This window comes from Hyaloscypha bicolor (genome assembly GCF_002865645.1).
Source record: "Hyaloscypha bicolor E unplaced genomic scaffold K444scaffold_113, whole genome shotgun sequence".
In the NCBI taxonomy this organism is placed as follows: domain Eukaryota; kingdom Fungi; phylum Ascomycota; class Leotiomycetes; order Helotiales; family Hyaloscyphaceae; genus Hyaloscypha; species Hyaloscypha bicolor.
This window is the reverse complement of record NW_020194615.1, coordinates 557,957-694,681: the sequence shown is the minus strand read 5'-3', so window position 1 is coordinate 694,681 and position 136,725 is coordinate 557,957. Positions and strand designations below refer to the sequence as shown.

General features: G+C 41.6%; 35 protein-coding genes across 35 annotated transcripts; 16 read left to right on the top strand and 19 right to left on the bottom strand.

Moving 5' to 3' along the window:
* Positions 1-17,088: 17,088 nt before the first annotated feature.
* K444DRAFT_564774 (uncharacterized protein) lies at positions 17,089-20,072 on the top strand. The gene is made up of 8 exons (XM_024877078.1): positions 17,089-17,421; positions 17,541-17,633; positions 17,688-17,854; positions 17,931-18,064; positions 18,112-18,460; positions 18,585-18,960; positions 19,120-19,724; positions 19,788-20,072. Exons 1-8 carry the CDS (start codon positions 17,149-17,151, stop codon positions 19,951-19,953), a joined length of 2,163 nt encoding a protein of 720 aa, XP_024734802.1. The 5' UTR covers positions 17,089-17,148; the 3' UTR covers positions 19,954-20,072.
* Positions 20,073-22,787: 2,715 nt separating this feature from the next.
* On the bottom strand, positions 22,788-23,991 carry K444DRAFT_533345 (GroES-like protein; the record flags this gene model as incomplete). Its single annotated transcript, XM_024875146.1, has 4 exons — positions 22,788-22,876; positions 22,940-23,035; positions 23,082-23,612; positions 23,670-23,991. The coding sequence occupies 4 exons, from the start codon at positions 23,989-23,991 to the stop codon at positions 22,788-22,790; spliced, it is 1,038 nt and encodes a 345-aa protein (XP_024734801.1).
* A 738-nt stretch (positions 23,992-24,729) lies between these two features.
* K444DRAFT_592710 (putative oxidoreductase) lies at positions 24,730-26,049 on the bottom strand. The gene is made up of 2 exons (XM_024878262.1): positions 25,586-26,049; positions 24,730-25,519 (listed from the first exon to the last, which is right to left on the bottom strand). Exons 1-2 carry the CDS (start codon positions 25,988-25,990, stop codon positions 24,806-24,808), a joined length of 1,119 nt encoding a protein of 372 aa, XP_024734800.1. The 5' UTR covers positions 25,991-26,049; the 3' UTR covers positions 24,730-24,805.
* A 1,028-nt stretch (positions 26,050-27,077) lies between these two features.
* K444DRAFT_664992 (uncharacterized protein) lies at positions 27,078-27,643 on the bottom strand (the record flags this gene model as incomplete). The annotated part of the gene is made up of 2 exons (XM_024887033.1): positions 27,078-27,314; positions 27,524-27,643. The coding sequence occupies 2 exons, from the start codon at positions 27,641-27,643 to the stop codon at positions 27,102-27,104; spliced, it is 333 nt and encodes a 110-aa protein (XP_024734799.1). The 3' UTR covers positions 27,078-27,101.
* Positions 27,644-30,643: 3,000 nt separating this feature from the next.
* On the bottom strand, positions 30,644-30,883 carry K444DRAFT_614826 (uncharacterized protein; the record flags this gene model as incomplete). Its single annotated transcript, XM_024880601.1, has 1 exon — positions 30,644-30,883. A coding segment is annotated over one exon (197 nt), but the record flags the coding sequence as incomplete, so codon positions are not given.
* A 1,090-nt stretch (positions 30,884-31,973) lies between these two features.
* K444DRAFT_691428 (uncharacterized protein) lies at positions 31,974-33,194 on the top strand (the record flags this gene model as incomplete). Its single annotated transcript, XM_024887792.1, has 4 exons — positions 31,974-32,146; positions 32,372-32,474; positions 32,900-33,106; positions 33,159-33,194. 4 exons carry the CDS (start codon positions 31,974-31,976, stop codon positions 33,192-33,194), a joined length of 519 nt encoding a protein of 172 aa, XP_024734797.1.
* A 127-nt stretch (positions 33,195-33,321) lies between these two features.
* Positions 33,322-37,301, top strand: K444DRAFT_564766 (uncharacterized protein). Its single transcript, XM_024877077.1, has 4 exons — positions 33,322-33,397; positions 33,496-33,930; positions 33,991-35,532; positions 35,605-37,301. The coding sequence occupies exons 2-4, from the start codon at positions 33,688-33,690 to the stop codon at positions 37,063-37,065; spliced, it is 3,246 nt and encodes a 1,081-aa protein (XP_024734796.1). The 5' UTR covers positions 33,322-33,397; positions 33,496-33,687; the 3' UTR covers positions 37,066-37,301.
* A 154-nt stretch (positions 37,302-37,455) lies between these two features.
* K444DRAFT_592704 (alkanesulfonate monooxygenase) lies at positions 37,456-38,640 on the bottom strand. Its single transcript, XM_024878261.1, has one exon. The coding sequence runs from the start codon at positions 38,582-38,584 to the stop codon at positions 37,475-37,477; it is 1,110 nt and encodes a 369-aa protein (XP_024734795.1). The 5' UTR covers positions 38,585-38,640; the 3' UTR covers positions 37,456-37,474.
* Positions 38,641-43,263: 4,623 nt separating this feature from the next.
* On the bottom strand, positions 43,264-45,509 carry K444DRAFT_592701 (uncharacterized protein). Its single transcript, XM_024878260.1, has 6 exons — positions 45,401-45,509; positions 44,878-45,353; positions 44,358-44,831; positions 44,165-44,309; positions 43,959-44,109; positions 43,264-43,912 (listed from the first exon to the last, which is right to left on the bottom strand). Exons 1-6 carry the CDS (start codon positions 45,470-45,472, stop codon positions 43,338-43,340), a joined length of 1,893 nt encoding a protein of 630 aa, XP_024734794.1. The 5' UTR covers positions 45,473-45,509; the 3' UTR covers positions 43,264-43,337.
* A 1,168-nt stretch (positions 45,510-46,677) lies between these two features.
* K444DRAFT_533133 (uncharacterized protein) lies at positions 46,678-47,169 on the top strand (the record flags this gene model as incomplete). Its single annotated transcript, XM_024875129.1, has 1 exon — positions 46,678-47,169. The coding sequence occupies one exon, from the start codon at positions 46,678-46,680 to the stop codon at positions 47,167-47,169; it is 492 nt and encodes a 163-aa protein (XP_024734793.1).
* Positions 47,170-47,409: 240 nt separating this feature from the next.
* K444DRAFT_644339 (uncharacterized protein) lies at positions 47,410-48,336 on the bottom strand (the record flags this gene model as incomplete). The annotated part of the gene is made up of 2 exons (XM_024884953.1): positions 47,410-47,997; positions 48,031-48,336. The coding sequence occupies 2 exons, from the start codon at positions 48,334-48,336 to the stop codon at positions 47,410-47,412; spliced, it is 894 nt and encodes a 297-aa protein (XP_024734792.1).
* Positions 48,337-49,080: 744 nt separating this feature from the next.
* Positions 49,081-49,992, bottom strand: K444DRAFT_631616 (uncharacterized protein; the record flags this gene model as incomplete). Its single annotated transcript, XM_024883390.1, has 2 exons — positions 49,081-49,817; positions 49,875-49,992. The coding sequence occupies 2 exons, from the start codon at positions 49,990-49,992 to the stop codon at positions 49,081-49,083; spliced, it is 855 nt and encodes a 284-aa protein (XP_024734791.1).
* A 651-nt stretch (positions 49,993-50,643) lies between these two features.
* K444DRAFT_631615 (uncharacterized protein) lies at positions 50,644-51,603 on the bottom strand (the record flags this gene model as incomplete). Its single annotated transcript, XM_024883389.1, has 1 exon — positions 50,644-51,603. The coding sequence occupies one exon, from the start codon at positions 51,601-51,603 to the stop codon at positions 50,644-50,646; it is 960 nt and encodes a 319-aa protein (XP_024734790.1).
* Positions 51,604-51,949: 346 nt separating this feature from the next.
* K444DRAFT_533075 (uncharacterized protein) lies at positions 51,950-52,530 on the bottom strand (the record flags this gene model as incomplete). The annotated part of the gene is made up of 3 exons (XM_024875123.1): positions 51,950-52,088; positions 52,155-52,330; positions 52,399-52,530. 3 exons carry the CDS (start codon positions 52,528-52,530, stop codon positions 51,950-51,952), a joined length of 447 nt encoding a protein of 148 aa, XP_024734789.1.
* Positions 52,531-56,405: 3,875 nt separating this feature from the next.
* K444DRAFT_644338 (cysteine dioxygenase type I) lies at positions 56,406-57,286 on the top strand (the record flags this gene model as incomplete). Its single annotated transcript, XM_024884952.1, has 2 exons — positions 56,406-56,571; positions 56,625-57,286. The coding sequence occupies 2 exons, from the start codon at positions 56,406-56,408 to the stop codon at positions 57,284-57,286; spliced, it is 828 nt and encodes a 275-aa protein (XP_024734788.1).
* Positions 57,287-58,915: 1,629 nt separating this feature from the next.
* On the top strand, positions 58,916-59,441 carry K444DRAFT_631612 (uncharacterized protein; the record flags this gene model as incomplete). Its single annotated transcript, XM_024883388.1, has 2 exons — positions 58,916-58,927; positions 58,986-59,441. The coding sequence occupies 2 exons, from the start codon at positions 58,916-58,918 to the stop codon at positions 59,439-59,441; spliced, it is 468 nt and encodes a 155-aa protein (XP_024734787.1).
* A 187-nt stretch (positions 59,442-59,628) lies between these two features.
* Positions 59,629-60,045, bottom strand: K444DRAFT_631611 (uncharacterized protein; the record flags this gene model as incomplete). Its single annotated transcript, XM_024883387.1, has 1 exon — positions 59,629-60,045. The coding sequence occupies one exon, from the start codon at positions 60,043-60,045 to the stop codon at positions 59,629-59,631; it is 417 nt and encodes a 138-aa protein (XP_024734786.1).
* Positions 60,046-60,898: 853 nt separating this feature from the next.
* Positions 60,899-61,899, top strand: K444DRAFT_26695 (uncharacterized protein). Its single transcript, XM_024871449.1, has 2 exons — positions 60,899-61,522; positions 61,601-61,899. Exons 1-2 carry the CDS (start codon positions 60,984-60,986, stop codon positions 61,692-61,694), a joined length of 633 nt encoding a protein of 210 aa, XP_024734785.1. The 5' UTR covers positions 60,899-60,983; the 3' UTR covers positions 61,695-61,899.
* A 1,247-nt stretch (positions 61,900-63,146) lies between these two features.
* K444DRAFT_533266 (uncharacterized protein) lies at positions 63,147-63,935 on the top strand (the record flags this gene model as incomplete). The annotated part of the gene is made up of 1 exon (XM_024875136.1): positions 63,147-63,935. A coding segment is annotated over one exon (789 nt), but the record flags the coding sequence as incomplete, so codon positions are not given.
* A 1,021-nt stretch (positions 63,936-64,956) lies between these two features.
* K444DRAFT_26671 (RTA1-domain-containing protein) lies at positions 64,957-66,445 on the top strand. The gene is made up of 2 exons (XM_024871443.1): positions 64,957-66,192; positions 66,398-66,445. Exon 1 carries the CDS (start codon positions 64,989-64,991, stop codon positions 66,153-66,155), a length of 1,167 nt encoding a protein of 388 aa, XP_024734783.1. The 5' UTR covers positions 64,957-64,988; the 3' UTR covers positions 66,156-66,192; positions 66,398-66,445.
* Positions 66,446-67,719, top strand: K444DRAFT_26684 (uncharacterized protein). The gene is made up of 2 exons (XM_024871448.1): positions 66,446-66,887; positions 66,945-67,719. The coding sequence occupies exons 1-2, from the start codon at positions 66,531-66,533 to the stop codon at positions 67,587-67,589; spliced, it is 1,002 nt and encodes a 333-aa protein (XP_024734782.1). The 5' UTR covers positions 66,446-66,530; the 3' UTR covers positions 67,590-67,719.
* A 951-nt stretch (positions 67,720-68,670) lies between these two features.
* On the bottom strand, positions 68,671-69,431 carry K444DRAFT_614812 (uncharacterized protein). The gene has a single exon (XM_024880600.1). The coding sequence runs from the start codon at positions 69,130-69,132 to the stop codon at positions 68,911-68,913; it is 222 nt and encodes a 73-aa protein (XP_024734781.1). The 5' UTR covers positions 69,133-69,431; the 3' UTR covers positions 68,671-68,910.
* A 1,883-nt stretch (positions 69,432-71,314) lies between these two features.
* On the bottom strand, positions 71,315-72,743 carry K444DRAFT_644336 (uncharacterized protein; the record flags this gene model as incomplete). Its single annotated transcript, XM_024884951.1, has 2 exons — positions 71,315-72,325; positions 72,378-72,743. 2 exons carry the CDS (start codon positions 72,741-72,743, stop codon positions 71,315-71,317), a joined length of 1,377 nt encoding a protein of 458 aa, XP_024734780.1.
* Positions 72,744-75,623: 2,880 nt separating this feature from the next.
* On the top strand, positions 75,624-78,631 carry K444DRAFT_592691 (TPR-like protein). The gene is made up of 3 exons (XM_024878259.1): positions 75,624-77,019; positions 77,072-77,973; positions 78,057-78,631. The coding sequence occupies exons 1-3, from the start codon at positions 75,684-75,686 to the stop codon at positions 78,540-78,542; spliced, it is 2,724 nt and encodes a 907-aa protein (XP_024734779.1). The 5' UTR covers positions 75,624-75,683; the 3' UTR covers positions 78,543-78,631.
* Positions 78,632-84,678: 6,047 nt separating this feature from the next.
* Positions 84,679-85,686, top strand: K444DRAFT_631604 (uncharacterized protein; the record flags this gene model as incomplete). The annotated part of the gene is made up of 4 exons (XM_024883386.1): positions 84,679-84,718; positions 85,151-85,356; positions 85,446-85,502; positions 85,540-85,686. The coding sequence occupies 4 exons, from the start codon at positions 84,679-84,681 to the stop codon at positions 85,684-85,686; spliced, it is 450 nt and encodes a 149-aa protein (XP_024734778.1).
* A 424-nt stretch (positions 85,687-86,110) lies between these two features.
* Positions 86,111-86,485, bottom strand: K444DRAFT_533414 (uncharacterized protein; the record flags this gene model as incomplete). The annotated part of the gene is made up of 1 exon (XM_024875149.1): positions 86,111-86,485. A coding segment is annotated over one exon (375 nt), but the record flags the coding sequence as incomplete, so codon positions are not given.
* Positions 86,486-86,585: 100 nt separating this feature from the next.
* Positions 86,586-86,768, top strand: K444DRAFT_471261 (uncharacterized protein; the record flags this gene model as incomplete). The annotated part of the gene is made up of 1 exon (XM_024872881.1): positions 86,586-86,768. A coding segment is annotated over one exon (183 nt), but the record flags the coding sequence as incomplete, so codon positions are not given.
* A 1,604-nt stretch (positions 86,769-88,372) lies between these two features.
* Positions 88,373-90,467, bottom strand: K444DRAFT_644334 (WD40 repeat-like protein; the record flags this gene model as incomplete). Its single annotated transcript, XM_024884950.1, has 3 exons — positions 88,373-88,595; positions 88,645-90,388; positions 90,434-90,467. 3 exons carry the CDS (start codon positions 90,465-90,467, stop codon positions 88,373-88,375), a joined length of 2,001 nt encoding a protein of 666 aa, XP_024734775.1.
* A 6,579-nt stretch (positions 90,468-97,046) lies between these two features.
* K444DRAFT_564742 (uncharacterized protein) lies at positions 97,047-101,010 on the top strand (the record flags this gene model as incomplete). Its single annotated transcript, XM_024877076.1, has 8 exons — positions 97,047-97,409; positions 97,456-97,714; positions 97,762-97,846; positions 98,009-98,634; positions 98,672-99,084; positions 99,142-99,744; positions 99,792-100,544; positions 100,701-101,010. Coding segments are annotated over exons 1-8 (3,297 nt in total), but the record flags the coding sequence as incomplete, so codon positions are not given.
* A 1,823-nt stretch (positions 101,011-102,833) lies between these two features.
* Positions 102,834-103,096, bottom strand: K444DRAFT_614808 (uncharacterized protein). The gene has a single exon (XM_024880599.1). The coding sequence runs from the start codon at positions 103,082-103,084 to the stop codon at positions 102,881-102,883; it is 204 nt and encodes a 67-aa protein (XP_024734773.1). The 5' UTR covers positions 103,085-103,096; the 3' UTR covers positions 102,834-102,880.
* Positions 103,097-110,156: 7,060 nt separating this feature from the next.
* K444DRAFT_653787 (GMC oxidoreductase) lies at positions 110,157-112,670 on the bottom strand. The gene is made up of 5 exons (XM_024885898.1): positions 112,365-112,670; positions 111,925-112,317; positions 111,520-111,874; positions 111,255-111,466; positions 110,157-111,187 (listed from the first exon to the last, which is right to left on the bottom strand). The coding sequence occupies exons 1-5, from the start codon at positions 112,662-112,664 to the stop codon at positions 110,477-110,479; spliced, it is 1,971 nt and encodes a 656-aa protein (XP_024734772.1). The 5' UTR covers positions 112,665-112,670; the 3' UTR covers positions 110,157-110,476.
* A 2,000-nt stretch (positions 112,671-114,670) lies between these two features.
* K444DRAFT_614802 (S-adenosyl-L-methionine-dependent methyltransferase) lies at positions 114,671-116,921 on the top strand. The gene is made up of 3 exons (XM_024880598.1): positions 114,671-115,633; positions 115,718-115,922; positions 115,979-116,921. The coding sequence occupies exons 1-3, from the start codon at positions 115,075-115,077 to the stop codon at positions 116,451-116,453; spliced, it is 1,239 nt and encodes a 412-aa protein (XP_024734771.1). The 5' UTR covers positions 114,671-115,074; the 3' UTR covers positions 116,454-116,921.
* Positions 116,922-118,738: 1,817 nt separating this feature from the next.
* Positions 118,739-120,189, top strand: K444DRAFT_533104 (S-adenosyl-L-methionine-dependent methyltransferase; the record flags this gene model as incomplete). Its single annotated transcript, XM_024875126.1, has 2 exons — positions 118,739-119,044; positions 119,098-120,189. 2 exons carry the CDS (start codon positions 118,739-118,741, stop codon positions 120,187-120,189), a joined length of 1,398 nt encoding a protein of 465 aa, XP_024734770.1.
* A 2,054-nt stretch (positions 120,190-122,243) lies between these two features.
* Positions 122,244-128,922, bottom strand: K444DRAFT_664973 (NFX1-type zinc finger-containing protein 1). The gene is made up of 5 exons (XM_024887032.1): positions 126,623-128,922; positions 124,267-126,574; positions 122,704-124,142; positions 122,527-122,548; positions 122,244-122,476 (listed from the first exon to the last, which is right to left on the bottom strand). Exons 1-5 carry the CDS (start codon positions 128,755-128,757, stop codon positions 122,351-122,353), a joined length of 6,030 nt encoding a protein of 2,009 aa, XP_024734769.1. The 5' UTR covers positions 128,758-128,922; the 3' UTR covers positions 122,244-122,350.
* Positions 128,923-132,338: 3,416 nt separating this feature from the next.
* On the bottom strand, positions 132,339-132,952 carry K444DRAFT_614798 (uncharacterized protein; the record flags this gene model as incomplete). Its single annotated transcript, XM_024880597.1, is given in 4 exon segments — positions 132,339-132,392; positions 132,408-132,507; positions 132,546-132,739; positions 132,941-132,952. Coding segments are annotated over 3 exon segments (302 nt in total), but the record flags the coding sequence as incomplete, so codon positions are not given.
* Between the last annotated feature and the right edge of the window lie 3,773 nt (positions 132,953-136,725).

The window sequence follows — 136,725 nt, the reverse complement described above, 5'->3', positions numbered from 1 at the left end:
GAAATATAGAGAGATATAGCTATAGATTATATCTAATACTTTATATATAGATAACCTGGATATATAATAATTAAGCTATAGGTATATAATCTCCTTATTTAGAGGTTTAATATTATAAAAAGCCGCTTAATAGAGCTCTATAACTACTTCTTTAACTAAATCAGAAATATATAGAGTTACTTATATAGTAAGGGAGACTATGGCTTTCCAGAGGCTATTTAGGGATCTAAGCTTAGATCTTGGAAAGCTCTGGACTATATTCTGTAATAATAAGCAGACTATTTGACTAATTATTAGAGAGAATAAAAGGATTACTATAAAGCTCCGTTATATTAATATCCAGAATATATAGCTATATTAAGAGTATAGTAAAGGTATATTTCAAGTTATATACCTTTAAATAAGTAGTATACCTGTAGACGGACTTATGAAAAATCTATCCCGATTCAAATTCGAGAACTTTAGAGCTTTATTAAATCTTTAGGATATTAGAGCAAAGATTAAAACGATTAAATAATATAAAAAGAGGCTTTTATTTATATCTTTTATTTATAAAATCTATTAAAATAATAGAGCCTAAAAGCTAATAGCAGGAGATCTAAAGGCGCTCTATTATAGTATTAATAAGCTTATATAAAAGGCCCTTTACCCGATTAGATTATTCCTTATTCCTCTTAATAGCCTCTTGAATCTTAGTAGAAGAGCTCTTACTATTATTCTCTTTATTAGATTTAGTAATCTCAAATATAGTACGAATAGAGTACCTAAGAGTAGACAAACGCTTTAAAATAGTCAGAATCTGTAAAAGAGAATTAAGAAAAGGGAGCTTACGGTATCTTTGGCAGTCGGAAGTTCTATAAGAAAGAGCTATATAACAGGGATATAAGAGATCGGAATAGCTAAACAAGAATAACCAGAAGTATACTTCTAATAATAAGAACTTCGGCTAATAGTATTATAGTAAGAACTATTACTCTTGCCTTTTAGAGCGGATAAGACTATATTAAGTCAAAACGAGCTTTGGAATAGTATAGAGAACTTATGATAACCTATATAAGGGATCTCTCTAAGACTAGTACGAGTAAGACAAGGAGTGTAAGGCTTTGGTATAGACTTCTTTACCTTTAGTAAAAGGGTACTAGGAGTATTAGAAGATGCTACAGGGATCTGAACCTTAATACTCTATTAAAAGTAAGCTTTGTATTAATAGTCAAGAGCTATACTTACGGCAGACTTGCGAGCTACTTAATACTATCCAAAGTTAGTAAAAGGTAAAGCAAGAACGTATTTTGGATTAAAAATACCTTGGATTTACGAGCCGGAATTAACTTAATAGTAGTACAAGAAGAGATAGAAGCCATATTTATAATAATCGGAAGCTTAGGAAGGGATCTCTGGAAGGATATTAAAGAAGAGCATTTGATTAGAGGCTCTGGAGTTAGTAAAAAGGGGGGGTTTATATAGGGATCCCCTGGAATTCGGTAATCTAGGGAAATAATACGTACTAAGCCTATTCGGATCGGAATATTAATACGGCTCTACAAAACCCATATATCGGACGAATTTCGCTATTTCAAAGCTCTCTAATTAGGCAAAACAGGTAGAATACGGTATCGTGCCTTCCTGGGGGGTGTATTGCAGTGAGAATCACTGAATTAGGGCTAGTGCGATTGCTCTGCTTAGTCAGGATCTATATACTCACTTCCTAAAGCTTTATACTTTACTCAAGCTCTTTTCTAGCTAGTTCAATGAACTCTTTTACTATCCAATACAACTCCCTACTCTGCGATCTATACGTGCATTATCTTACTAATAAATAATAATAGTATTTAGTTTTTAATAATAATTCTATTTAGATTTTAGTAATTAATATATAGATATAGGCTGCCTTCTTTCTTTAAAACAAATATAATTAGGGTATTAGCTAGGCTAGTAAAATAATGGATTTATTTTTTCTCTAGGCTAGTATTACGAAACCGGGCTCTGGGCTTGGAAAGCAGGTAGAGTGGCTCTTAATCCGAGGATTCTAAACTAAGGAGGGAAGCTCTGAATACAAGAGCTTTGGTGTTCTAAATACTAGCTATAGCCGCATGCGTCATCGCGGTCACGTGACGCTAAATTTACTAGTGAAGCGGTAAAGCGTAATAGCTAGTATTAAGATATTCCCAAAGAACTTTAAGCTTTCTTTTTAATAAAATATATATAGGACTATATAGTAGTTAGGACTCTAGTTCTAGATCTATATAATACTCTATTATATAATAGTCGAGTAATATATTTATAGTTTTTATAGAAAATATTCGGAAAAAGTTCTAATATTTCTTAGAAAGTATAATTATTTTATTAGTAGTAATAATAGTAATTTTTTAGCTATTTATTATAAAATAGGCAATTAATAGAAAAATATATGCCTTATATTTTATTATTTTAGTAAACTTTCTAGTATTTAGAACTTTAATTTTCTATAATTAAATCTAGTATTTTTATATTACTTTTTTAAAAGAAATTAGAGAATTAACTTAGTAAAGCTATAGAAATCTAAATATTATATTAATATAATTCAGATTAAAATTATATAATATAAAGTATATATTAGTCTCTTTTTAGTTCCCTAGTATATTCTTAGTAATAATTCCAAAAATATAATTTTTATATAAATGAATTCTTTTTTTCTTTAATAAGAATAAGAGAATTATCTTTAATATTAATAAAATACTTATATCTAAAGCTAATTTCCTCTTTATATAATTAGTCTCTATATCCGAGTTTACTAATACTCTAATCTTTTACTTATCTTTCTTTATTTTAATAATAATATTAATTACTATTCTTATTTTAGAGGTCTTATTTTCTGTAATATAAATAAGTATAACTATTATAAAATATATCTATTTCTCGGCTTTTTTAGTTCTAGGTACTTATATAATTTATAGCTAGATTTATTATAGTTATAATAAGTCGGTTTCTTCTAATTTAGGCAAGTAATAATATAGTAACTCTTTTTTAAGTAAATAAAGCAAATTATATCTAGTTTTATAAATCCCGATATAAATATTATATTAGATTTTATTATTATATTTTTATTATTCCGGTTTTATAAATCTTATAATAGAAATATATTTCTCTTCTATTTTCCTTTACTATTTTTCCTTTCTTTTATTTTATTTTTATTTTTTTATTATCTTATTAGCTTATTATTATATTTCTATTAAATAAATAGATTTAAATTATTCTTAATTCTTATAATAATAGAAATAAGCTTTTTTCTTTCTTATAAAGTATTTCTTTAATAATTAATCTTATTCCGGATCTTTTATTTTAAGCTACTAAATAAGTTATTCTATTTTTATAATAAACCCGTATATTCTAAGTTATCTAATAGGCTATTTAAATATAATATAAAGCTTTAGATATTCTAGCCTAGCTATTATTTAGTATTCTTAAACTTAGTAAGAGTATTATTATTATAGGTCTCTGGATCTAAAACAAAATTCCTTATAAACTTAATAAAGATTTCCTAATTCATAGTATTAATATTTACTAATTACTTTTTATATTTCCAGATATTTCTGGCTATATTCTTAAAATAGGAAGTATAATATATAACTTTTATTATATTAGTAGCCCAGGTAATTCTATTATTTTTATATTATTTTAACTTTATTTAATAAAAGAAGTCCTAGGCTTCTTTAATATTCTTTTTCTAATAAGTAAATAGTTCTTAGGTTTTTAGAGTCTTCTAAACTAAGAATACTACTAGAAGTATAACGGGTTCTATATTAGATATTCGAATATTTTTAAGATAATAAATCTGAGCTTTTAGCTTTTCTAGATTTTTTTTTTATTATATTTCTATTTCTAACTTAGTAATATAATAGTAAGCTACTACTAATTTCTTTATTATTATTATTCTACTAGCTAGTTCTTGAAATATCTAAGTTCTATTTCCTTCTCCTAATTAGGTAATATAAAAAGTACTTAACTAGGCACTTCCCTAAATATCTAATTAGATTATTCTAATAATAATAGAAGCGCTTTTTTTAGTTAATACTCTAGTTATTAATATTTTTATCTATTAATAGCTTAATTATCTTATAATAAACTACTTTCTAAAGATTAGATTAATTAGAATATAAGATATATAATAATAAGATAATATATAAGTAATTAAAATAAGTAAGCTATAGAATAATACTTATAAATATAACTAATTCCAAGAATTAATTCTAATAAAAAACTAATTAATATCTTTTTCTAAAGCTAGAAGCATTTTCCTATATATTTTCTAGTATTTAGTTAAGCCTATAAAGTACTTTATTTAATTAGGAAATATAATTTCATATAATTTATATAATTCCGATTATTTATATAATTCTAATTATAAGCTTTACCTAAAATAAGAAACTAGATTTGTAATATCTAATACTTATTTATATACTATTATATATATCTATTATTTTCTTTTCTTTTTTCTAGGCCTTATATTATAATATTATAAAAATAATATAATATTTTATTATTATTATTTATAGAGCTTTCTATTTTATATTTTATAGCTTATTATAAAATATAAATAATAAAGTATTTTTATTTATTTTTGTTATAAAATCTAGTTTTTTTAATAATTTATTAGTAAAATTATTATATTCCGGCTAGTATTCTAAAATAAAATTAAAAATAATTAATTTCTTTACTTATTTTATTTATTAATTATTTAGTTTTCTTTTAATTATAAAGTATTTTAAATTATTATAAAGTATTTTAAATTATTATAAAGTATTTTAAATTATTATAAAGTATTTTAATAATAATAATATATTAGATATATATTAAATAATATTATTAAATATAAAATATTAGAATAATAACTAAAAGTTTAGAATTATATATTTTATACTTATATTTAATTATAGTTATTTTCTTTAAATAAAAGATAATAGAATATTATCTAGCTTTTATTTCCTTATTAAAGAGCTAAGAAATTATATTTATAATTATAAATCCTAAAATATTTATTTCTATATAAATCTTTAAAACTAAATTAAAATAATAAAGAATTAATACTATTATAAATATAATTTATAGCTTTTTAAAAGCTTTATTTGCTTTATTTATTTAGCTAAAATAATATTATAAATTTCTATTAGTTTTTAATAAATTAGTTAATTCTTTTATTACTTTGAAATATTTATAAATAAATCTCTAATAAAAGTTAGTAAAATCCAGAAATATTTAAATTTCTCGAATATTATTTTTAGAACTAGCTATTCTCTAATAGCTATAACCCGGCTAGCTTCTATTTCTATATTATCTAAACTAATTATAAATTTCAGGAATTTTTTTTTATATTAAATTCATATTTTACTAAGTTTATAAAAAGCTAATATTATTATAATTATTTAAATATATATTAAATTACTATTATATATTATTCTGGATTCTCTAAATAAATTAAAATATTATCTAGATAAATTATATAAATAATATTTATAAAACTTACTAGTATATAATTAATATATATCTGAAATATTATTATTAGTTTACTAGTAATATATAGTACTATTATATAGGTATAGAAGTACTAGTTATATTAGTTAGTAAAGTTATTATTATTTAGAAATAAGAATTATAATATTATAATATTAATAAATAATTCCTAAATCTATTAAGCCTAAAAAAATCTAATTTACTAATCAAGTTACTAATAAAATATAAGATTATATAACTATATCCCGTATTTTATATTCTATTATTTATATCTTATTACCTATATCCTATATTTCATATTTCATAATTATATATATAACTCCTAAAGAAATAGCTATACTAATACTAAAAACTCTCTAAAAATACAAAAAATAATATCTTTCTCTAATTATATACAAATTCCCTAATTCGGCCTAGTATTAGATTTCTTAAATACTTTATATATTTATATTACTTCTGAGATTTTAGTTATATATTAAAAGCTATAGCCTTTTATATATAACTTTTTCTCTTATAATATCTTTCTATTCTATATATTTATTTCCTGTCTTATTTATACTTAATTTATTTCTTTATATCTAATTATATAGTATTCGTATTAATTAGATATTTAAGGGTATTTATTAGCTTTAATTTCGTTATAGAATTAGTAGAATTCGATTTTCCCTTAATTTATTTAACTTTTATAATCTCTTATTATTTAGATATCTAATAGAGATATATTATATTAATTATTAAATACTTTTCTCGAGTAATTCCTAACTTAATAAGACATTTATATAATAATTTCGAATTTATATAGACTACTAGTAATAGTTCTATTTCTAGTACTTTATTAATTATAGATTTAACTAAAGTACCTATATTAAAATTATAAGCTATATTATAAAGTTCTAAAGCTAGAATACTTCTAGTAATTCTCTTATACTTAGTAAAGAACTAGTAAATAATATTAGTATATTTAGTTTTATTTACTAGAACTAGAATATATCTAATTTAGGAAAAGAGATTTCTATTATTTATAAATAAAGTATTTATAAAAATAATTAAATATAAGAACTTCTTTACTAGTTTTATAAATCTTAGTTCTCTAGTAATATTCTTAATTTACTATTAAATATACTTATTAAGTACCTTTATATTAGTTTCTAATAGTTTAATAGTCTAAGCTATAATTAATAGGTTATATAAAGCTTCTAATTAATAGACTAATATAATATATACTTCTATAGTATATTAGATAATATATTAGTTCTTAATAAAAAGATCTTAATAAATAGTACCTCTATTATTTATAATAGTAGTATTTTTTATAAAAATAATTCAGAGGTTTTTATACTAGTATTTCTATATAAGAGTAATTCTAGTAATATTTATATAAATAATACTTCTATTAAACTTGAGATTATAATTAATAATAAGGTATTTATATTTCTTAGCTAAGAACTTAGTTTCTTAGAGCTTTAATTACTTTATTTTCATAAAATTATTATTTCTAATAAATAAAGTATTATTAGTTTAAAAGCTAATAATTCTAAAGAATTACTTATTATAGAAGAAATAAGAATTATAAGTTAATTATTTTATAGAAAGCTTATTAATATAATAGAAATAATAAGTATTAAACTAGTAATTTCTAGTTTCTAATATATTATATAATAATTTTATAATCTTTAGAACCGAATTATTATTTAGATTTAGCTCTTTAATAAGCTTATAAAATAGGTTAATATAAAAATTATAATTAAATAAGATTATTAATTAGATATAAGCTTACGAGATATTATATAAATATAGCTTTATAGTATTTATTATTATAATAGTAATACTAAGAATAATTCTCGAGCTAATATATTAAATAATAAGTAATTATATTAATATTATATATTTCTTACTATTATTATAAGCCTAAATAACTAGTCTCGATTTTTTAAATTCTCTTTCTATATTCTTATTTTTAATCTTATTAATAAACCGGGAATTAAAGATATATACCTCTTTTAATATCTAAGATTTAGAAATAACTTTAAATATACTCTTTTCTAGAAAGCTAGTAATTTTAACTTAATAGAAGTTCTTATATAAGTTATTATCTTATAGAAATACTATAATATCCGGGTTTTTATAAAAGTATTCTTTATTATATTTTAGTAAAATAGCAGAAATAATAAGAGAAATTATATCTGTATTATTTTTAGTCTTATTATAAAGTTCAGAAATAGGTTTAGATTCGGGGCTATTAGTAATAACCTTAATATTTCTTATATAAAAGGGCTTTATAGAGATTAAGTAAAAGATAGTATTATTATATAATAAAGCTAATATATAGTTTTTCTTATTAATGGCTACTAGCTTATATAGCCTATTTTAACTATTAGATTAATTAGTATTTTCTTTATATTATATAAAAATATCCGAATTTAAAAGAAGTTTATAAATATTAGTAATACTAGAACTATTTCGGGTATTTAGGGTATTTATAATCTGGTATTTAGCTTAAAGCTTCTAAATTTCTACTATTACTTTCTTAAGTACTACTAATTACTATAATATAATTAATAATAGGGTATTATATTTAGTTATTTAAGATAAAGTATTATAAACTAAGAGAATTAGAATAATATTATCGGGTCTAACGAAATTATTAATGGCCTTAAAAGCTATTTAGAATATAATATCTTTATTAATTCTATTAATTTCGGCTATAATAATAAAGTAAGTATATTAAATTAGGCTATAGTAATATTCTATAATTCTGATAGAATTATAAGCTTCTATAGAAACGATTTTAATCTTAGTTCCTATAATATTTATAAGCTAAATAAACTTCTTACTAGTAAACTACTTTCTAGTATTTACTATAATCTAATTAGAAGGGCCTAAATAAATATTAATCTAATACTATTTTAGGGTGTCCTAAATATATAATATACTAATATTTTAAAGCTATTAACCGGCTTAATATTGAGTACTTTAATTAATAATATAAAATATAGGTTTACTAAAAATATAGAAAATATTAATAATAATAAAGTAATTAAAGCTAATATTATTTTTTAGGTTAAACTTGAATTATTCTAGTAATTATTCGAATTTCTAGTATTACTTATAGTACTTTATAAAATACTTAAGGGCTTTTATATTAATATTATAGCCTGCTTATTCTAGTACGTTTCGAAGCTTACTAATAAATAAATAACTAAAATAGTAATATAAATATTATAATTTGATTTTTATAAGAAAGCAGGAATTATAAATAAAGAATTCGGAAATAAAGCTTTATAGAATAGTATTCTAAAATAGGAAAAAGTATCTAAAATATTATATTATAGATATAAAGCATCTAGTAAAAGTAATAAGATAATTAGTAAGATTATTAAAATAGATCTCTAGCTTATTTATATTAGCTAAGCTAGATAGAAATAGAATTTTTATAAATATAATATAGAATTATATTTACCTAATTAGTATTCTTATTATTATAGATTTAATAAAAAATATAGATCTAATACTAAACTAGATATTAACTTGATCTTTAATAGTTTCGTTAAGTTTAATACTATTATTAGTTTATTATAAAGCTTGGAATTAGTTAGAACTAATAGTTAAGAATCTAGAAGCTCTAGTATTAATTATAATTCTATAAAAGTAATAAGTATTATATTTTAATATATTATTAATTATAAATATCTAGATATTTTTTATTTATTTAGTAGGCTTTAGAATATAATTTTTACTTATTATTTAATATATAAGAGAAAGAGAAATAAGGTTATTTATAAGAGTATTAGTTATAGGAATAGTAGAAATAGGGGCTATAGAAGTAGCTAGAAAGCTTTTAATAGAAATGAAATAGAAATTAGAATAATATTTCTTTCCTTTATTTATTTTTACTAATAAGGCTTTAAAAGCATTATTTACTAGTTTGTTTTTACTATTCTTATTATTTTCTTTTTCTTTAAATTCGGTAATATATTATATATAAGTATTACTAAAGCATTTATTAAAGTTATAGGTATTTCGGGATCTAAATTAGTAAATATTTTTATTCTTAAATTAAGCCTTCTTAGTTTCTTATTTCTCTAATATATATTTCTATAAATAGTATTTGGGTTTCTTATATATAAAATATAATTTCGGAGTATAATTATTATAATTATAGGATTTAAAGTAATTATTACAGGTTCCGAAATTATAGCTAGATTTATATTAATAATTTCTAAATAGATAATAGTTTAGAAGATTTTAAGAATAGTATTATTAATTAGTAATATAGGTTTTAATAGTAATTTATTACTTCTTCTTATAAATAGTAATAAATAATTAGAGCTTATTAATAAGCTAGCCGAGATTATTAGAAGAGTCCGAAACTATATATTAGTATACTAGTAAGCCTTAATAAAAGATAATAATCTTATTATATAAGAATTCGGTATTTTATAAAGCAGGAATAAAGCCATACTATAATTTATATAAGTTATTAATTAGTATTTAAATAAGCTCAAATATTTTCTTTTTAGGATTCTTTACTATTATAGTTACTAAGGTAATAGTATTTTATTTATCTAAATTTTAATAATAGAAACCGGGATCTTTAAAGAAATTATAAATATTTATATAAGCCTTTTTATATATATAACTCGAGAGCTAGTTATTATAGAAATAGTCTTATACTAGTTCCTTTAATATAATAAGAAAGGCTCTTACTAGTACCTTTTCTAGAAGCTCTATATATTAGTAAATATTAAGAAAGATAATAAGTTTATAATTAAAACTATTATTAGTTCTATTATATTTCTATACTTTGGAATATATCTTTATTACTTTCCTAATAAGCTTCCTAATAGAAATAGTAAATACTAATTAATAATAGTTCGGGTTTAGTAATAGTACTAGTAGTAATAAAAATAAAAGTAGTAAATAGCCTTAATTTAGAGAAAGTAAATAAATAGCTTAATTTCTTAACTAAGATTATCTAGTTCTCTTATATCTAGTTTTATTTAGAATAAAATAAACTAATATAATAGGTCCCTAAAGAAAATCTATTCTAATTAGACTATTATTAATAATATTAGCTTTATTTTTTATATTTTTTATTTTCTCTTAGATAAGATTAATAAAGAATTATATAATAGTAAGGTTTCTATAGTTCTATTTAATATAAATATTATTATAGTAAAGTTAGGCTCGAAGATTTTATATAAATATATAGTTAATTAGATTATATACTATATTATTAAAGTTTTTAAAATTATTCTAGAATAGATCCTATAGATTATTATTACTCTTTTTATATAAGATATACTAATATATCTTAGTAATTATATATTCCTGAAGTTTAGCCTTTATTATAATTACTGAATTAATACCGTTCTTCTATTTCTTAATTAGCTTCTTTCCCTTATTAATATCTATACTAAACCGAGTTCAGGTTCTCTCTAGTATATATGTATGGTTCGTAGCAGGAGGGGTTCAAAGGTAAGGTGGTTCGTAGTAGGTTCATAGAAAGGGTTCGGTGGTAAAGGTATCCAGATACCTGGTTCAGATGCCAGATGCCTAGTTCAGATGCCTGGTTAAGATGCCAGATGCCTGGTTTAGATACCTGATTAAGATGCCAGATACCTGGTTGAGATACCAGATGCCCCAGATATCTAGGGGTATTAAGGGTATTAAAGTAAATATTTCGTTTATAATAAGAAATTTAGGAAATAAAATATTATAATTCCGGGAGGGTCTAAAGCTCAAAGAACTTGATTTAATAGTAAAATTAAAGTAGTAATTAAAGAGCTTTAAGGGCATATATAGGATATATATTCCAGAAAAAGAGTTCTATAAATATAAGTATTATATAAGTAAAAAAGATAATTTCTAAGAAAGTAGTCTTGGGGCTAAAAGAAGTTAGTTTTAAAAAATAGTAGAAGTTAAATAGATAAATAGTTAAATAACTAATTATTTACTAATTAGCAAAAGCTAGATATTTTCTTTATAGGCTATTAAATACTTTTATAAAATTAATAAGTAGTTTCTTTCTTTAATATAGAATAGACTAGATTTGTCTTAGGCTACTAAATACTTTTAGGACTAATCTAAAATCTTCTCTAATCTATATATATAAACTAATTAGTATTAGTTTACTAGTAATATATAGTACTATTATATAAGTATAAAAGTACTAGTTATATTAGTTAGTAAAGTTATTATTATTTAGAAGTAAGAATTATAGTATTATAGTATTAATATATAATTCCTAAATTTACTAAGCCTAAAAAAGTCTAATCTACTAGTTAAGTTACTAATAAGATATAAGGTTATATAAATATATCCCGTATTTTATATTCTATTACCTATATTCTATTATTTATATCTTATATCCTATATCTCGTAATTATATATATAATTCCTAAAGAAATAGCTATACTAATAATTATTAAAATATTAAATAATATAAAAAATATAATATAATACTTAAAATATTTATAATATATTCGAAATATTATTATTTATTTATTATTTTTCTATATTTATAACTAATAATAAGTATATTTTAAGTCTAGCTTTATATATATCTTGGCTTTATAAAGTTTATTTATTATTTTACTAATAAGTAATAATAGTATTTAGTTCTTAATAATAATTTTATTTAGATTCTAGTAATTAATATATAGATATAAGCCGTCTTCTTTTTTTAGAATAAATATAATTAGAATACTAGCTAAGCTAATAAAATAATGAATTTATTTCTTTTCTAAACTAGTATTAAGATATTCCCGAAGAATTTTAAGCTCTCTTTCTAATAAAATATATATAGAACTATATAATAATTAGAATTCTAATTCTAGATTTATATAATAGTCGGGTAATATATTTATAGCCTTTATAAATAATACTTAAAAAAAGTTCTAATATTTATTAGAAAATATAACTATTTTATTTATAATAATAATAATAATTCTTTAGCTATTTATTATAAAATAAGTAATTAATAGAAAAATATATATTTTATATTTTATTATTTTAGTAAACTTTCTAATATTTAAAACTTTAATTTTTTATAATTAAATCTAGTATTTTTATATTATTTCTCTAAAGAAAATCAAAGAATTAATTTAATAAAACTATAGGAATTCAGATATTATATTAATATAGTTTAGATTAAAATTATATAATATAAAATATATATTAGCCTCTTTTTAGTTTTCTAATATATTCTTAATAATAATCTCAAGAATATAATCTTTATATAAATAAATTCTTTTTTCTTCTAGTAAAAATAAGAGAATTACTTTTAATATTAATAAAATACTTATATTTAAAACTAATCTTCTTTTTATATAATTAGTTTCTATATTAGAATTAACTAATATTCTAATCTTTTATTTATCTTTTTTTATTTTAATAATAATCTTAATTACTATTCTCGTTTTAGAAACCTTGCTTTCTATAATATAAATAAATATAACTATTATAGAATATATTTATTTCCCGGCTTTTTTAGTTTTAGGTATTTATATAATTTATAGCCAGATTTATTATAATTATAGCAAGTTGGTTTCTTCTAATTTAAATAAATAATAATATAGTAATCTTTCTTCTAATAAATAAAGCAAATTATATCCGGTTTTATAAATCTTATAATAGAAATATATTTCTTTTCTATTTTTCTTTATTATTTTGTTAGATTATTATTATATTTCTATTAAATAAATAAATTTAAATTATTCTTAACTCTTATAATTATAGAAATAAGCTTCTTTCTTTCTTATAAAATATTTCCTTAATAATTAATTTTATTTCGAATCTCTTATCTTAAACTACTAAATAAGTTATTTTGCTTTTATAATAAATTTATATATTCTAAGTTATTTAATAGGCTATTTAAATAAGATATAAAGCTTTAGATATTCTAGCCTGGCTATTATTTAATATTCTTAAACTAAAATAAAAGTATTATTACTATAATTCTCGGGATCTAAAATAGAATTCTTTATAAATTTAATAAAAGCCTTCTAATCTATAATATTAATATCTACTAATTACTTCCTATATTTCTAGATATCTCTAACTATATTCTTAAAATAGGAAATATAATATATAATTTTTATTATATTAGTAGCCTAAATAATTCTATTATTTTTATATTATTTAACTTTATCTAGTAAAAGAAGTTCTAGATTTCTTTAATATTCTTTTTCTAGTAAATAGGCAGTTTTCGGGTTTTTAGAGTCTTCCGAACTAAAAGTATTACTAGAAGTATAACGGGTTCTATATTAGATATTCAAATATTTTTAAAATAATAGATCTGAATTTCTAGCTTTTCTAAATTCTTTTTCTATTACATTTCTACTTCTCATTTAATAATATAATAGTAAGCTATTACTAATTTCTCTATTATTATTATTTTACTAACTAATTCTAGAAATATCTGAGTTCTATTTCCTTTTTCTAATTAAATAATATAAAGAATACTAGACTAGATATTTTTCTAGATATCCGGCTGGGTTATTCTAATAATAATAGAAGTATTTCTTCTAATTAATATTTTAGCTATTAATAGTTTTATTTATTAATAGCTTAATTATCTTATAATAAACTACTTTCCAAAAATTAAATTAATTAGAATATAAGATATATAATAGTAAAATAATATATAAGTAATTAAAATAAGTAAGCTATAGAATAATACTTATAAATATAACTAATTCCAAGAATTAATTCTAATAAAAAACTAATTAATACCTCTTTCTAAAGCTAGAAATATCTCTTTATATATTCTCTAATATTTAGCCAAGCCTATAAAATACTTTATTTAACTAGAAAATATAATTTCATATAATTTATATAATTCTAATTACTTATATAATTCTAATTACTTATATAATTCTAATTACTTATATAATTCTAATTATAAGCTTTATTTAAAATAGGAAACCAGATTTATAATATCTAATACTAATTTATATACTATTATATATATCTATTATATTTATAAAAGCTAGCCTCTATTAAACAAAGTAATATAGAAATTAAAAAAACTATAATACTTTTATAATTAAAGATTTTTATAGAACTATTAATTAAATTTATACTTTTAAAATTTCTAAAAACTATAACTAAAGCTTAACTAACTTTTATTTAAGAAATATTACTCGATTTCGAACTAATCTCTCTCGAAAATAATGTTTTTAATAGCTATATTCCTGATATTACTAGCTTGCCTATATATAAGTTCTTTATCTAAAAACCTCGAGATTTTATTATTAATTATTAGCTTATTAAAAAGGCTATATAAGATTCGAATATAAGTATTTAGGAAGCTATTTACTTATAGATCTTTAATATATATAAGTATAAGAAAGAAGGAATTTATAGTAATATAAGTAATTATTATTATATATTAAAGAGAAATTAAATATATTATAAGATTAATATTTTTTAATAAAATAAATAAGTAAAGTATATTATTATTAATAAACTTTTATCTAAATAAATTACTATATATTAAGATATTAATCTAAATAAAATAATTATATAAAAGAGAAAATACAAGTCTAATTTTATAAATCCTATAATTAGTATAATAAATACTATATAACCTTAAGCTATTTAATCTTAAGTTCTAGTTATAAATTATAATATAATATTAGCTTTATTTATTCTAGTTTAATTGCGATTTTCGTATAAATATAATTATTTTTATTTCTATATCTAATAAGCTTATATTTTATTATATTATACTAAATATTATAAATATTAGTAAATTCTTTTATTTTTCTTTCTAATTTAGTATATTAATAATAATAAAGCTCTAGTAAAATATAAAGCATTTCTATTTTAGAATAAAATAGAACCTTTTTACTAGTAAGTAATTAAAAGTATTATAAATATAATACAAGTATAATTCCGTAATAATCTTGAAATATTAAAGCTATTTATAATAATAGGAACTCTCGAATAATATAAAGTTTTATTAGGAATTACTATATTAATTATTAAGAGAATATCCGAATTTAAGCGAGTATATAATAGGTAAAAAGAGTTATTTATAGTATAAAGCCTTATAGATATAGGTAATTCTTAATTAATTATAAATTAATTTATTTAATAACCCTTTTTCTAATTTATTTTATAATTTAATTACTAAATAGAAAAGTATAATAAGAAAACAAATAAGTTTATTTGAAATAAGGAAATAAACTTCTTTAATAAATAGTAATAGAGTAATTTTTAGTAGTTAATATTAAAATAATAAATAGAAAAGTATATATATATAATTAGATTCTAAAATAGAGTTATTTTTATTTGAAATATTTAAAATATTCTAAAAATAATAGTTATTAAACTAGATATAATTATAATAGAATCAGATATTTGAATTTGAACTTTTTAGATAATAAATATATATAAAAAGCTTTCTATTAAAATATAATTCTATAAACTAAAAATAAAGAAGAAAAAAGAAGAAAAAGTAAATTTATTATTAAATAAAGCCTTTTAGGTTACTAAAGAACTTCTTAATTAAATTGAAATCAAATAAGTAAAGTAATAAGAAGTATATCTAAACTTCTTTTTATTTATAAGTATTAATAATTTTATATTAATAAAACTAATATACTAAAGTATTATTTATTATAATAACTAAATAGGGGCCTGAATATAGGTTATAAAGAGATAAAAGGTTATTAATAATAAAGTCTTTAAAGATATTAGCTATATAGATATTATAAAAAGTTACTAATTTAATAACATATTTATTAATTATATATATCGGAAGTATTAAGACTTTCTTCTTTAAAGCTAGTTATTAATAAACTTTAGTATAAACTCCTGAATTAATCTAATTATATTAATAATCTCTTATATAATTATTATTTCCTGATTTGCTTATATAAATAATTTAATCTATAATAAAATACTAAAGATTATTTTACTATTATATATATAGTTCTTAATTTCTCTAGGCGGCTTCGACTTTTAGCTTCTTCTATATAACTTATATTCTTTTAAGAACTATAGAAATTATAGGCTGAGATACTTGAATACTAAATACTTTAAATAAGAAGTCAGTAATTTCATTTTAGTAGAACTAAAATATCTGCTCTAATAGTTACTTAATAGCTTATTCTATTTTCTAAGTAATAGCCTATATAGGGCCTTCTAAATATCGTCTAATAGGGAGATTCGCATTAATTCATACCTTATGCCTATATATTATACGTATGGTTATATAATAGTTCAATACTAGCTATATAATATAATTTGATATAATTAACTCGGCAGGCATATATAGTATATTATTAATCCGGGTAATTATAGTTGGGGTCAGGTGGTAAGGCATCTATATAAGTATACCAGTTAGCAAACGGTAGAACTAGATGCCCCCATTAATTATATAAACTTTCCTTCCTAATTAGAGTTGTGGTTATTAAGTAATTTGCGGAATTGTAATTAAAGGTAGTGCTTTAGACGTTTTATCGCAAGGGGTTTTCGTGACTCGCTTAAAATGCGATTTAGACGATTGTTATTAATATCGCTGTAAGCGAGAACCCCTGTCACCGAGGCCCTGAGCCCTGGACAAGGCTTCACATAAGAAATCATCGGCGCGGCCAGTTGCTTCTGGAAACCTTCGAATTTTGTCTTGAACCTTCCAAAGACAAGCCACCCATGTCTACAGTACGAGAGGAAGAACATTGTGAGGGAAGTAACGATAAAGCTTGGGAAACCGATGGATGCAAGATGGATGCGCGAGCTGCTCCGTCAATCCAGCCGGTCGATGAATCATCTGAAACGCCTGAATCATACGTTTTGCCACCGCCAGGCTACGACATTGATCAATTAAACCACCATATTGGCCTCCAAGATTTTAGAAGAGGTCTTCAACTTACCGCCAATGCTATATTTTCGGGCACTGGGGATCGAAGATCCAGATATACCAAGGTTAGAAAAGCTTCTCTTTACCCCTACCAAACTCAGGTTAATACATGAGCTCCTTAAATTTCCGTACCCCAGATAGGTAATGAAATAACTTCTCAATCACATTGCTCACTCTCCGGCAGGTTTCGGCAATCCTCCTATCCTGGGCGGATGAGGACCCCAACCTTCCTGTATCCTTAGAGATAGGAGCTTTAAGCGATGTGTTTATCAACTTGGTACTTCTCAAGATTCTGAAAAGTGCTAAATAAAGGGCTAATCATCTTGGGCAGTATGGGTTTGAGGTTGAGGAATGGAAAATTCCCGATGTGAATAGTCATACAGCTCTTAACCTCAAGATCCTGCAGTTCCTGGACGACAACGATACTAAACACCTCAAAATCGTCTACTACGCTGGCCACGGCAAGTTGAGCAACCATGGGCAGGCGATATGGACAAGGTTAGCACATGTCAATATCCCAATTTGACTGACACGTGAGTAAAAGTCAGATCTGACCCCGACAACTAAACACTAGTTACCGGAACAGCAAACGTGACCGACAACCTACCGTCAAGTGGTCGGGTATTCAAAATGCGTTGGAGGAATCTCAATCCGATGTTTTGGTGCTTCTAGACTGCTGTGCCTCTGGCCTAAGCAACACCGATGAAGGTAAAATATATTCCTCACTCTAAAACATCAAGTTTATTGATTATTAGGCAACGGTGTCACCGAGCTCCTTGCCGCATGCGCGTTCAATAATTCTGCCAACGGAGTTGGGCCGTTCTCATTCACCCACGCACTCGTTTCACAATTACGAGCCCTGCTCAACAAGCCTTCATTTACAGTTGGATACTTGTATAATCTCCTCTTCACGGAAGTTCAAGGGCTACCGGTGAAGGCTGCCGAGTTTAGAAAGCCTCCAGTTCATTTGGTACTAACCCAAGATCATCGACTTCCTCGAAGTATAACATTATTATCTAAGCGTCTACCGATAAAAGATACCTCATACGGGCCTGGGTTGATAGAAACTACCTATCATTGTGGCCACAACACGAACTTTTCTGTGTAGGCATAGTTTCTAACTCTCTTTCTTCCGGTCATCACAATGTCCGAAGCGTTATGAGATGTTGCGTGCTTTATAGAACCCGTTTTACTTTTTCGATCAAGGCTAACCCAGGATACTTTTTAGGGGATCAGGGAGCACGCTAGAAGAGAGTGTAGCAGCTTCAAGTAATCATCTATCTAACAGCGATGTCGCTTCATCAATGACTTCGGTGTCACAACTTCCAGAATACCCGAGACTTCTCTTCAGTATACGTATCAGCGAAGACATAAAACCAGGCGACTTATCTACTGAACTTTTAGCGGATTGGTTGTCAACACTCCCAGTAGAAGCGAAGTCTGTCAGGGTAGAAGCTGGTTTTGCTAGTGACTCAACGCTCCTGATCGTTTCTATGCCGATTGCTATGTTGGGGTATTTGCCGTATGACCCGGCCATCACTCTGATCGGAGCCGCAAGATCGAACAATCAAATTTCTGTCGAGAACAAAGTTACAGAAGCAGAAGTACGTATTCTGCATACTTTCTCTTTCAAATCAAGGATCAAGTTTGGCGGACTTTACGTTACCGATATTAAAATGGCCTTGATTCATCCGGAAGGTGCTTGTTCGCTCTTTTATGCTACCGACACTATCAGAACATAAGCTAATTCTAAGTTCATCTAGGCTACGCTAACAAGACAGGATAAGAAAAATAGTGATCTGCTTGACAAAGAAAGAGAACTAGAACTTGTCAAAATCAAGACACAGAATGAAAATCCGAGCGCAACCACGCCGAAGTTGGCTAGTGTTGAGCCCTTTGCTCGTTGGCACTCAACAGAGTCCCTTAAGACTTCTAAATTGGCAGCAACAACTGCCGATTTCAACCAGGCCATGGAAATTTGGGATGACCATCTTGGAAAAATCAAGTCATCTTCTCAGTTGAATAGCATCTACAACAAATGGCCAATGACGAAACTAGAAGTTATTGCAAAGAGTGTATTTACGGCTTATAGACTTAGGCAGCAAAATGAGGATGCAGATCTATTAACCCCGGGAGTTGGAAAAATGGAAGTCGACTCTTCAGGAATGTCTTTCAACAAAAAGGGGCAAGAAGACTTCAAAGGCACCACCCTTCCAACCGAAATACCACTTCGTCGAATTGATAATCTTCCGTGTGAGAAGTGTGCGCAGGACGGGAGCGATTGTGATCCTTCGCTGAGTTGCAAATTGTGTGAGATGGCGGGTGAAAATTGCCTCAGATATTATGCTATATCAGAAAGCGAGAGAAGGTGAGCCTACCTTCCGTCGAGAATGACTTGCTATATGGAAGATAATTCCTAATAACCTAATAGATACGTATCCTCCTTGCGAGCACAAGCCATGTCTCTCGAGAAGACTTTGACAGATAGATATCGCAAGTCCACTTATGAGATGGTGGGGCCGATATTGGCCGCCTGGGAGCCATCTTCGAGACTTCGAAGGAACCCATCTTACCGCAAATCGTTTCTAGTATCTTGATTATTGATTATATTCAGTTTCCAAGCTAGCTATTGGTCTCTAGTCGTCTTTAGTGTTGTCAATTCTTTCTCAGTTATATTCGACTTCTTTTTCTATGGAATATTATAAGTCTTTCAGTCCAGCCGCGTGTGTCGGAATCTATTTTAGTTTGCAAATTGATACCATTCTCTCACAAAACTCTCCCTTCCTGAAACATCTTGGGGGCCATATAAAGGTGAGTACTGGCAAACGTCGCGGCATCAACAATACGGTTGCAGAGTCCAAAATCTCCTAGCTGGAACTGATATTGACCGCCCGGCTGCGATATGAAGAGAATGTTCCCTGGCTCCACGCGGTCCTTTCTTACAGATAAGAGCCCAAGAGTTGGCTAAGTTTCTGTTTACCATCCACTGGGAACAGCTGGTAGAACTTTTTCTCTGCAGTTCAGTCAGCTTTGGTAGCGTTATAATACGTAACACTACGTTAATTATTGTCAGGAAAGATCTGTAAGGCCGGGAAGGGAGAGCCTCTATGGTGCTTTCGTTCTTGGCCCTTGTTTGGTATTGCTGGATTCAGATAATTCGATCAAAATTAACCTTAACGTTTAGAGCACACCTGCCATGAGGCCTTTCATCCCTGGCCTTGGAATCCCAGCTAAAGATATTTGAGGCAACTATAGACGACCGGGACCACGTTGTCATTACTAGACAGCTTCCAGGTATCACAATATCAATAGTTTCAAGGGAGGTGGTGGCAGAGAAGGCCGACCTGAAGCAGGTTACCAATAGCATACTTATCCTCGGGCCAGAAATACTGCCGGAAAGCGATTGTAGAGCAATCGACACTATAATAATTTCGGTTGGAGTTACAGGAAGAAATACTAAAAACCAAGTTAGCTATAAAGACAATAGTGGTAGAGCTATTCCAAAGAGAGGCTTGCTTGATCCTCGTCATATTTGGGGAATGGGCTGAGCTACTGGTCTTTTCATTCCCTGTAAACGTGGAGAAAAGCCGAGCAGGAATCTCCCGCACGCAATCGTGGGTTCCGTCGTACAACTGCTATTATACGTCAATTCCGTTCAACGAAGTTCTATCAGAGAATGGCCCGCTACTCTTCAACATACATAAGGTACCTCTAGACTTGTCAGCCCACACGGTAGTTGCGGACGCCTATACTACCCCTCTGTCAATCTGTCCTCAGGGACATTACTCGACTTCTACAAGATCATTAGAAGGGCGTTTAAACCCTTCTAGTCTCTGATAAGGGAATATAGATGTGGAGTAATATAATAGCGGTATTTGTCGAAAGATGTTGAGGAGTACCAGAGTGCTGTTTGTAAATACTAGAAGGTTAGAAATTTTGCCGCCTCTACTAAGCTAGAAGAACCTTCGCTATGCAATTGCGGGAGAGGGAAGGCTTCATTAGCTTTTATGAGCTATAAAGCTTATAAGCCCCTTCTTTCTTTTATATATATATCGAGCCGCTATTAGATAGATTTTTTAATAATATTATTTTCTTTAAATATATAATATAATAAATATAATAAATATAATAAATATAATAAATATAATAAATATAATAAATATAATAAAAATATAATAAATATAATAAATATAATAAATATAATAAATATAATAAATATAATAAATATAATAAATATAATAAATATAATAAAAAATACTTTTTATAATAAAGAATCATAGTAATATTATAATAATATTATAGTTCAATAAAAGTTATTTTAAGATTATATAATAGCTTTTAGTCTTTTAATAATATAATTAAGAGAAGTCTTTATAAAATAACGAGAATTTATAGAAATTAGTTTATTTAGAAATAATTAAAATATTTTATTATTACTTATTTTAGATTCCTGGAATAAATTAATAGAAACTAATTAGTTCGAAATATTACTAAGCCTATATTTAAATACTAGTTTTATATAATAATAAACTAATTATTCTTTTTTTAAAAAAATCTCTCTTTTTCCCTTATTCCTATTATTAAGTTCTTAAATCGAAATAATTTCAAAAGTATTATTAAAGGTCTAGTTTACTTACTAGATACTATTATTACCTAATTAGGTAAAGAGGTAATACTAGAGTAAGAATATTCGAAGCTTTACTAAATAAAGCTAGCTATATATATTATTTATAAATATCTAATTAAAATATAAATATAATATAAATAGGGGCTATTATACTACTTTACTCTATTTATTATTTATACTAATAACTATTCGTAATCTGCAAATAGCTATTTATAGGGGCTTAAAAGACATTTCAATAAGATTAATATTATTATTATAATTAGATATCTTTAATATAGTACCTATTAACTATTAAAGCATTAATCTACATTACTAATTCTTGCCTGCCGTTATTACACTTCTTTCGTTTCCCATTAGAAGCTGAATTTACCGCCTCTTAATTCCTTTGTGAGATGAAATATACTTGTTACTCGTTTCCACCTCCAGTAGATAGAGAATAGCAACGTTGCCTTTGGCAACTTGCCAAAGAGGTGTGTTTTGAATTGGGATACTTCACTTGGGCAGGTCTGTAGCCAAAAATAGCAACACAGCATATAGGAGGCTGATGCCACAAAGTCTTGAGGGGTCGCTGAATGGGGCAGCCAGAAGCGGTGGATTAATTGGAGGATGTGAAACCGGTCCCGAAGAACAAGCACCTCATAAAGGGACTGGAGCAAAGGTATTGACAAAGGAGGTTTATTAGGGATGGAGAAGCTAGCTGTCGTTAATATCAAGCTCAATTTTCCAATCGTCGAACCACCCAAATTCAATGCCCCAAGAATACTTCCACCGCGGTTTCTGCCCGATCATATGTGCCGGGAAGTCTCAGAATTCAATAAGAACCTTCAAAGCCGCGTGCTCAGCCGCCGCACCGAATGTCTTGTACGCTTTCTCCATATCCTTGAAAGCAAACTCTAAACGATTAAAGTTAGCTCGTGCCCACCGTCCAAGAGGGTTGAATTCCATTCTCAACTCACTGTGCGTGATGAGCTTTGAAGGGTCCAGCTTTCCCGAGAGTGCGAGCTTCAACAGCATTGGTGTTGTGACCGTGTCAACTAGTCGAGTTGTGATTGCTGTATACTATCAGTTTCCGGTTCAAGGCGGGAATCGGTAACTCACCAATGTTCTTACCCCAGAGATTCTCCAAGTGAAGGTCCACTTTCGTTCCATGAACACCAACATTCGCAATCACACCACCCGTAGCCACCAACTCCTGGCAGAGTTCAAAGCTTTGAGGAACTCCGACCGCCTCAATCACACAATCACAACCCTTCCCATCCGTCAACGCCTTCACCTTCCTCACCGCATCCGGCTGGCTAGGATCGATGGTATGGGTTGCCCCCAGTGTCTGCGCAACTTTCAGTCGATTATGATCCATATCAATCATGATAATCACACTTGGGGAGTATAGCTGGGCTGTAATCATAGCTGCCAGTCCAACAGGCCCTGCACCAACAATCACAACTGTAGATCCGGGCTCGACTTTGCCATTGAGGACACCACATTCAAGACCTGTGGGGAAGATGTCGGAAAGCATGACGAGTGCGGCTTCGTCGGCACCCGCTGGGATGGGGTAAAGGGAGGAGTCAGCGTGTGGGATGCGGACGTATTCTGCTTGTGTGCCGTCGATTGTGTTTCCTAGGATCCAACCTGAATGTCCATAATCAGTCTTGTCCTTCTGAATAGTCAAACAGAAGACACATTTACCTCCAGTGGTGCAATGCGAATACATTCCCCTTCGGCAATACTCGCAGCTTGCACAAGAGCAGATTGCAGATATCAACACATGCTCTCCCTTCTTGAATCCGCGTACGGAATTGCCAATCTCATCGATAATTCCCACTCCCTCGTGTCCTAGAATTGTTCCCTCCTTACATGTCGCAACATCTCCTTTTCTGATGTGCAAATCTGTTCCGCAGATCGTAGATTTGGTCAGCTTGACAATCGCATCGGTAGGCTGAGCAATCTTTGGCTTCGGACGCTCTTCGAGCTTCACGTCGCCGACAGCGCGGTAGATGAGCGCTTTCATTGTGCTGTATGATGCTTGTCGAATTGGCTGACGGAAGGTTTGGCCCTTTGAGAGAAGGGGGACTGTTCTGAAGGTCTGCATTGCCGGAAGGAAGAGGGTGGGAGGTTATAAGTCGAGGGACTCAAATACGCTACGCTGCAGAAGCGGGGGATGATATTCGGTGATTGAGGGGACTGAGCCTCGTACGAGAGCCGCGTCATCGTGTACTGTGGGGTAAGCATGGTGATTTACTGGGTCGTTGCGTGAGAAGTGGCATGTTCGTGTTCTGATGAGGGGAAGATCGGATGTTGGCGATCAGCTCAGGGGTCGGCTGCGAGGCTGCATGCAAGGCTGATACTCTCCCCGCAAAGCCAGCCTGGCACGGTCCAGTGCCATACCAACCCCCTCCCCCCACTTTGACCCACTGCTACATTTAATTAGGGGTGGGGAGAGTACGGTTGACCGGATCGACCAAAACCTTCTATCCCTTCGTCCGCTGAGACTTGTCCAGCGCCAGGCATCACAACCAAGCGGTATGTACCTGCCTGATAATTTTAGTTATGATACCTGGTGCTGGACATGTCTCACCGGACGAAAGGATAGTACTCTCTCGGCGGATGAAGACTCAACACCTGTCTGTAGTGTCCGCTACAAACCTCCAGCCTTGCCCCTTTGGTATTACATTGCATCCTTCGGACAGGATTAGTCTGGAGAGCCAAGATTAAGTCACGGCAGATAGTAGTTGGTAGAAGAAAAGGTGGGGAGAAGATTTCTCAGTAATAGGAGCCCGTAGGCTTATAGATAATTCTTTACGGTTTATCCAAGCTCGCCCAACTCAACTTCCTCTCCCAGTCTCTTCCCAAAGCCTCCTTCTTTCCTCTTCACTCTTCTCCACTCCTACTTTTCTCAACCTCAAAGCCTGCAACTTAATCCACTCCTTGCTATTCATCGCCTCTCCATCATCCTGCCCATTCGGAATAACACCTCCCTCCAGCCTCTTCAACACAACCTCATCCTCTGGCCTTGAGAAATAAACAACACTATACCTGGTCTCCTCCGCCTGCTCCCCAGGTGGGCTGACCACCCTATGGATATTGCTTCTCAGCAATCCGCCCGTAAACTTCGTCATCGCGTCTCCGAGATTGATGATGCAATGCCCTCTCAATGGCTTTACATAAGTCCATTCCGGTTCTTTGCCCGCAGGAGTAAGAGACGGTGGAGGCAAGATTTGAAGGCCACCAAGTTGGTTAAAGAGGAGAGTTAGGGAGCCGAAGTCGGTGTGTTTTCCTAGTGCTGTGTGTTGGTCTGACGGTGGTTGGGGTGGTGATTTGATTATGCGGATTTGGTCGCCTGATGGTTCGTTCAGGCGGTGCAGAGACTGGAGTGTTCCTTCGGGAAGCTGAAGATGGGTGTTGAGATGATTGAGGAGGAGAGTGATGAGGGCGTGGGAGTTATTGATGTATGATTTTATTAAGTCAGTATTTTGGTACAGAATATCAGGATGCGTGAATGGCTTTTCGGAGATGCCGAAAAAGTCGTCTTTTGGAATCTGGATACCATTGTCAGTTCTGCTCTTCTAGAGATTGTGAGTGAGAGACGCGGAAGGGGAACATACATTGTAAAATTCATTCCGATCCAAGTTTCCCTTCTCATCTACAACCGCGGATCCGAAACCTTTATACCCCATATAACTACCCACATTCTTGTAGTCATATTTACTCAGTTCTTCTCTGCCCAGCTTATAGAACTTTGGTGCGAGGTCGAAGAATCTGGAGGACTGGGAGAGTAGTTCCTCCCCTAGAGGATCGTTGCGGAGATCGAGATAGAAGAAACCTAGTTCTTTGGATGCAGTAAAGAAGCGGCCTGATTCTTCTGAGGAGGAGCGGAGAGAGGAGAGGGATAGGCGAAGGAGAGGGGCGGTTGGGATGTCGGCCGGAAATGGTGGGAGTGTAGGAAATGAAAAGTCTTCAGATTCTTGATAAAGTGAGGCATGAGTGTTAGTGATTGTTTCAGTTGTCATTGCAAGGATGCTGGATGAAATGAGATGCAAAGGGGTTAGATTAGAAGGTTTGTAGAAAGGTTGAAAAGGAAGTAGGGTTGAAATCTGAGTAAACTCCTCGGCAAGCCGGCAGCTAAATTAACCTTAGTCCGTCGAGAAGGCGGGGTATTTCGGGCGTATGCGAAAGTGGGGAAAAGGGGGAGTTTGGTGAAAACCTGCTGATTACATCATCCATACAGAATCTAGAAGTTTTATGTAACGTGGTCCACACATGAATCTTTCACCAGAAGTACGTACCTCTAATACGCCGCCTAATTTCACGCCCAACTCTCACTTGGTGCAGCAAATATGAAGGTATATTGTACCTTGATTTTCCTGCTGAGCTACCCCTTTTTAACCGATCCGCACGACCATTTCCTCTGACTTTACAGCTCAGCTCAGTGAAACAATCTGGCAAAGTTTCACTCCACTACGCGAACATCACCTCCTCTCTGTTAGTTTTCTTTGTCTGTTCCTGGAAATATATGAAAATTTTGGCGCGATGACGGCCAAGCTCTAGTTGAGTGAGTTGATGCAACTGACAAAACGGTTGTCTGCCCTCCTCCATGCTGTGTCCGGAGACTAGCTCTATTCCGTGCTTCTGAAGTGCAGGAATTATTCGGACCTCCGGTCACAATTTACGAAGTTACTCACAGCAAGTTTAGGAACCGTCGATTTTCGGCTCCGAAGATTGTCCAGCCCTTTTGCAACTGGATATCGCAATAGTCTGACCGCGAAACCGTACGCATTGACAGGTATTTCTGGGGCAAACATGCAGTTTAAAGGGGCTTAGAATGGTATGTTTGCTTGTTACCTGATCAGGAAACGGGGGTGCAACGTTGCTGATTTGGGTTGATGAGGACTTCTTATTTAGATGAGAATTGAATCAAAGGATGATGTTTGAACGGAGCCTTCTGGTATTAACCATAGCTAAGAGCTCCTCTTATCGTACCCAAGAGATTGAACTTTCAGGATAAACTCGCGAGAAATCCCGAAACGATGTGTATCTCTCTATTAAGTCCATGTGTTCTTTTACTGATCTTGAAAAGAAGGCTCACAGTCCAAGCCCACGGCGAGGAATACTGACTTCTAACTACCACCAACTTCGAGAGCTATCATCAGCCGTCGACATCCTCAACATGGTACACATCCTCAAGTTTGGACTTGCAACGCTCGTTTTCTTCGGGCAAGCTTCCTTTTCTTTCTTTAAAAGAATTTCTTGGGGGCTATCATTGACTTGGCTTGACTTAGCTTGACTGGGCTTGACTTGGCTTGACTTTCGCACAATCACATCGGCGAAGAAGTACTTGATTAAACACAAACATACTGCAATAATCATGCCGCATTGGCATCCCCAAGAGAGCTTGTCAATCGAGATGTAGATACAGATGCACAATCCACGTTGGCGTGCCACATCCTTAGCACGAAAACGACTGTGGCCCCTCATCTTTCTCTCGCCTACAATCAAACCGGTGTCTATGCATACACAACCTATGTTTCCAATGTAGCACTTACGACTTGCCGTACCTCTCCTGCCATTATTACCACCACAAACACCAGCACTATCACAACCTCTACACGCACAACCATCACGGGGTTAGCGGCCGCAACGATTGTACAAACACCAGTTTCCATGGTGGCAAATTGGGTGGAAGCCTGTACATAATTCATATTTGAAAGCGAGTTTGGTAGGGGGTCAGTAACAATTGAATTTGGGCTGAGGCGAGTTTATATCCAAGCAGGGAAAGTTAGACAGGGGAAAGTCAAGAAGAAAGACTGACGTGTTTGGGATATATCATTCTCGGCTGCCTGTGCCTTTGTGCGTTCACACTTTTATAGACTTATAATAATACAAACTGTCAAGTAGTAGTTGATAGCATTTATAAATTGTACAGTTGTGGAAGATCATAGTATTTTGTGACGTCGAATAGTTAGGCTGGTGTTCAATTTCCTAACATTACCCAACATCGACGAAGTCTTTCCTTGCCAGACTGAATTTATCCTCTCTTGAAAAGTGCTGAATTCTGGTTACAGGCCTTGAGTACTATCTTTGACAACATACTGTAGGTCGGTATATCGCTGTGATACCGAAATCTTTGGTTTTGTTGATTTGAATTCCCTTTATAATCCTACGATAGCTCCAACAGTTCCCAACACCAACCCTACCCACAAACCCCCCTTGTTACCTCAACTCTACCATTAGCACGGTTATATGCCTTTTCATCAATCGCAGCTATCTTTGTACTCAGTGAGTAGATTTAGCCTCTATGATCTCCGCATTCGCTAGATCCAACGAGGCGGTAAGGGGCTTGCGGACTACAAAGCACCTCCCATCCCCACGCAGCAGTGTCATTAATCCTTCCGTTTGTGTTTTTTAATCTGGAATACGTTATTAAAATCCCCGGCAGATTCCACCGAACTGATATATGTCCATATTATGTCGGAAAACATGTCGTCGCGATAGTGCAGGGAGGTCCGTATCCTCGGCCCGCATCCTCTCGAGGCCGAAGTTCATTCTGGTTATTAGACGGTAGGATATCTCCTGTTTCCAGTCGGTTTCTTATCGCCTTTCTTCTCGTCTAGCAAGCATACCTTTTCGCTGGGGTTTCAATATTCTGTCGGCGCTGATCGAGAGTTCGCACTCCAATTACTCACCGCGTCGAACCGGGGCATTGCGTCGTTCACCTTGTATGCGATAGCCAAGTGGATGATTTTTGCCTCTCCTTGTTCTGGATCATCGCTGTTAATGCCTGTGAGGTAGTCCTCTACCTTCTTGCGTAACCGCCCACAGCAATGAGGAGCGATCTGAGATTTTCCGGCGACGTGGAAGCCAGTCAACTAAGCAACTTAGCGAGAAAAATACTCGTATCGATATGTGGATGCCGCTTCACGCCAGCAAATCGAGCCGAAGCTTGAAACATTAGGCAGCAACGAGTTTCTGAACATTTGCCTAATGGCCATACATATCACCCCTCGATCCCCAACTTCTGCCATTGCGTAACGGAACGCACAAGAATAGCACTTTCTATCGAGGTCTGGCACCATATCATCCATCGACCACCGGAATTCTCTTAGCTGATTGAGTAGCTCGTATTACCCGCCGCCACGTCGGAATATTGGAACTATCACGCCATGTCTGCGATGGTATCAAAGCGTTTGACAAATCAGCAAAAGGATGATTTTGATGCTTTTGTTAATCAAAATCCTGGAAACTGGAAGAGTCATATCGAAGAGCTACTATCGAAGGCAAGTAGTAGTTATATTCAAATCAAAGGACTTTTTACCTGACAGTTAAATACAGATGGATTTGGATCCTGAATTTCAAGCGGATATGTCTACTAGGAATATAGAAGGCCCGTGGGCATGGACGCCTGTAACTCCGGTAGAGGGAATGAGGCCAGGGCGTTTGATCATACTATGGGGATATGTAAATGTCCTTGGGACTACATATTCCGATCGTCTAGATTTGTATATATTTGCTCGGAATTTTGAAGGCATTTATCTCGCACGTGAAACGCGGGTATTAATTTTATATACTTAACCACTTTCTTTACTCAAGATACCTCCCAAAAGCTAGCTTCTTATCATATCCATGACCAGTTTCCTTCGCATTATCTTGATAATGATTATAGGGGAGGGAGCAGGGAACCGTAGGCAGGATGCTTGGGACTACATGCCGATTCCGTAATAGCGTACGCTCACGGCAGTGTGGGCTCCGATAAGCTCGATAAGCGACGATTAGATAATCGCGCTAATTTTTCGATAATCGATAATCGACCATCGATTACGATAATTATCGAACTAAGGCCTTGGCAATACTACAGGGCCACTACAGGGCCAATGCGCTATATTTATAGGCCTCATACCACCTTTTCTTTACTATAGCAGAATTCCGATTTAGTAAAGGCGGTATAAGGCCTATAAATATAGCGCATTAGCACTGTAGTAGCCCTGTCGTACTACCAAGGCCCTGGACCCACTATTATTAATAGATTTAGTACTGTAAAGGCGGTCTAAGGCCTGTAAATATAGCGTATTGGCCCTGTAGTGGCCCTGTAGTATTGCCAAGGCCCTGGGACCCACTATTATCGATGGAATTATCGATGGGCTCGCTTAATGGCTGGCTGGGCCCACTTTTATCGATGGAATTATCGATGGGCTCGCTCAATGGCTGGCTGGGCCCACTTTTATCAATGGAATTATCGATGGGCTCGCTTAATGGCTGGCTGGGCCCACTTTTATCAATGGAATTATTGATAAAAGCGGGCCCAGCCATTAAGCGAGCCCCATTGCATCGATAGTATTAGCAATAATTATATTATCTATATTATATAATAGACTATTAAATAGAAATATAATAGTATAGTAATAATAGTCTACTTTTATATTAATCTTTATACTAATCGGTTTATAATTGAACTAGAAAGCGAGATGTTCATGTAATAGGGCTCGCTTAATAGCTGGGGCCCACTTTTATCAACGATAATTATCGATATCGATCGTTTATCAATCGATTAGCCGATAACGATTACTAATCGATAATCCCGATCGATAATTTATCGGAGCCCACACTGCCAGCTCACGTTATCACGATCACCCTCGACAGGTTGAACATTCGCTCCATCATGCTCAAGACTCAACACAGTCCCTGGAAAGGTTATAGGTAGTCTGCCCGCTATCAGTGTCTGCGAACCAAAAACATAGCCAGGACATATATCTTGCGAGGCTCTTCGTGGGCGGCTTGGGTTGCAAAGCTTGTAGCTTCGGTTGAGCCATCTACAACTATCGAAGCACCACCTGGAACGACAGAACATGTTTTGTCAGAAACCGTTACTGCAGGCCCGCTAGCTGAGAGGGATTGAGTTCCGACCATGTAGAACTGATCAAGAATCTGAATATTTGAAATGAAGTAAAACAAAGGAGTTCTTTATCATGGCACTTGATATGGAATTCAGATGGGTGTAGAAGCTTAATTAATTGTCTAATGCTAGAGGAGAAGGTCTCTTTGGATACCACAATAAGAGTAAAAGATATTAGGTGGACAAAGGAGGCCTCATAATCTCAACACATGCTAGTTCCCCCGGTGCTCAGTGCTCCTCCGTTTGGCAGTAAAGATAAAACAGTGCTGGAGTAGGTGATCACACTACCAGGCATCAAAGTTCGCGCCTCAAAGACTAATGCCGAGACGGAGTTGGCGGTGGATGGGGGCCTTCCAATGGTAAAACCTGGTAACAACCTCAGGAATCCGAGATATTTGTGGGCGGAGCATGATTCGCGGGACTACAGGCGGAATAGAATACCGGAGCCTTCATATTAGTGGTGAGGTGTTGTGATATCGACGGTGCTGCAGAAGTGGCAATTGTCTGGCTGGGAGGCGTCGAAGTAGGGTAATAAGCTATGGCTGTAAATTGTAGTTCTTATGTTTGTGCAGGTAATACTTTGATTATCATGAACGTTTCTAATCAAAGCTGTATGATTATTTCTTACTTAGTCTTCCAATCAACCGCAGTGAATACTGAGCTTGTAAACATATCTGGCACCCAGGTGAGAGGGGGGTCGTAACCGTACGGATTCGCAGTCGAGGCATTGCTTTGGTCAAATGCAAGTGTGGTCGATCTGTAAACTGCTGAACCAACGATTCCACACTGAGCACTGGCGAATATTGTCTCGAACGTAATATATGTGGATGGTCAGTTGCTTAAAACTTTTTAGTGGGTGTTGAGGACAGTAAAGAGAAAGCAATGTAAAGCTGGCTTCATTCACAAACGGTGAAACTACATGTACCTGTAGGGGTTGCCAGTGATACACTTGTGCATTGCCAGCGGTGAAGGTACAGCTGCTACAACATGGTGGGGAAGCTGAGAAAAGAACCTGAGGTAGTGGAACAAGGACACGTTTGAACTCTGAGGCATAAAGGGAGCTTGAGGGGTCACCCATAGGCGAGAAAGTTATAGGAGGGGTGAAAATGCAGGCTGCTGCCTTTCCTGCCCATACATGGAAGGTTGAGGACCACAGTGATCCGCACTGTACTGCTAATTACGGGGTTGCTAGTGGTCATCGCCTTTACTGTAACGGACCAGGAACGGTCAAACATCGAATTATAGTCTCCTTCCCACGCAGTTTCGGGGGGTGGATGGGGTAAGTTAGGGCTGTAGCAACTAAGACCACAGTCTTATGTCAGCTTGGAATGTTGAAATCATAGTTTAATTCAATAATAAGATATGCCGAGAAGGGCGGGTCACCAAAAGTCGAATGTTTGTGTACTTGCTGCGTTCGCGGGGGGTGGCCCGCACAAGACATTGGACTGAGGGTCTGTCTCTGTACCAGTTTCACTCATGCTCGCATATGTATGAGTGCGCCAAGATATATGACAGTTGAGATAGCACTCTGCCTATCTCTGGGAGCGGATGAGAATGTAGGGAGCCGAGAAGGGGCCAATGACAACTTTGAGTCGATGGATATGGTGGTAAGGGACAGAGTTTCTGCCGGAGAGGATAATGACTGGACAAACCATGTGATTCGCCAATACAGAATGAGGTGCAGTGCATATTTGATAAGTACCCATAGTACCCAAGTCCTCGGCCTGTAACTGAGTTCAACTCTGACTACAAGTTAGGGATCCGAAGGCGGCTCTCGGCGAAATATAAATTTGAACCCTCCCCTTCAGGACTTCTGGCTCATGAAATGCACAAGAGAATATAGTTTCTTCCATTGAGACTACTCGAATCCGCAAGAAATTCCTCGATGCTGCGCATTATCTCTACCATGTTCGCCAAATCTAGCTGCGAGTCGTGAAATCTACTTGCTCCATCCTCTTCTCTCCCAATTGGACTGTCTATAGCCTGCTTGAGAATATTGAAGACGAAAAGACGTGAAACACTTAATGAATAGAGGAGAATAGATAAAAGACATCAAGATATCAATCGAGGAGGTTCTGAAGGATCGCCTCTGAAGAAAAGGGCTTTTGAGGGAACGCCACAGCCCCTGAATTCGTCGCTAAGCCTGCAAGCCACACGCTTAAAATACACCGCCACCGCCAAACCCCGAGGAAGACGAGAGCTCAATTTCCACAACGCACTTTCCTTCTCATCAGCTTCAGTAAGCAGGCGCAGCTTCCCGCGATGGCGCTGGCGCTGCTCCTCCTTTACAGCAGAGCAATTTGCGAGGCGAGGATGACTTGGGCTGAATGTCCCAATGCGGTTCGGTTCATTCTGCACTGCTTCCTGAGTCACGCCCCCTCGCCGAAACAGTCATTATTTAAATCGACCAACTCCCTCCTGGACGTCAAGTGATTTTTCGGGAGCAAATAAACGGCCGTGATTGCCTTGGTATGACTCTAGACATTCACTGATATCATCGAGATTCAAGTTCAGAACTCGGGACGTTCAAGTGAGTCACGTTTTGCAGCTACAAACTCCACCTTCGCCACGCGAGCTCGTCCTTTCTTTAAATATTCGCTCGAGACTCTCTGATCTGGTTCATCTTAGGTCAGCAATTGCTCCTGTCATCCAGGAGTAATCCTTTGTTGCATGGCACCTGGCCCCCCCTAGTGCCCTCTGTGTCACGTGTTTAGGGGCTTGGCACCTGGGCATGTTTCACCGCTATATAAGCTCCTCCGGACACTCAATTCATGCTCCTCAGAGAGCGCATTCTGCACTGCGTTATCTTTAACTTCAGTCATGATGGAGTCCCACTCTAAGCCAGAGGTCTATGACCTCCTCGTTTTAGTCGATGCGACATACTCGATGAGCTCTTATTTGAATTCACTCCAACACTCTCTCCCTCAAATTATCGAGATCTCAACTCTTACAGACTGCTTCTCCAGAATCGGACTTCTGGCTTACCGCGACTACTGCGATCAACAGCTGCTAGAGTGGTCAGGATGGCTTTCCCCATCGACTTCACTGTCCCGGGATTCACAGGTAGATTCTCCATCAATATCCCAATATCTGGAGGCACATCTGACACAAACAATGTTCCAGGATCAGCAGATAGATTTGATCAAAATGGCCAAGAAGCTCGAACCTATTGGAGGTGGAGATGGCCCTGAGGCGACCAAGACCGGTCTGGCTATGGCGTACGAGCTGATGAGAACTGACGCCTGTACCATCATATTGCTGTATACTGACGCTCCCCCACATACACCATTCAATGGCGACACCTCCGACTCCTGCTCAAACTTGGGCCCAGAACGCAAGGCACTCAAAATGGAAACCTCCTACGGTGGCTTCGGACCCCATTTCGTCGACTGGGTCTCCGCATCCAAGTGGCTTTCCGGACGATCTGGGGAGAAGAAAGCCCAAGTCTTTTCCATCCTCGAGAAAGATATGCCTTTTGCCTACGCTGGATACTACAACTACCTGTCTGCAATGACCGGCGGTGCGGCTTTCTATTTGACGGACTCGAAGCCAGCAAGCATTTCGAAAGTGACTGTGGAGGTCCTCCTAGCCTGGATGGGTGCGGAGAAAGCTGGTACATCGGCAAATATAGAATTTCCAGCCTATCTGACGCGGTATATCTCCATCAATGGTATGAAGAAGCTCCTGAATGAGCGGGACCCGGATGCACAGCCATTCTTCTTGGCCACCCATTCACGTTCTGCAGCGAGTGGTGAGAACATTACGAAAATACGATGTACCGCTGAAGTCCTAAAGAAGCATCTGCCTGGACTGAAAGAAACTCCAGTTTTAGACTTCGCGAAGCGCTATTCTGTCGACGAGCGATACAAGAAGACTGCGATCGAGCATTTGCAGAAGATTATTGCTGAGGACGTCGCCACAATCTCTCTTAATCCAGTCTTTGGCTCACTATGGAGGGCGGTTTGTAACGATCGAGAGAATCCAGCACGTGACGAGGCCATAACTGCTTTCGGCCATCAAGTCGATCGCATCCAGAACGGAGATGAGAAAGCTCGAATGAAAGCGTGGCTAGAAGAATCATACGACTATACTACTGAGGTGACGGAAGCCATTGAGTCAGTTCCAGCTTCTCAACGCTTCCCGTGCGTCTGTCTGGATCCAACTCTGGTCTTCACCCACGAAACCGACGAGGATGAAGAAGAATCAAAGCCTATCACGTCCTTCCGACGCGACGAGCTGCTTGAAATCGGTCGGTCTTGCGATTACAGAATCCTGCGTCGTCTCGGTCGAGTATTGACACGCCTGACGTACATCAATTCCGCCGAGGAGATGCCTGCACATATTGCTGCTGCTTCGGAAACGGAAACGCCAAGAATCCCTATGGCACTTGCATCAACAGAGTTCAAGCGCAAGTTTTGGAAGATCTTGCTTCACATTGTGGTCCCTGGCACAATGCTTGGAGCACGCCCAGCTGCATTACTTGCAGCGCTCAGCATCCGACTGGGAGTCAAGCCTCTTCAAGAAGCAGCTGACCAGGAGATGCTATTGTGGCGAGACCGATGGAACAATATCGAAGTTCCTGAAACATGGAATACGAGCTGCCTGTCTCTATTACTGGATGCTGATTCAGCGTATCAGAAGAGGCAAGCAGAGAAGCCAGAAGCTGTGAGTACCAACCTGAAGGATGAACGACGTCTTGCAAAACGTCAATGTATCGGTTTGCTGACGCCTCCAAAGGTTACAGATACTACCAAGCAGGCGGAGACTTTGCTAAAGTATTCGGATCGAGCGCTGTTTGACTGCCTCGTCACTTACAAGCTGCTTGAGATGAATCTCGAAACAGAATTGACTGCCCGAATTGGATGGACACCAGGGAAGACCCCGGTACCAATGGGTCCAACAGCTATTTGTCGATCTTGCGACTTCCCCCGTTCAGTCACTATCATGGGTTTGAATGGAAAGTGCGGGCTTTGTTTAGGGGTCGAAACGGTTGAAGCGGATACAAAGACGTCTGCCGCAGAACGCAAAGCAGCCAAGGATGCTATCGCAGCACGAGTCACCAAGGAAGACAAAGAAACCACTCCACTCGTGTGGGTCGAATGCAACATCAGGACTTGCCGAGCTCAATACGTCGTTTATCGCCCTGAAGCATTGAATGTCAAGCCAAAGTGCTATTATTGCCGGACCAACAGCAAGACGCCAGCTCCATTTGTCGAATGCACAGATTGCCTGAACCGAGTGATCTACCCAATGTCCTATCGTCCAACGGATATGAAGGACTTCAAATGCTACGCGTGTGCTAACGGCCGAAAGACAGTCGTCACCGTCGAAACCACAGCCAACAAGCTGACCGACGAGAACACCACTGCCTGGCTATTGAAAAACGAGAACAAGAAAATCGCTGAGCCATTCAGCAAGCGCTCTCTCTTTCATACAATCGCCAAAGCTGGTGCTGCAGATTTTACCACCAAAGTCGAGGTCTTTCCAGAATATCAGAACCTGAAGCTCGCCCTAAATGGCAAGCTGGTTCGCAATGTTCCAGAGCTCGTGGAAGAACTGAAATCCTGGATCTCCCGCCGGAAGACAGAGTCCGGGACCTGCTCGCTCTGTTTCTCATCATTTAAAAAATCCGATGTACTGCGAGCGTGTGGCAGAACGGGGTGTTCGCAGCGGATATGTAAGGGTTGTCTGAAGGGTTGGTATGGTCTCAACGGGTGCGGTCGAATTATCAACACTGCTGCTCTTTCTTGCCCATTTTGTCGTCGCGACCCAACAGCGAAGACTCTCGCCAAGTACGGAATGGGCATCCACGCAGTCGGTGACCTAGCCATTGCCGTCAGAGACAAAGGACAGTGGATCTCAGCATGGTGCCGTCAATGTGGCTACGCCAAGCGGTACATTGAGCGCGTATGCGCAGCCGGAGCACCAGTCGAATTGCAAGACTGGGTGTGTGATGACTGCAAAGATCATAAGGGCGATAAGATCAAGAAATGCCCGGGCTGTGGTACAATGACCGAAAAAACCTCTGGTTGCGACCATATCACATGCACAGTCGATGGTTGTGGAACGCACTGGTGCTTCTTTTGTGGGGGGAAGTTCGACGAGAACGCAATTTATACTCACATGTCTACTGAACATGGTGGTTATTATAATGGTGGTGAGGATGAAGAACCGGATGAAGAAGAGGATGAAGACTGATAATTAGGTGGAAGCGCATTGTTCTCTGTTGGTTCGGAATTTTGAGTTACGGCTGGTGATCAACATCTGATTGCGCTCGATAATCATGTCATTTGAGATTGATAAAACGATTTATCGACGTTTCAAACATTGCCCTTTTTTAGGTAGTATATTTCAGGTATGAATCTTCTTTCCGAGCTCGGAACACTGACATTTGTTGTTCACCTTGTTTAAAACATTTCTGGACATTAGCAAAGTTATACCATTTGGATTGGTCATCCAGTAAAGTTGTCTCAACGCGTGTGTGCATGTTCCATATTTCATAGTACATTCTGAGTTTTCAAATCGCCCGAACTAGACAATGGAACTGCCATTTAGATATGCCACACGTCTCTCATGAAGTGGTGAATTGATAATCGAAGGATACTATTTATGCTACCCGAGCCCGAGTCTCCCTCTCCTTTAAACCTTCCCGAACCCTTGGCAGAATATACCGCCCGTAATCAATAGCATCATTCAAGTTATCGTACCCCCGAATTGAAATCAACTCCGCCCCTAAATCAACATAATCCAAGATGGACTCAGTAACTGTCTCATAACTTCCAACCAGTGCCGTCGATGCACCCCTTGCATTCGTGGCTGTAACAGTTGGATACCAGAGCGCCCTGTCCTGCACCTCCCCTCTCGCAGCAATATCAAGCAATCTCTGCGACCCCACGTTCTGCGGTTTTGGTGCATCAGCTGGGACTTTGCCAGTTCTATTCGCTCGATTCTCCTTCAACACACCGAGCGTACGATGAGCCTTAGCCCAAGCAAGATCATCAGTCTCTGCAACAATAGGTCGGAACGTAACCCAAATTCTCGGCCTGCAATTCGGAGCACGGCCAGCCTTTTCGGCTTCAGCATGGATCCGGTCAACCTGCTCCCTTGTCTCCTTCAATGGCTCGCCCCAAAGGCCAAAGATATCAGCCAGACTCCCACCAACTCGATACGCTTCATCACTTGAACCCCCAACGGAGACCGGAATCGTGCCATTCACAGGCCTGACGCGATTACTGAATTGTTTGAACTGGAAATACTTCCCTTCCCAATCGAATGGTTCAGCTGACTCCCATGCTCGGCGCAGGATCTTGATATACTCTTCAAGACGTCCGTACCGCTCCTCTTTGTTGAGAAAGTCACCTTCCTTAGCTTGCTCTGCGTCCGAACCGCCGGCGATGAAATGCACCACTGCACGGCCGGAGGAAAGCTGGTCCAAAGTTGCCAAGGCTTTCGCTGCCACGGTGGGATAGAGCGTGTTTGGCCGGAGAGCAATTATGATCTTGAGGTTTTTGGTTGCGGCTGCGATGGTGGCTCCGATGGTGAAAGGATCGAACCAGGAACTGTCGTAGGGGACTAGAGTGTAGTTGAAGGCATAGTCGTCGAGGGCTTTCGCGTAGCGGTTTAGATAGGTGGGGTCGATTGGTTCGTTGGGGCCGCCTAAGGGGTTGAGCTCCGTAGAGGCATTGGGTGAGGTCAGGGAGATGAATTCCGTAGGCATTGTGGTGATGATTCAAGTTTACTTGCAGGTAGGGCTTTGCAAGTAGGGAAACAGCGAGCGTCTCTCAATCTCGCAGACTTGAAGGCACACATGTCGTTCTTATAGATATGTTTTCATTCATCCTTGTTGATGGCGACAACTACGAGAAGATGACGCCTTTCAAGATAAGCCAATCTTGGTTTGAGTTGATGTGGACCCCATTTTCGATGGTGTGCTAGTGATTATTAATAATTGATGTTGGAGGGAGCTTTTCGGAGGCGGATTAGGCGAGCTCGCTTACCGCCCCCTGAAGCCCTCGAGGAGGAGAATCCGAGGGAAAACATCAAATGACCACGATGAGTGTAAATGTGATTAATAATGGAAATAAAATAACCTATGCTATGTAAGAAAGATTGGAAGACTAAACTCTCTTTAGGTTGCCTCAAAACATTATTATCGGTGTCACGTGAATAAAGGTGCACGCTGTCGCGAGCTGGCAACATTTGTGAGGCTGACACTTTACGAATCCTCGCTCTAATACCCGAGAGGCGAGAAACTGCCAAATGATTTTGATTTTGAGCCAGTCAAGAGCTGGACAAGCAGCGCGCATTTCTCCAGAGCTAAGATTCAAGTACCGTGAGGTGTCCGGGTTTTGCACCTCGACAGCAAAATTTAGGCTCTTCGACGGCAAATGGGAAAGCGATACGTACAATGCAAAGTCCATCTGGAAATGAAGCTAGATTGTCTCGAGGACTTTTCCAAAGTATGATATTCCATGCGATGGTCGTGGGGGCGAACGCCAATGCTAGGATAATTCGATAACGATGAAGTCGGTAGTCGAGTGTACTGTGACCCTGTAAGTAGGAGGGCTTTATTCTCCGATACTGGTTTTTCATGCACAGATAAGAGCATGGAAGTGGCAGCCACCTCTGATTCTCCCTTGGGCCATTTCAGAGCCTGTTTATTTGAGGAACCAACTTCAAGAGGGAGTCGCTCGTCAAGCCGTACAGCCTCAAGTCTTTAATTAAGCTGGAGATCGCGGCTACATCGTAGCTTTGTGTGTCGCTATATTGGAGCAGACATGCAACGAGCACCTGTATGAGAAATAATCAGCGAGTAAAATGAATTAATGAAGGCTCGGTACTTGACACACGGGAGGGATCAATCGCAGGTCAATTTTCCATGGCAGTTTGCATTCTTCTTCTGCGGTCCAACTTATGGGCTCTTTATCAACAGTGAAAAGAAAAGCATCATCGATCCCTTTCAATTTGGCCGTTTACTGCTCATAACGAAAATTCTGGGTCCTGCCGTATCCACTTGCTCGAGGGTTGGATCGTCGTCTTGTTTGTCCATTGTTGATGGTCTAATGTACCCTGTAGAACGCTGTCCAATGTGAAGGTCAAACTTTTTCCTATTCGCACTGGAAATAGCGCGTCAAGTTCTAATTGCGCCTATTGGTCAACGTTACAAACGCCGGACTCAATGTTGATCGTACGCACTTACGCGGAGGTGGATCCGGGGATGTGGGATAGCTGAGAGGCCGGGCAACTGGGTGGCACAGAAAGATCCCATTTTCCTGTGGTTGGCAAAGCGTTTTTTGGCTAGACAGGACAACACAAGCTGATCGCTGTTGGGGGACCTGGGGGGGTGAGACCTTGGTGAAAGTTCAGACTCCGATCTCACCAGTTCTTCCTGCGTCTCGCCGGTTTTGGGCGTTAAGCGACAGGCCCCCCATCCCGGGTAGACTCAGGATCAGTCTGTTCGAATATTTGATTACTTCCAGCCTGTTACATCCGGTTTTACTCTCATGAGAATCAACTTTATGTGAGTTACGTCTGATGAACGCCAGTCTTGTGGAAATCCTACATCACCTCGTCAAAATTGAGCAGATCTGTCTCAATTAACAGCAAAAGTTGTCCATCAAGGGAATCCTTGAAGATATCCCCATCCATAAAACTCGATCATGATCATGGCTCAAGGGCTCCTTCTTCGGTTGACAACCCAACGCCAATTCCAACTCCTTTCCCAGCACCGTTTTACCAATTTATCATGGCTGGCTTTTCAAGCAACAAGGTGGAACTAATTCTGCGAGAAATCTTCGCCCAACAACATCGCTCCCCACAACCATTCATTTCGACCTTCTCGCACACAATATGATTCCGCATCCATTAATGGGTAGAAGCGAAACCGAAATTCAGTCGGTCAGGGACCAGACATAGTTGTACCAGCACTCTTTCCACTCTCCCATCACAAGAGCTCGACAATTTCTAAAACGCCTCGCCGTTATTCAAGGGTCCGGATACCTTTTTCTCCAAGAATGTAAATAAAATCTGAGGCTGTACGCTCGGATAACACGTTTGTCACTCATCGGATTCACATTCGGGAGATTCTAGGAGGCAAGAAAGAGCATATCTTAGAACTAAAATTCTAGGGGGCTACTAAGAGGGGGCAGCATGAAATGAGCAAACATGCTAATATGCATGGGGATCGTGGAATGAGGATCATAGCCATACTACTTTGAGAAAAGCGCGAGAACACTATATCAATCTTGAGTTACTGCACGTTTTATTACTTGACTAAATTGTGTTGCAGGGCTAGGATTGGGGGTCCAAGTTAATGACTTGTGGTCCTTCGAAGACAGTCTACCTCGAACACTGATTTCAGACTTCTCTTTCTCGGCAAAAATTTCCAATAACCTAGGGATGCTTTGAATATCTGTATCTGCGGAGATCGAAGGCACTACGGGGACAATCAAACTCGAGATCACCCTAGACGGGCAGACTATTAACGAAAAAACCGCTCTCTTTGTCAATAGACTAGCCAAAACAGTGTTTAGTATCCAAAACCCTCAGATCTAGTGACGATTTACCCATGGAAAGCAACTGCTACACACACTCAAGGTTTCTCTTCTTGATGTTGTTGATCCAACAGCCCACACAGTATTCGATCACGCCGATGGGACAGGTAAAAAGGATCGCCATCAGGGAGATCGAACTCGTTAAGTGTTCATTGTTTGACGAGGGCGGAACAATACTTTTCTTTCGCAATAGCACTCCCACCTTCGTCACTAGTGCGTGATAGATACCAGCGGACTCTTCCACGCTTCCGACCACACCTTCCCAGTGTGAGAAATGAATAGATTAGATTAGATTAATGGCTATTAATCTAATCTATTCATGAAGTTTTCTCATTAATCATATTCTATTCACGAATTAATTAAGCTAATCATGAATATTCATGAATAACTTGATTAATGTACACGTGACCGTAGCACGTGACATGTTGGCCTAATTAGGTAAGGTTCAGGCTCTTGTGCTACCATGCTTCTAGAGAGAAAAGCTCGCTAAGGCAGTGCTAGAGCAAGAACCTTACTTAATTAGGCTAGACTATCACGTGCTGTAGTCACGTATATATTAATCAAGGTATTCATGAATAATCATGATTAATTATTCTAATCTAATCAAATTACATAAGTATCACGTTAATCAAATTCTATTCACGCTATTCATGAATATTCATGAATTAATTAATTAATCTGATTAATTTTTTCGCACACTGCACCTTCCAAATGCCGAGATCAAAGCAAGACAAAATGTCAAGAGATCGAGACACCGCTATTGTATGGGAACACGGGCGGGCAATAACGAAGATTACCTCTATCAAGCTCTCGCGGGGCTGGATTATAAAGCCGACAGTTGAGGAATATTCTGAGAACAATGTCAGCGCAGGTGAGAATACCGTTGCCAACCAGGCAGTCAAGTGGCATGATAAGGCTACTAGTGGTTCAGAAAGTTTAAAGAAATATAGAAAATTCTGACAACTACCGTTTCATATAGCTCTAACAAACCTTTACAGGTACCTCGAATGCAATCTTCCAGCGTCAAACCTCAACAGCAACAATCGACGATCATATCTATTCAACACAGCTCATCGATCAGAAGCATTCGCAACAGCATACCGTTCTTGGAAACGCCAATGGACATGGCCCAGCCGAGAGCTCTGCGAAGGCTTAATTGTCTAGCAAATTAGCGGCTGTTAGCAGTAAATTCCTGGTCCGTCGCTGACTATCATTTGAGACCCAAGATGGCATTCTGGGCAATCAAAAGAAAGAGCCAACCAATCACGACCAACTGAGAAGAATACCAAAGGGGTGGGAAGCCTGGGGTGTGAATCTGAGTCTTGAGAACTTGGTCATTGATGTCTATATCAAGATCCGGGATTTGAGGACTGGAGCGATATTATTTGAACAAGTGCTACTGAACGATTTCTTACGTCCATCTCATTGTGTTACGGAGTTTCCAGATATTGTTATTTCGGAATCGAATGAAAACAATGCCAAGGAGAATGCCGCAATACACTTGATTCAACGAGCTTTTTTGTCTTAGCGAGGCAATAGATTTCCATGAACCTCTGAAAGTGGTGCCATTCCAGCGCATTCTCCACAGTCACGTGACATCACGTGACCAATTAGTTGATTGCATTTAATTCGATTAAGGAATTGATTAATTATAATTTTAATTACTACCGTTATGACTTAATTTAATTTCCTTTAATTACCTGCCAATTTATAATTAATTAAATTATTTGACATACAACTTGTGTGGGATGAAAAGGGCATTAACCTTGTTCAAGGAGAAACGATGAGGTTGTCGGTGAAGGCCCGGAAGCTTGGAGATGAGGGTAAATTGAGCACCAGGTAGCTGGGTGAGGAGTTGTTTAATTTACTATAAGCTAGTTGAAATAATATTTGAGCAAGGCTAGAAACATTGATCATTTATACTAAAGGTATATCAGGAAAGAAATTAAGCAAATTCCACAGCGGATCATTCACGAACCCTTCCTCACCCCCATGACCAAACCGAAAATCTTGCCCCATTATCTCCTCTCCTGGTCTATTACTGATATCCCTAGGCCCGACAAGAGACCTGGTCTCATTCATTTTCTGTAATCTCCCCAAAATAACACGAGCCTGCAAGCTCGGCCCTTGGTTAGAATTAACAGCAAACTCCTTTAGCATCTGTGCAACGGCTTCCACATCGCTCAAATAGTCTGCCGCTCCGTTCACGCTCGAGTAGAAATTCTCACAAGCTTGTACGATGAAAATGCATGCGGATGAAATCATCACGAAGCCAAAGTCAGCCATGTACCGAGCCGCATCCCGAATAGCCGGTCCCAATTCCAACGTTAATTTGCAGAAACTAACAGCTGCTGCAATACTTCTATTCAGAGCGTCTTGCTGAAAATTACTCAAGCCGTTGGCACCAACGAGTTTGAGATTTTGCACCGAGTAGGTGCTGAGGCAGAAGCGAGTGAAGCGGAAATGGAAATCTATGTCTTGACCTAGAGGTTCTGCTGATTTCAGCAAGATGCTTAAAATTGAGGCCGGGGAACAAACCTGAAGGGAAGAACGAAGTCCATTTCTCGGACCAGGATTGAAGGAGGGTATCCACTTTGTCGAGCATGCTTGGCTCGACGTTATTTGAAGGGGCATCTGTGAGGTCGGCGGGACACCACCATTCACTAAGACCAGGAACTTCAAGACCCGCCTATTGATGTCAGAGGAGAACTCAGGGTAGTTGGGAGCTAAACATATTCACATACCTTTCCCCACAAAAGACATAATTCAGTTTCCGCTAATACTTGTAAGACAGAAGGTGAAACATCCATCCCTTGAAGGATTTCGGGAGCTATTCGAATTGTAGCATCTTCCCGTATGCTTGGAGGTGTTCCTGTAATTACAGAATAGCTAGATGAAGTTTAAGTAAAATTGTCATATTATTGGCAGGTGTCTTACTGGTGAGACGTGTTGAAGAGCCAGAGCCAGTAAATATATTTCTTGAATCCAATACTAGAAATGATTTCTGGACCTCCTGACCGAGTAGAAGCCTTCAAAGTCGATATTGACCGGTGGACACCAAGATTAAGTGCGTATGCTTCAATATACCCCTTGATAGTCCACTGTGAAATTTCAAAAGTGCTATCGCCGATGGAGATTCCATTCCCTGATGGCCGGTACGCGTAAAGCACGGATAGGGCTTGCAGCATCGTCCATTCTTCGTCCTCGCTTTTCGGCAGGAAGTTCATTTCTCGGAGAATTGTTGCAACAGCTGGGACGAGCTTTGCCCTTGCTAAATCTCCTCCAGGGATGTAGCGTGCTGTGACGTAGCAGATGCACCAAGCGAGTTGTCTCTTTGTAGATAGCAATTGAGCGGTGTCGAGATCTTCTGCAACGATGACCGGGATGAAATTGAGCAGACGTTTTCGAAAACTATTCAGTCAGTATGTAGTCCACTACAACTCAGCCGGGGACTTACATATCGATATATTGAATGATATCCCTCTCGGGGATGGGATTATTGTTGGGATCGGCCGGGATGAGTGATAGTGAAGGTTGGCCAGCAGGGCCTATCCTTCTCCGCTTCCGGGTTATGTGAGAATCCATGTCTTTTGCGACGTGATTGGGGGATCCTTCTGGTGGGTTGCAAACCGTTGAATAAGGTGGAGTTGTATATGTTGATGGCAACGCCGGCTCATTGGTTACTGAAACAGCAGAGTTGATTGGTGAGAAGTTATGATGATGTCTTGGCCCGGGCTGCTCATCGTGAGAGTTGATTCTGGCTACCCGCTCCTCAGCTCTCAAATGAGAGGAAGGGCCGTTCATGCGAACATGGGAGTTTGGAGTGCTCGTTCCAGACGGATGGTTGGTACGAGCTGGTCGTTGCACAACGCACTCACGCCCAGCTTTTGCACATCGAGAGCATGGTGGATTGTCGGATCCGATACATTTCATCTGATCCGATGTCAGCTCTGCCTCGGGATCAATGAGCTGGCCTCTACCTTCAGCCGGCGACAACTCGAACAGGCAACATCAGCAACAGGGCCTGAGCGTGGTATACCGGTGGTTGCCATGTCGTCGGTGGTTAGAGATGACTGGTCAGGAGAGTGTGAAGGTTCCGGGCCGATGCTGCAGGTTTGTCTGAGGTCGTTGATGCGCAGACCTCGGCTCCGGCCACGATGAGTAATCCGTGTGGGTGGCGGCCGGGTTCGTATAATTATAGGCTATCGCTCGCTGTATTTCAGGCCTTGCCACCATCTTCGAATCTTTAGCCACTATGGTTCAGCGGAACAGCAACTACTCCAACCCTAACTCCCTATCAAAAGAACACCAGCGAGGGCCAAATCCGATGACTCCTACACCGAGGAACCCCGGGATTTTATCTTAGGTTATTAGGCCCAACGACCAGCAGAAGTATGCAGACCAGCTTTTGACTCGTTGAAACCATTCTTTCCATGCTCCGGAAAACTGGCATTTTAACCTTCAAGCAACATCTCAATTGTTGCATTGGAGTCGACAAGTACAGCGACCACTGCTCAAAATGGGGTACCCCTCCGCCCCAAGAAGCTCAGCGACAGACCACTTCATCAGCCTCAAATCCGGTCTAGTTAAAATCCCAACCCTTACAAGTGGCTAGAGGACGCCACCAGCCCATATAAAAAACATTTACCAGTTCCCAAAACTCCCAATTTGAAGCTTTCATCCAAGATCCAGATCTAGACATCCCCCGACAAGCACTCGAACAGGCACTGCTCCAGCCTCACTGTCTGCCAAGTCTGGCTGGGATTCTACAGTTCTCCGGAAACTACCATTATTACCGGGTCGCTGGCCAAGGAGCATTCTTTCTCGTTACCTACAGAGTTAAGAAAACCGTAGCCACAACATCACAGATGGGCCAGGTTTGCCTGGATCTCCGAGAAGTTTCACAATGAGGCAGAGGGTGGTGGGGCAATCACTAGATACCTAACCGCCGCCGCTTGCATAACCCCTGCAGCCCCAGCTTTTCCTCTCCTCACTCAGTAGATTTCATTCTTCTTTTCATTCCGAAAGGCTCTTATATTTTGAAACCCGCAGGAAGCTAAGACTTCACATTTGTGATGTCCAACCAATCACATCCCAAGCCCCGATGTTGCGTTGAGCAATCTATAGCCTGATCCAGGCAACACCGAGACCAAACCTCCGGATTTCACTCTCAGCCCAGCCTCACTCAACCTTCACAATCACGATCAAAATGTCCTCAACAGAGACCACCGGAGCCCATCCAAACTTTCGGAAAGTCATGGCCCCGAAAGCCTACAGTAAGACCGGCCTGACAGTCTTCCTGTCCGGCTCAATCGACACCCCACCCACAACATGGCAAAAGACAATGACAGCTTCGCTCTCCCATCTGGACGTCACACTCCTCAATCCTCATCGCCCAGACTGGGATTCAACATGGAAAGAAGACCCGTCGTTCAAGCCGTGGGCTGAGCAGGTGAAGTGGGAGCTGGATGGGATGGAGGCTGCTGATATTATGGCCGTGTATTTTGGACCGAGGACGCCTGCGCCGATCACGTTGATGGAATTAGGGTTGTGGGCTAGGAGTGGGAAGTGTGTCGTTGGTTGTTCGGAACATTATCCAAAGAAGGGGAATGTGTGGGTTGTTTGTGAAAGGTATGGGATTGAGTGCGTTGGGGGTGTGGGAGAGTTGATTGAAGGCGTGAAAAGGAAGCTTGCTGGGTTGCCGTCGAAGGCTGAGCGAAGCGAGTGTGGATTGTTCCAGGGAGTTTAGCGGGCTGGGGAATTCTTCTAGGCAGGGTATTCAGGGATTGTTCGCTAAATTTGGTATCGTTTGGTATACGTATCACTAAAATTACAGGGCTCTCTTTCCATCTCATTGATCCTAATGTTTCAAGCAAAGTCCGCTCGGATTAGGATTGTAAACTTTCCAAAGAAGAATTTCTCGCCCCATGTCAGCCCCACCGCTTTCCCTCAAGTCAGCCTCAAGTCAGCTCAGAAGCAGCCCCGAAATTCAAATTTGCTGCTCGCCGCCTGCAATCAAGGATTCAATGATCTTCTTCAACTTCAATGCCATCTTGTGTCCCCCTTCAGCGCTTGGTTCTACCCTCGCGGTATAATCCTCATTGTGCTTTCCATCCAGAGCCTCATAAAGTGCGCATGGCACAACTTTTACCCCCGGTATCTGAACCTTCGTCGTTGCAAGCTCATACATTTTCGTGATAGCAGTTTGCAGATGTCCTGGAAATCGATTATAACCCAAGACCTTCAGCTGAGGATCTGCCCAACTCTTTTGTTTCACAGCCCCCGCTTCCAGAGGAAAGTATATCATGCACACGATGACTGCTCGAGGCTTTTGCTTCTCGACAATTTTTGACACATATGCTTCCACCTGGGTTTTGAACATATCCGTAAAGTGGCTCAGAGACCAAGCTGTTCCCTTCTCAAGAGAACTTCGCGGGGTCAACCACGCAAGCTGAAGCATGTTGCGCATGGTTGCGAGAGTTGGCCTCATTGCGATATCATTCGCGCCGACTGAGACGATGAGAATGTCCTCAGCACGGATGTTGTCTCTGATGAACGTATCATGCTCCAGCAGATCCTTGTCTCGTTCTTTTTAGGTAGATGCTTCAACAGCCAAGTTGAGAGTTGTTGCCTGCCCACCCAGGAAATGATTCAGCCAGAATGCAATATCCGGCTTTGGGTGTGGTCGGTCGAGGGTTGCGCGATAGATTTCAGGCACTTCCACGGTGAGAGGTTCACCTCCTGGACCGCTTGATGGGACCCAGTATTTGTTGTCGAAGGAGGAGTCGCCAGCGAGGTATATGATGGGTTTGTTCGGCCTTAGTGAAAGGGTGGTGGCATGGAAAGCGGTGGCATCAGGAATGGTGTGGCCTTTCCACTCGAAGTAGAAGCGCGAGGTATTGATTTTTGGACTCATTTTTGCGTTCCCCAACTAGTGCTGATCGTGTAAAGCAAAACGAAGAGACTGAACGGGTTGGCGTTTTGCAAAAAGGGGGTTGACTTGGCATACAGTGGGGCCGCGTCATTTGGCTGCGAATGGTTGACGAGTTGCGATTTAATGGCCAACGAGCAGCTCTAAATAACCCAATGCCAAGAGCCCACAGCACCACATGTGTCCTTACATTAGGCAGCCAGTGCACGTGACCCTTGACAAACGCCTGCTCTTTACACGGCCTCGTCGGTCTTGGATACACGGGACTGAGCGTCACCTAAGGTGAGTCGTGGTAAGAGATGATTGAACAGGATAAGCCAGCCGTGGAGAGCGACGGCCGTGGAACCACCGCGATCAGGACTTCCTGGTCTTTCCGTTCAGGGAGTTGTTAAGCGAGGCATGCTGGAAGGTCACATCAACATCCGGCTCCTCAATATCTTGAAGAAGTCCTCTGCATTGCTTAGGATTTGGTCGGGTACATTTTTCTCCCCCCTGAAGTTGACTCGTGCGATTCCGTGTATCCACTTCACTGCCTAAGAAAAAGAACCAGCCGCCAACATCACTACCCACCCATGTTATACCATTCCTTGTTTCTCCGTTCCATTCCACACTCGCTCCTCCACATCCAAGCGCAAGAGTTGCATCAATGACTAGACTAGCGTCGACTGACCAAACGTCAACCCATTTCACAAATGATCTCTGGGATGTTGTAAGCCGGGTTGTGCTTCTTCAACTCTTCAAAGTATTCTTGGACTTGGGCTCGGTATCCCTCCATCTCCTCCAGAGATTCCCACGTATAAGAAGGCGAGTTCTTTCTTTGCTCAGTAGGCTTGTGGTCAGACCCGAGATACAGTTGGATATACTGGAGTTCGTGAAGTACGGCAACATGCCAGCCATAAAATATCGACCATTCTGAACATCGAGAGTCCCCAGAGACCATATGTGCCAGGCCCAGAATTTCAAACCATGGAAGTCAACCTCAACAGTGCTCTCTCTCAATTTAGTTGCGAGACGCGGTGTTTTCTTCAGCAATTTTTGTGCGATGTCCTTTAGCTCCGTCTTGTAGAACAGGGTGTTGAGTGTGGTGGCGATGCGATCTCGAGCAGGATCGAAGCAGACGGGAAGGGCCGAGGGACATCCGAAGGTGGGAAACCTCTCATTGGTGAAGTGGCTAAGGATAACATAATTTTCCAGGGTTACCTGCCTACTTTCCTGGTTGACATGGAGAGCAGCGGGCAATGGACGTTGTTGATCCTTGCGCTTCTGGTAATATTCTTTTGGAATGACCAAGGAAATTATCTGCTCAGGTGGGAAGGTTTCTTTCCATATCATGCGTCGAATTTCGAGGGCTAGCTTTGGGAATGGATGGAAGATGGCGCTTTCGGTAGAAGGTGGACAGGGATGGGGGGTAGCATTGGACTTCGATGAGGCGGTCTTTGTGTTTATCATGCTTTTGTCAGCTCCTGCTAAACCAGATTGTCAGATATCTTTACGGAAAGGCATGGGTGCAATCAATCATTTACCATTGTGCAGATCTGGACCTTGCTCGTCGCGTACTTCGCCTGTCGCCACGTCATCGGGCCAGTCTGGGGAAGTCTCCCTGATGACACTGTTGGGGATCTTTCGAGATCGGAATTTCATGATCAATTGTCTCAACAGACACCTGTGGTGCACACCATAGAGCTGATGGGTTGCGGATAGTATTGTTTTGCAAAAGGTTTCTTTGTTTGTGTCGCGATCTGAGGGCACTGCTCGCGAGATCGCGATAGCTTCCTTAGCACCGAATTTATTATAAAGGCGGCGTGCAATAGAATGGTCATTTGCCGCTTGCCTTCAGAACTTAGGACAAGGAGATAGGCTCCCTCGTAGCCCATGGTATTATCTGTAGATAGAGCACTTATCCTAACAGATCTCAAGGAGCTTTTGAATAAAAAGAGAGGCTTTTGTGTTTCCAAATTCTGAGTGACATCGCGAGCAAACTCTGAGACTGAAGAAATTTGCAAATGGCGGCTCTGCTCCGGATATCGGACAGTGAATCCGCAGTACTCGTATTCCCAACCTCCCCTTCAAGAATCAATTTCAAGGGGATGAAGCGCACCCAAACTGCTGAAGGAATAATATGTCTGGTTCGGTCCCGAAATTGCCTATCACTTAACATAAATACCAAAAGAGCTCATGGTCTTGAAACCCGGTCTGCAAGAAATTAAATGTGTCTTAAATCTGTTTTAGTTGAGCAACGGATTCGAACACGGCTTTTTACATTGTCCAAAATTGAATATCCACATCACCCCTCTATTCTTCCAGTGCCAAGTCCGAAGCGTACAAGCCCACCATGTAATTGAACTCCTCGTCAGCTTCTGGGGATGAGTCTAAGAGGAACTCTTCATAATCTTCAGGCAAACCCATAAAGAGATTGTCCTGCCAGTCTCCTTCAAGCTCTTCGAGAGCCATCTGCTCGGGGGAGTCTTGCTTAAACGTGATATTCGGAATTCGGTACGTTTTGTCTGTTGCTTGAAAGTCCTCCAAGAGTGTCGCTAAAATCGTCTCGCAGATCTCCATCTCCTTTTTGCTCCTGGAGCTCCATCGATGAGGGACTACTTTGACCTCCTTCATGGAAGGAAAGTTGGCCAAATATTGCGGAAATTTTAGGTGCTCATCGACAACATCCCTCGCGGAGTCGATATTTGCCTGTGTATCGTGATCTATGTTCGGTCTGCGAATCTCTACTCTCTTCATTGCCTTGACACAGTCGAAATAGTATTGTTTCCATTTGAAGTAGTGGCTAGAATACGTGGCGGAGTATTCAATGTATTTTTCGTTGTATGATTGGATGCGGTCTTCCTCTATAAAGATGGAATTCCCAGTCCGCTCGAGCAGACAGTCGTAAATGCAAAGGATATCTCGTGACTTGTTTAAATACCATCCATCTCGATTGATTGTAGGTTCTGCATATCTTCCAGAGCCTACAAATATGTATTCTGCACGAATGATTTTGCGGCTCTCCCGGTTGACTTGAAAGAGATCCCAGATGAAAGAAGGCTGACGTTCGCAAACCGGCCGATAGAGAAAGTCGTTGACATAGATCAACTGCTGTGGCACCAACTCGATGGCGGCCTCCCAGATCATCTTTCTCAGCTCGATTGGGAAATCGGGGAAACGGGTGAAGCTGCTGTCGTGGAAGCTGAGAGTATTGTCGGGGTCAGGAAGCTCCTGAAAGAACTTTACATTCCTCCATTCATGTATGGCAGACATTTTGTAGATGTTACAGCTACCATGAACAACTTTCAGCGTTGTATCGCAGTTGTAGGAAATACGTACCTGACAGATGAAGGCCTCGGGATCTTTTTATGGTCGAGTTAGAGTGCTGTTCGGTCGATCGAGGACTTCGCTGTTATTTGGAAGAATTTTAACATACTGTGGGCAAGGGAATGGAGTACTTATAGCGAGCAGAACTTAGAAAAGTTTGGTCAAGTAGGGTATGGCTTTATCTAGGGATTTCGCTGAAAGGATGTGGTAACCCATCAACGGCCCGAGCCTAGTGTTCGATCTGGCCAATACATGACCACATTACCAGCCCACGAACACCCCACTAGTCTCACTATTTCTCCATTCCCTCCCACGGAACTCCTTTACCAGCCTCAACCCAGAGTTTCATCTCCTCGCTTCCCAGCAACGGCGGAACCAAACTCTGAATTCTCCACAATTTTTTGTCGCTCTCCGTGACGTGGAACTCCCAACTAGGCAGAGCGTCAGTCTTCTTCCCTGGTTCACTTAATTAGGGCCCAAAGAGAAATATAACCTACGTCCAACCCTTCGGCTCAAACCGCTCCTTGAAAACTCCCCCAAGCCAGTTTAGGTACCTTTTCGCTCGCTTGGCATCCTTTTCCTTATCCCAGTTTACAGCGATGTGATCCGCTGTGAAGCGTACGAACTTTCCATTTGTGGGTTTGCCACCAATGAAGAATGAGTCGTGTGGAAGCTGATAATCCAGAGATTTTGTGTCAGCCTTGCAGGGTCCAGCCAAAGGGGAAATCAAGAGTGACCGACCTCGTTGAACATGATGTCGACGAAAAAATCTGGCATAGATTGTGCGTAGTAATCTGTCAACGTTTTGGACAGCTCTTCCTTCTCCGCGAGGCTGAGCTGGTTGGGATTTATGTAGAATTGGAGGACAGGCATTTTGTAAGCAGGGAATGGACTAGCTGAAGGGTGGAGAGAGGAGATTCAGACTCGAGCCCAGAAGAGATTTCAAGAATGTGAGACTTTTAGGGGATTTATGTGCTTTGAAAGGGTTGACTTCAGTGATTAGTAAACAGTAGGATGGCCAGCTAGCGGGCTCGTGTCAGCTTCAACAGACTTGATGTCGTGGCTGCTGTCCGACAGCACGAAGCTTGATTGACTGTCTGTTGAACTAAGCCTCATTGCGATAACGGATAAATTAAATAGCCCACTCCGGGTGGGAAAGTGAGCTATTTGATAAGACGAAAGAAACAAGCTCATCTGCTGGTGCCCGGCTTGATCAGTAATCTAGGTGCTACGAAGCTGTAAGTTCAGCCGACACACCTTTACCCCGCTTCGAAACAGTAAGGGGCCAACATAAATATAAATACTTCTTGAATTTATTACTAAGCTTACTGTATTCTGAGAAATATGAACGCTCGTTCCATTCATCGTTCAAAGCTCACCAGCGTATCATCCCTCGACGTGCCGGGTCCCCTTTCAGCCAAGCATCTTTTACCCAGCCACCAAAGTCTCAAGATTTGCTTTTCTAAGTTGAATCTAGTCATAAAGTTCATTGAACGAAGCAATATTATCTGTTCTCTTTATCTTTCTCCCTTTCGGTGTTCTGGATTATGATTACCCGATACATAGTCCCGTGATGGTTATTGCCTCGAGCCCTGACATTATCGAAGCAGTAAGCGGAAACAGCAGAACGACATGTAAGAACAGAGGTGTTTGCACATGTGTTACGCACTGTAGACTCAAGGAGCGAAGTTCCGGAGTCCAAGGAACGGGGATCACTGGGTCCAAGTGGGATGAGCAATACCTCCACGGGATATACATGAGGTTTGGATGAAATTGTTTCCAGACCCCACAAACTAAGGTCTAAATTTGTTCGAGTCGTCTTTACTTTCAGCTTGAAAGAATAACTCCCCCATAATCCCGCCAATAAACCGGTTTCACGTCTCGGCTCCTGTAGCTCGTAATGTGCGGTTCTTATTGCGATCCATATAGATATGCATCTCGGGCACTCGAACCTCTCGTCCTCAACTTTGTTTCCACAATGTTATCTTCAAACTCTCGTCAGGCAGCCGTGCTACCCACCTATTCGAGCGATGTTTCTCAAATCTGACAACGGCAGGTGCGGGATTTGCTGAGAAGCGTCCATGAATCCATGATTGACGCGTGGTTTACTGGTACACAACCCAATGCATGGGTGGGATTTCCCTGCGAGTGGTTGCCAGAGGAGTCGACAATCGCGCTCGTGTAACGCCAACGTCGCATTCTTTTTGGAGCTTTGAAGGTGGAAAAGGGGGTGGCTGCCAAGGTTTCAAGGTAAGTAGTCCTCAAGCCACACTGCACCTTCATTCCCATCCACTTCCGGAAAGTGATATGGGTTTTCCTTTTTGCTTCTTTGATACAATCAGCATCAGTCATGATATAGAGCTGCGCCATCCGTGTGGTTGGGGCACATAGGAAGATCTCGTGGCCGAATGCATGCAACCTTTGTGCTCTCAGATATAGAGCCTTATCAACCACCGCAGTTGGAAAATTACTCGGCTAAGAGAGGTCCCGATAAGAATTCGAATTCGGGAAGCTCGGGATAGCAAAGCGAGACGTTTGCATCGCGAATCCGCGATAGCCTGCTAGTCTCTGTTTGTGAACATGAAACTGCTCGCGAGCTCCTCGGGTGGGAAACCAAGGATTGAATCCTCTTCTTGGTCTTAAAAAGACACTCCATTAAGTGTACCAATTCTTTTAATTTTATCTCAGACCCAATCTGGCCTAAGAATCCAGAAAGTCGAAGCCCCATACCTCTCTTCTCTTCACCTTTGGTACTTTACATCGCTCGACTTCCCAATCACTTCACAAAATCTAGATAATCGCCAAACTCACAAGTAGATTAAGTGATATCAGAGTTTAAAGCGACCAAATCTCGTCTTTGGTGCAAAATGAAAGCAGCAACTGGTGTTGGGAAGGGTCGGGGGTAGGAAGGTGTTGAGCTAGCTAAAGCAATATAGCTAGGGTCACGTGCTTGCAATGTAAACCAAGTAAAACGTACTGAATTGACTGCTGTTCTACAGTGGTAAGTAGCCCGTATATATATAGCCCTGAACCCCCTAAGTCACATGTACTAAATCCCTATGCCAGCTGAACCGATTCCAGCTATACAGGGTATTCCAGCTATACAGGGTCATTCCAGCTATACAGGGTAATCCAGCTATACAGGGTATTCCAGCCGTACAGGGTATTCCAGCTATACAGGGTATTCCAGCTGGACAGGGTATTAAGCTAGTGCACAGCCCCATGGCGTTCGGTTCCAGGGCTTACTAAGCCTATTAGGGGCCTCAGGCCCCTAATTTCAACAGAAGGAAAAGGTGAGCCAATTACACGTGACAGGCGGACTCTCCCAATCACCCCCTCCTGCGATTCTAAAGTTTCGCAGCTTTTCTTGTGCCTTGAATTTGCTCATGGATACGCTTTCGTTTTGCAAACTCTCTTTCCAGGTTTTTAAATCACATGACTCCGCTTTGCGCTCTGGTCACGGGGGAATCGCAATTCGCACGCCATCGCCCATGTCCCGCTAAGCATCGGCGGTGGCCAATGAGCAGGAAGCGTCGCTAAGGTCTTCTTTCCCCCTTTCATCTCCCTTCCTCCCTCTCTTTCTTTCTGCGATAAACATCCCCGCCGCATCCGATGAATTGATCTCGAAGTTCTCTCGTTTTTTTCTGCTGTTTTCGTCCTCTTTTTGTGCTCATGGTCGAGAGGACACCAAGTCGTGTTCTCTGCGATGACACATGCGATTGTTAGCCGCCAATGAGAGAAGACCAAGTGGATCGTGGGATTTCCGGCTGCGAAAGAAGGGAAGGTGGGCAGCGTGCGAAATCGGATGCAAGACAGTCTTCTCAACGATGAAGGAAGGGATGAGGCGCAAGTGCGCTGTCAGAGTTTCGCCCGAATCCGTCCAGCCTACGCGATGTTTTGATGGTTTGTTTACTTTCTCCCCTCTTAGTTACCTTCGTCGTCAGGCAGCATCATCAAATTCAATTATTCTTTAGCACCTACGTGGTCTATCAGAGGCATCGACAGCATCTTTTGTCTACGGTGTTGTGGTGGTTGTGTTCACATGTGCTGTGGTTTCCTTCGGCATTGGACGAGATAAGAGGGGCGATCGTCTCACAGCACCCCACTATCGCTGACCCGGTGACCCGACTATCCGTTTACGATTGGGCCGTTGCACCACCAGACGAGAACGGCGGCTACGAAGCTGAGAATAAGCATCTGAGCATATATTGAGGAATGAGGGACTTCGGATGGGCACGCTTGAGGACGGTAACAATTTGGGTTGGGCGGGCCCGGGAACAGCGCTGAGGGTGTCGGCAGTGAGTGCGATAGACTCGAGGTTGCTGGGGAGAGAATCTCCAATCTCGGCATTGAGGGCATGAAAACAGTCGGTGTGCCGGTTCATTTCGATCAGAGCAGCAAGGGAGGGTAGTTCAGCACTCAAAAGGCGGTGGAACACCTCTCATTGGACGGGTATCTGCAGTTTGGGCAATGCAATGCAAGTCTGGGCGTAATCCGGTTCCAATTCCAATCCCAGCAGACCACTCCCTTATTGTTTTCGTGAGGCAGAGATACCCTGACGGCTGCGTACCGTATCCACCGGTAGCGGCCGGAGCCAGCTTCTGACGTATATGGCATCTCTCCATCTTCCTCTTTTCTCGACGCCTCTCTCCTCCTTCCCCCTCCTGGACCTATCTTCAACACTTCACTCGCTCAGATACCCCTTTCTAGCCTCAATTTCTTCTTTCACTTGCACCATCTCTTTCGCAATGGCACCGCTCAAGACAGGCATCACTCGCGCCCTGCGATCGAAAGTTGCCGGGCAAAGCCAACTCATCCAGCGCGGGATCGCTGCAACCGCAAAAACAAGCAACTGGACCAACTCCACAACATCAACAAATAGAAAGCCGTCCTCGACACCTTTTCCACTTTCAGGTACTTTCTATCGCCAACCTCAAATAGTTCCTTGGCTAATTCCCTCTTTTCAGATTTTCCACGAGGCACACCGCTACGAAACATCCCTCCACCTCAACCCCGCATCGCCCACCACAACACCAACACATTTACGACGCTCCTCAACGACATCACTCACTCTCTCACAACAACGCCCTCTCCACACCTCCCAACTCTACACAACCTTCTTCACTCCTACACCTCAGAACCCTCCCATTGGTCAAAATTCGCACACGCCAATCCCGAAAAACAATACACCCGCAACCTCGTCTGCGAAGTGCCCGGGATCTTCAACCTCCTCCTCCTCGTCTGGACACCCGGCAAAGCCTCGCCAATTCACGACCACGCTGACGCGCACTGCCTGATGAAAGTCCTCCACGGGTCCATCCGCGAACGCCGCTTCGCAATCCCTTTCAACCCTGGCACCGGACCCTTGCAGGACACTGGACCCTTGCAGGAAACGTCCAGCCTATCCTTCGGGCCGAATAAAGTCACGTACATGGCTGATGCGCTCGGCCTACACTCGATTGAAAACCCGAGCCCGACGGAGTTTGCGGTTAGCTTGCATCTTTACACGCCGCCGAATGCTGCGATGAGGGGGTGTCATCTTTTTGAGGTGGAGAGTGGGCAGAGGAGGCACGTGATGCAGGGGGCTTATGATTCTGTGGGTGGTATGGTGCCGCCGAATGCGCAGTAAACTATTCTTATTTGCTTTTTCTAAAGTCTTGAAGACTGGGATTCCTTTGGTTTGGCGTTTGAGGTGGTTCGGGTATGACATCGGCTTGATCGTGTAATGAGCGGGGAAAACCCCCCTGAGATTTATTGAAGAGCACAAAACAAGTTAGCCCGTAGTAGAGCCGAGCCAGAATGATAGGTAGAACTACTCGTTTTTAATACTGCCTTTCAAGTTTCTTGCGTCCAGAACCCCGGTCCCAAACCTTTCTGTCTTACGGAACACCATGAAAGTGGCCTCCCCCTCTCACCGCAAAGCTTAAAAGTCTCTTCAAAGATCCTCTTTCCCTTTTCTGAGTCTCTGCCTTTCAATTGAAAACAGTATTCGAGCATTTATCTCCAGATGCACATCATTACCTCATCCTCGTCTTCAACATCTACCACACGACGGTGGCATCAACAACCACTCCTCACGCAAAGGAATCCTCTGCCTCCCACCCACTCCCTCCAGCCTCCAAGACCCCACCACCGCCATACCCAATCTGCATCATTGCATCTCAAAGCCCCACTGTTTTCTCCCAGCCGAAACTATAGCCAGTCCCGCAACCCAACATAATCCTCCTCACCGCGTGCAATCGCCCTGAACATGTATGCAAACATCAATGGCGATCTCAGAAAACGGATGGAATAACTTAAGCGATTTATATTGGAGCCATAGCAACTTAGAGGCCTCAACTACTGCTTCTATGCTCGTATCGTCCAGATGCAGTCGAATTTCGACACACTGATTTCGGTCTGGGACAACGTTGAGATCGGTGAGCTCAAGTGGAATATAAACTGTGAAACATGTAAGAGGCATCTTGCAGGGTCAGCTCAAAGTTCGCAGCGGTTAGCACTAGTTTGCGCTGAGCCAACGGAATTCATGAGTTGGGAAAGGATTTTTGCAAAAAGTCATCTTGGAAGGATGAATCGAACCAAAACCTCACATTTCCCTACTTATTATATAGAACAGGATTCGATGATGGACATGAACCTGGAAGACCGTGACTGGCTGCAAACAGGTTGCTGGATCATCTTTTGAAGGACCAGTCAGCAAGTGAGCGGCCGACGGATTCAGACGACAGACGTTGGAGAGGATATTTTCTGTACCGTGGCATAATGGACTCTTCGAGCGATAAACATATGCATTCTCACCGCCTACTGTGTATACCGGCAAGTTGTACGAAGCTATGAAAGAACGTTAGTTCTCGACCTGAATTCAATTTTCTGTTCCCCTGTTCACCCCCTCCACATGCTCGTGGCATCCACCAAGTTTTCCAGACGCCTCCGAATAAAGAACCTCTGTTTGTTCACAAATTCTTCTGCCATCTTCCAACGCTTTACATCCCACGAGTTCAACGAGGCAGCAACCGAGGTGGCAACCCAATTTTCTACTCCTTTTGCCAATTGGGAGAGGGCTTGTTTTGCCTAATAAGCTGGATGCGGCGCAGGATGGAAGCCTAAAATCCGCCTCAATGTACATCATTATAATCACTACCACATCCCATCGTCAAAAACATTTCTAGAGATCACTGAAGTGTTCAAGTAATTATTTTCCAATCGCCTTGATCTGCAACAAAGGATACATTAAACATTAGGCGATACACCAGCCATCATGTCCAAAGCAGTAAGCGTTTCTCAGTTAAGCCCCTTTCCAAGCATGAACGATCACTTACCAATCACAGGAAGAAACTAAACGAGAGCCTACTGCCGGTGAGCTAATTCGCAAAATGAAGATGGTCGGAGAAGGGTGCATGAAAATGGGTGACGACGGTGTCATGCGCTCGTTTGGTGGGCCGCCTGAGCGAGTGGTCTTCGATGCGGTGGGCTTCAGTCCAGCTCAAATCAAAGCGATGCTAGACTTGCAGCCGTGGTCACAAGAAATCGAAGATCTGTACCGTGGTGTCGATGGACGGAAAGTGGTCGACCATGAAGCTTTGTATAATCCACCCGATTCTTACAGACCGCCAAAGTGGACGGCAGAGGAGTTTGCAGAGAAAAAGAAGGAAACGGCGAAGCGCAATAAAGAGCTGATGGAGAGAATCGAGAAAGAGAGGGAGGAGGGAGTTGACGTGGATGCAAAGTATGCTTGTAGTAGGGAACAGGCTGATTACGATTTAAGCCCAAAGGGAGATAAGTAAGTCAAGGCTATGAGTTCAATAACATGAGTTCCACTTCTGCACTATGATTCAAAGATCGAACATGGCCGATAATTTGTTTATGCTACCCGTACAGACTATTCCACACTGTCAGAAGCTGAGTTTTTGGTCCTTTTATTTGAGGTGCTTATGGAGGACACACCTTTTAAATCAGAGCAAGTATCACATGTTAAGAACCAGAATCTTCTCCGGATTTGCCCTCCCCTTCAGGACCTTCCACTTCCACCGACTCTGTAACTTCCCTCGTCACATACACCCCTCCAGCAGTTCCCACAACACATCCAATAATCACAGTCCACACACCCACCTGCAGCCATCTCATATACTGCACTGCGGAATTTGCAATATATCTCACCAGAGGCGTGACAAGGGTCTGGCGCTCGTGCTCGAGGTCAGGACTAACAGTAATGATCAGTCCCAGCAACGTGATCAGGATGAGGCCGAGAAAAATGGCAGTGAGGACTTGAATGGCGGCAAGGATATAGGTGATATTCCTGGTGGTTTGTAGGACTTTGAAGCCGTGCGCCACGAGAGGCGTGACTTGGTCGAATGCAAGGTTGATTTGTTTCGAATAGGGGATGCCCATCCTTGCCACTTCGCCAATGGGTCGAAAATAAGTGGGAACAACTAAGAATAACCACGGACTTTTTGTGCGTAGTAGCGATCGGAGACTTTTCGTGAAAGAGACGAATGCGATTCTAAAAAATATCCCAAAAAAATCCACCGAGAAGTTGATAAACGTGATGGCCAAGATGACGTCGTTGCGTCCCAAAATTATGGTGGTTGACCACTAATAATCTCATGCGAGACACCCCATTGCTGCGACCCCGCAATACAGGTTTTCTAATTGCAACTACAGCTCACGTGATGTGGGCACTGTACATTGCAGAAGCGAGCCGAAGGCGAAGTCCCTGAGAGTTAAATGTAATCTAGCTGTGCGAGTCCTTACAGAGCCCGAAGATCTTTCCGCAGCACGTTTGGGGCTGTCTCGCTAACTCGTAAGGGGGCGTTGGCACATGCAGTAGTGGCTTCAGAATTGAACTACCTATTCACAACTGCACAACGCTAGGTAAACCAAATTTCCAACTTGACCTTTTTTTTATTGGCACTCCGCTCTAGGTTTTTAATTTCATCAACACTGGAAGTGTCTCAAGAAATCGAGGATTATGTTCCGGGGTCTCGATTATTATCCGTGCACCCGCTAGTGCCTGGAAGCGAAGCTGCCTCAACACTCTCCACCACTTTCACCCAAAAGCAACAACCTCGAAATGAGTATTATGCCTAGATATCTGTCCTTAGCTGGACACTGTGAGTCAGATCTCAATGTCTTTCTAGTTGTTAAATTCCCAAGGCGGAATTTAAGCCACTGCTGGCCTTTTCGAGGTTGCTGCCTTGCGGCGCAGAAGGCGACGGTGTCCCCATCCCTTTGATGTTAAATCATGCTGCGCACCCTTTCAAATTGAACATTTAAGGAAGACTTCCAACCTCTATTCAGCCGAAACTTCAAATAATATTCAGCTCACGATGTTAATCGCACGTGCACGAGACTGGGACTTCACCATGAATAGCGAAGCTGACTCAGCTCCATTCTTCCATCTTGCTTCTCCTCCTCAGTCGCCCGGTGGTTCTCCAATCCTTCCTATATCTCAAAATACTCCGCCTTCTGCTTCCTTCCCTACTGGCGTTGATAGTGGCCCAACTTGCAACATCACAATCATGCCGACATTCGGTATCAAAGCACTCAGCGCCGTTTTAGCTTTTTTTGCTTTCCTGATTTTGATCGTCGGTGAAAGTGATCATGATTCTTTCATTGTAGCCGAAATATTCCTCGTTTTACAGTCGATGTGGAACATCTTGATGATAGCAGGATACTACTTGCGGGGTTCGCAGAGAAGGCATGCCAATGAGGCCAATGAGAAGAAAATCCGATTTGTCGATATGGGATTAATAGTGGGATTGGTGCTATCTCTATCTGTGGGCTATTTGGTATTTGCAGGAACGAGGAGGTGGTACTATTCCAATTGGAATTGGTTTTGGGGCTGTTTGCTTGGGTGGATTGTTGTGTAAGTTGTCTCATTGTATTTGCCAAGAAAACGCAATTGAAATTGGGAGAGGAAATTAAAAGCTAATTTGGGATTTAGCATAAGTCAGACTATTATTATAGTGGGTGGGCAACAGTTCGATAAAAAGAGGATCACTATTAAGATAAGACTTGTGGAAAACATGGAAAGATAACAAAAAAAAACCCTTGGGGAACTGTGCTAGGAGTTCTCGCAATGAGAATGGTCGGGCGGAGGGTTTGCAAACTGCAATGGCGTTCATTCAGTGGTGATCAGATAGACTTTAGAGGGCGCATTAAATTGTATAGTTATTATCATACGTATCTGCCAAGTCACTGTATGGGAATGGATCTGGCCACGCTTTTTCACAGAGTGAGAACACGAGGTTTATACCCCTCGCTTATCTCCTACCGCCCCCCTATGAACAATCCTACTGAGACACCTATTGCTAATCACCCGCACTACAGGCTTTGGAATCGCTCACGTGACGTGGTCGTTAAAATTTGCAGATGCGAGTCGAGCCCGAAGTCCATGGAAAGTGAAGATAAATAGCTAGTTGCCTGAACTTTGTTTCTAAAGATCTTGAACTGGCTTGCGTTCAGATTACGACACCATTTCGAAAAGGAGAAGGGTCGCTAAAAATAGGCGAGATTTGCCGCCCTTCACCCCTAGCACACACTTTAACTGGGGGGGGGTTGCTGCTGGTAAGAAAGTAGATCTATAATTATCGGTTGTTACTCTTTCTGCTTAATTGGTTATGCCGTAGATTAAGTGGGATCACATTCCTAGGACTAGTCCGAAGGATGACGCAACTAACCAAAAGCGCTCCAGCGACCGCCCTTCGCCAAGCCGTGAAACTCTCAAAAGGATTCTTGCCAAGCTTGTTTTAAAAAATTTCTAGATAAGCCAAGTCGGTGGTGTTCACCAATCAGGCTCCAGATACCAAGCAGAAAGCTCTATCACGGGATTGCTTACGGGTTTCATTCCTCTAGATTTTTTGCCCAATTGACGGCACTCTAGGCGAGTGCTTCTTCAGGAACTGCCTCATACTTTATTTTCGCCACACGGAGGAAATAAATCAACTCCCAACAGCTCGCGACTCGTCCCCACTACCCGGATAGCTCCTGGCTTTGATAGACGACACCCTTTAAATATTGGACTGGAGATTGACCGTCTGATGGTTTGAAGGTATGTAGATCTTGCTACGGGGCGTTTAGATGAATACGAATCAAGGGAGTTCAGCCACGAGATGCTAAAACTCATAGGCTAGAAATGGCCCCCAGCTTAGTTTCCTACTCGTCTAAACTTGAATTATAGTACAGTTCGGGGGAGCGATGTGCGTGGTATGTGGGATCGGAGGGTCCTAAGTAGAAACGGGCGGGGAATGTGCTGTTTGCTACCCTCTTGGCGGAGAATGTATCAGTCTCAAGAAGGATCACAGGCGCTCCATAAATGCCCTCTTACTTCCCACTTGGAAAAAAAACCGTTTCAAATCTTCTCAGTCTATGCAATTTGATTGCTCTTGCAGATTTTGGCTTTTAAAACCAATAGTTCGAACTGGAATCGCCTTCCTGACAGTTAATATGCATTTCTACCTCGCTATATCACTTTCGTCGGAGCTTAACTCCTTATATGGACTCCTACTTCAGCTCGCTCCCGGATTTCCGAAGGTGTAGTGAAGCGCGAGCTTTTCTCTTACGAAGAACGCTACATAAATTCCCGAAGCTACAAGCACCCGAACGAGACCGTGAAGCTTGTCGGCTGCAAGAAAATGAAGATCCCTTCCTCCGAGACTGAAGACTTCGAAGACCATTACTACACCAATTACCACGAGATAAAGAAATTCGAAAGCCATTTCTACGACGAAGCAAATCGGGAAATCAGGATTTACTTCCCGGTTGAAAATGCACTTGTGGAGCATGGGGGCAAGATGATCGAGGCCAACGAGCTTGGTGAGTTTGAGATGGATAGCGTTGATGGCGATTATGCTGTGCTTGGCCGATATCAGACAGATCACGTCCGCGGCGTTGACGGCAACATTATTAAAGACGGCGTCATTTTCCTTGCAGACAAAGTGCATCCTCACCGGCAACTTGGGAACGTTTACGTCTACGATTTTGGCTACAAGGACCTGCACGATCATGATTACGATTTGGGAAAACGCTGTGAAAAAATATGGTGTAAAAGCAAAGGATGCGTTAAGAATCATGACGGGCAAAATTGTAGCAACAAGTTCGGGATTAAGGAGGGGAGGTGCCCGTTTAGAAGTGAGACTTGTATGGACTATAACAGGCCTGGCACAGACTGCAATAAGGCGCACAGGGCCAAGTACTTCCTTGGCAGCGATTGCTCTATTGCAGTTGCTAAGGGGCATTGTTACAATGAGATGTTGGCAGCGGCCACTGGTGAAGATTAGAGAAGGGGAAGCACTTGGTTTCGCTGGCTATGTCAGATATCGTATGCACTATAAGGCAATGAGCTCGTTGGAGTCCTTTCTTTTGATGGATGAAAGGGGAAAGCAGCACGTGATGGGTCCCTGATGAATCTAAATTCAATACTGCATGGCAATCCTGGGATTGAACAAAGAAACAATACGTTGTGCGTATCTCTTATCATCACCTAGAACAATTTGATGAAGATGTGACTTGATCTTTGAGTTGTGGACCAAGTTCTCTCCCAAAGAAAACCTCAGATCGATTTGACATAGCCTGAACTACCAGCAATTCTCAACCCAAAAATTTCAAGCAGGCTGTGCAAGATTTTGACAGTTATGGAAGGCTGAGGGTTGCAAAACTTTGCAGGTGGTCAGGGGAATGAGAGACTGTGACGTTGTGAAGAGGTGAGGATTCCACATTGACAATTCCTCGACCTCTTCTCTGAGATTGTGTTAAGTCTACTAAGTATAACTCGTCAGCAATTCCTCGCTTTGCTGGGCCGACTTGCAGTAGTGCGCTGGCCCGAACCGGATGCGGAAATGCCTGCGATTACAGGGGCCGTTCTCCAAATCTCTCCATTGCTTCGAAGTGCCATCTCCACAATTTAGCGAGCAATAGGAGTTGCAACGGACGTTGCAACTAGCTCGACGGTTATGCTGCCCGATTCTGTCCAGCCTTCACGGGTACACCTCACTTAACTTCAGTCACTCCATTTCAAGAATTTGAAGCAATCGTCTATTTGATCTGTAGAAGCCCCGAATTGGATAGAAATGAAAACGCCTGAATACCAACTATACAGTATCAAGATATTCCTTAACAGGCAATCTTTGCGGGCTAATATTTTGTAAGCGAGTTATTGGTAAGAGACAAAGACGGGGATAATGAGCGCTAGACACGCGAGACGGCTTCATTTGTCGACGGAAAACCTCCCCCCCACTTAACTCCTCAGGGAGCATGTCGGAATTGGCAGGTGGGATTCGACGCCGCCAACCCGACAAGACAGCGGCTGGCCGCCGAGCCGAGACACGAATACGATGATGCGTGCTTTATCTTGGTTGTCGAATCTCGACATTTCCCTCCCTTTCCCATCTTCATTTTCTCCGCCTCTTTCCTTTCAAGGCTACGATCAAGGTCTATTTTATTCCCTCATTTGTGACCGCCTCAACCTTTTATACTCGGCATACGTTGCGCTGTACTGTACATTGTTCGTCAAAGAGACCGTTTTCGACAAACCTCGCCCCCAACCTTCAACCTTCAACTCTCCAATCCCCACCATGGGGCAACACCACCGCGACCTCTGTAATGCGGTGTCCGCAGAGTGTCCCGTCAGTGCGACTCTATACGGCTACTACCCGAATCTGGGCGCAAACGCGTTCTTCGCTGCACTCTTCGGCCTTCTACTTGTTGCGCAACTTATCATCGGAACGTGGACGAGAACATGGACCTTCATGTTTGCCGTTGGCCTTGGGATCTTTGGTGAGATGGTGGGTTATATCGGAAGGCTTATTATGCATCAAAATCCATGGTCCGATGCTGGGTTCGAGACACAGATCTGCTGTCTTGTCCTTGCGCCGAGTTTCCTCGCCGCGGGGATATACTTGACTCTGAAGCATATGGTGCTGTATTGTGGGCCGGAATATAGCAGGTTGAAGGCGAAGTGGTATCCTTGGATCTTCATTGGGAGCGATTTGGGCAGTATAATTGTGCAAGCGATCGGAGGGGGCGTAGCGGCGAGTGCGAAGAACAGCACGAATCCGGCGTTGTTGACGGCCGGTGATGCGCTGATAATCGCTGGGATTTCGTTACAGAGCGTTACGATGGGAGTATGTGGCATCATGGTATTGGACTTCTTTCTGAGGAGGAGGAAGGCGAGAACAGACGACAAGACGGAAGCGGAGGGAACGACGGATACGAGTCTGGATGCAACGACACTCACGAACGATGTGCATACAAGGAGCCCTTTACGATTCAAGATCTTCTGTTGGGCCATCGGCTTCGCTTTCCTCACCATCCTTATACGGTGTCTGTATCGTATCCCGGAGATGGCGGGCGGATGGGGAAATCCGAGAATGAGGAATGAGCCAGTATTTCTGGGGCTGGACGGGGCGATGGTTGCCCTGGCTTCGATTGCCTTCACAGTTGCGCATCCAGGGTTTATGTTTCCACCGATGAGAAAGGGCAAGAAAGCTAGATCATCATGATTTCCGTGGATAGTGCTCAGGCATGGAGTCCATCTGGGTTAGTACAACATGTTGCACATATTTTCAAGCCTACAATAGAATTACATGGCTGCCCATATCCGTTCAGATCGCCCCCATTCCTTTGAAGTTCAATTACAATATGTCGAGGAAAATAAATAGCCTTTCAAGGGGCGTTCTTTTTGTCGGAGCCTGTCTGATGCGCTGGTACCACTTTTTGATTCGCTAACACTGTCCAAAAATAGACACTTGGTGGGATGAATGGGGATTAGCGGCAAGGCTCAACTTTGACCTGACTTCAACTCAACAACAACTTGACTACAAATCTACATTTCCAGGCTTTCCGAGTTCAAAATAAGTCCAACCATCATAAGTCCAATGGCTTCACAAAATGCGACGGCGTCTGGACTCGAAGGTATTGCCGGAGGGGATTTGCGCCGACGGCCAACGAATATCGTGTCTCGGGATGCGGTCGTTACAGTTGCTCGTGACACCGAAACAGACTCCGGTAATCCGAAGAATAAGAAGAAGGAAAAAGTGGAAACGGGCTGGCGAGGCCAGGCTCCCAACGTCATAGCTGTGGTCTCCTTGTTGCTCAACCTAGCAGTTACGATACCATTCGGCTATCTCAACTTCTGGGGCTCAAAGACTGCCGAGAAGGACGCCTCGAGGGCGTCGATGGTGGCAGCCAAGCTTGCAAGATGGCAGAACTGCATAGCTCATGCTGGCCATCCGGTTTGCACATCTATCTCTGATGGATAAGATATCAAGCCCGCTAACATTTTAATCCAGCAAGTTCGGGACTCGCTTTGGTGTGGGGTGTACGCATCAGAGGACATCCCTCTCGATTACATGCTTTCTGATACAGGCATTCAAGATGCAGAGTATACCAAAGCCGTGCATGCATTAGCTCTTCAACACTATATCAAAACGGCAGGGTTTGCTGCAATGACTGGAATGTTCCCGGTAACTCTGCAGATTCCCACAAATATACGGAATTACGAATCAAACTACGCTGTGTTCTGTGCGAAGGGCGTCGGGCTCAACCTTCTGCAAAACATCCCAGACATATCGAAGAGCGATCCTACTCTAGTGGTGGGGAATTTCTTAGCGGTGCAAGAGTTGAATCCCTCCCTTGAAGTGTACCCCGGGTTTGAGGGGGACAACTGTAAAGTTATATGGGGTTCAGGCATTGAAATGACGAAACATATTAAGATTACGCCTCCCGAGAGGATTGATCCTGTTGGGAAGGGAAGGTGGATGGCAACGCCCGACGTGGCGTTAGAATTTCCAGCGAGATATCACCTCCAAGAATGGCATATCTTCATGGACGGTAGTTCCTGGGCTATGCGGGAAATGGAACGCGCGGAAAAGATACTTGGAGTTCCATCAGAACTCACAAGAAGTGAACTCATTAGCTGGGATGAATTGAGATAGTTAAGGGTGGCTTGCAGCTCTGTGCCCAGCCCCCAGACCCACGGGGCCGTTGCCAGCACATGCTGTACGACCGTTGGGACTCGAACAAGGTCAAATATGGCTCCACATCAGCAACTTGTGCATTTTGCCACCCCACAGATGATCCACTGCAGTGTTTTGGCGTACGATACCTTTGACACTACTTGCGGTAAAATCACTTCCCATATTTGTCCGACTCGATCGCTACAAAGCCCCTCCTTTATATTTTGTGTCTCCACTAACTATTTCACCCAGATCTCGCTGACATTTGCCCTTATCGGATCCACACCAATATGTCCATCACCAATGCAACGGCCATCTCTATCATTCGAAATCTCAGCGTCAGAGCAAACTGCACTACATCGATCAATTGGCTCGACTATCACAATTTCACGAACAGGGATACAAACGACACAGTTAATCTTGAATTTCTTTAAGCTTCTGTCCATCCACGGCACCAGAATGATTCATCCGCGCTCGCCACTTTGCAGACTCAACTGGCTACCGAGCTTGAGGACACACCCAGCGACAACAGGCCAGATATCTACGAACACGCAATATGGGATATATGCTTCTCATGCAGAGCTCCAACCCTCGCGTCAAATTGCCGTTTAGAAAGTAATATTCGGCACAACCTGAATTGTTCCATCGTGGGACAATTTCTCCTTTCCAGTGACCGAGGAGGAATATTTACATTCGCCTACACCCAACTGATTATGCCTATCATATCAGTGTGCCCTGCCAACCCCTGCAACACCCAGGCTTGGCAAAAATTCCTTAATTTCCGGTATCGATAGGTATCGATGCCAGTATCGATTCCCCGAACCCAATTTCCCCTTTTAATTGCAATTAACTTTAGAACCACTTCTCTTATAAGAAAACTTTTAGTAGCACAAATACTCTACTTAATTTAGGCTTTCTATTTAGCTACTTATCTTATATTTTAGACTAAAACTCATCTCAATACGGCTATTTTAAGTAAAAATGAGCTTTTGAGATTTTTGTAAGGTGTGACGGCGGGATCGAGGCAATGGCCAGGGCTCAAAGATCCAAGAATCTCATGTATTGAAAATACTAAGCTAAAGAGAAGAAGGAGAGAGAGAGAGAAGGAAAGGGGATAAAAGGAGGGAAATACTAGCTAAAACCACTGAAACGCCGGCTAGCTAGGTGAAACCAGTCATGTGACAGCCACGCCCAGCCAGCGCCGTTACATCACCCCCCCGGAAACCAAGTCCGAATGCCCTCATTCAGGTATACAAAGGAAATAGGGCTTTTGACGAAAACCCCCAAAAACGACCAGCTTTTAATAGTCACTGTCTGACCAATAGCCACCTCCATCTCCACCTGAGGCTCCTGAACTAGCCTCAGACCCAAAATCGTCCGCAGAACCGTCTGCAGAGCCAGGTTCTTCTATAAAGCCGTCTAAAGAGCTAAGCTCGTCCAGAGAACTAAGCTCGTCCAGGGAATCGTCCATAGAACCGTCCGCAGAGCCCAAATCGTCTGCAGAGCCGGAACTAGCCTCCATATCCGACTCAAACTCGGCTCCAGAGCTAGCTTCGCCAGGATCTTGTCGCCTCTCGGTTTCCTCAGACGATAAATCATTGGCAGGAGGACGTCGTAAATAAGCTCCTCCTGGAGTGGGATCGTCCGAATCGTCTGAATCAGAGGAGTAGTATCGTATAAGGGGCGGCCGTACGAGAGGCGAACGAGGAAGGAGCGAACGAGGAAGGGGCTTCTCATGTTCTTGGGTTCGCCCATGCGTTAATGAAGGCTCCGCTCATGTTCCCCTCATCTCTTGAAAACAATAATAGAGGTATATTTGGTTGGTCCTTATTCTATAGTGGGCTAAAACTTGGCAGTTCTTTTGTGCTCGATTGCATCTCATAATTTTTAGTAAGCCGGGCGCATATCAAAAAAAATCAAAATTCAACTTTAACAGGCGATTCTAGCCGCACCACAAGATTAGAATGAATATATAGTTATCAGGATGTCGAAAATACTATGTCATTTTAATATATTAAAGAATTTGTAATTATAATAAAGGTGTAATTGAAAATCGACTTTTTTTGGGGTGGCTGGATGGGGGTTTGGGCGGTTGGCTAGTGGATCTTCTAAAAATTTCTGAAAATCGTCGAGTTCATCTAGCGACTAGAAGAATCCACTGGCCAACCGCCCATACCCCCCAACCGCCCACCCCAAAAAATCGATTTTTAATTATACCTTTATTATAACTACAAATTCTATTACACATTAATACTTTATAGTATTCTCGATATTTTAATAGCTATATATTTATTTTAAACTAGTAATGCGGCTAGAATCGCGTATAAGATAGTGATTTTATTATTCTTGCCTTGCTATTAAATCTCTTACTTTGAGCCTTGCCAGAAATAAAATATGAAAATTTTGTGATTTTTTTTAAAGTACTAGGAAAATTCTAAAAACTTCCTGAATTACTATACTAAGGTCGCTAATTACAAATAGGGATAAAGACCCTTACTTTAGATACTTTCTCCTCTACTTTTAGACTTCACTCTCTTGTATTTAGTTATTCTGCAGACTATTAACCTCTAATATATCAATCATTTTTCAATATAGAGCTTATTTTTCTTTGGTATATTACGGAGACGTATGTTCTTGGGGAGGTTGCTTAGACAAGCCATTACTATTGAATTTGCCAAATTTTCGGGGTAATTTTAACTAGTAGTAAACAAATTACTCGATTTTTGCTATGGGCGTTCAATATAAATTGGAACGTTTTTGGTTCGGTGCGGGACAACTCGCTTTCCCCGACTAAAGGGAAGGGCCTCTTAAGCGCGACGTGAAGTCCGACATTTGGAAAAGAAATTAACGACTAAAATCTTGCCGGGACATTTGCTTAAGCGGGAAACTTGCTTTTGCTGACCATAAGCGAAGTGCAGTAGGAGGGGAGCCGGCTACTAGCAGATGTAAAATATAAATTAGCATACTTGATTTACCTTCCGCTATTGAGTCTCTTTATGATTCATAATCAGACATGTGCCCAGCTATAAGGTATATGCCCAATCCTTGGGCAATAACCAAGACGCTAGGCATACCACTGCTGCTTTACGCCAAGCTGCGCCATTCGGACTTCCCTGACTATTTACTCCATAGGTTGCTCAGGCTGCTCAGGTGAGCCGGTAAGCCAAAGATGAGCCCGAGGGTGATTAGGCCTGAGTTGAAGCGGCGGGCTTACCAACCAACCTGGGGACAAAGAAACCAAAGGTTGGTATTCAACTACTAATGTAGTTAACAGAAGACCTAAATAAATAGCATCAAAATGCTTTCGAATTCTCCCTTAGATGGGTGTTGATTACTGCTTAATCTGGAGAACGGGGTCTATGTCCCTCGTTTACCGACTGTGCATATCGGCTGGAGAGCATTCGCACTTGTTGTAAGACTGTGAACTGTGAACTGAAATTCATGATTGGTGTAGGATATAAGAACTTTTTAAATGCAATATTTCCCTCGGCATTTGAGATGACTCATGTGGAGGGGTGAGGTTATTCATAATTTCAGTTATTATTAACTGCCGTCAGTTGGCTCAAAAAATCCTCCGTTGAATTGCAGAGGCAAGAAGGTTGCTTCAGAAAGAGGCAACACAGTCCACTTTGCCCAAATGCAGCACCCCCTTTGGACCATCCAAGCAACTTTGAGGGATGCCAATTTCATTCCCATGCCAGGTTTCAGACCGGAATAGCATTCCCACCTCCTGTCAAGGCAATGGTCTCGCCTCCCAGATATCCATTCAAGCCTGCGCTGGAATTGTAATAAATATTGAAACCTTGGCTATCGATATTCGAGAGAGTCGTATCTTCATTCGTAAAATTTTGAAGTACAGTCGTGTTAGTCAATTTCCAGCTTGATGTACCGTCGAGATGGATGTCGAAATACGCATTTCCATACCCAGAATAAGCTCCTCCAGTCCATGAACTATGAGATTCGAGAGACCAACTGATTGAACTCGAGTTATAAGCAACGAGATCGCCCACAAGTGTGGATTCCTCCACTTTGACGGAGACTTCAGCAGGAAGGAGGTTCGCATTGTCCAGGTATGAGGCATAGTAATCGAAGTCTTGCGTAATTTGTGAGTAATTGGCAACGACCAGAATACCACTCGCCGTCACCAGCTGCGTATCGTACAGGGAAACGTCAATAATAGTATTTCCGAACCAGAGTCCAGGCATGTCCGATCCCAGTGTAGTAATCTTTGAGCTTTTCAGAGACAATATGGCCCCAGATGTGCGAATCATGGAGGAGAAAATGGCAACGCCGCCGAGGAGACCAGCAGTTGTGTCGCAATTGGTGAGATAAGCTTTTTGAGTCCCATCCATGAAGATGGTTGGTCCATTCTCAGAAACAGCCACAACATTGTTCGCGTAGATTTCGCCAAGCGCGTAAAATGTTGCGCTCCCGATCCCGGTAGTATGAGCGACTGAATCGGAGACATGAATATATCCAGCGGGGCTGTCTCCCGAAAATGCAGACGATCGCCTCCCTCCAGAGAATTGCTGAACGTTGGAGACATAAGCAGTCCCGTTTCCAGATGCATATACGCCGTGCGAGACAGGGCCGGAACTGTAGAGCCAACTGTTGTTGACGTGTACAACGCTGTCGGACCCATAGACGTAAACATTTGCCGCACCATTGTGCACTGTAATGTTCACATTGTCGAGATGAGCAGTAGATGCATTTGCCTTGACCGAAGTATTAATTAGGCTGCACTGATGTGGACTGCAATAAACTCACAATGTTTACCGCTGCATTGAATCCGTAGAAGCTCGACCATAACAAATTCGAAGCATAACCCGACTTCTCAATATCCACGAAAGAAAGGTTCAGTTCCGCATTATTTGCGACCAAAATCGCAGACGTGTCATTGAGAGACGTGGAGAAAGCTCTGTGACTGATCGATGTGGAATTCGCCTCAAATTCATAGGCTGCTGGGATATTCTCTGGTTGAACACTGACAAATGGTACGTTGTAGTCAGGAACGATAGCATTGTCGGCCGCCCAGAGGGCTGGAGAGATGATATCTGAAGGGTCTGAGACCGTGACCATTGCAAGGGTGATGGTGGGAAGGGAGAGAGCAAAGAAGGTCGATAAGGTGTACATCTTGAGAAGTGTTGACAGAATTAAGTGTCGAGTCGCCCCCTTTGGTTACTACTAAGCTCTGCTGCTATTCTGGAGCTAGAGTTCTCAACCAATCTTGATAGCTTCTTTTGCGCTACTTGTTGGGACTTCGTCTAATCCACTGCCATATTCTGGTGGAAAGATGAATATATATAACACCGCGTTTCCAAAGCCGGTTGAATAATCACCAAGGAAAATTGGCAGCTGGCTCGAAACTGAAGGAACTGTACCCGAAAGCTTACGACGCCTATGGTCATGGCATCAATATCAAGGCTCCGTTCTATTTGCTAAGGGAGAATCCCGGGTTCTCGAGGACGCATGGAAAGCGGAGTTTGTTCCATCAACCGGCCCCGCAAAGTTCGTTGACCATGGCATCTCCACCGAGGTTCTTGGAAAACCTGGGGTCTGGGGTAAAAGGAACCGAGAAAAAATCGGAGATGAGATAGATCCGGAAGTTGCACCTGCCAGAAACTCTTAATGAGGTATCATTGATGGGTATCTTTTGCCACAGAATAAGTCGGGAGAGCTTGTGGGGTGTGGGGCCGAGGCGGCCGTAGCCCCGAATGTGACTTTCGACAAGTGGATCTTAACCGATCTCGTTCATGATCCCGAGAAATGAAAATCTAACACTTATCTATGAAATCACAATGACCAATCAATGATGTCACTTTCTTGTCAAATGGAGTATAAATTTCAAGTTGATCCGAATGCAAACCTTCTTGTGTTAGTGTATCATTATAGCTTAAGATATCGTGGATACGCTTCTGTGCACGATTCTCTAGTCTTCACCAGCAACCCACCATACATACCATCATTACCATGCTAGAAAGGTATTCCACAAAATTTCGGATGGTGGGGGAACTGGGGGACAAGTCACCGTACAACCTGAAGACCTGAAGCTCTGTCGAGGGACTCGAGGATCCCGCACCCCACTCTGCCGAGAGAGCTTTTACATGAACTCTTGGAATAGTTCTATCAAACTATGGATCCAGCTTTACCATTCTCCCTAGTAACCTTTTCCCTCTGGCTTGGGGGTCTGTAGGTTGGTTAATGTCTCATATGTTGGGATTTGCTCAAGCAGGATCTCTTAGGCTACCGATGTAAGCCTGGCAAAATTCATCACTGACAATTATAAGCGGGGAAATCAAGTGATCGAGGGAGAGCATGGAAGCAAGGGTAATGGCATTTCCTACAACCGACAGTGGGTCACTCAAGTGCCGTCAATATCATTCGGGATCTTCACTTGCCATTGAACAGCACTTTGCACTTTTGGTGTCGGGCCACAGCATCGACTGCAAGTGCTGTGGGCTCCGGCTGCGCAGAACGTTTTGCGATAGTAAAGGCGTATGTCTAATAAATTGTAACTACCGTCACTCTTTTCTACAGAGGCTGGGCGTACCGAGGTTGGATGAAAATGGTCTCGGTCTTTGTTACAGATTGGATGCGAGTGCGGAGTCACAGCCTCATGGCTTTCAATTTTCTGCTCTCATGGTCAGCTTATTACACGTTTCTAAAGAAAAGGGTAGGTAGTAGTACAGTACATCGTGAACTTCGCAGCACCTCGCGTAGTATTCCCTCCTGCAATAATACTCTGGGTGGTTGTTATCACGGTCGGTTATCCGGCGAGCAGCGCTGCCTATCTCTCATCAGCGATACGCCCGAGAAGATAATAACTGGGGAAAGTTACACTTCTAAAATTCAGGACTGCGGTAGTGGCAGCATATTGCAACAGCATCTCGATCGCAGGTGAAGTCCAATGCGGTAGCAATTGCCGCGAGGGTAGTGAAAATAACGGCGGAAAACTTCTTCTTCTTCTATAGTCAGCCCTCCTGGCCCCAAATTTGACTTGGTATTAAGTTTTCAATATCAGTTAGCGTAGGAGGTGAAGTGGGCATCTACGGGTTCTTATAGATCTCCTTTCCAAGGCTTAGGTGTTCTCGAATCTCTCCTCGACCTAGGACTGAGATCTTCCTAGATGAATCCAGAGGCAACGCGTCTTCATTTTCGTTTATACCTTGCTCTCTGACCAATCCGAGACCCGAGGAAGGGTTCCATTACCACTGTTGTGTGATTCTCTGAAACATTTCCTCCTTTCATCATATCGCGCTCCCCTATCCCCAGCCCCGAGATCATTATACGGCACGGGCTATGTGCGGGGAATTATCCCGACTTGCATATATAACTCCTGTCATATGTTACGCTCAAGCAAATGATTGGCTGCAATTGGGTCGGCATCGGGAGATGTAATGAAAAGCAAGAGCAATAATATATATTCTTGCACTTGCTTTACCCTTCATTACCCCAGATGCTTATTTTCCCTGGCGCATTCCAAAATTAGGTCCAATGTAGGATAGTGGTAGAGAGTTCGAGATTAACAAGATTTTGATTGCTCCGCTTCCTCTTTTCTGTTGAACTAGCTTAATAATAAAACTAGGGTCACGTGCGTGCAATGTAAACCAAGTAAACGATACTGAATTGACTGCTGTTCTACAGTAAGTAGCCCGTATATATAGCCCTGAACGCCCTAAATCACATGCACTAAACCCCTAAACCTACTGAGCCTTTACCTATGCCAGCTGAACCGATTCAGGCTTACAGGGCATATTACAGGGCATTCCAGCTATACAGGGTATTCTAGCTGTACAGGGTATTAAGCCCCATAGTGCACAGCCCCATGGCGTTCAGCCCCATAGGTGCCTTAGGCATCTAATCTCAGCAAGTTAGACAATGACTAAGCGAGTCACATGGGATTCCGCCCCAGCTTTGCACTAGTGCAAAATCCTAAACCTCGCCAACCTCTCGACCTTGCAAGTAAGAGATCAGACATCAGTTACTGTATAGTTTGTCACTTTGCACAGCATTCGCGGATAATACGACCTAATTTTCCCTGTCTGTAACTTCTTCTAATAATTCTAGATAGCCATGAGCCTGGAATTATCGCCTGATGTTCACAGAGTGAACCCTTACGATAAGGGAAGGAACACGGGCCTAGGGGCAATCCCCGAGCAACCGCATAGGCAGATGGATGCAGATAAACTGACAATGTTACCAAGACTATCCGATATAGGCGGAGAGGCAAAGCAGGTAATGCCGCAGGAGATGCCGCAGGACGACAAGCTACAAAGCTCAGAACACTTAGAATCACTGATAAGCATGGATAATTTGGCATTTTCGCTCTATGGACAAGGAAAGAGCAAGCAGGCAGAACTCATACTCCGAGAAGCCTTGACGACGAGAGAGAAGCTGCTAGGGAAAGAGGATCCCCTAACAGTCATGAGTATGAGCAATTTGGCATTGTCGCTCCATCAACAAGGAAAGAGCAAGGAGGCAGAACCCTTGTTCCGAGAAGTTTTGACGGCCAGAGAGAAGCTACTAGGGAAAGAGGATCCTTTTACAGTTACGACCATAAGCAATTTAGGATTGTCGCTCTATGGACAAGGAAAGAGCAAGGAGGCAGAACCTATGCTCCGAGAAGCCTTGACTGCAAGAGAGAAGCTGCTAGGGAAAGAGGATCCCCTAACAGTCATGAGTATGAGCAATTTGGCATTATCGCTCTATGAACAAGGAAGGAGCAAGGAGGCAGAACCTATATTCCGAGAAGTTTTGACTGCGAGAGAGAAGCTACTAGGGAAAGAGGATCCCTTGATAGTTACGAATATGAGCAATTTGGCATTATCGCTCTATGAACAAGGAAAGAGCAAGGAGGCAGAACCTATATTTCGAGAAGTCTTAATAGCAAGAGAGAAGCTACTAGGGAAAGAGGATCCCCTGATAGTTACAAGTATGAGTGATTTGGCATTATCACTCTATCAACAAGGAAAGAGTAAGGAGGCAGAACCCATGTTCCAAGAAGTTTTGACGGCGAGAGAGAAGCTACTAGGGAAAGAGGATCCCTTGACAGTTACAAGCATGAACGATTTGGCATTATCACTCTATGAACAAGGAAAGAGCAAGGAGGCAGAGCTTATATTCCGAGAAGTCTTAACGGCAAGAGAAAAGCTACTAGGGAAAGAGGATCCCTTGACAGTCACAAGCATGAACGATTTGGCATTATCGCTCTATCAACAAGGAAAGAGTAAGGAGGCAGAACCCATGTTCCAAGAAGTTTTGACGGCGAGAGAGAAGCTGCCAGGGAAAGAAGACCCTCTGATGGTACTAGGCAACAACAATTCATCACGCTATCAAAAATCAACGAGCGAGGCTGAGCTCAATGATTCAGGATCGACAGAAAAGCAAGGGAAAGATCATGCTTTAACTGGCAAGTAATTCGACCATAACCTACCCAAGAAGCCACTCATATGTAAAATCAGGACCAACATCGCCAAGCGATTCTGAAGTTAAAGATATTGTACGTTCCCAAATAACGCTGTCAGACCTCAACCCGGCAGAAGGAATGTTACAAAGTCAAGAACCGGAAGAGCATTCATCTCTATCTTTGATCGTAGAGACCAATCTTATTAAAGATACTGAAATTAAGGCTCAAGATCCGCGGATAGAGATCGAGTCACCAAGACAGCAAGTAAACACCCAAGAGCCTCACTTAAAGAGCAGTTCGTTCCTCGCTCTGGCTTCCTCATTAACTTTCCTGGTACGGGGGATTTTTGCCTCGACAGACCTTCCGGAAGGTATTACAAGAATCAAGTGGACTTGCCGCTGTGGCCACATCTCTCATGACGACTTTCCTTTAAATTTCGAAAGAGCTAAGACCTTCGAGGACGACTTCCGGCACAGTCAAGTACTTCGTCGCGTGGAAATAACAAACAAACGTCCAGGTCTTCTCTACGAATGGATGCTATTACTTCACAATGTTATCATCCGTCCCATCTGGCAGTACATTTCGAGCGATTCTTCTAATCCTGGATCAAGCAGCAGCGAATCTCTGGATAATTCGAGTGTGGATTCGCAAAGTAGCGCGAGTGGGTCAAACTTGCCGACACTACTTGATGACTCCGGTGATATTGGCGCAACTAAACTCTCCCGAGGGAAGCGGAAATTTGTCTTGAACCGAAAGCCAGTAGAGGCGAACAGGAAGCATTTTCTCCATGTGTGCATCGACGTAGGACGTATAAAATGTCTTGAGGTCATAGAGCTTGACCCTCAAGACCCCAGCAGCGATCAAGAATTGTTTAGGAGGCTCAAGACGATCCACGAGAAACAATTTCAGAGAGGCTATAACTTTTTCTTAAAACTGCAGGCTATTCGATTCGTGCAGGTACGCGTCTTTCTCACTTGCTTTGACATGCTGGACTCCAAACTGTCCGAAAAAAGTAAATAAAGTATTCTAATGACAAAAAGTTTGAATTGTGGCGCCACGGCCGTATAGATCATCTCCTGGAGAATAGGCTGCCTAAGAACACGGTCGAATACGAATTTCTTAGAAAACCAGGCTGGAAAGAAGGGGATCCGATTCATCTGCCTACACTTCTTTTACATTTATATAACAAACCAGAAGATTTCGGCGATGACTCGGCGTTTCTGCTCCGAGTGCCAAAGCGAAAGGGCGAGCGCCTTATTTACAGACCTCTGACTAAGGAGAACAGCCTGAATAACATTGGATATGGCATTCATTTGCAACAGGGACCCGCCGAAATTCGTTTCCAAGCTGTCGTGGTTATAGTAGCAGCTGTTGTGGCGGTTTTGGTTAGTCCGATAATTGATAGAGTGCTTGGTGGTGAACAGTTGTCATTTCCTTGGGCAGTTTGTGGTTTCTTATGGGGTATATTTATAGCTCTTTTAAATCTCTGGAAGGAATGGTTCAAGGAGCGTTATGGTATGGCTTGAGCGTTTGACAGCAGCAGCTTGAATTGGGCCATGCTTCTCCACTTAGTTGCATATAGTACCAAAAATGATAAGAAAGAACCAGTTCCGTCAATATATCTTCATCAAATACGAGACATAGTTGCACTGAAGGTGACTAGCGAAGCTGGCACGGACACGCCAGACCGCCCGAACACGTGACATAGTCTAGCGAGACGGACTGAAACTTTGACAGCGAGTTTGAAGCGAAGCCAATTTTGTTAGCGACTGTAGCGCTACACCTCAGGAAATAACATTCTACCTAGCTTTGCTTCTAGAAATATTGCATTCCGGTTTCCTCATGCCAGCCGGCCAAAATCTGTCTAGTTAATGGTAGGAACCAGCAGATATTTATTCAGAGTCAAGCCAGCATCTAATCCTTTTATTAGCGGCCTGATTCTGTTTACAATTTCGGTATACTTATATATATTGCTTTTGGAATAATCTACTATTACTATATTCTTTTGGAAATTCTGCTAGAGTATCTAATAAGTAATCTTGAGCTAATTTAGTTCTTTCTCTGACTATTATTAAAGTCTGGATTCTTCGGTAGCCTGGTTCCTCTATTATTTTAGCTTTTATTTAAGCTTTATATTTACTCTTTGCAATTTATTTATTTTCGTACTAAAGCTTATTTATATAGGCTATATAAGTTAGCTAGATCTAGAAACTCGAGCTATTTATATATCTCTATTAATATAAGGATATAATCTTTTAAATCCGTTCCGGTAATTATATTTATAAATATAGCCTTAAATATAATATTAATTTCTTTATAAAGTTCCTTATATATCCCGATTAAATAATTACTAATGTTTTTTTAAAAAGAAGTGCTTTTTTTCTAATAAGACTTTTCAAATATAAGAATTATTAGCTCTAGTTATAAAACAAACCTATAATAATTTAATTATAATTTCTATTTTATTATTTAAGGCTATATTAATAAGATTTAAAAGAGGTATTTAATAACTTATAAATATATTATAATAACTTTCTTTATAGCTATTTCTCTAATAGCTATAATCTAAATTATTTAATTTAATTTCGGCTATTTAATATATAATACTAAGAACTAAAAAGTAGTAAAAAAGAAAAATAATATAATAATAATAGAGATAAGTATTAAATATATAATTTTATTTATTTAAAAAGATATAAGTAAAGCTATTTTGGGTTTCTAAACTGGTTTATTATTTTTAAAAGATCTCTTTTTAGCTCTATTACTATTTATTATTACCGGTTTTATATTAGCCGAAAAATTTAGAAGTTATTAAATTATTAATATTTTAATATTTATAATATTCTAGTTTTATTATATCTAATTCTTACTTATATATTTTCTTCTAAATTGCTTTTATAAAAATTAATTAATTATACTTTTAATTATAATAAAATTTGAAATCGGCTTTAGTTTAGTATACTTAATAATTTTATTTTAATTTATAATTTCTGTAATATTAACTTTTTATTTAGCCTCTAGCTCTAAATCTTATATAAACTTACTTTATTATAAATATATTAGTATATTAGCTAAAAATAAGCTAGAGCTAGAGCTTTAATAAGTTCCGGATAAATCTTTTTAATTGGGCTTTATATATTTAATAAATTATTCTAGAGCTTTATTAATAAATTTAATTATTAATAGCTAGTTTATAAATAAATATTCTAGTAATTCCTTTTTATTTTAGTAAGTATTTTCTTTACTCAAGCTTGCCTTTTATTATTAGATATCTTTTTAGCTTACTTAATTTTAATTCCGAGATATATTTTAATTTCAAACTTGCTTCTAATCTTATTAAATATTATAATATATAATTCTAGTTATAATAATATAAGATCTTTATAAAATTCATATATTATTTCTTATATATTATTAGGCCTGAAATATTTTGGGTTTTTGTAAAATACTTCTTTAAGTATTATAACTTGAGTTATATTATTAATATTAGAAAAGATTTAAAGAAATAAGGTTCTTAAATTAAAAGTAAGAAGCTATATTATTTATATTTTGTTTTTTAATAAGGCTAATATTATTTTTTGATTTCTATATAAAATAGTATTAGAAAATATAAGAAACTTAATTAATTAGATTTTTATATTATAGTTATTTAAAGTAATAATAAGTTAAAAAGAACTTGAGAAAATAATATATTAATAAGCTTTTACTTTTTTTAAAATAATATTAGAATAAGATTAGAGATAAATATAATAAAAAAATTACTAGTATAAAAAAGCTAAATAATAATAAAAATAAGCTATATATAGCTATATATAGCTAAATATAAGATATAATAGATTATTATTAATATAATAAAAGTAAATAAAGCTAAGAAATTTGAAATTATAATTATATAAAGAAATTTATAAGATTATAAATAAGATTAAAATATTAGAAATATTATTATTATTATTTATTTATTAATAAATTTTATATAATAATATTACTAAATAATAAAAAAGAAAAATATATCTTTTTTATATTAGTAATTAATTATAATATAATATAATAATTCATTTCTTTAGCTTATTTTAAACTCTATAATTTATTTATAACTTATAATAGCTTCTTTTTTCTAGAAATTATTATTTTTCGAATAATTCTTTTATTTAATAAAATATTTAATTTTTTCTTTTCATACTTGTTTTTTAAATAATTATATATCTAAATAATTCCTTTAATATATTACTTTAAAATCTTAAAGAAGCTTTTAATCTAATATATTTTTTGGCTTTTATTATATATTTCTCTTATTTAAAAAGCTCTTTTATTTTATAAGATATAACATTATTTTACTTTATTTTTATTTAGTAAATAATACTTTAGCTATTTATATATTTTTCTTTATATTAATTATAACCGGCTAATTTTCTACTTTTTAGCTATTATATAGTAAATATATTATTATATTCTTTATATATTTTAGTCTAGTTATAAATATATATTTATAAGTATTTTTAATTCGGTTAATAATTACTAGTAAAACTAGTATAAAAACCGGAAGAATATCTCGAAGCTATAAATTAATTAAATCTTTTATTAAAAAACTAGAAAAATATAATAAAAAAGTTTTATAATTATATAGAATTTAGTTTTTCTAAATAGACTTAGTAAAAAAAGAAATAATATTAATATTTATATCTAAGTTCCAAGATTTATTATTATTAAAAAAGCTATTAGTTACTTTTAATAAAGTTATTTAAAGGAAGTTATAATTCTTTCTAGCCTAAAAAAATAATTCGAGAAAGTTATTTAATAAAAATAAAAGTAATATATTTGTATTATAATATTTATTATACTTATTTTAGATATTATTATTTGAGATATTACTATATAATAAGAAGCTACTAGCTACTTGTTTTATTTTAATAATATTTATTAAGCTTAAATTAAAGTTTATTATTAATATATATATAAACTTATAATTAAAGAGATTTTTAAAGCTATTTTTAAGAATTAGTTTCTAATTAGATAATACTTTAAAGTTTTTATTTTCTAACTTTTCTTAAAGCCAAGGCTGTTTTATTTAAATAATATTTTATATTAGTATTAGTATTTTCTTTTTATACTAGGCTTAAAATTATTATAAATATTTTTAAAGTAATACCAAAATTCTAATTCTAAATAAAGTATTATAAAATATAATAAATACAAGTATAAAATAAGGTTTTTATTAGATAAATTAGTAATATAATTCGAAATATATTTAAAGATATATTTTTACTAATAAGATTATTTTAAATATTATTATAAGTATTTAGCTACTAATAGTTATATTTTTACTAAATATTTTATATAATATCTAATATAAGTAATAATATACTAGAAATTAACTAAATTATATTAAAAAAGTAAATTAAGATTATTAATATAAGTTTAGTAATAAGCTTTCTAATTTATCTTATTTATAATTTATTTATTATAAAAGAAATAAAATTCTATAAAGCCAAACTATTTCCTATTATAATATTTAAAGTATTAATATATATACTTTTATTTGGCTTTAATATTTTTAATAAAGATACTAATATAATTTATTAGCTAAAAATAATATTAATAATTAAAGGCTTTTCTTATTTTTTAATTACTAGACTATAAGTTAATATTAGATAATAGCCTTTTATAAGCTATAATATTTTTTAGTATATAACCTAGAAATTATTTTTATAAAAAGTAATAAAATCTCGAAAAATAAAAATATCTTTTTTATTTTATAATAAAAGCAATTATATTTAAAAATTATATAATAAATAATATAATTAAAGTAATTATAATATTACTTGCCTTAATTATTTTCCTTATATTAAATAATATATAATTATTATTAAGTTTAATAATACCTTATTAACTTTATATTAATAATAAATATAATAATATTATATAAAAAGCATTTTATATATCTTTTTTATAATAATAATTTTAAACTAATAAAAGAAATTCTTTATTTACTTAGAAAAATTAATAAAATTCCGGTATTACTTTAGTTTATTTAGTTTTTTTATTAGTAATAAGTAGTAAATATAAAGTAAAAGTTTTATATAATATTTTATTATTATTTTAAATTAATATAAATTATTATATTATTTAAGTAATAACCAAATATTATTTTCAGGTTTTTATATTTATAAAACTTTATAAGCTATTCCAGTAAACGGCTACTTATTTATAATTAATTAACTTATATATAAATAAATAACTTGCGAACTCTTTATTATTTACTTAAATAATTACTTTTTTTTTTAGAGAGATATAAAGTAATAAGCTCTTAAAACTATTTCTTTTTATTTAGTCTAAGGCTTGAATTCCTTATATATACTTATTTTTAATCTTTTTAATTAATTTATTTTCGAATATCTCTAGAAAAACTAGATGATTTTTAATTTTATTAGTTTATTTTATAATAAGGAATTATTCTTTTAATAATAGCTTTATAATAAGAATATTTTTAATTATATAATAATATTAAAATATATTAGCCAAAATTATAATAACTAGTAAAAATAAAATATTATTAATAAAAAGAGAAAATATAAGTTTAAGTTCTTTAAATAATATATATTTTAATTTAGATATAAATTATTAGTAATTTATTTAAATATTAAAAAAGGTTTTAATAAATATAATAAGTAATAAAATATTCTTATAAATTTTTATTTTTAATATAATATCTAACCTTAAACTTTACCTTATATATCTTTTATAGCCTAATAAAAATATAATAATATATCTTTAATAAAATACTTAAATTTATATAGTATTTTTTATAAATATAATTATAATAATAATATTACTAAAATAACTTCTTTATATTAATATAATTCTTTATTATAAAGAATATAAATGCCTTTTATAATATAAATAAACCAATTTTATATTTGAGCTTATTTTTAATATATTTTCTTTTTAATTAGTAAATTGCTATAATAAAGTAATATTATAGTACTAGTAAAGAGCTTGAATTGAGCTAAAAGCTGTATACCGGGCTAAGGAAGCACTGGCTATACGCGAAGTCACGTGCAGTGTCACCACGTGACTGGTGCCACGTAATATAAATATATAATTAGCTAGTACTTAAATATAAATAAGCTTTATAGCTATACTTATAAAATCCATTAAATTATAAATTTCTTAAGGCATTTTATAATAAATCTTTTGCTTTTATTATAAAAATAGTTTTTATATCTTAATTTATATAATTTAGATAATTATTATTTCCCTCTCTTTATTTAGCTAGCCGGAGATTATAAGCCTAATAGCTTTAGTAATATACTTTGCAATTTCTATATTATCTAATAATCTAGGATTTTCTTTCTTTTCTCTTATATTATTCTCTTTATTCTCTTCTTATATTTAATATATATTAGTATTAGCTATAGACTTTAACTTTATAATATTATTAATATATGCTTTTTAGAACTTCTATATTACCTTATAATATAGTTTATTACTGTTTTTATTAAGTTTTCTATAAACGGATTTGCTACTAATATCGGATTTCTTTTTAGAGAGCCCTTTTTTTAGGGCTGCCTCTATTTTCTTCTCTGAACTTAGTTCCTTTATAATATATAGAAATCTGTATTTGCGGATATAAATATCCGGTATAGAAAGAAAGGAACTTAATAAATGGGAAACAAGATAGTAGAGAAGATAAGTGAGAAGATGAGTAAGAAGATTATGAAGAAGATAAAGAGGAAAGTTGCGAGAGAGAGAGATGCCATTTTTAGAATATAGGGGCAAAATCATCTTTATAAACTATAGTCTTTATATATTTGTTAGTATAGTAGAGATGGTAATATATTTGAGATCCTTGGCTAGAAGAGGGGCCTTTTCCGGCCTCTTGTTAAAAGTTGATGATTTCTGGTGAGATTATTCTTGGCTGTGCTGCTATCGCGTAATAGGGGTGAGTAAACCTGCGCAGACCTGAGCCGAAGGTGAGCAAACCTGAGCAGACCTGAGCCAAAGGTGAGCCTGGCCTGAGCCGAGCCTGAGCAAAGGCGGTGCTGCTCACGTGAGACATGAGGTCGGGAAGGGCAAACATTCCTGTGGGGGAACACCAAGAACCTCTCCTTCGCACCTTCAGATGTCCTGCACAAAGACAGGAAGCCTGCCACCTGCTTCCTTTACATCGATCGAGGCCTTGAATTCACCGACCACCACGCTTTCTTCATCAAGTCCGCCAAACAAAACCAGAAACCGGCCGTGGCACATGCGGCCTTCGAAGTGCATGATCTTGACGTTCAGCAATTGGGCCACCAGCACCTGGTCTCGCAGGGATATGAATTATGCTGGGGAGTTGGCAGAGTACGTGTTAACCTTCCCTCGTTCTATTGCATAACTTTTTGTGAATGACTACTTGTCGATCATTGATTATATTGACATTTTTTGTCAAGCATCTACTTGGAAGTCAGATTTTCGACTACTGGTACGATACCAGTGGCTTCGTTTTGGTAAGCGCCTACCCTCTCACTCTCTCCCTCTTGTCAGTTGAAGCCCGTGACTGAATTTTCCCCTTGTTCCCAGGAGCACTACGCCGATGGCGAGATGGTCAACTGCGAAACACACGTCTCTCATATACCTGCGGGGCCCGAAGCTTTGTCTGTCTGGGGCCCAGAAGTGCCAAGTTATTTCTAGGAGGATTTGCACACATGTGTCACGTAGTTTTCACGTCTCGATCTTTTGTAACACTGAATTATGGAACCCTCTCTATCTAAAGAGAGGAAAGGAGGGATGAGACATGTTATTAGGCGAAGGACAATCAAAGTTTGCACCCCGACGCCGGGTATTGAATTCCTTGTGAACAAACCTCTGTGACGACTGCATTGAAGACTTCGTGAATCTGAGATTCCCTACCCTCCCAGACTAACCTCGTGGTTAAATAAAAGCAGTACCTATCATAACATGAGACTAAATCTCGACACCCTGCTTCTTACTGATGGATTCAATTAGACTGGATGGCCTACGAGTAAACACTAGACGAAAAGTAAGGAACGATGATAAGTACAGAGCACGGGAGCAGATAGAGTAGAATTTGATTCAAATTGGGCTATTTGAGGGTTCATTTGAGCCACTGGGGTGGCTTGTCGTTCGCTTCCGCGATATCCAGCGCAACGAAGAATCTGCCCACCATGTTGTAAGTCGCAATGGTCGCAGTGAGTTCGACTATTTCCTTTTCACTGAATCCTGCCACTTCCAACTTGGCAAATATACTGTCTGGAACCGACACCGCTCGTGATATGTAGTCAGCATAAAGCAATGCGGCCCATTGGCGATCATTCAAAGGACCCTGAGAAGTCAGGTGTACCAGTTTGACGACAGACAATTTCTCCTCTGTGAATCCATCCGCGGCGAGGAGCTTAGAGACATGATTGTTCCATTCGTGCCAAGCTCCGGCAATTAACATCGTACGACAGATGGCGATTTCGAGAATATCGTCTGTCAAGGAAGTTTGGGTTCAAACGGCCCCAAGAAGAGCGTTCCAACCTTGCAACTTTGGTAAGCTTGTGATGAAAGGAGTATGCAGCTCCGGTGTGGGTCTGGATGTCTACGAGGACGAACCAAAGACCCACGATGGTTTATTACGGAACCAGAAGGTCATGCTTCTTCCGCACATGGGTACCTGGACCACAGAGAATCAATATCAGATGGAATTATGTGCCATTTCAAATATCCGGGAAGCGATTGAGAAAGGGAAGCTCCTCTCGCCTATTCAAGAGCAAATCAAACTGTACAGGAAAGTCCACGAGTCTGCTAATTAAGATAAGAATAAGTATAGACAGTCTTTGTTGAGCTATAGAGTAGGTTGGGTGACTACCTCAAGCAAGAGTGAAGTTGTGTAAATGCCTAGAAAAAGAGTCATTCCTACTGTTGAATTCACGCGATGAAAGGTGCCCCTCACTCCGCTGCACAAATACCTCGCGTCTGCGCATACCTTCACAATTGATCATCCCCCTCTCTCCTGTTTAACCAGAACGGTTGGGAGATCTTCATTCTGATCACGCGGACGACCGGCTAGTTCGGCACTATCTTAAATGGGCTAATAGTCATTCTGACAGTTTCCCGGGAGCCTTTTTTGACTTCGCGTACTGTTGATAGCTTCTCCGGCTGGAAAGACGGCTTAAAGGTACTAATCGTACCCAGGTCGAACGACAAATCTTTGACTGAAATCGCATCCTCCTCAAAATGAATGGGAATCCCGGGTCTAGCGCCGGAGATCACATCTCCGCGAGGTTTAACCTGAGTCTTAGCATCTCCTCATCCAATATTCGAAAATTCCTTGGCGCTGTTGCGACAAGTGGAGGCGATGAAGGGAAAATATTATCTTCGAACAAGACCCCATATGCTCTGAGATATTCCTCTCTTCAATCTTTCAAGGCTCGAGTTTCAAGTTTGGATACCCAAATTGTCGTAAACTTGTACCTCAAGCACTACCCTAGAGTATTCACGTCTTCGGTCCTGAACAACTGCTTCGTATCTGCGTCAAGCAAATCCTCCTCCAACCTCGCACCGAACCGCCCGCGATGCATCGCCTCCACCTCCTCACCACCCTCCTCCCCTCTTCGTCATCACTCTCTCCTCCACTCTCGACACCCGACAAAACGCAAGCTGCTACTGCGGCACTCTAACCGGCGAATCTTGCGGCTCGCGGATCTCATCCGGCCTCTCTTTCCGGCTCATGTTCTGCAAACGTGGTGTGTCCATGCGCGAACTGCTTCATGCTGAGGTGAAGACCACTGGTTTAATTTGTAATGACAGTGGGGAAGATGGGTATGACAGTTGTTTGCTCGGGCTGGGGGTGGGTAGTGATGGGGGTATTAGTCTGTGATTGGGAATAAACAAACATACCGGTGATAGACTGAGGGCAGAGGGCAGAGGGTTGAAGGAGGCAGAAGTAGTGATGTGGAGGATGGACACCAGGAAAAGGGGGGAGGAAGTGATGACGAAACAATGTTTGGTCGGGTTGTCTTAAATGCAACTTTTGGACTTCCCATCCCATATCACCTAATGCCGCCCGTGGTATCTCAACGCCAAATCTGGATCCCTCTTTTCCCTGGATTGCAGTGCCATTTTATACATCCTCACCTGTGGTAATACCAAACTCCGTCTTCCAGTTTCTTGTATATTGCAAAGTATAGTCTTTGATATTCTTCGTTACGTGTTGTTCTGCAGGCGAGGGTTGGGGGCGACTTGATCCGCGAGGTGGATGGTTATAGTGAACCATTCCTGCTCATTCAGCACATGGATTAGGTCCTGGACCAAATCATGTTATCGGGGGCAGACAGCAGTGGTCTTGGACTTGCTTGCGATCTATGAATTTCTCTCAAGACGTGCCAATCTCATAACCAATCAAAACTTCAGTGCTGCTTCCTTCCCAACCTCGGTTTCCGGCTGCACTCAGCATGTATTTGCACGTTGGATCAATATGCAAAGCACTGATCACCCCAGCTCTTGGCGGTCCAGGAACGATGAGGAAGGGTACAGTCGAATGCTTGAAGGCTTGCGGCTCTTTCAAGTCGTAAAGACGAAGAATATCATGCGATGCGCTGTGGAATCATCAGCTAAGCTCAGGACCCAGGAGTCAAGTTAACTTACCAAATCAAATGCCGCCCATTCGGCATGGCCCGAACAGCGCTGACAGCTCCACTTCCTTGCGGGAACTTAAATGTCCTCTCCGCATTCTTTAGCCCTTTATGCAAGCTGAATTCCTCGACCGTGCCGTTTCTTCGTCCAGCATAGATGAAATTTCCATCAGGAGACCAGCAAGCAGCCATACACCAAGGCGGTACTCCCGTTCGGGTTGGTATTCTTGCCACTGGATTCGGTTGTCTTCTATCCCAGATCTGCAGTGGACCATCGATGGAAGCAGCCAGGAAAGTCGAGTCTGATGTTGCGATGGCGTCCTGAGTTTCAGCTACGATTGCTGTTGATGTGGTTTCAGGAGGTTTTTCTGGGTGAGAGACTCCATTAACTTGTAACAATTCCTCAATCTTTACTCCATTCTGCTGGATTGCTGTTTGCTGAACTGCTGGTGCCGGCGCACTTTGCGAGCCAGGAGCATCTTCCATGGTGAGGTCTCCTTGTGAGTCCATGTGGTCCTGATTTTCAAGACTAGACTCGATCGCCCTTGAGAACTCGTCATCTTCGTCCCCGAAAACCCCTCCAGAGGGAGCTCCATCCCCGGCTGTCTCTCCAAATAATGAATTGTTGTCGCTCCCACCCCCAAACAACGAGTCAGTCGGCGATCCTGGAGCATCTTCGTTGCCCTCTTCGGCAACACCGTTTGCAGGCCCATTTACTCCATTCGTAAGAGGCTTGGCTCCGTTGTTGCTCGAGAAAGTTCCGTTTGTCTGAACGGGTTCACCAGATTCCTCGGGAACCGGGAGACTCGACGCAGGGCGGATTTCGATGGCCGATATCTGACCACCGCTGCCCTCGAAAGACCTCTTGACTTGTCCTGTATTCAGATCCCAATCGAAGACATTCTTATCCCAACTTCCGGACAATACTGATTTCTCGTCTTGAGCCAAAGTAAGAACCGAAACTGCGGACTTGTGCTTCTGCATATATGCTATTCGCTTTCCCTCATCGTGTCGTACCGAGTATAAATTGATGCATCCAGATTCCAGCCCAGAGAGCATCCAAAGAGCTTGTGATTGTACCGCTAACGAGTAAACGGGTGAAAGTGCAGGGTCCTCCGCTGGGGTTTTTGGAGCTGGCTCCTCGTTGTCCCAATAGCTCATCAGAACCCCAGCCTTCACTACACTGTCGACAAAAGGATGCCGTTGAGCAACAGTCAAGAGAGTCTTCCCATTGACGGTTGCTACTCCATCGTATTTGCGAATATAACAATCCGACCCCCCGCTGAACCAATATCTCATGTCTGGAGTCGCCGTAATTGCATTGATGGATGTGCTTTGCGGCGCCGCCATTGTAGGTACTATATCATACGTCGACGCCGTGAGAGCTTCTGGGCGAACTTCGAAGCGGACCTTAGGCGATTGCAGAGGGGCAGAAGGCTGTCGAGGGGAGGCGGAGGTCCGTGTTAAGGTAGGTCGGGGATGTGATGTAGGCCCTGCGCCATTGACTTGACTGAGGGTCGTTGTATTATCGGAGCTTGTATTCGTGCTTGGGAGGATGGGTCTTCGAATCTGCGAGAGTGGTTGCTCGGTGGAATCGTCTTCCTCTTCCCCATCCTGGTCCTCGTCGCCATTATCCTCCTCGTTCTCGTCGTCATCCCCATCGCCCTCAGCATCAGCATCTTGATCTACTTCAGGTTCTATATCGTCTGCATCGTCCATCAACTCATCCTGCTCATTGTCTGAGCTCGCGTTGGATCCTAGCAATGTCAGTGGAACGCCGGCTCTTGCAGCAGCAAACTTACCCCGATCATCGTCATCGAGAGCAAACCCCGCCATTTGACTTTCTAGCAGGCGGTCATTCACATTGTATATGGCGAAATGCAAGTCAATTGCCACAAGGGTCGCAAATACTGGCGGCAGGAACCACCACTGACACGCTTGGGGTTTGTCTTCACGTCCCAGGCTGGGTTGACCTGGCGGTCGCAGGGGCAAGTGTGTGGCCTAGAGTGGGTCGCGTACAGCCAGAGTAACTGCTAGAGCAAATGGATCTCGGTATACTGAACTGTGGGCTGTGGCCGGGCCTGATTACTGTGGCTGGGAGAGTGATATCTGATCTGGATTTGGGGGGTTGAAGTCACGCTGGGGTCTAGCGGCGACAGGGATCAGTCTAGATGCACGTGATCTGACAAACATCACATCCTCCTCCTTCTTTCCAGAACATCTTCCCTGTGTGTTTATGATATAATGCATACCTGGGCATGACTACATACTATTTCTTTTCTTTCATCATGGGCCTTAATGTGGGAAAATGTAGATCGACACCCCCCTGGTATCGATTGGGGGTGTTAATTGGGCCAGGGCATTAACGACTTGCCTCCCAGAGGACACGAAAAGTGCCACTAATATCACATATCAATCCAATCTTGAACAATCATCTAGAGTAAGAGGTAACAGACGCTGGCACTTTTTTTTTGGTATTTTTGGAGAACCCAGGACAGAGCTTGAAGGCGTCATAATTTAACATGAGCATTCCGTTCTTCTCAGAAGACTCACAATTATACCTTCGAAAGCCAGTTCCTTGTCCATCTCAGTAGACTCAAACTCAATACGCTCAAAAAGAACTCCTTTCTAGGTCTCAATAGACTCGACCTCCATGTTCTCCCGAAACATCTCCTTTCTCGCCATCAGCCGACTTGAAATTATCCTCAAAAGCAATCCCTCTCCATCTCAGCTCCAGCGATGGCAGGAGGTTCAGTGTTTCCAGAATGACCGCACATCCCATCCACCAGCGCTCTTCCCAGGTCAAAATCCCGAAGTAGTCCAAGACGACCAGTGAGAACCCCCAAACGGACGAGAAACCGATTGGCCGTAGGGGCATCCTTCGGCTCAAATGTTCCAAATCTAAGGTAGCATCTGTTCTTGAATCACAACCCTAGTGTTCAAGTTCTTCCGAGGGCTCATTTTGATGATTTTCTAGTAGAGAGTGCTTAGGAGCCACAACCAAGGATCCAAGGATGAGTTTCTTGCTTAGAACCCGCGCTTTAGGGGAGAAGTCCGGCACGAGAACACACTCCTCGAACGGGCCCTTTCCAGGACCACGGCACCTAACACTAGCCTATCAGTTTCTGTTATATCAAATATAGTCCAACATACCAAGGTTCGAAACCTTTGCGAAGTTGACTTACTTGACACAAGCTTGGTTCCAAGCCATTCTTCTCCCGCTGAGTAACCCAAACGAATCTCCTTATACGAGCTTCGAATTTCGTTGGGTCCGATTCCGTGGGTGTTTTTGTCCAGGCCAGCTTCAATGGCTCAGCGAATGGACATCGCCGCCAGCAGGTTGCTCTTCTCCGAGGCACAGGTTTGTAGGGTTACCAAAGAAAGGCGTGGTAATGCCCAGCGACGTCGTTGGGGGCTCTGCCGTATTGATGATGTAGATACTCGTGAGAGAAAAGACGGTGGAGAGATTCACAATTGCACTTGAGTGTAGCTAGTTGAAAGGGCGACGGAAAAGTAGGCAGAGATCGACTTGCAAAGACGCCGAGGTCAAGAAGGAGCGACAGTTGTCCACATCATGGCTATGATTATGCCTGACCATCTAGCTTCGTTCCCACCTAAATGTGCCTCAAGGGATGACCTACCTAAAGCGCAGTTTGGCCCTCATCATATATGTGGGTCACTATGATCCCCGTCTGGACGAGGTAGGTGCGAGCAGGCGATGGCTTGACGAAGAAAACTGCAAAAGGAAGGGAGACGTGGGACTTCTTGGCTGGGTCACCAGCTCGCGCTGGCTACGTCCCTGCAATTTGTACACATCGCATAGCGCCGGCTCTGTTCAACTCCCTTGACTCATTGTTAACGCAGGACCCCATGAAGTAGTCATCCTAAGTGGAAGAGGAACGTTGTAGACGCCACCAGCAATCAAAATGTTAAACGTTTGTTGGAGTCTGTTCCCTCGGCCTGACTCGACTTCTTGTTGTTACTTCTCAGTGAGGATTTCGATCCCACATGGTAGAGGCATCGACTTGGCCAAGATCAATACCTTGAAATCTCGAGTGAGGCAGTGCCATTTGGGGGAATGCCAGCCCGAGGCCAGTCATTTCCTGAAACTGGCTTTGTACCTACTTCTGGCTTGGACATTACAACGCATGCCGCTAAGGTTAAATTTTGTTTATTTGTTGATCCACATTGTAACAGTACACGCACTCTTCTAACTACTTCTCTTCCATCCTCAGATGGGCAGTTCTTCACAAAGACCCAATCCTCTCCTCTATCCAATCCTTACCCATTCTCTTTCTTGTCGATAAAGACTTCGCTTTTCATCGAAGTCTGATTCCCCCCCCCCAGCTCATGTGTTTAAATTCTCCGCGCATTTGTAACGCGTAGATATAACACTCCAGTCATATTCAGTGACTTAGCTTGAATGGACAAAAGCACTTCCGTATGCCATCAGCTCCCCTTTGCTTCATTTCTCAGAGACAACAAACGATGAGTAGTCAAAAGCCGCCCCTTCCCAATATCTCTCGCACACTTGCAAACTGGGATCATGCCAGGGACAGCGGTGAGTGCAGAGAAGTGCCGAGATGGAGACCTTGGACTCCTAACACCTACCCTTCCCTCCCCCATTCACACGAACGTGGCACCCCTTAGAGCCCGACCCCTGAAGTGTCGGGAACTCATTGCGAACCAGCTGACGGACAAAACGGTGCTGAAATGCATTCACAAACTTGCCAGCGCCGGCAGAGTGACCAACACTGACGAAACCAGGCTCGGGCTGCGGATAGTGGTCAGCAAGGGCCTTCATAAGTTACTACCGGGGCAAACCTTTGGGGCCTTGTGCCAAGTAGAGATGGTTCTACGTAAACAACGAAGATCCAACGTAGCTCTTTAATCAGAAGCGGTTGTGGTATTTTCCATCTTGGCCTCCTTATCGGCTCGCTGGTTGAACTCCTCTCTAGAAGTTAGAAGCTCTCAAAGCCTCAAGTTGTAATTTATAGAAGATGCTTTTGGATTGTGGATCATTTCCCAAGACAGATACCTTAATAATTCAGAGACTGCTACAATTCCTCCTTGAGGTTTACCCAAGCAAGTTCCATTGGGGTTGCGAGTCGAATGATTGGATGGAGTCCAATTGGCTAAACCTTATCATCAGACCGGGTGGACCAGCAACTCGATACTTCGTTATCTGATTTGTATGACTGGTCAGATCTTGCGCAGTCCACACCAAAACGGAAGCCCACAATACGTCTTGATTGCCTTATCTATGAATCTGAATCTAAAGAAGATTTTATATGATCTGTTGCCAACCGAGAGGCTCAAGGAGATCCAGATTTTTAGAAGGCGAGAGCCACCGAAGATAAGCCGCGAAGCGAAAGCGAAAAGGGGCTGACTTTAGGTTCACTCCCGTCCTGTTTACTACCCGATCGCCCTTGAGCATCAATTGGAGTATCGAGACTGCGGTTAGAAGGAGACATGCAGAGAGAAAGAATAAGTACCATCTACTCATATGTCTTTTCGATAGGCAAAGAAACATGATCTAAACCAGCTCCCTTGTAAGGCCGCAGAGGGAAGAAGGGTTTCCATTTACTTTGGCCCCCCCCCAGGCTGGCATTGTGATGGAACCAGGTGTCTTTCGCTTCATTCTGGCGTGCGAGTGTGGAAGACGACAACTGCGAAAGGGAAGTAGCATGAGAGCCAGGATTATGAGATCCGAATCCTTAGGTAGCGAATGTCCTGGCTATGCGGTTGCTTTCTATGGTATCATTTCCGTTCCGCCAATGTTGTTTGTTTCACGCTGAATTGGGTCTTTCCCGTTGATATTGTTCCTTTCCGCTGATGATATTTGCGTCCCGTTGAAGTGGGACTTTCTGCTAATGTCGTTCCTCTTCGGGTATGTTGTTTGTGTCCAGCTGAAGTCAGTCTTTTCAGCCGATGTCATTCTTTTCCACTGATGTCGTTCTTTTCAGCTGATACTGCTTATTAAGAGCTGAACAGAGCTTCCAAGCTGACCTCGATAACAACATGAGATCAAGCCAATTTCTGTTTCTAGCTTTCGCGATCCTTGGTTCTGAACATTCTCCTGCCAGCGATCTGCTGCGGCTCTGCGTGGACATGACCCCCTACCAACTTCAACTGTGGTAAATGGCTTGAACTCATATATGTGGGTTCTCTCAAGGGACAGGAAATCGAGAAATCTATCACAGTATCAAATCATTCTCGACCACCCACCAAGCCAAAATCAAACTCGCTCCGGAGGTCGACTGCCCACCGCCCTGTACTGAAACTGGGTGCAGCAGAGAGGATCAGAAGCTGCGGTTATTTACTAAGCCCGTTTGTCTGCACACAGTGTATTTGGAACTGCCGAAGCAAAGGAACTGTGGTTCACGGTCCGCCTTCACATAGATGGTCTCCTATCTAACCTTGCCCAACGGCAACGAGCACTCTTCCGGTCTTCTTGCCTTTCCTTGTTTGATTTACTACCTGGGAGGTGATAATGGCGGCGAGGAGCTTTACAGCTCACGGAATGTTGGGCTTCTTAATCCTTGGCTGTTCCCGAGAGGGTTTTGACATTTGCGAGAGCCAATGGTCGGTCAGCTGAAGGAAGCCCAGGGTTGTGGACATGAACAGTAGGGAAACAGCTTACGAGTCATCTAACTCAGCTCGGCCTCGAAGGAATTATCCGAAAGAGGCAAATGGTACGGGACAACTACCCTTTCATCGTCATCTAATGAGTAGATCTCCGAGGCTCCCAACCTTCCTAATAATTTCCGAACAAGATAGTCATGGGAATCATGTATTTCCAAATGTGCGAGGGATGGAAAGGTGAGACTGCAAAAGCTGACTTCCCCACTTTCAATTACATCAATAAGCAGTGCCAGGGAGTGTGCCATCAGCAAGATCAGAGAAGCTGCTGTGGGAGTGGCTTCAGAGGTATTCCACAGGTCATGTTGTTTTCGGCGAGTGATTAAGGCGAAGGTGATGACGATCCCAGATGCAAGGTGGTCTGTCAACAACATCAGGATCATGGTTGCTATTTCGGTGTCCTTAGCATCCCTTTCTCGTGCAACTTGCGGTTTGGCTCTAGAAATGCAACCAGAGACACCAAGTCTTTTCTTTCTCGGTCTTTCTGTTTGACCATTCCGCAAGTCAAGGCAAAGTCGGGTTGCAGAGAAACCGAAAGCACCGCGAGCTGAATGTTAACCCAAACCAAATTTGAAGAAAGATTGCCGAAGAGGCATTCAAAGCTTTCGCGTTCAAACAACATTGCTACAATTACCTTGGCACAAGGCAGTGGTGGCGTTTGCTTGCCCATCCGGAAAGCAAACTTGAATTCCTCGACCTCTTTGCCAGACTACCATCACCTTTGACTCCGATTGCCTCGTCAGCCCAATCAATTGACTTTGTTTGTACCGGAAGCCCTACGCTGCGAGGCTACGGCAAATGAGCAGAGCGAGTTGTTGAAGCTAAGAAGCTAAGCGGGCCACGACGCTTTTTGGGGAAGCCTTGAATCGAGCTCCACTTCCTTCCTTCCTTTCTTCCTTCCACAACACCACAAGCTTCTTCCATATCGCGATAACTACTTTCAACCACAACTGACAGCAACACCAAGACCGCAAAGATTGCTACCCTTATTGGGAAACTTTCTCTTCCAGGTACGAGATTCCCGCGTATGCTCTAGTTGGTGTCTTGTTGGAGGAGTTGAGGCCGTGCCACCTTGGTGGGCCACAAAGTTGAGGTTTCGGTCCTCTACCACGCAGCCATCATCTTCACCCCCAAGACCTCTAAAACGTACCCACTGACGTGTCTTCTTGAAAGTCTAGGTAGGCTGCTGTCTTCCGTGCAAAGATTGTGTTTGGCGCGAACTTTCATCCATGATTTTGCTGCACGCTTTCCAAGTCAACAAAGCCTTCGACGCGTCGCCATTTGAGCATCTCTCATTGGCCAAGTAAGTCACTACAGATCTTGTCTCAGCCGTTTTGGCTACCTCCCCGACTTCGGACGATGTCTACCTTATCTCGTCTAGAAGTCAAGTCGTTTCAGCTTTGCTCCAAGATATCTTTCGCATCCGTTCTTAGCTAACGTTTGATCAAGTTCTCCCCTTTTTTCGTACCTTTTCTCCTTGGTCTCTGTACATAGCAATCTCAATCGCCCTCCGTCAGAGTTGACGTCGGAGCATTCGCGGTAAGTCTTCTCAATTGCAACGCCCGGTCCCCGGTCGCGCTTTTTGCCACGTGCGCAGAAGCGCATCGAGGAAAGAGTTCTCCAGCATGACATCGGATTTCATTTCCTTCATTCTTTCCGCAACTAATCCTCACGTCCCTCGAGTTTCGTCGCTGACTTGGCATTTTATCAGGTCGAATGATGGCGGGTGGAACGCCTTTTCAACAGCGGCAGTATGGGGAGAACAGGGCGAGGGAAATTCTCCATCAGCATGTCTACAAGACATACGAGAACCAATCCTACCCCCAGGAATGGCGAAACCTTCCAGAGGTTCCATCGAAAGCCGAGATATGCCCACCTCCGAAGAGTATGGTGGACAAAGCCGATGGGAATGCCCAACAAGACAAAAACTTCCTTGATTATCAGCAAGAGCCGTTGTACGACCCAAACCTCCCTCATAACATTGTTGACGGACCTTGGCCTTCAAGAGAGGCATACCTTGGTACTCACTACCAGATTCTGCGAGAGGATGCGATTGCGCCACTACGTGTGGCAGTTGCTGAGTTCAAGAAATGCCCTTCTCTGGTGGACGATAACGAGATCTGCGTCTACAAAGATGTAAGGTTCCCAAGAGTAACCGAATTTTTGTTTCTGACGACCACAGGTGACACTCAAAGGACTTGCCTTGAGCAAAACTGGTGTCGGCTTCCGAGTAACATTCTCCCCCCAAAAGCAGATCAAGTGGAAACAATCGAAGCGATTACTTCAGGGAACCATGGTTGCCTTGAGCAAGGATATGTTCAAGACAGATTGCAAGATCGCCATTGTCGTTGGTCGCGGCATGACACTGCTTCAGCAGAACCCGCCGGCGATCGAATTGTTTTGGGCAGACAACGAGGAGGCAACAATTGATCCCGTGACCAGTGGGTAACGAGAGCTCCCAATATTGTTTGATCTAACACTCTTCCAGAATATGTCATGATCGAAGCCCGTGAAGGATATTTTGAAGCCTCCCGCCACATACTGGTTGCAATGCAGAAGCTGATGACAGAAAAGTAAGCTCATCAGCGGCGCCCAAAGAGATCTATCCGTGTGCATCGCTGACTTTGCTTAAGATTTGAGCTAGAGAATCACATCGTTGGCCTGGACCAAGACATCGAGGCGCCCCGATATATTGAGGACCAACCACTCATGGATCTCTCTTCTCTTGAGCGAAGCGATGATCCTTCAGCTGCGAACGGACAAGACCCCGACCGGTATATCAACGTCGATGTTCTCCAAGACTTTCCAAAGGATATGAATTCGGGAATGGACAAATCTCAGATGTCGGCTTGTCAGAAGATGATTACGAGTCGCATTGCTATTGTCCAAGGTCCACCAGGAACAGGAAAGACGTTCACCTCCGTCTCGGCTTTGAAAGTGATGAACGCAAACTTGGCTGGTGATGATCCTGCAATAATTGTTGCTGCACAAACAAACCACGCTCTGGACCAGCTGCTTAATCATGTCCTCACCTTCGAGTCGAATATCCTAAGACTTGGTGGTCGAAGCAACAAAGCCAACAAGGCCATCCTCGAGCGTACATTGTTCAATTTGAGGATAAACAACACAGTCCCCGGTGGCAGAGCTGGCTTTAGACAAGCCCACATTCAGGGAGCAAAATGTGCGAGCGATTTGAAGGCGACGTTGGAAACCTTGATGACAGACAAGCTGTTGACCGCCGAAACTTTGAAAACCCATGGTCTTATCACCGAGTCCCAGTACAAGTCCCTATATGGAAATTCTGACTGGGAGGGAGAAGACATGAGTGGCGATATCGCTGAATGTAAGAATGGCGGTAAAGGTTTCTTGGCCGGTGCATTAGCTAACGTATGTGGTAGGGCTCACGGAGGACCAAATCATGCCGGTTCCAGAGACCGCTCCGGTAAATCTCGGCCTCGCCGTCGAACAAGGTGACATCGAGTACGAAGAACAGATTGAAGACGTGGATAATGAATTTAAAGCGGATGCTGCTGATGAAGAAAACAAGCTTGACGATGATGAAGGTTTGAAGGGAGAGTGGTTGCCGTTCATGCGCAAGTTCACTGGCAGGCACTCTCACCCGCAAACCCTCAGCGATAAGAAGATTAAGCAGAAACTCGCAAGCTGGAAGAACTTGTATGACGTTCCTGTGGCACATCGTGGAGAGGTGTACCGCTTTTTGGAGAAGGAGATGAACAAAATAGTTCTCAAGGAACTGAAGGTTCGGTTCAAGGAATATCAAGACTTCGTCAACGGCTGGACCGTCACAAAGGTAAGTTTATGGGTGTATCTGCGCTAGATTTTCTGAGGGTCACGCTGAAATTCGTAGCGTATGTCCGATATTCGCTTGATTCGCCACCTCGGAATCAAAGTCATTGGATGCACAACAACGGGCTTGTCCAAGTACCGCGGCCTCCTCTCTGCACTTCAGCCTCGCGTTCTCTTAATCGAAGAGGCTGCCGAAACCTTGGAGGGGAACGTGATTGGCGGTCTGATGGACACCATCCAGCACTTGATCTTGGTCGGCGATCACCAACAGTTACAGGCAAACTGCACCGTTCGTGCTCTTGAGCTTCACCCATTCAATATGAGCATCTCAATGTTCGAGCGTTTGGTAAACAGCGGTATCGGATATGTCATGCTGAACGTCCAGCGTCGAATGATTCAAGATGTTCGGCGACTGCTTTGTATGGATCCTGAACCCTTTTACAAGGATCTGCAGGACCACCCATCTGTGCTGGATCGACTCCACAATCGGCCGCCGGTTCCAGGAATGGGTGGTCTGGATACGTATTTCTTCCACCACGGCTTCGGCGAGGCGACCAATGCGGAATGCAGTCGGTTCAATCTCCAAGAGGCTCAGGTGATTGCACGCTTCTTTTTGTATCTCTGCCAGAACGGCGTTGATGCTCGCAAGATTTCGGTTCTAACAGTGAGTTGCTCCGTTGAACTGAGAACTTCATACTGACGCCAGGATAGTTTTACACCGGCCAGAAGACCACTGTGATTCAGGAACTTAACTGGATCGAGGCTCTCAAGCCCATGCGCCCTTTCAATGTTTTCACGGTCGATAGTTACCAAGGCGAAGAGAACGACATCATCCTCCTGTCACTGGTCCGCAGCAACAAGCAGAATTTGATCGGCTTTCTCGATAGCAAGAATCGTTTGGTCGTTGCACTATCAAGAGCCCGGCGGGGGCTGTATCTCTTTGGCAATTCTACCACTCTGGCCGCCGCTGAGTCGGATGAAGACATTGTAGGCAGAGATCCGCTCTGGGGTCCTCTTGTATTGCACATGACTCGCCAACGTCGATTTAATGTTGATGGCGGCTTGCCAGTGACTTGTAGTAAGCACGGAAAAATCACTCGACTTTACGAGGCTCGTCATTTCGACCAGGTCCTGGCTGGCGGTTGCGATCAACCGTGTGGAGGCGTACTTCCGTGTGGTCATCCATGCGAGGTTCATTGCCACCCTGCCGACCATACACAAATATCATGCAAAGCAGCATGTGTGCGTGTATTGACTTGCGGCCACAAGTGCTCGAAGAATTGCACAGCAAAGTGCTATTGCGATGCATGCGGGTTGTGGGACGGTCAATTTCATGTGCCAAATTATGCCACTGAGAGCATCAACCCTGTTGACAATACTGGGCGCCTGGATACTGTATGGGGAGAAAGCCCGACAAAAAGTTCCACGAAGAAATCAGCAGCGGAGTACTTGGTAGGAAAGCGTGTGACCTTTGTTGCGGCGACCAAGGGCATGGTCGAGACTTCTGATGCCAGAACTGATCTTGCCCATGGCGGTCAGTCATTGAGACAAGCGACACCGGCACGATCGGCTTCGGGACTATTAATGGCACACTCAGAAAACCGAATGTTACCGACAAAGCGTGGTGATCCATTTCTATCAACATTAAACAAACCACATTCGGGTTCAGTTCGAACTCGTGGTAGCGATCCCAGTCCCCAGATATCAGTTGTTAGGAGATCGACTTTCGGTGGTTCCAACCTCTCCCCGTTTACTCCTCAAGCTTGGCAAAACTGGGACGCGAAGAAGTCGGACGAAGATCTCGTGGAGAAGCGCCGCCTTGAAGAAGCGTCTGCCCCAAAGATTGATCGCTCACAGTTGGTTTTCAAGGAGACATTTATCCCAACAACACTGAATCAAAGTGGAGAGCGAGTCATTGTTTCATCTGGCCTTCGTCGTAGGCTTGTCCCGCGGAGTGATATCGGAATCAGCTCCTTGCATGCTGTCCTTGCAGCCGGCCCAATTGCGCAGAGTGGTGGAGATGGCAGTCAATCGGACAATGAAGAGAAGCCCCATGGAAACTTTGATCCAATCCCGTCTCTAACTGACGTTTCCCAAGCCGCCAAGAAGAACGTTTTCGTTGCTTCTAAGGTTCTGATGGAAGTCACAAGCGACATGGAAAATCTGTCGATGAATGAGACTATGCTCACGGCCTTTAGTGAAGACATTGAGCGCCCTGTGGGCAACAAAAAAGATGTTCATTCTCCGAAGAGCAAGCAGGTGCATCTTAGTATTCATGACCTTGGAGATAGATTCAGAGGTGGCAATTATCAGCGAGGCTACAGCATCCCGAGAGAAACCGGCTCATACAGAGGAGGCGTATTTGTTGCAGGAGGTGATTCCTCAAGAGATGTTGGCGCTTTTCGAGGACGTGGCTCTGTCAGAGGCTGTGATTCCTTTCAAGAACGTGCTTCTGCCAAAGTCTCTGCTAGAGGTAGACGTCATCCCAGAGGCGGCGGACGACAATCAGAGGAAGCACAGCCACAGACCACCGGTGACCTTCTCGGCTTGGAGGATGATTTGCCAGGCGCTGCGCCTGCAACAAGCTCTGCAGCTGAGGGGAATCTAATTGGTCAGTACGGCGCAACTGGTCCTCAGTCTCGAGTCCAGAGCTACCCGTCAGTGTGGGGCATTGAACAGACGCCAGAACAAAACACGCATTCCCCGCCTCCAACTCCTCAAGAATCTACCAACTCAGGCAGAGCAAACGAAAAGTTGATCGACTTCGATTAGATTTCACCGAATTTCATCATTTGTGAATCTGAGAGATATCGCCAAGGTCATTAGTCACCATGACACGTCTCATCTCCTCAAGATATCCGTCAGCTTCGCACTTTACTTTATTGTCAAGAGTACTCACTTCACACTTCTTATGTTCAATTTTGAATAAACAAAACAACACTCTTCGTCGTTCTTATTTATTTTCCTTTCAACAATTGTCATGTTCCTGCCAGCGGCAGCGTATCGTAGCGACTCCTATTGCGTGGTCACTTTCATCTGTGACTTCTGTTCCGGTTGGGAATGGAGTACGGTGCAGGCTTGCTGATGGTTCGAGGTTGCTCTAGGAGGAATAATTGCGGTCATTCGCTCATTTTGTGATGCATGGCGTTCATTTTGTATTGTGACTTTGGTCTCGCGCTAGCTGGGTTGGTCTGGTTCTATTTCGGGCTTGCGGTCGCCTTGCAGGAGGAATTCGCCATGCACTCAACTGTTCTCAAGCTTCTGTGTAATTAGTTTGTCAATGAAGAACTTTAATATAAGGTGGGGATACTCACTGCGATTGTGATGTGGATTTGGCCCTTTGAAGTTGACTGGAAGCTGCGGAGCGTACTCCAGGTGCAGCTGCGTTGAACAAAAACGGTGCAAGTGCATTGCTTTCAAAAGTCCGGGAGAGTTGATGAAGCGCCCCTTGATGTGTGTGAGAGAGAGTTTGGTGAAGCCCCGAGCGGGGACGGTGTGCTTGATGGAAATGATGAGACGAGACGGAGCGACTAGGAAGGAGTTTCAGACGCGCGCGGGGGTAGATCAGCGAGTGCTGTGGGTAGTTTTCAGTCATTGCGGGCCATTCAACACCTGGCTATTTCTAATATAACAGGGACTCGCAGGGGGGAACGAGAGAGACGGAGTTTGAGGGCAGCTGAAAGAGCTTACAAGGATCAACTTGATCAAGGAAAACATCAAAACTCAAACCTGGAAAGTCCCATCTCCAGCCCCGCTCACAGAATTTGAGAAATGATTCCATTTTCTACGGTTACAGAAACTCAATCAAGTCGTTCATCTACATCTCCTTCCCCTTCCCCTCTTTCTCCTCTTTTGAAGGTTGTGTCGTCCTCCTCGTCAAGAGAGGCCCTGGTCTTTCTCGCTCTCGGCTTTGGCTTTGTGCCCTGTGCAGGAGTATCGAGCTGAGTCTCAGCTTCTTCACTCTCGCAATCGATCTCAAGATCGCGACTGGCGCCTTCCAGCATCGGGGTACTGACGGCCTTGGCAGGCTTCGGCCGTCCGGCGTACAAAGAACATCCAACTCTAAAGTCAAGTAAGCACATTGTCTTCAGGGGAGGGAGCCAAATCCACCGACTCGGATTTCTCGGCGGCGCAGGGCACGCTCTCGTTGCTCAGCCTACTGAGGGTTCTCAACAACAGCAAGTAACATGCCGGCAAGCCGGTAGTAGCGGTGTCGAGTCCCCTCCGGGACCCAGTCGGCCATTCGAGGAGCTCAAACAGGCATCCAGGAGCAACTACGTTGAGAGTGGTTTGATACATCAATGAGTCGATTGTGAATTTGGGACGGCCCTGACGACGCTGATGACGGCGTTGAGTGGCATGGAAGTAATCGGATGTCAAGCTGAGGCAGGTTGCTGAGCAGTCACCACGCTGGCTGAAAATCATCAAGTGCAACTCCGGCGGAAGAGTACTGAGAGTTGGTACGGTGAATGGCACACCAAAAGGGAGTGTTGGTACCGCGGGAGAGAGGGTAGGTCCAGCGAACGAGAACCGATTCCCCGTACCGCTGTACCAGTTCTCTTTACCCCACCGCGCCGAATGAATGCGTGCTAGGTACCCTCAAGCTGAGTCATGCTATGACCAGGATGACTTCTTGTGTTGAGATGGACGCTTTGGACGATCTTCGGAGGAGTGCAGTTATAGAAATGCTGGAGAATTTTGGAAGATGTTGGCTCCTTCCTCAGAATGGAGAAAGAGGAGGGGAAAGGGGAGGGGGAAAGGGACCTCCTCAGCTTGTCGATTGAGTGACGAGGTCCAGGTCTTTGAGAAAATTGGACTTCGAGTAAGTTGCTTTTCCTGGGTGGATTAGCAAACAGCCATGGATTTTCTCAAGCGCGGGCGAAAGAAAGCCTTCGCCAGCAGTCTCGGCTGAACAATAACACCATTGGCAAAAGCAGCAGAGAAATGCAGGTGAAAACTGTTCTTAGCGCCAGTATACATGCAAAAAGACTTGAAGAAGCGAAGAGAGTTCAAATGTTTGAACTTACCAAGACCTGGACCCACTCCTGAAATGCTCAAGAATGATCGATTGAGCCACCGAATTCTCCGAAAACACGAAAAGACGCAACCTTTAGAAAATATCAGCAACATGCGCATCGAGGGGGGGGCGGGGGCAGCGAACGTACCCTGACGAGTTTACTGTTGACATCAAGCAAGGCCTCGTATGAGAATTTGTACGGGTTGAGGCTGTGCCAACTCATTGGCTTCGTGGCCGAACGGTACATAACTTTCTCTTCCAAACAATCTTGGGTTTGTTGGCTTCATCGAGAGGTTACTTGGTGTGCAGCCTCGTATCCTCCCGTTTTTCGAAATGGGTCTGTCTTGGAATAGTGCCACACTGAAAATACTGAGGAGCGGACGAACAGATCATCTGCTTCACCAGCATCGTCAAAGCCACAGTGTGGGAGAAGTCACAAGTCGGTTTCTGAGATGACAGCCAGATTCTGACAGGAGTTAGCAACAGAAGTTTCTGAACCTGGGGAAGCTTACTATCAATTTCCTCATTTCCTGGTGCGATGTCAACTTCACGTTCACATTGTTGGGATGCACGCCGCAGCGGCCTCAGGGAAAGGTATCTTCATTTCTTTTATCGATGTACAGTTTTCATTGGATTCCTTGGCATTTCTCCTGCCAAAGTTATCCCCTCTTTTCAAGTTTTGCCTCTTCCTTTTCAACCTTGGCCTTTGCAATCTTTTCCTCCGCCTCGGCCTTGGCTTTTACCTCCTTGTCCTTCTTTGCCTGAGCATAAGCAACTCTTTATGTGCTAGTCAGCCCACAGGGCTTCGTTTCAATCATTTCAACACGAGGAAAACTTACTTCACCGCATTCCTTCGCAATGCTCTATGGGCGGAGGGGGAAACTGCTTCCTTCGACCGGCGGTCGCTCCTGACGACGCCAGGACTGAAACTGGTGGAAAGACCAAGGCCGAGTGCCTCGTTGCTCAACTTGCTCCCCTCTCCCAACCGACTCGATGTGCCTCTTCTCGATCCTTCTGTGTGCGAAGTCTCTCTTCAGCTTCAAGTTGTTTCTCCCCATCAACCTCAGACGCAGTTGCATGGGCTTCATGATTCTCTTGAGGGAAGAGGTGGAAGGAAGACCACGGTATCGGTGGAGGAGCTCAATTGTGTCCATGTCGGCGCCTTTCATCCTGAGCAGTTACGCAGTGGTTGTGACTTTGAAGAGATCTCGGTTAGTTATTAAAGGTTTGTCCACAGCTGGGTCTCGGCCAAATTTCTTCCTTAATTGAGGTGTGGCGGATGGGTTAGGCATAGTTTGCATAGTTGGCTTTGCTGTCTTTCTTGCTACTCCTCTCTCCTTCGCTAATGTTTTGCGGGGAGGCAACACATATCCACGTTCGAGTGCTTCCTTTTCCTTCTTTGCACGCAGTACTCCATGGGTCAAATCTTCACAGAACTCTAATATCGTCTTCAGAGGTTTGCTGTCAATGTCGATTGAGTTTTTGCAGGAGAATTTGTATGGTTGAGGCTCTCGTGCAAACGACCTAACGAGAGGAGGTTGTCCTGAGAGAAGCGCTTGCGACTTGTCCCAATCTCCCCAGCTCAATATCCATCGAACTTGACAAATATACCTAGGGCAAGCGGACGGACAAGACTGAAAATTGTCGACAGAGGTCGTCCGAGAACAACCTTGTTTCTGGCCTCAGAGTAGTCCACGTCAACAGTGTTGACAGTGTGGAAGCCGTAGACGTGAACTTTCTTCTCTTGCCTCAACGATGAGCTCGGCCGGGACTTTGGGTGATCAGGTCGTAGGTCTCTTGAGCCTTGTTGCGCGCAGTGTTTGGTCTTCAGATGAGAAATTAGCTATGACGTTCAGAAAACAAGGAGGGACAGGACTGAATTACCGGGCATTTGTGTGGAGCTGCTCTTGGCAAGTCAACCTCTGCCCGATAGTCGCCGCTCTGGCGTCATATAGTCTTGCTCGTGAGCAACTATATGGGATACGGAGCGGGCAATTGACTCTGCCCTCGGGCACGACTATGGAATTGCGATGACACACGAGAGCGACTGGCTTGTGCAGCTAGTCAGAGAAGAGTTCCATTGCAAAGCGAGGAAGTCACTCACCCGTTAGATCGGTGGTTCTCTCAGTAAAGAGATGGCTGCTCAACGCGGTAGAATCATTAACTCCAAAATAAACTCCAGGAAGTTTGACCAAGGCGGCCAATACTTTTGCTTGACGTGGAGCTCAAACTTGTCGACAGAGGCATGAAACTCGTTTAGACAGCGCACAATGATCTTGTCACAAAGATCGCCTGTATATGTTACACCGTGGGACATGCGATGCGCTGAACTGACGCATGGCGGACCGCTCTGTTTCGGGCCCCAAGGTAAAATGGGGAATCAGGCAGCGAATTTGAAGTTGTGCTTTGTCGAGTTTCCAGTCTGAAGCTCGTGATCAACGAACAGTACAACCGGCTTCTTTCCCAGTTCTCTTCCTTCTTAACCTGGGAGTAGGCTTCCAGGCTCACGTTGGGGTCGGGAATGGATGTGACGTAGAGAACCGGCTTTCTGTCACCAAACTTGACTCATCATCTGGGCATTAGGCAGGGTTGAAGGCTGTCCACAAGTGAGACATATAAAAAGAGGGTGCCTTCAGAATTTGAAACAACTTGCTAGGTCCGATCGCCTCTCCGCCCCTTGCCGACTTTCCTCGACTGTACTCAAAATCAATCGCAGCAAGAACCTGCGAAAGTTCGAGGTAGATTGCTCACTCAGAAGCTGAAAAGTCGACAAGGTATATGCATTCGATGTAGTTGTTTTATCAACACCAGCAATGTCCTACAATCTGTCAGTATCTATTACTTAGGGAGGAAAGAAGCTGGTAATACCCTCCAGCAGGATGTGTCTAGGAAAAGCTGGGCGAACTCGTGTCTATGTTTGAGCTAGGAGCCTTCCCCTAGTTTTCGTATTCGAGACAAGCAAGGGAAGGCGCCTATTAACAAATTGGGAACAAGTCAGCCTCTAGTTAGCAATTAGCACGTTCGTATCCAAGGCAAACGAGCCACTAGCTCATCAGATTGCTAGTCTTCTTACAAGCTTGGTTCTCTTTGCAGGGCACGCAAGGAATGTTGGGAAGGGTTCTAACAGTCTTTCGGTTCTTGGCCTTAGCTGCTTGCTGCTCGGTAGTCAAAGCGAGCACCACTGCGGTTTCGCGAATCCAATGTCTTGCGCAAGAATATCTCCATAACGAATAGAAGAACCATCTGGTAAAATTAGTCTTTCCGTCAAAAGGATTCGCAGAAAACACAGCAAACACCAGACGGTAACAGGCTCTTCCATTAAAAAGTGTTACAGAAAGTAATGGTAAGGGACTGCTTCAAAATTGCAAATCAACAAAACTCCTCCAGCAGACATTGTTTACTCTGAAGAATGAGACGAAAAGAAGAGTATTCCTCTCAAGGATAAGGCAAGAAGAAAAGTGTTTGTCTCAAAGATGTGCCGAAAACAGATCCCGATCGTCCGATAACAACAATTGCCGTCCGAAAGCAATGTGCTAATAGAACTGTTTACGAGGTTGACAACGACAAGAGTTTGCAGAGAAAAGCCTACTGTGGGACGTGGCCAGAGTAACGCCGGGGTTCCGGAGAAGGAGAGAGGGAAATGCGGATAATTGACCAAAGAAAAGGGACCAGCCCCGATTAACACAGAGGAAGCACGAAAATTTGGAGCCATGAACGTTTGTGTCATGGCGCCGCCAGCAGCAGACATGACCTCTTTCATCCTTTGTGAGAAGGCCGCTATTCTCTATTGTGACCAGCTCCAAGATCAGCTGAAGATGCAACATGCGTCATGTGGTAATGTGGGAAGGGTTGGCGGGAACGCTCCTTGGTTTTGGGAGTTCTGCAAGTGGCATAATGTACCTGGAAACAGTTAACTGTTGGGTCACTGCAATAGCGTGGCAGGGTTCGGGGGCATGGAAATGGCATACCAAGAGAATTTGTGGTGTTGAGGAGGCGGTTATGCCTGATACTAACTAGCAGCCGGGTCAGTTGCAGAGTCTAGAAAGCGCCCTGAATACTATGAGTTCTTTATTAGTGAAGGCACAGCGAGCCTAATGACGGTCAGCTGTTATTAATGGTCATGGTACTAAAGGCGAGATGCGTGAAAGGCTAGGTACATGAAAGGCGAGGGGTGTGAAAGGCGAGGGGTGTGAAAGGCGAGGGGTGTGAAAGGCGAGGGGTGCGAAAGGCGAGGGGTGTGAAAGGCGAAAAGCGATCCAGGGGGTCAACACAACGTACCTGGTGCCTTGATATTAATCGTTCTGCATATTCGTCGTTGCCCTTCGCCTTACTTGTATTGGGGCTCGGTTTTGAGGTTTCTGTCAAGCAGTTAGTCTTTTCGTCTTCAAGAGCAGAGAACGACGCCCTCGGCTCTTTACATCGCCTTTCGGCGCGCAGCCGAACAACATCGTCAGAGGCAATGTGCTGCACGGAAACGAACAGAAGGAACCTCGCAAAATGCTTACCAAGCGGTGTTTTGATGTACAAGACATGTTGTAGGGTTGGGTTGATGGGTTTGTGATGTTGATGAATTGAAAGGCGAACCCGAGAGTTTTCGGGAATTATTTTTGGAAAAGTGGTATTAGTGCGGGGTAGAAGTCACGGGTTGTGGACAAGAGACACTATAGTAGCGTCTTTCGTTATTTGAGAGGCGAATTCTTGCTTTCCTAATGGGAAAGGGAATTCACTGCAGCATCTGCCACCCAATCCGGCCTCTCAAGGACGGAATATCCCGGACACGGCCTTGTCCTACAGTTTATAGTAGCCAGAAGAAGACTATGCGTCTAGATTCTCGCTTCTACTTGAAGCTCCAGTCTTCCAATACTGCTGGGAACACTTGCAAAAATACAAGAGAGCAGGGAGATCAGCAGCCCGAGGCCCGTTCTTCCCAGAAAGCAGGGATAATGGCTTGGAATTATCCATCAAGCAGAAGTAAGATCAAGCCAAGAGCACTCTCCTTTTGGGGTCGTATTTTGATGGGGTCACCAGATCAGGTCATTTGAGCGAGCATACCTGTAGCACCCCTCGTCAAGGAGAACACCATGACCCGAAAGACTGGGATAACTACTTACCGTCCAGGTTTCATCTGAAAGATCACTATCATTCGCCGTATGGCATCACTCTTCAATATCGGGCATCGCATCCTTGTTACAGAATTGTGGCGAGTGTTCTTCGGTTGCAAGCAATGCAGAACCAATGGCACGAGTTGGAGGGATCTCAACTCGAGTGGGTACTGAAGGGGCGTTTCCTGTCTATTATTAGATTCATTGCATTCAAATTCTTGTCGGAAAAGAGTCTGATACCAGAGGTACAGTTTCGCTGCCACCAGATGTCGTTGAAAAGCTCCGGCTGGCGCCGGTGAACACTGGAAGCCGCCCTACATGAACGCTAAACCCAGCGCAGATGGCGTGGAACGCCTCAAACACAACCCTCAATTCTACTCCGGTCACGGTCAACAGCAGCACATGCTACGTGTGGAGATTCTCGAGATCTCCAAATGACGGCCCCTATCCCCTGTCTCCAGCATGGCTCCTTGAAGACCGTTCGAGCTCCTACCGTCACTCGCTCCAGATGACAGCCGTTCTAAACACGACATCAGAGGAAAGGCTAGCAGGAACAGAAATCCATTCCCAGGATGGCAATCAGGGATCGCAGATTGTTGGTATTCAGCCCAAATGAACACCCTTCTCAGCTAAAATGTTAGGTTTTATCTTATTCTTCCTTGTCGGAAATCATGAATAACCAAAACAGGGCATCTTTCGAGCCACGACCCATTGTTTCGTCCCTCATCGAACAGGTCCAACACCTCCTACAGATCTCGAGCATACATTCTAACTCCTTTGAAGCGTTAATACCAACAATTCGATGCCTGATTCATGAACAAGGAGGACGGTTTTTGCTGCCTTTCCTAGACTATACCACGAGGAGGCCAACTTTTCGGAGACACTAGTTTGGGTGATAACAATGGCTCCTCCGTACGTATCACGACGAGTGCGGGAGCTACGAATAAATATTCCTCTATACACAACTCTGGATCCTCCAAATCAAGATAAGCTGGTGGGAAACGGTTTGGGGTTTCCATATCGTGGGAGCCCCGAGAAGGCCTTGTCCCATCCAGCTGGTTCGCTTATTGTCCAAAACACGTCAACACTTCTAGGCAACGAACATATTTATAATATCAGAAATAGAAAGGGCTGAGATTGAACAGTAGGGAATGTCTTTGAGATTCCCATAAAATGAAGATTACTTTCAAGGATAAGTTGAATTTTCATCGTGTTTCAAATTACTACTGTAATTAAGCGAAGCACCCCCCTCCAGAGGCCACTCCTCCCAGCCCCTCTCAATGCCCCAAAATAACATCCGCCGCCTTCTCACTGACCATATAAATCGGCGTTTGGATATAATACCCCGGAATCTGCGGGAAGACACTCGCGTCCACGACCCGCAACCCCGTCGTGCCTCTGACCCTAAACTTGCTATCCAGCACCGCCATCTTGTCGCTATCAGCACCAATCTTCGCCGTACAGCACGCATGGTGTCCCCAACTCGTATCCCTAACCCATTGCGTCAGCTGCTCTTGGGTCTCATACCCTGGACCGGGAACGAGTTCGTTGATGATTGAATTGGTGTCCTGGACGTATTGAGCGATGATGGAGCGCGCGAATTGCATCCCTTCGACCGTGGCAGCTAAATCGTACTGCCAATTTCCTGAGCCGGAGGAGAAGTAGTTGAAATTGATACTCGGCACATCCCTCGGATCTTTGCTAGCCAACGTCACATTCCCTGCTCTGTTCTGGGTTCGCGCTTTGAGGACGGGCCAGGTCCAGCTATTTGGGAATTTCGCGCCGATTTTCGAGTAACCTGGGAAGTAGCCGGCGAAGTAGCCTGGGCGGCCCGTGATGATCATGTCGTTTGGGGTGCTCAAGGCGACAGAGGAGCGCCTGGGGATCGCGACCGGCCGGCCGTTGGTTGCGTATTTGGTTTTGTTGCTCTGCAGGGTGTTCCATTCGACGAGGCAGGGATCGGAGGCGTCTGCGCCCTGAGTGCAGCCCTGAGATCCTTTAGTATGGCATTATATGCTGGGTGCATGAGAGAGAAAAAAAGGGGGGGGTACTCGCCTTGAACACGGAGAACGGGTTCGTAAGATTAACGATAACGCCATTTTCGTAGCGATCTTGCAGGTTCTGCCCTACGCCTGGAAGGTCGACGACAAGAGGGATCCCAAGTTTGTGGAGTTCGTCGGCAGGACCGATACCGCTTAGTTTGATGAGTTGCGGGGTGTTGAATGTGCCGGCGGAGATTATGACTTCTTTCCTGGTGAGTGCGGTGCCTGTTTTATCTTTAGCAGTTGGCTATTTAATCTCTGGGGAGAGTTTCACCTACCAAGTACACCTGCAGAAGAGGAAGTAGCCCTTGGGTCTGCGCGGTAGAGACTCTGGCCGTCCATAAACTCTACCCCTATCACCTGCTTGCTGTTTGGTTTGAACAGCACGCGAGTCGCCAGACAATCTGTTCGAATGTCAATCTTCCCTCCAACCCGTGGGTGCGTATTGAGATATTGGACTGTGTTCACGAGAAAGTCACGTGGAGAGCTCCGCTGGTATTGATTCATGTTGAGAGGAGTGTTGAAGAGCCCCTGGTGAGTTGGGTAACCTGCCGGCGCATTCAAGTCACGGGCCAGAGAGTCATTCAAGCCCCCTGTAGATCCTACCGCGTTGGCGGAGACTGTGGAAGCTGCCTGGAAGCCATTAACATAGCCTCTACATCTTGAAGACTCGCCCTTCATACATTCAACATGCTCAAAACCTGAGGATCGCCAAGAAATATCGACTCCTCGGCACGGTTCGTTGACAGCCAGCCGTTGAAACCATGTCCGGCTGCGCCTGATGAACAATACTGACAGTTTTCGAATTTCTCAAAATATGGACTCATGTTGGCAGGACTCCATGCGGCATCTCCGGTGATGCTTTGGATTTGTGACCAGTCGTCATCGAGCGGTTTCATCATGATCAAAGCATTGTGGTTGACACACCCGCCAATTGCTGCAGATCGAGGATAGAGAAAGCCTTTTGGTGTGGCGTCAGCTGGTGGATTGGGACCTTCGATCAAGGTACCGTTCGCAAGTTGGTAGAGGTACTTGGGATCCTTTGCGTTCTGTTCTTCCGTGGGGTAGTGGTTCACCTGTCTTGCCGTCAGCCGCAGATTCTGCTAAGGTCGGCCGAACATACATAGAAGGCCCAGTTTATCCGGGGGTCCTCGCTGGCTTTTGCGTTGAAGAATGGGACAGTTATGTTCCAGTCTGATGTCGTGACATCTGATCCAGCTTCAATGACCAGGACTTTGTTTCCTGCAAGGCCGAGACGAGCAGCTAGAGGTGCACCCCCCGGGCCACTGCCTACTACGATGTAGTCATAGTCGGTCAAGTAAGGGCCGCTCGACGTGTTCCCTCTGGGTAGTACGCCTTCCACACTTTGGAAGAAATTGCAGAAACTTGCGACGGAAATGAAGAATAGAAGCAGGGAAGTCATGTTTGCGGCTGGTCCCTGGACATTGCCCCCGGACTCCCCGGATTACCTGGGCAGAGCAGTCCATTTTATACAGCCGTCTTTTATTTAGAGTTCCGTGCCTCTTGATCGATGTTGTATTTTCTGGGTACTCGTACCAGGTACCTCAATAGGCCGTTTTTGGTAACATGTCTCCACTATTAGCTGCCGCACCTCCTACTGCTCCTTCAATTGGGTGCTTGGCGGCAGCTGGGCCACTCGTAAGCCTAACGGCTAATTGAAGACTACAAAACTGCTCCCTAGATTCTGCATGTCTCTTCCTTGAAGCTTATCTCTATTATTGGACCCTGCACGCTTGTTCGCTTACAGGCGCATATCCAATATTAGCTGCTGCATGCGCTAATGTCTGCAGTCGGCTACTGGAAGGCTACGTCTGGAATGAAGTATTTGCGTTCCGTCTGACTGCGCGAGTGAGGCACATGAAGAATTCGGACATAAACCCTACTCTAGAAATGGGAAAAGGCCGATCGCACCTCGCGACAAATCATTGTCGAATTCTTGCACTGGATAATATCCATCGTCTTTATATAGGAGCGCTTGTGGGCTTTCAAGCGCTGTCCCTCAGCAATACTTTCTCACGTGGTTACATAACCTTAGCCCCCTCAGAACCAGGCATCGCCGAGCCGAGGTGAGGGGAATACGCAACGCAACGGTGTTGGAAGAAGGCTGCCCCTGCATGATGCAATCGTAGTAAGATGCAGGCACCAGGCAACATTCTGAAATAAAGTTGTCGAGCTTGAGTGGTTGGAGAATCCCATTGCGAGGGAAGAGACTTGGACGCTTTAAAATTTATTAAACAAAGTACTCTGGACACGGCGTACGGCAGCGAAACGGACTCACGGATTCTCAAATCAAGGATACTGATCTCGTTCAATGAGGCTGACTTTCGCCGCAAACTCAATCAACGGAAGTTTCCATAATTGTAGTGAGTCTTCAGATCCAACGACCATCGCAGCTCGTGGAGAATGATAATTAATAAAACTCTTTTCCACTTGAGTATGCCAACGATGAATTCCTCCTCATGGGGGAACTCTCTTTCTCGGCCAAGCGATGTTGCGTCCGCTGGGACGGAGCTTCAAGCACAAAACATACGAGGCGCGTTCTTTATGACCTGCGAGGACCTTTGCTTCAAGGCGCGAAGAGAAAGTCTTCAAAACAACACCCAAGGGGCCAGGGGGGGCCAATTAACCCCACATGATGAGACCTGTCGATATTGGCATGGATCTGAGCAGGCTCCTTGGTCAGCCAGCTGTGGATATGTACACTTGTACCCCTTAGTTCTCCTTGTCACGTACTTCCATATCACCAACACGTCCCAGCCCTATATTGTGATCGGGCACCATCTTGCGTTATCTGCCCCTCCTTCAAATACCCCACTGAGAAGCGTGCTGGGGAGGAAAGCGTGGGGGATGTGTGTGGAATGTTCCGCCTGGAAGGCGAAGGGCGGTGAATTCCTTTTCTTGCCAGGGATTGTGGAAACCGGATGGTCCCCCGATCACTGGCCTTGGTATCATCACCGATTCGCCGCCTTCCTCTTTCCAAACGTCGTCTTGGCTGCAGGACCCAAGGAGCTTCGCAGCAATTGTCCACCTCTGATGCTTTCAACTCCTTTCCGGGACAACTATAACAGGTTTTGAGATAGATATAGAGATAGGAATAGACATAGGAATAGAAGTGGAAATAGAAATAAAGGTTGCTTTTTGTACCGATGTCGTCCAGAAAGAGGAGGCTGGCGATCTCACGATCTTAGCTGAGAGCAGCACACTCAGCGGGCACAGGTCTCCTCGGAACGGCTGCGATCTGCCCCAGCTCTGCCCCGCACCCTTGTTCAGGGCATCTTCCCCCAATGGCGGGCAAAAGGAGATCGCTGGGAATGAGCGTCGGCAGCTGGCGACATGGGTGGCTGCCCCCAACAGCGAGACCCATTGACCACAGATGCCGAAAAAGCATCTCTCACTCGGATGATTTGACACCTCGCATTTAAGCTTCACCCACCACCACCCATGCCACCATGCTTGACCTTCTTCCACATCTGTCTGTGAGCTGCCTCTGTGCATCTCTGCCTCCGCAACAACCATTCCAAACAGCTGGGCCATGCTCTATATTAAAAGCGCTGCATCTCGCGCCCTGCCGACGCAGTGATGAATCACGACGGCTTCCTGCATTCCTCCCTCGCCAAGGACGACGACTGACGGATCCAATTCGCGAAGAGAGAAAACACGAGACATCAGAGGACGCACGAAGCCGCAGCCATAAGCCGCAGGAGCTACAAAATCTCGAGTCCGAACCGACATGCCCTCGACTGCTGTCCCTTCTCACCTCAATTGTATCGTCTTGCTGAGCAGGGCTCGTTGACCTCCTTCTCATAGCCAGGATGTATCCGCCGCCCTCACCGCACGATTCCGCCATCTCCGTAGCCACAACTGGCTCTTCGAAACAAGCATCATCTTCTTCGAAGCAATCCTCGTCTGGCTCAAAGCAAGCGTCGTCTACCCAAAATGACCCGCCTACAAAGCAAAAATCGACTTCTCCCCGCAACCCTCCTCCCACCTACGCAGACCTCACCCCCGCCGAACAAGCAGCCGCAGACCTCGAGGTCACCGCCGCGGCCCAACAAGCGCAAGACGAAATCGAAATCGACTTCTCCGACTCCGTAACAGACCCGGGCTACGAAACCGACACGATTGGCTCCGCTAGCTCCTCCCTCGCCTCCAGTGTTCGCAACTACATGTTCGAGAATGGACGACGATACCACAGATTCAGGGAAGGAGCATATAATTTCCCCAACGATGAGACGGAGCAGGATCGGGAGGATATGAAGCATGCAATGGTTGTTAATCTTTGTGGTGGACGATTGCATTTTGCGCCTATTGGGGAGAATCCACAGAATATTTTGGATATGGGGACTGGGACAGGAATTTGGGCTATTGAGAGTGAGCCAAATTTTAATTTTTTAATTTTTTGCATATTGGATATATTGGTTTGGGAGTGAGGGAAAGTGGCTGATGCAAGAATAGTGGGAGATTTATATCCAGGAGCGAGTATCTTGGGGATGGATCTAAGTCCGATACAACCACAATGGGTCCCCCCAAGCGTTAAGTTTATGGTCGATGATGTGGAATCCCCGTGGCTGCGGCCACTGAATCACTTCGACTATATACACGCACGACATACGGTTATGGCAATCAGGAACTGGCCCCAGCTGATGAGGAGGGTCTATGAGTATGTCTTTCCCCCCTCTCCACCAAGTCCTCTACTAATGACGAAATTACAAATAGTCACCTCAAACCTGGCGGCTGGTTCGAGCTCCAAGAAATCCACCACCGGCCCCAATGCCACGACGGCAGCATGCCCCCCGACCACCCTGTAGCCCAATACTGGGACCTCGTAACCTCCGGCCTCGCGGCACTAGGCGTGGATTTCAATGCCGCATTATCACTTGCAGACATGATGCGCAACGCCGGCTTTATAAACGTCGAAACACGGATATTCCACGTCCCAATTGGGATCTGGCCAAAGAATAAGGTGCTGAAGATGGTGGGGTTGTATTGGAGGACGATACTGGTTGACGGGTTGAGTCCAATTGCGTTGGGGCCGTATACGAGGGGTTTGCGCTGGACGAAGGAGCAGGTTGATGTGTGGCTTGTTCACGTGAGGCAGGCGTATATGGAGGGATGGGTGCATGCGCATATGCCTCTTTTTGTGATTTGTGGGCAGAAGCCTGGGGTGGGTGTTGCGACTTGTCCCCCTTGAACTGGACCTGCTTTCCCGAGAGGCAGAGGAGAGTACGGAACAGGGAATGGGATATCCGAGACGACGATATGAGAGCATGCTGGATGATCTACCTCCTGCATTTCAAGCAAGCGTTCTGGTGGGATCACTTGGGCATCTTGAGCGAGGTGGTGCTTATGATTGATGATATTCAAGTTGAGATGTGTAGGGTAGACCATGATCTGTAAAGAAAGTCTTGAACTTCATATCCCATCCCCTATTCTAAAGATATTTGAACTTTTCTTCTCCTTCAGATCTTAACCTTCATTGATATCACCCTCCCCCGACAATCTAGGCCTCACATCACGAAGGGCCTTTCCCGCGTTCGATTCTACAAACCGTCTCCCCGTCATCAACGCTTGTCTCCCACCCCTCCTCCACAAACTACAAATTGCTTTTCCCCACCAACCTTTCCCATCCACCACACCCGTCTCTCCAATCAACCAACACCCCCCCGTAGTTACCCAAACGACGTAACACAGAGTGTCACTGTACCTGTCCGAAGTGCTCCTGTCACATCTCACAAGTTCACAACATACACCGCCCGATTCTCAATTCTCGGGATGTTGCACCGCAGTGGGGGCATCGTTCCCGGGGTAGGGAAGCCGAGTGGCCTCCTGCTGAGCGCTGGATCGGGACGCCGGTTTCCATCTATCCTCCACTTCATTTCTGATCTTGGCTGTGATGTCTGAGCTCAGATACATCTCCAGACTCGACAGCTCGCCAAGTGAGATCCGCAAGGAGATTTGACATTCCGCGAAACCGTTTCGAATTTCCTCTATGACTTCAAAGTTCAGGCTACCACTCCGTACTATCGTTGGTGTTGAAGAACGACTTTTATAGGCGGGGTCTCATAGCCATTGCCAAAGTCTGGTTGCACAGCAGCAAGCCCACCCGACCTCGACAGGTTTTGACGTTTAACGTGGCTTCCTCATCCTCTTCCCATTAACTCCTCTCACGACCTCCACCGATTACGGGTCTTGACATCTATTCACATGCAGACAGGCGTTTCCACGGGAAATGGCGCAATTGCTGGATGCAAGTCACCGAAATCAAATCGAAAAGGTTGAAAAGTTGGGGGAGCGATAGGGAGGCCGAATGAATGCTAACTGCTCCAGCCTCTAGCTGCAATGTTGGGCATCTCATCACAAATTCACAATCCTGGTGGAGATTACAGGCTCCAACCCTTGTACTTCTCCCGCAACCAAGCTCAAAGAAGCTAGGCTCCAGGCGGTCCGGTGTCTGTCAGAAGTAAGTCTGCAGTTTCAGCAAATGAGTTGTCGGGCCGCCTTTTCCAACCTGATATTCATTCGGTCCATTTCAGAAATTCGGGCACACTTCAAATGATGCTGTGGAACCCGACATGCGAACGAGACCCAGAACGGCTTCAACGGGAAAACGTGTTGATCACGTTTAATAGCTAAGGGGACATGAAGATGATCAGGAGCCAATATTCCAAGCTGCCGTTATCTCAGACACTCCCCCACCATGAGTTCAGGCTAACCCCACGACGATATGCTGCCACACCACCCGAGATGTCCTGAAACATGTTCAGGATATTAACATCTTGCTTGCTACTGGATGGTGGAGCACTTCGGCGATATTTGAGAGTGGTTGGTGGAGGTGGAGCGTTCTACAATGGGCGGGCAAGATGTTTCCCGGCAGTGGTAGAACCTATTGCATGAGGTAAGATCCCGGGACTACATGTCTTCTTTACCGCGTTCCATGCACCTTTCCCCTCTTTTATTTTATTTGATCGTTTTGTTTGGTCGTTTTGTTTGTCCAGTGTGTTCGTTTGCTGTGGTTTTGTATGACATAATCGGTTTCCTTTTTGGTATTCTTATCCTTGTTTGGAAGAGGGGAGTGCTGCATTGGGAATATACTGTGGGGTATCCTTGCGACTCATACAGGGCTCTGCATTGCTGGGACATTCACTGGGTCCAGGGACTTGGGTTCGGGATGAGGTGAGGTCACTGCTTCCATTCACGACATCTGCAGATCAAAGACCATTCACTAAGCAGCTTGCTGTTTGCTGATTCCAACCACTTCGGATATTTGAAAGGACCAGGGATTTGGATCCGGACCAAGCGATGCAATGATAACATAATCACCTGCAAATTTGGGATCAAGAAACGGGAGAAATGAAAGCCATGGTGAAACCACGAGTTGTCGGCAACCGCCTCAGTCTCGGATCATGGAGCATTCCTTTCGCGCGGAACAGGAATGATAGTTTGGAAGAAAAGAGGCAGAGCAGGAGATACAGTTCTATGGCAGCACCTGTTGTGAAGGGGGCAGATATCGAAACACCATCTCCACTTATCCCAAAATCAGCGACCTCAACATCAAAACTCATCGAGTTAGCGCAGACGATTGCAAAAGAGACTGAGAAGCTCGATCAGTATATCAAAGATTGCGGCCTCCCCCAGCCATCTTTTGAGGTCGATGCTCCGTTGAACTTCCCGAAACTTCCAGAAGACGTCAAGAAATCGAGAGAGGAGGTCGTGAGAGCTACGAAGGAGCTGGGGGATCTAGTTGCTGGACCTACTGATAGCGTACGATGGATGGCATGGGATGTCCGTTTCCCTTTCTCTCCTCGCCTTTTTGAGCTAGAACTAAAATCCCACAGCACAACAACTCCCTTTCCCTCCACGCAATCTACCACTACAAACTCGCCCAACTCATTCCCTTGGACACATCCACCTCCTTTGCCACCCTCGCCCCCCTCACCGGTCTTTCCGAGCTGAATCTCCGCCGTTTCCTCCGGCACGCAATGACCAACCGCATCTTCTGTGAACCCTCCCCCGGCCTCGTCGCTCACACAGCCGCCTCGCGCGTGCTCGCCACCGATGCCGCAATGAATGATTGGCTCGGTTTCTGCGTCGAGGACATGTGGCCTGCCGCCTCGCAGACCATCTCCGCGCTGAAGCAGAATCCGGAAGCGGACGACATGAAGCAGACGGGCTTTTGCAAGGCGAATTACACGACAGATGTGGAGCCTATGTTTGCCACGTTTGGCAACGATCCGCTGAGAGCGAAGAGGATGGGTGGTGCGATGAAGAGCTTGATGGGTGGAGAGGGCTACGAGGTTGGGTATTTGGTGGAGGGGTACGATTGGGCTTCTCTGGACGCCAAATCCGCTACCGTAGTCGATATCGGGGGATCTCATGGTCACGTTGCCCTCGCCCTGGCCGAACGCTTCAAGAACCTCAAATTCGTGGTCCAGGATCTGCCAAAGACGATTGATTCCGCTCCGGCGATAGAGGGAGAGATGGAAGAGAGGATCCAGCTCCAAGCCCACGATTTCTTCACGCCGCAGCCGGTCAAGGGTGCGGATGTGTACATCTTTCGCTGGATCCTTCACAACCATTCAGACAAATACGCCGCCAAGATCCTCACTTCTCTCATCCCGGCGCTCAAGCACGGCTCTCGAATTTTAATCAACGACTACTGCCTTCCAGACCCTGGCAAAGAGTTGGAGAGTATCGGCGAAGAGAGGGTGCTGCGGACGATGGATTTGGTGATGCTCACTCTGCTGAACGCGCAGGAACGGAGCGAAGCGGACTTCGCCAACCTATTTGGCAAAGTTGATAAGGGGTTTAAGTTCATTGGGAGCAGGAAGCCGGCGGGGTGTAGGATGAGTATCGTTGAAGCTGCGTGGGAGGGGGAGGATTTTGGCGGGGAGAAGAAGAATGAGGCAGAGGCGAAGGCGACGTTGTGAAGGAGAAACATGGAAGATGAACGGTGGTTGGGGACTTAATGGACTGAATTGCTGTGAGATGCGCGACATGGTTTTGGTTGTATTTATGGGGGGATTTTGGGTGTACCAATGAAGCACGCGTGTTTGCCTTACCTTCCACCGCCTTCTTAGAGCATCTTCATATCCCCGACTCCTAGCACTCTCTGCTCGTTCTGCGAGCTTTAGAAATTGAACAAGCACAAGCACGGTGTCGATGGTGCAGACGCTGCAAGCTCGAATAATCGAGTCTAACTACGGACTGAGATCCCATGTCATCTTTCGAAATTAAGAGCTAGCAATCGTGATCCAATGGGACCAGATCTGTGGTTGATTGGAGCCAGCGATAGCAAAGAAAGTTATTTGGTTTTACAGAGATACTGATACATGCTGGTTGTGTTCTCGAAGCCTTTGGGGCCGCCAGTTAATCACGTAGTCATTTCTCGTGTTCTCCTTCCAAGCCCCCCCACCTAAACATGGCTTCCCAAGATCAACAAGTGCCCCAGGAAGTTCCAAATGGAGTAGCTCCGCAATCTTTGCTTGCCAATGCGAGACCTAGCGATAGCCCCGGGGCACTTAGGAGATGGCAATCGCTTAACCCCAGCGTTCCTTTCGAGACGTGAGTGCCCAACCATCCATGGTCCTGGCTTCCGTGCGTCTCCCCCGATACCAAATCCATCGACATAGAATATTGGCTTCGTGTTGATTGATAGAAAATCACAGAAGAGTCTAAGTCACTCGAATCTGGGTCAGCAACTATAAAAAAGCCCTCCCAACACAAAATTTCCACCTCTTCTTCTTCTCTTCTCTACACGCGAGGAATCAAGTAATTCGAGATGGAGCAACAAAACGCCCTTCTCGGCATTCCCAAGCTCTCCGGTGTGCTGCATATTCTCTCTTCTGTGATTTTTCTATCAATCAGCGCGAAGCCAATATTCTATGTCGATGGATAAATTCCAAACGCCAGTTCAGGTATTTTCAAGTTCAGTAAGGGAATGTGCCCGATTCTGTGCTCGCAAAAGTTGCCTGTTTATAGCTAAATAACTTAGTAAAATCTTTTAGTTAAATATATTAATTGCATATAAACTTATTATAAGTTTAATATTTTAATTATTATATTTATTACTTTTTAAGTAATAGTTAAATATATATATTATAATTTTATGTAATTTTGTTTTATTTATAATAATAATATAGAAAACATTAAATAAATTTAAAATAATAATAAATTATATTTTATATATTAATTTCTTAACTAAATGAAAGTAGTTTTATATATTTGAAATATTTGAAAACGAGATCTTTTTATTTATAAGATATTTATTAATAAGTAATAAAGAAGAAATATAATTATATAAATAAAAGAATCAAAAGCTTATATAATTAATTAAATAAAGAAAATTATAAACTTATTTAAAAACGTGCTTTTATTATATTTTACTTAAGTTTTATATAATAGCTTTTTATATAATTTTTACTAAAGTAATAAGGTAATAAAGTTAATTAATAAAGTATTAAAATTACTAGTTACTTACGTGAGATGAAATTAATATATATTTAAGTTCTTTTAATAATAGAAATATAAAAAGCTTTAATATTATAAGAAGTAAGCAAGAGATTAATTGTATATATTGGTCCCTTTTTTATATATCAGGTGCCTCTAATAAATAGGCGCGTAATACCCCTTTTATATGCCTTGTACTTGCCCTATATACGGGCAAGTAAAAGAGTCGGTGGTCATACGCCATAAAAAAGGGCAGACGTCTGGCCGAACGGGCTCTTATTAGGAGCCAAAATTGAATCCCGGTCTATTACGTGTGTTCTTAAAAATGGAATAATACCTGAAGAATGTGACATTATACATGCATTGTGGAAGGTCCAAAGTGAAAGGGACCTCAAAAACTGGGGAGCAATCACAATAACGTCATGGAACTTGAACAGAACAGATAGTTGTGGTTGCCTGTAGCATTGGCGCGTGGACGCAAAAAGGTGAACAAGGAACTCAGACTCCTGGCCCTTGGAACGCATCTTCAAAAATTGCACATGACATTTCTCTGTCCAAATCCATTTTATGTCTTTGAAAACAAAAGGTGCACCAGGGTCACGCCCTCCTTTCCTGGTTTCCCGCACATCTCAATTCAACATCCTAGTTTTCCATGTTCATTGCACGGCTAACCCCTCCAACTGCGGTGTGGTTCTGTCCACCAACACTTGCACCACATTCAGGGCAACGAGCCAGCTCCATTGGCATCCCACACTCCCCAATTGCAAACTGGACAGAATTCAGCAGTTATCAAAAGTATCAACCTAATACGAACTTACGGGATGTCCATTCTCGCAGTTACTGGCGGAAGATTTCTGAGTTAGCATTGCTTCTTTGAAATAGATTTGAGGGGATAAAATTGATTTAAGAGCAGCCCATATCGTTTGGGAGGTGAACCAGGTCTCACAGCTCCCGAACAATCTGGACGGAGTAGAAATGACTCGGAGAATACCTACTACCAATGACCTGAATGAGTCGCAATGCCCTGAGAACCACTAACCATGGCAGCCTTGATCGCGTTAATCTCCTCTACTGTGACTTCTTCATACCATTGTTTCTTCATTTGGCGTATCGACTCCTCAACTGCATTACGCAAGCTTTCAGCCTTCTGAAATGGCTGCTTGCAGACTTCTCGAGCGACCTCCAACAGCTGCTTAGCCATCTCTAGATGGATCGCGGCCTTTTCAAGGTTTATTTTACCAGATTGACAGAAGGACTCGAATGACCGCGCAATGCTTGCATAAAAAAGCGACACTTCAACGGCCAGCTTCGGTAGATTCTCGACCTTGCATTCGTTAATAAAGTTTTTGCAGCACTTAAAGAATGGCACCGCAAGTAGGCCAGGAGCTCCGCCGGGGAACTTGATTGAAGTCTTAGTGGATATTGACTTCAATGCTTGAGCAATGATAAATTTGTCCTCGAGGATGAAAAACTTGGTCTTAATCTGAACCATTCGGCCACCCATAATAACTCGACGATCACGAGTGAGAGCTGGTAGGGCGTCAACGACAGTCAAGTTCGCTATAAGTGCATCGACGGTTGCAGCAGCGGCAGCGACCTTTCTTGCTGCATGGACTGTAGCGTCATGGAGCTTTTGTGCTGGTTGATGTTTATCAGCCACACTATTGCAGAACATTTTTAACGCACCCTCAAGCTTCCTGGATTCCGCATCTCGTTCTTTTAGAATTCTGGCAATTTCCATAATCTTTGCTTCAGTGAGACTTGAGGTCACATGAGTTTTGGCTTGGCGAATTGGCTTCACAACCTCCTCTCGAGTTGTCCCGAGACTTCGCTCCAGTTCCGTAATTCGCTGCTCTAACTCCCGAAGCTCATCTCTTCCAGTGGCGAGGAACCGTTTGGACATCTCATCAATGACAGCCCTGTTGATGACCCTGTTGTATCTCTGTGTAGCGAACTGTCTCACCGGACATTTGCAGTCAGGACAGCAAGGTATTGATTGAGCCAAAGCGCCAGACACGTCTTTGAGTCCGGTGAACTCCCCATACCCGTCAACTTCATAAACTTCCGACATACCCAAATGACCGTCAAGAGATTCTGCCGTGAAGAAGTGACCACAGCCAAGGACAACTACTGGAGTCTCATCAACGTCGATTTCTCCGTAGGATTTCATCTCGAGAAAGTCGACTCGAGCCTCAAGTCTATTAGAACATTGGTGACAATACCCTTCTGCACACACTTCACCACAAATTCCTGGACATCGATGGCCACAAGAGAGGGTCTTAGAACAACGTTGGTTGCATGGCAGACGATTGCAAGGCGCTGCGCAGGGCATTTCGCATGCCCCCTTGTGCTCACAGGACCAGGTGCAGCTCTCCACACACGGTGCACAAGATTGGCGACAAAGTAAAGTGCATCGAGAATGAGAACACCGGACCTATACCTATTAATATATAACTTGATTACACTAAAGAAAATAGATCAAGATGTCTTATAACTCTTAGACAATCAAAAGCCGCCATTGTGTCGTTAGAAGAGTGAGAAAAAAAATTGTTTCGTACCTCGCAGGGAGCAAAGCAAAGCCCACAATCCGTGCCATCATGGCACAAGCTTCGGCAGGTGTGATTACAAGTCCCGGAGCATCTACCGCAGATCTTGGTACATTTCTGGTGTTTGACAGTGGGACTCAAGTCGGCATCCTTGCCATTACATCTTCCGCAACGACCTGGACAGCGATGACCACAAGCTAGGTTTATTCCACAAGCTGTAGGACACTTGAAAGATGGAGTGGCTACATCTTGAAAACATGGAACTTCAACAGTGTGGTTGCACCCTGGAACTTGCTTTTCAACACGAACCTTGCATTTGATGCTGCCAAGATCTTGCACTTGGTAGCATGGAACACCATCCTTCAAATGGTTGCATGGAAGGTACACATTGCCCAATATTACCATACACAGACCACAATCCTCTCCACAGGTCTGCTTCTGACAACCGTGGTTGCAAGGGGTGTGAAGACGTTGACAAGGTTGAGGACATTTGAAAACGGCATGCATGCTATCAGAATGACATCGTGCTTGACATTTGTGGCCGCAGTCAATCAAGCGTCGATCGCAAGAGAGTTGGCATCCTCCTTCAGGGCTGAGCTTCTCGAAGTCGAGTGGCTCTGAGGCCTGCATCACTGTATCCGTGTGTCGAGGGCAACAGAGACCAAAGGCATTCCCAACCGAATCGGTTGCCTCCAGCATACGTATTACCTGCGCCCACATTGATATATTCGAGTAAGTATCGGTATTTCCTATCAGGTACATGCCATGTTGGGCCCGGCTAAGTAGGACATTAATGCGATTCGTGGTCTTAAGAAATCCAACTTTCTTCTCCTTATTACTTCGTACAAGCGAGATGATTATGATCTTGCTTTCCTCGCCTTGAAAGTTGTCCACTGTCGCTATGCGAAGAAACTCGCTTAGTTTCTTCTTTTCTAAAGGCTGTCGTCTATTTCCTGGGCTTGTCTGGTCCTCTTCGGTGGTGGCTGTTTCTTCGTTGAATCCATCTCTTGCAAGCGTTTCTTCATCCCGATCACTTAGGACAATCTCAAAATCGCTCCGCATCTTTGTTCGTAGCTTCTGCAATTGTCCCGTGTATGGTGTTAACACTGCAATGCCACTGCTGCTGTATACCCCTTGCCGAACAATATGGCGAACGAGAGCATGTGTCATATCCACCTCCCAATCGTTACTTCGCGACTTTTGATGCAGATCAGCGTCGGGCCCTTCCTCCGTATTCTTGTGATCAAGCCAAAAGACATTTTTTCTCATTCCTACGACATCTGGCAAGTTTTTTATCGTCCCGTGGTCGATTAATCGCGGGTAGATGGTTGTCCGAATCAAGGTTGAGATCTCGGGGCGCATTCGCCGTTGAACATTCAATTGGGCCACAGGAAATGAGGGCCTGCCTGGCTCCCCCACCGAAAGCCGTTCAAACTGGCTGCGGTCGAGTTGATAAGGGGTACCCTGTCTGCTTTCAAGTGACAGCCCGTGATTGTTGATCTGCGGTCGTAGTTGTTGGTGATCTCCTATCTGAATAAAATGCTCAATACTGGGAAGCAAGGCCGATATCATATGGGGCTCCATAACTTCCCCCGCCTCTTCACAGATGATTACTTTACAATGCACGTGTTGAAGGACGGAAATTCTCTTGGCTAGCCCTGTCGTAGTGACCCCGATAACATCTGCAGTTTGGAGAACTCTCCTGTCCACTTCGTCGTGTATATCTTCAAGTTGTTCATGAATGTTATGGCTGTCTTTCACCAACTCGAATAACTCGTCGGTCTTATCTTCGTGGATCTCTTGTACCCAGTGTTCCACTAGTCGTCGTCTTTCAAGTGTCGAGAGGCCATGGATATTTCGGTTCGCAGTATGGACAAGCTCCTGATAAGTGGTGATAGACTCATCCAAAGAATTGTTTTCGTCAAGGACCTTGCTTTTCGTCCCTTGGTTCCAGACCTCAAAAGGTTCTTTACCCACTGTCTTGTACCCGTCCTCGTCGAATCGAGAGAATTGGGAGAAGATGCGTGGATATCTCCGCTGCAGATAAGTCCTGAGATTGGCCCAGTCAGGTCTTTTTTGCGTAGCATGTAACGAGCCCAGGGCTTTGGTAATAAGCCTCTCTTTATTCCCGAGCTCCTCGTACGATTTGGCAACTAAATAGCGTTCAGATTTTGTTTTCGCCTCCCCTTGGGACACAACGCGAAGATTCTTCCCCTCTACAATCTTCGACTTGCTTTGGCCGCCAATTCGAATAATCTTCTCAATGCCAATTTCAATGAGATGCTCCAAGAACTGGTCCAATGCGTGATTCGTGTAACATCTGCACAGGGTTAATCACTAAATTTATAAAACAAAACTGTGAGCTTACACAACAACCACGGGTCCCAAATCTGCCGTCTCCTTGCAAGCCAAGAGAACTCTCATTAGTTGGACACCAAGGTACGACTTCCCTGTCCCTGGCGGTCCCTGGATGAAAGCAAACTCGCGGGTTAGGGCCGCCACAAGTGCTAGACACTGTCCACGGTCAAGTGATGTTCGTGCCTCGAGCTCATCAATACTAGCAACATCATCGATTGAGACGCTGGGGCTGAAAAAGAGCCGATCACCATCCGCTTTCAGTATAGAATCTAATTGGAAGAGAAAACTCTGACCCCGAGCATAGAGTGGCGGAAGAATATCTAGAGGCTTTGCGGATATAATATGTCGATCTGGCAGAATCCACTGACGGAATGGTAAGCGGCCGAAGCGATGCATGTTTTGAAGGTTCTCTAAGATAGGAAGGAATGTGGCAAGTAGAATCCCTGGGAACTCAATCAAAGCCCCTCGTGTATTCTGGCAACTCAATTGAATCAGTAGTTCCAGGTCTCCCTGATTGCGGGTAGCAAGTTTGGTGACAATGGTTGCAATATGGTCGTGAGAACTGAGGCTGTAAGATGCCTTGGGATCGGTGCATTTCTCGCTGACTGTGAGAAATAAGAGGGAACTTTTGTTATTGATGTATGAAACAAAGCATAACAAAGAACCTTCTTCGAGGCGTTTCGAGTCTTCCCACCACTTGCGCCTATCAGGCGCAGACTTCTTCCGAAGAGCATGGTGTTGGTTGAACGACACGTGAGCTTCGACATGGCTTCGGTTAAAGGAGACGTAGCCAATGTGTGCCTTGGTATAAGGGTACGCGCGCATATCTCCCAGGCTCAGCTTCGAGTTGTCAAGAAACGTCGGGTTATCAGTTATGGTGTTTATTAAACCCCCAAGAGCCTCCTTTAGCTCCCCGAAGATGTCATGACGAAGCAGGCGGAATTGTGTATCAAGGTGACGTGCCACAGGGTCGTTGAGGAAATATGGTTGATCAAGATCGGTGCTGGGCAGAAATTCTGGATGATCGCTTCGAATCTCATCTTCTGTGGGAAGAATCTTGATCTTTGTGATATCTCCGTTGTCGTTATCGTGATGTCCTCCGGGCAGGATGATTTGTCGAGGATATGTCGACTTGACCACAGTAGTTGAGACCCCGTCGATATTCGACGCCTCCACGTCTGCAAGAAGGCCACTCGCACGTGCTATAATGGCCCTAATCTCACTACACTGATTGACGATGACTTGGAACGCCGGAGATGCATCGTCAATGCCCGTGGCTTCCATGAGGTTCTGTAATGAGTTAATGAGATCTGGAAGTTCGTCGTGGAAGGCGGCTCGTTGTTCCCTCTTTAGAATCTCTCGTAGCGAAGTTAGCATCGTGATAAGTGTCGTTTCCAGCGAGGTTCTCGGGATATTAGACTCGCAGTATGCATCGGCCAAGTTTCTGCAAAGATTCTGAAAAAATGGAACCGCTCTGGTCCCATTGTTGCCACTAATGAAGTTGTACAAGCCTCTAACGAAAGTATCCACAGACAAACAGTCTAACATGGCTGGATGTGTGATAACTGAAAGAAAGGGCTGCGCAAGTGCAACAAAGGTAGCGCGTCCATTGGTATGCGACACCATGCTCAGAAGTGTCTTAATATGTTCGCGGCCATAGTTTTCCTCTGCATCGAGGTCTCGCGGCAGCATCTGTTTCCAGTCTCGATCCCCTTCGTTCAAAATAGTGAGAGCACCGTTCCATAAGAGTTCAATTGTTCTGGTGTCGTTTGGCGTTGGAGGTCTCTTCAGTAGCCTCTTCCACGAATTGTAGTCCTCCCTCTCCCTTCGTTGCTCCGGTGTATCTGCTAATTTTCCATTGGGCTGTTTGTTGCGGTTTGATATATCGTGAGAATAGGTACAGTTATCACCATATCGGCAATGCTCTCCTTGCTCGATGAATCGACAGAGTCGGGATCCGCCATGCTGGATATTGCCCCCTCTGCCCCCTCTATCGCGTGTATTCCATCGATCCCCTCTGTTGGCTCTATTCCCTCTACTATCTCCTCCTCTCCAGCCTCTGCCGGCACCTTGCCTATTTCCCCCTCTTCCGCCAAACGCACCTCCCAAATTCGAGCCTCGCCATCTCTCCCTTGGCGTTGCCATTACTATGAATTACGTCGGGTTTCCAAATGAAGTTGGTAAGGGCTTGGTGAACAAATAAGTTCACAAGAAATTCAAGAAACAGAAGTTGTCAATGAGGAAAGGTGAGTGTTTGAGAACTGAGTCCAGAAACATCCACTGCCCCATGCACATGCTCACACAAAAACACCTGGTTTCTTTTGTTTTCCAGAGAAAAAAAGGAAAAATAGCACTAAGAAGTAAAAGGATGCAATTAATAAACATCTATTTGGTGGTTGTGCCGCCGTGCCGTTATGTACTGTAATTCCCCGTCACAGCATTGGCTTGTCTTTGCTAGGTGCATAGACTGTTTTAACGTAGAGTCCAATTGTAGGAAGACGCTGTCACCGAGTACAGTGAGTCACGCCTATTACAAGATGATTTGATGAAGTGCGACGCAGCACGGTTGCACAACAAATTGACAACGCAGAGCCTCTCCACAGTTTGGTGGGGGATAGCGCGAGGAATAGCATAAGAATACTATTACTTGTAATAGAATCGAGTAACCTTAATACATAACGGGCTATATATTTGGTTCTTAGTATTACTTTACTCTTAGTTAAATGTAAAATTAATATATTAAACTAATAAGATCTAAAATATTTCTTATATTTTTAATTCTAATAAAATTGAAATAATAATAACTTATAAATATATTTAATTATATTTATTAAAAATAAAGTTAAAAGCACAAATTCTATAAGAAATTATAAGAATAGGGCTATTAAATGTTTTTAATTATTATATTATTATAATAAGCATTATTTTATTTATTTATTATCTCAGTTAAAAATCTAATTTGTTAAGTTTTATTTAAATAAATAAATATTTTAATAAGAGTTATATTTTTTTAATAAATTATTAAAAAATTCTATTTTAAGTTAATTAAATAATTAATTTTTATACTTTTATACATTCTATTCTTATATTATTATTTATTTTAATAATATAAAAATAAAATGGAAAAGTAATAAGTAATACTCTGACTTTACCTCGCAACTAAAGTGGGTTCCTGTACTTGCATATATCTGTGGATGTGTTTCTGTGCCGTTGTCTTTCAGGCGGACAGGTTTTGTTTTTGGACCTGTGGCGGCACAAGAGAAGTCCTGATCTCATTGTCAATTAATGCTCCTTATCAAGGAAACTTCTCAGCCTCTAATTTCCATTATTTTAATTTTATTTTGGACCAGTCTTCATCTCTTCACATGCCTGATCTTATCAGTTCCTCGGTGAATGTATTGGCAGAGAAGTAGCCACGTCGCTGGCGGCTGGCCCAATGTTGCCTATAGTTTGCGCCACCAAACATTTCTTCATGTAGGATTCAGGTTATTAATCGGTTCGCAGTGGTTGCTAACGTACAATCTATCCCTCCAACCAGCTTCAATAATGGCGGTGGAAACTGATCACTTGCTTTCGGCTCTCGTGTCGTTGGTTCGAGCAGGCTGCAGGATACCGAACGCACATCCGGGAGTTTCAAGTTGCCAACTCTTGGAGGATGTGTTGGCAGATGGACATTTTTCTTGAATCATGCCTGCAAGCCGTCGCTCGCAAGAAGATGTCTGCCTACGAGGCAGCTGCGACAGTGGAATGCGGTGTGACCACCGTTCAAACGGTTGTCCCTCAAATATACTCAAGCCCTAAGATTTGAGGCTGAGATTCAATTTGAGCGAGGGCGCTCCTTTGGTAAACGCAAGGCTTAGATTCGTAATAAGTCAGAAGTGCATCGATCCCTACATTTGCGAGTCGTTTTCTTGTGTAATTCCTTGAACGCGAAATCACGAACACTTCTGCCTCGTACAAAGAACTTCAAATTAAAATGCGATTCTGCAATCCAACGGACAAGCTCCAGATGTTCCTCGGACCTGTGCTTAGCAGTGTGTTTTCTTCTCCGCCCACGAACTTGATTTAATTATTGCCAATATCGTCGTGCTGGGGCACTTTCGGGGCTCTGGTCCTTGAAATCCTCACTGCCTTGTCCCGGATTTCTGTACACTGATGCCGCTTGGTTTCCATTCCAAAGTTTACCAAGACAACGGGGCGGGAGGTAGGAATGCTGTTTCGATCACTTGTGCGGTGGTTCAAGCAGGCTTGGCAGAAATACCTAATTTCTGGTATCGATAGGTATCGATAGGTATCGATGCCAGAATCGTAAGGTATCAATACTATTAATAAAGTATTGATTCCCGGAACCCAATTCCCCCCTTTAATTGCAATTAACTTTAGAACCACTTCCCTTATAAGAAAACTTTTGGTAGCGCAAATATTCTACTTAATTTAGACTTTCTATTTAGCTATTTATCTTATAGTTTAGACTAAAACTCGTCTTAATGCGGCTATTTAAGCAAAAAATAGCTTTTGAGATTTTCGTAAGGCTTGCTTATAATAAGCATTCTAATAAGAGATATAAATATAATACTAAATTCTCCGAATACGAGAGCCATTTTAAAATTAAGATAATATTAACTTTTATTAATAATATTAAATAATTCCTTTAATAGAAAGATTAGAAAATAAAGAAATTATATATAAATATATTATTATATAAATTAAATAATAAATAGAAGGGATAATTTAAGGCTAAGTATTAATTTAGTATTAATATATATTAATCCTTATAATAACCTAGGTAATATTATCCAGTATTAATATCTTATTAATATTAAAAGTATTTTTACTAAGCTTGGGTTCAAGTTACTTTCAAGCCAGGTAAGGTTTAAGACGTGCTAATAAATTCTCTATTAGATTATAAGTTTAGTACTTGTATTAGTTATATAATACTAGTAAATTTAAGTAATAAGCTTAGTTTATTATTAGTATATATATATTATAAGCTTTTATTAAATTTAGTATTTTTATAAATTAATACTTTAAAACTAATAACTAAACTAAAATTATTAATATAAAATGAAATAACTTATATATTAAAGAAGTTTATATAGTAATATAATAATATATAAATAAACTCGAATACTTAGAATATTATATAAGAAAAAAAAAGAAAAAAAGAAATATATATATAAGGTAATAAATAATTAAGAATATATAATTCTCTAATTTCTTATTATATTATATTTAGTTTTCTCTTCTTTAGCTTTAAACTATTTTTATAAGAAATCTTTAACTTTACTTTTTAAGCCTCAAATACTATACTTGTAATATAATTTAATATTATAATGAAATTACTAATTTAGGGCTAGTATAATTGCCTTATATAGTTAGAATCTATATACTTATATTTTAAAGCTTTATATTTTACTTGAGTTCTTTTCTAGCTAGCTTTAATTAACTCTTTTATTATTAATACAACTTCCTATTCTATAATTTCTATATATATTATTTAATTATTCTTAAATCTAAAGAAGTTATAATCTAATATTTTCTTTTATTAAAGTATTAAACTTAATTAATAAATAATTATACTAATTCTTTTAATAATAAAGGTTATAAGATGTTACGTGGCACCAGTCACGTGGTGCCACTGCACGTGACTTAGCGTGTAGCCAGTGCTTTTAGCCTGGCAGGCAGCCTTTAGCTCAATTCAAGCTCTTTACTACTACAGCAATAACCACCATATCGTGACATATGGTAGCAATGCAATAATTACGATCGAAATCGACCTCTTTACTGAGTCTCACGATACGGTACGAATTACTACAGCGACAAAGCGATGTTCCCCTCGCCCCTGCAAAGAGAGCTTCCTGCCACGCTTCACACCCCCGCCGGCAGAGCCACCTTCTATCCTCACCTTCCCTCGAGCTAGTGTCTCTCCATACTAGAGCACAAGGCGTACGCGGTGGTCGTAATCTGGAAGGTTATTAAGTGGGATACGGTGCGAAACAAGAGTGTGGTAGGGAAGGAGGCAATATACAAGTAGGGGGTATATTCTGGGATATATATTACCATGGCCTGCTTGCAGGGCCCTTGGGAGTGAGATGTAAGCTTCTGGGGGTGGGAAGGACACTCCACACTAGTGGACTTCTTATTTGGGTAGCCTAGAATGGCTGTATTGCAACGAGGACGTCGTCTTTTGAAGTCTGAAGGGGGGGACTTGTTACGTGGCACTAGTCACGTGGTGCCACTGCACGTGACTTAGCGTATAGCCAGTGCTTTTAGCCTGGCAGGCAGCCTTCAGCTCAATTCAAGCTCTTTACTACTACTATAATATTACCTTATCATAACATAAGACTAATATAATAAATTTTTATTAATATAAGCTTCTTATTACCTTTATAATAAAATTAGTAAAAAATTACTAAATTTATTTTTATAAAGTATTATAAAGTTATAATATATATAGGATTATATATAACTTAAGGGTATATAATAAACCTCGGATATTACGGGTATTAATTAGAGAGATTAGAGGCCCTTTGATTTTATAACTAACTACTATTTATATTATAAGTATTAGGCTTATAAATTACTAATTATATATATATTATTAGGGCCTCTTATTTAGAGAGGGCTTCCTTAGACCTTATAGAAGAAATAGAGATTAGTTCTATACTAAATTTAATATTATAGTTTCATAACTCACTAATTTATTCTATTATCTTATTACTTACTAATAAATACCTTATAAGCTAATTTCTTAACCTTTAAAAAAGATAGTTTAATAAGTAATTATATCTCGAAATCTGCAAAATATATAATCTCTTACTAGAGCTATTCCTATAAAGGAAGTTAACCAGATTAATCCCAATATAAGTAATAGTAAAGACTTGTCTAATACTTTTAACGGGGCTCTTTAGAAGCCTCTAAGAGCTAGTAATAATAATAGAAATAATTCCGGTAATAATTAAGATACCGAGATTAATACCTAAGTTACTATTACCCAAGCTATAAAATAGAACTTATATACTAAAGTTAAAGTATTCTAATAAAATATAAGGTATATAATAATAAAGTAATATATAAGTAATTAAGGTAAGTAAGCTATAGAATAATACTTATAAGTATAACTAATTCCAAGAATTAATTCTAATAAAAGACTAATTAATACCCCTTTCTAAAGCTAGAAATATCTCTCTATATATTTCCTAGTACTTAGCCAAGCCTATAAAGCACTTTATTTAACTAGGAAATATAATTCTATATAATTCATATAATTCCAATTACCTATATAATTCTAATTATAAGCTTTACCTAAAATAGGAAACTAGATTTATAATATCTAATACCTGTCTATATACTATTATATATACCTATTATATTAATTTCCTTTCTAGGCCCTTATTCCTAAGAGGCCTGAGAGAACTATAAATAGCTTTATAAATAGTTCCCTAAAACTTTTCCGGCTATTAGTTCTCTTTAAAAACTTCTTATAATTACCCTATTATTATATTAGGTAATAGACTTGAGAATATAGTTTACTAACCTTACCTAGCTAATCTGCAAATTACCTCTAATAATTCCCTCTTATAAAAATAATACGGATATAATATATACTATTAGGTAGGAAGCTTTTCCGGTTTTCTAATTAGTTTATAAATTTCAACTTAGTCTCTATTTATAAATAAATTATTATTCTATAAGCCCAAAAGCTTGGAAAAATTAATCCGATCTTCTAGTTTATTTATAAATTCCTTTTTTAGAATTTTCTAGGTATTTCTAATATAGAGCCAGTTCCGAATTTATAATTACTATTTAGAAAAAGGGTATTATAAAAAGGCCTCTCTTTTTCTACTAATTAACCTTCCCTTTCCTTAACTATAATACTATATCTAGCTCTTCCTCGTTTCTTACCTTTCTTTTTTAAGCTTTCTTTAAGCTTCTTTAAGCTTTATTTAAGCTTTATTTAAGCTTTATTTAAGCTTTATTTAAGTTCTCTTCTAATTCCCTCTTTTACTTCTTTATCTATTAAGATAAATACTTCTTTTAGTATTTATTAGCCTATTACTACCCGTTTGGCTAATACTTCTATATCCTTAATTTGCCTTTACTATTTTTAATATTCTAAGAATATTACTAAATTTCCCGATTTTACTTATATTAAAAGTAATAATTACTTAATATATAATTACTATTATTTTAAGAATAAGAAATATAATTCTATAAGTTATAATTTCCTTTATTTATTCCTTATTCTAATACTATTCAAGATTTCTTAAGTATATATAGTATAATTAAACCGCCTTTTTTAAGCTATTAATATATATAAGTATCTTTTCTATTCTTTGCCTAAAAAGGAAAAAGCTATTACTATTCTTTTTTTATACTAAATAATATATATTTCTTATATTAAAGCCATTATTTAAGGCTAATAAATTCTCCTAATAATCTAAGAAATAGGTTAAGTAATTCTTACTAGCTTAGTATAAGTATAAAGTACTCTTAATAATATAATTAATATTTTTTAGTATTAAATAAGCTTACTTTTTTCTCGTTTCTTACTAATAGCTAATAGCTTTATAGGCTAATTTATTACCTGTTTCTCGAGAGAATCCTAATAAGGATAATAATAAGAATAATAGAAAGTAATTATAAGAATAAGGTATTTATAGAATATAGAAATTAAAGTTTTTAGAGTTCTTAATAATTTTCATATAATTTTTCCAAGAATAAATATATAATTTTTAATAGTTTCCTAATAAAAGTATTTATTTTTTATATTTTTATTTAGCTAATAATATTATAATATTATTCTTTTCTAAGTATTTTTATAATTCTTGAGCTATATTCTCTAGATTACTTAGTAGTTCTTATATATTATTTACTAATAAGTAGCTTTTCTAATAAATGAGATATTTCTTTTATTTTTTATTTTTCCTATAGGCTATAATAGATTCTATCTCGAATTCTTTTTTACTCTTAATCTCGACTAGTTCTAGTTCTACTATAGTACTAGTTTGCGGGTATTATAGTTCTAAAAAAGAAATATAGAAAATATTATAAATCTAATATAATAGTAGTAATTTCAAGTAATATACCTATTTATATATTTCTAGAATTTCTAGAATTTTAAAGAGGCCAAGATATCTATTTATTAGCTTTATACTAGGTTATAGCTATTAAATATTCTTTATATAAAGTATGACTTCATTATATATATTAAATTCCTTATTAATATATTTCTTATTATAGTACTTTTTTTATATATTTATTACTTCTTATTATTACTTCTCTAGTACTTTCCGTTTTACTTGAATTCTTTATATTTTTTCCTATATTACTAGTACTTTTCTTTTTGAAATATTATTCTTAATATATAGTTTAATACTAGGATAAAATCTATATAATATATAAAATAGAGAAATTTCTATTATTAAATATATAAAGTTATTATATATAAATTCTATAAGAGTAAGCTTTATTACCTAGTTATCCTATAAGTAGCTAGTATAATATCTCAAGTACTATTCCAGAGTTTAGTTTAAATTCTTTATTTATTTATTAGTTTATAGGTAAAATACTATATTTAGCTATTATTAAATCTTTAAATAAAAGTATAGACTTAACTAGAACTTACTTATAAAAATAGATTCTTTATTAGAAATTATATTTATAGATATACTAAAGTCTTTAATAATATAATATATAAATAGCTTTACTAATTTAGGAGCCGAGATTTTCTTAGTAATTAGAATATATTATACTATTTTCGTATATTTATTAATAATAATAAGTATAGAATTATATACCTTATTATAAAACTTAGAAAAAAGTAGTTCTATAATAAAGTTTATAATAATTTCTTGCTATAACTTAGAGAGGAAAGGAAATGAACTAAGTATATTATATAATAGATATTTCTTTATCTTAGTTTATTAATATATAGAATGAGTTTTAATATAGTCTTTTATGTTTTTTTTTATACTTTACTAGAAGTACTTTTTCTAGAGAATTTCTAGTATCTTACTAGTACTAAAATACCTACCTATAGAATTATTATAGTTAGCTTATAGTAATTTTTCTTTAAAAGCTAGCTTATTTAGTATATAAATAGTATTCTAA

Coding starts and splice junctions, on each gene's coding strand:
- K444DRAFT_664973 (XM_024887032.1), bottom strand. CDS start 128,757: ATGGCAACGCCAAGGGAGAGATGGCGAGGCTCGAATTTGGGAGGTGCG. Junction 124,143..124,266: donor TTTGCTTTGCTCCCTGCGAG/GTACGAAACAAT, acceptor TAATAGGTATAG/GTCCGGTGTTCTCATTCTCG. Junction 122,477..122,526: donor ACTGCGAGAATGGACATCCC/GTAAGTTCGTAT, acceptor AATTCTGTCCAG/TTTGCAATTGGGGAGTGTGG.
- K444DRAFT_653787 (XM_024885898.1), bottom strand. CDS start 112,664: ATGACTTCCCTGCTTCTATTCTTCATTTCCGTCGCAAGTTTCTGCAAT. Junction 112,318..112,364: donor GGATAAACTGGGCCTTCTAT/GTATGTTCGGCC, acceptor ACGGCAAGACAG/GTGAACCACTACCCCACGGA. Junction 111,875..111,924: donor AGGTTTTGAGCATGTTGAAT/GTATGAAGGGCG, acceptor AATGGCTTCCAG/GCAGCTTCCACAGTCTCCGC.
- K444DRAFT_614808 (XM_024880599.1), bottom strand. CDS start 103,084: ATGCTGGAAGGCGCCAGTCGCGATCTTGAGATCGATTGCGAGAGTGAA.
- K444DRAFT_26671 (XM_024871443.1), top strand. CDS start 64,989: ATGATGCGTGCTTTATCTTGGTTGTCGAATCTCGACATTTCCCTCCCT.
- K444DRAFT_564766 (XM_024877077.1), top strand. CDS start 33,688: ATGATGGAGTCCCACTCTAAGCCAGAGGTCTATGACCTCCTCGTTTTA. Junction 33,931..33,990: donor CACTGTCCCGGGATTCACAG/GTAGATTCTCCA, acceptor ACAATGTTCCAG/GATCAGCAGATAGATTTGAT. Junction 35,533..35,604: donor AAGCAGAGAAGCCAGAAGCT/GTGAGTACCAAC, acceptor ACGCCTCCAAAG/GTTACAGATACTACCAAGCA.
- K444DRAFT_592691 (XM_024878259.1), top strand. CDS start 75,684: ATGAGCCTGGAATTATCGCCTGATGTTCACAGAGTGAACCCTTACGAT. Junction 77,020..77,071: donor GAAAGATCATGCTTTAACTG/GCAAGTAATTCG, acceptor ATGTAAAATCAG/GACCAACATCGCCAAGCGAT. Junction 77,974..78,056: donor AGGCTATTCGATTCGTGCAG/GTACGCGTCTTT, acceptor AATGACAAAAAG/TTTGAATTGTGGCGCCACGG.
- K444DRAFT_614802 (XM_024880598.1), top strand. CDS start 115,075: ATGTATCCGCCGCCCTCACCGCACGATTCCGCCATCTCCGTAGCCACA. Junction 115,634..115,717: donor AGGAATTTGGGCTATTGAGA/GTGAGCCAAATT, acceptor ATGCAAGAATAG/TGGGAGATTTATATCCAGGA. Junction 115,923..115,978: donor CTGATGAGGAGGGTCTATGA/GTATGTCTTTCC, acceptor AATTACAAATAG/TCACCTCAAACCTGGCGGCT.
- K444DRAFT_592704 (XM_024878261.1), bottom strand. CDS start 38,584: ATGCCTACGGAATTCATCTCCCTGACCTCACCCAATGCCTCTACGGAG.
- K444DRAFT_26695 (XM_024871449.1), top strand. CDS start 60,984: ATGTTAATCGCACGTGCACGAGACTGGGACTTCACCATGAATAGCGAA. Junction 61,523..61,600: donor TTGCTTGGGTGGATTGTTGT/GTAAGTTGTCTC, acceptor TTTGGGATTTAG/CATAAGTCAGACTATTATTA.
- K444DRAFT_26684 (XM_024871448.1), top strand. CDS start 66,531: ATGGCTTCACAAAATGCGACGGCGTCTGGACTCGAAGGTATTGCCGGA. Junction 66,888..66,944: donor TAGCTCATGCTGGCCATCCG/GTTTGCACATCT, acceptor ATTTTAATCCAG/CAAGTTCGGGACTCGCTTTG.
- K444DRAFT_614812 (XM_024880600.1), bottom strand. CDS start 69,132: ATGGAGGCTAGTTCCGGCTCTGCAGACGATTTGGGCTCTGCGGACGGT.
- K444DRAFT_592701 (XM_024878260.1), bottom strand. CDS start 45,472: ATGGCAACCACCGGTATACCACGCTCAGGCCCTGTTGCTGATGTTGCC. Junction 45,354..45,400: donor CGAGTTGTCGCCGGCTGAAG/GTAGAGGCCAGC, acceptor ACATCGGATCAG/ATGAAATGTATCGGATCCGA. Junction 44,110..44,164: donor TATGTCTTTTGTGGGGAAAG/GTATGTGAATAT, acceptor TGACATCAATAG/GCGGGTCTTGAAGTTCCTGG.
- K444DRAFT_592710 (XM_024878262.1), bottom strand. CDS start 25,990: ATGACAACTGAAACAATCACTAACACTCATGCCTCACTTTATCAAGAA. Junction 25,520..25,585: donor ATCGGAATGAATTTTACAAT/GTATGTTCCCCT, acceptor AATGGTATCCAG/ATTCCAAAAGACGACTTTTT.
- K444DRAFT_564774 (XM_024877078.1), top strand. CDS start 17,149: ATGTCTACAGTACGAGAGGAAGAACATTGTGAGGGAAGTAACGATAAA. Junction 17,422..17,540: donor GAAGATCCAGATATACCAAG/GTTAGAAAAGCT, acceptor ACTCTCCGGCAG/GTTTCGGCAATCCTCCTATC. Junction 18,961..19,119: donor ACAAAGTTACAGAAGCAGAA/GTACGTATTCTG, acceptor AAGTTCATCTAG/GCTACGCTAACAAGACAGGA.